Raw genomic sequence first — 144179 nt, 5'->3', positions numbered from 1 at the left:
GCAGCTGCCTTTGTGGATGAAATAAAAACACAGTAGATATGAAGGGTTTCGGGGCAAGTACCAGAAGTAAGGAAAGATTCTAGCCAGGTGGTGTCTACTTCTATAGGGAAGTATTGGGCAGTACAGTGTAAAATGTCAGGGGCCTGTAAATTGGGAAAAAACAAGGGGAAAAAGAGTGTAGGGCTTTGAGGAGAATGGTGTGTGGGGAAATATCTAAAGTCCATGCTGCAAAAGAGGGTTTGGGGTAAGGGGTAATTTGACACAACAACTTTAGGGTTGAACAAAGTATGTCCGCCAGGACGTGACTGGACTTGAAGAGGTTTTGATACTTGAAGAAGGTGAGGTTGTCCAGAAGCAGTAAGCACAGTAACAGTTTCGTTCGAAGCAGGGACCTTTGCCAGCAAGCGAGTAGATCAAGTGGCACCAGTGTCGATTAAGAAAACAGTCTCAGTGCCATCAACGAACAATGTCAGTAAAGGATCAGTCTCTGAATTATGGGTGAGCAAAGGTAGTTGAAAAGAGTGGCTGGAGGTCCCAGCGTTTTCCTATGGCCAGTATTGTTAGTCAGGGGTGTCAGAGGAAACAGATGGAATAAGGGGAGGTGGGGGCTGTTGCTGTCTGTGAGGGCACTCCCGACGAAAATGTCCAGTTTCACCACAGGCGTAGCAAGAGAAGGAATTAGCATTGGAATTAAAGGGAGAGGGAATAAAAGGATTCTTAGTGTGGTCAACAGGAGGAGCTCTAAAACCACCTCGTCCTCTTCCTCGTCCTCGTCCCCTTCCTCTAAAGCCATATCCTCGACCTTAGTCAGGAGCATTCCTGGTATAATAGTTCATCTGTGCTGCCAATAATTTGGCATGAGAGTTCGATTCGGCCTGTTCAGCATGTCGTTTGACTTCATCAAACGTGGCACTTTCCCACTCAATACAGGAAGTGCGGACCTTGTTTTGTATATCAAAGTGCAAACCGGAAACAAAAGGTGGAACTGCAGCTCGGGTGCGGTCATCAGCATTTCCCAAGCCCGAGTGATTAGCCATAAGGTCTTGAATCCTATGTGCCCATTCATCAACTGTTTCGTCTCTCTTTTGTTTTGCAGCAGAAATAAATTCGCCTTCTCCACCTATCCCCTGTCCTCGAGTTAAAGCTGGGTTCCATACCCATGGAATGTCATTGCGGACACCCCTGCTAACAGTGGCCCATGTGGTCCCAAACTTTCGACGAAGTACCTGGGTCCATTCAGCAGCATTAGGCTTATACATGCTATCTAATTGATCAAGTTGTTCAACAAATTTTAGTCCTCCTACTTCCTTTGGATCTGGAAGTGCATTCACGACATCTTTTAGTTCTTGGATGTCCCAATTCCGATGTATCATAACTGTTGTGGGATTTTGGGGTCCAGCTGGATGGGCAGGGTTATAATGGGGATTGGGAACTTCTATTAAAGGGCAAGTAAGTGAATGTGGAAGATCAGAAAAGAAAAAAGTTGGAGCTGGTTTGTGACTTCGAATGCATTTAGAGACGGGGGTTTGTGTAGTACAGGGTGAGTCATAGTGATCTGTGCCTGGGGATTCATCAGGGGAAACTTCTGCTAGTTGTAGTGCAGGGGGGGGCAATCGGAATGGGGAATAGAGGAGGGGATAATAGAGGTGTCTGAGGTCGGTTCTGAGGAGGGGAAAAAAAATAATAGGATAAAGGGGGTACTGCTTCTAAATTTCTATCGATTCGATACGGTCCACTATTATTTACATCTCCTGTCCCCTCTATTGGCCAACGCCCACCACTCTGTCTATTCCGTTTCTTACATGCCTTCTTGAAATCTAAACCTGTCTTCTTTTCTATTTCTTTTCTAGGAGACCCATTTTTACGGGGCGTCTGTTGATCCTCCGAAAATAATCCTTCCAGCACTAATGATTTTGATCCCCCTGTGCGGCGATTAACAGGCTTACTGTTATATGTTCCCATTATGTTCCCTTGCCCTCCCGGGTTCTGTATTTAATTTTCCAACTATATACTGATTCGCCTAATCCCTTGTACGTATGAATCAGCGAGGCATTAAGTGTGCCACTCACTAAACCTAAACTGTTCCCTTCTTAGTTCCAAGGGGAGACACCTAACTATCAACTGATCCAGTTCCCAGGAGAACACGGTTTTGTTGCTTATTCCGTATGTAGATTTATTTATTCCTTCCTAACAGCAATCCTGCAATCTGTGCTCTTTTCGGTTTATATTTCCATACCACCCCGTTACTCGTCCCGTTAGCCTGTCCGCTCACATCCCCGGGTTCCAGCTCAGGTGACTTCGTGTCCGATTCGGTTCAAGTCTCCATCACCTTAAGCAACCCGTTGAGATATGAGTATGACTAGACGGTCAACAGGAAACTCGCCCTCCCGTTATTTTGAAAATAAAAATGTTCGGAAATCCCCCGGTGCTTACCCCAGCCTGGAAGTGTGCAAGCTCTGTCTGGAAATCCGTTCAGTCACCGTGGATGTAGCAAAGAGGAGACCAGGGGCTCCTCACGCAAGAACTGTTTCAGGACAGGGCAGTCCTAACTTTTGCCGGAGCTGCATGCTCTGCTGCCGGATATCTCAAGTTAACGGCAGTCCGCTGTTAAGACGGATCACTGAAATGGTCTCGCCGGAGGAGTCGACCGGCCGTCTCTTGCCCCACGTCCGGGCGCCAAAACTGTGGACACTTTTTGTGACTGAAGACAGAGAAGAAAATTAAAATTAGTCAAAACCTTTTATTAATACATACCAGGCAAGGGTAAAATGTCAGAGAAACACAGTCCCAGGACACCGCGCTTCATCTGCCTCGAGCGCAGATGTCCTTGTTCTTTTATACCTTTCTAATCTCCTGATCGTTGACCATGTAAGCAAAAAATAGCATCCTGACTCATTGTACTTTTCCAGTTTTTGTAAAGTCATTACCCTAAAGGTATATTTTCTTGTCACACACATCATCAAAAGAAACTTCCAGAAAGTATACATGCTTTTTGTCACGTACGCAAAACACAAACAAGTTTCATCACTCTGTCCTATTTTCTATACACACATACATTTTGTTCAATTACATCTTTTTATGTTTTCACAAAATTCTAATCTCCCGTGAGATTCACCTGCAGGTAACATTGAGGAAGCCCTCCAAAACACTGGGGACCCAAGGACATCAGACCCTTCAGTACTGCTGATGCTCATTTTAAAGATCCAGGCTACAGGAATGAATGCGGATTGCCCCACTTTAGTCAGACAACAAAGCCTTATTTGTTTATCCCTGGCAATCCTTGATGCCAGTTAACGACTGGCCAATTTACTAAAGCCAATGTCACATTACGAAACTTCAAGTCATGGGGAATGTTGGATTTGCCAACTACAGCTGATGTTCACATCACCAGACCATATCAATTTAAACGATCACTGCTCGTGTCACATTTACAAACCGAATGCTGATCTTGCAACACAGTTGTGTTTGCCTGTTTTTCTCACAGTCAATAGCATGCTGCCTGATACAGGCTATATGAAGGTTTAAAAGGTACGGCAAATTTTTTCCATTCTGATGTAGTATGACAAATCTGAGACATAAGACAGACGTGCTTCTCATCTATTTATGAGGTACAAAACATCTGCATTCCTTATTCTTCATCTCTACTTTCTATGCATTGTATTTTCAAATGAGCATTCATTGGTTGTCGGCTCTCTTGCACACACAGCCCACCCTTGCGACTAAAGAGAAAAATCAGACCTCTTTGATCAGAGCAATTTGCAGACTTATTGAAGTGAGTTGCTGGGCATGCCACATTATGTGACCAGATTCATGAGAGTATGCAACCAACTGTCTCAGATTCTCTGATTCATGGCAACAGTGAAACCTTGTGTTGCCATGTTAGAGGTGTTGCAATTGCTGATTGACGGTTTTTATATTACTTCCTTTGTGCTAAAAGGTAAGTAGTGTTTATCCCATCACGAAACAAAAGCATACATTTTGACATGCTAAACAGTGAAATATGATTTATTACAATGATTATCTTCATACACCAGTAGTTGTAAAAAGTCAATTCATTTATCACGTTGTATAATAAAACCGTACTGTATGTAATAATTGTTCTGGACTCTGTAGTGACAGGAATCAAGTGATTTTGCTTTATATATATATTTGTTTTTTTGACATTTTGTGTTTCTGTTGATATGACACTGTGAACTGTGAGCACGCATTGACAGGTGCATATCTGGTGTGTCTAAGTGAGCCCATGATGTCATTGGTCTTTACAAGTCAGAAATGTGGAGTGTTTAACATCTGCATTTCTTTTCCTGAACAAAGAAAATGTTGCATCAGAACAAAAGGCTAATCTTCCTGAGCAGCTTTTCAGGATTCCTTTTGTGTCTTTTTTTTATGTCTTGCCTGCTTAAAACTCTGATGATTTTCATTTTCACCTTTTGGTGGGGGTCAGTTTGGTGACTTTAATCTGAACTAACCAGGCCTGTCTGACTATTCTTTTCGATTACCTCTTGAAAGCCTCTGTTGTCACATTGCAATAAATTATTCAATATTCTCTTTGTCTGCATCAGCACAACATGGACTGGCTGAAAGTCTTCAAAACTGACTTTGATTTGAATCTGCACTCTTACTCATTATTTCAAACTTTAAACAGGGCTGGAAAGGGCAAAGGGGACTTTAGCAGTCTGACTGGGTGAGGTAACACAGCAAAACCAAAGAACTAAAACGAGTCAATTCACTGGAGAACAGTGCTTGTTAAAACAAACTGGACTTGGAAGAAATCAGTTACATCTTGCTCAGATTTTAGAGTCAGATTCCTCCTGTAGCTTGCTGTGCATCTCCTTCTGAGATTTGAAAGGCAGGCCTCCAAAGAATTTAGCACTTCAGAAAGATATTTTCAATTAGAGGGGGACATCTTTTAAAGGTTTTCTCCCTCAAATGAAAGTAGAAAACTGTTACGATAAATTCCTAGGAATATCCAGTGATTTTTTGCATTCTCTAGCCATCTTTTAAGCCGAACATCTGGCGGTATTTGCCATGATAACTGAAATAGTGTTTATTGGATGGCTAAGTTTGATAGAAGTGTATGTTCTGTGCTGTTGATCCACTCCAAAATGAATAAACCAAGGTCACTACCAAAACATACACTACATTATTGAATTGGCATGGAGGCTGACATAACAATAACAGTTCAATCTTACTCAGATAAACAGGAAGAACTTTGAACTTAAGGTTAATTACTAACTTAATAAACCATATATTAACAGAGGGGTATGCACACCAGTGAATAAAGTATCAAATTAATTAAATCATCTATTAGCCCTGTATGAGTCCAGGGGTGTCCATTTATGTTACCATTTATGGAGGGAAGCTAATGCATTTTCACCTTATGTTCCCTGTTTTCTAAATTCCCAAATTCACTGCTGTCATGGCCTTTCTCACTCTTCTTTTCTATAGACTTCAGCATCTGGCAAACCTTCCTCCCCACCAGAGTGAAATGTTTGGTTTCTATCTGGTGAAGGACAGAAACTCTAATCTCCACCTTGGATTCACCTGCAGGTAACACTGACGAGACCTCCATAACAAAAGGGACCAAAGAACATCAGACCCTTCAGTACTGCTGATGTTCTTTTTTAAGATCCAGGCTATAGGAACGAATGTGGAATGCCCCACTTTAGTCAGACAACAAATCCTCATTTGTTTATCCCTGGCCATCCTTGATGCCAGTTAACGAATGGCCACTTTAGTAAAACTAATGTCACAGTACGTAAATTCCAGTCATGGGGTATGTCAGACTACAGTCAACTACAGTTGATATTTATGTCACCAGATCATATCAATTTAAGCAACTGAAAATCACTGCTTGTGCCACATTTATAGAAAGGGTGCTGATCTTCCAATACAGTTGTGCTCACCCTCTTCTCTCACAATCCATAGCATACTGCCTGACAGAGGCTGTATAAAGGTTTAAAATGTATAGCAAATTCAGCCATGATCTCAGCCCTTTTTTTCTTTATTATATTCTGATATAGTATGCCAAACATGATCAGACAGATGAGCTTCTCTTCTGTTTGTGAGGTACAAAACATCTGTGTTCCTTATTCCTCATCTCCACATTCTATGCATTGTACTTCCAGATGAGCATTCATTGATAGTCAGCTCTCTTGCACACACAGCCCACCCCTATGACTAAGGAGAAAAATAAGACCTGTTTGATCAGAGTGAGTTGCAGACTAATTGAAGTGAGTCGATGGGTATGTCACCAGATTCACAGGAGTATGCAACCATCTGCAGTTCTCTTAGATTATATTGTGACATGTGAGTCAGTGTCTTGCACCCCAAAGACGAGGCTGGGTCTCAGTACTTTAGTAAAACAAGATTTATTCAACTTGAAACAGGAACAGCAAGGTTATTTATTGTAGCGGGATCTACCACTCTCCGATACACAGATACAGCAAACAGGCAGGATCTGGGCCAGGTCAGTGGCCAAGTTATAATGTTCCCTGCATCACCCATCGGGTTACCGGCGCTTTGCATGTGGCAGCAGTCAGCTTGTAATTGCTTCTGTAGGCACAACGAATCTGCGGTTGCCTCGGCAACAGATAAGCAACCCTCAACAAACGAGGCAGTCACGCTTCTGTGTGTTGTCCCGTTGAGGAAGGTCTCAAAGAGTTCAGAAGTCTCAAAATAGAAATAAAGGCTATGACTGAAAATTGCTGGAAAAATAGTCTAATATGACATATAGCCTTAGGTGCACCTTCTCACTAATGCAAATAATGTTCTCCTCCAAATAATCAATATTGTGGCTGAAAGTCAATATATATGGCATGCTGTAATGGTCAGGCGCTATAGGTGTTGATCACCCAAATATTAAACTTGAGACGTTTCATGATCTAAGTAATTCTGATCAGGGTGTGATTGTTGGTGCCAGGTGCAGTCATTCCAGTGTCTCAGAAATAGCTTCTCTCCTGGGATTTTCACACATTTGTCTCTAGCCTTAACAGAAAATGGTGTGATCAACAAAATACATCCAATAAGTGGCAGTTCTGTGGGTAAAAACACCTAGTCAATGAGAAAAGTCATGGAAGAATGGGTAAGCTAACAGGATACCACAAATATTCAAAAAAACAGCTCTTTACAACTATGGTGAGCACATCGTTACCAAAACTGGACAATTGTGTTTATATGAAAAATGTGGCAAGGTTGGACAAACCTCAGTTTCTGCAGTGACTTCTAGATGGCTGGCTCAGAATCTGGAAAACACAGAATCAGACTACACAACAAACCATTCTATAAATATGATTTTCTCTTCAGTACAGCACACTGTTTAATGTTTAAAGGAATAGTAACTTACAGGAAGTGTTTCCTTGAACCAAACACCTACCAGTAATTGAAATGCCTCACAGGCTTTTGAATGAGTCATGTATTGCAAGTAAATTATTCATATCAGACAGCAAGAAATTTTGGCATACATACAATAAATAATATACAAACAAGGCTGTGATGACTGTTCAATTATGTTTTCATATGAAATGAATCAGAATCCTAATTTTAATAGGTTATTAAGAGGAAATCTAGGAATTTCTCAAAGTTATTACAATTTCTCTCATTTCAACAGGATGCAAGTTTGGCGTTTTTGCTTTTGCTTCCTTAAGTCACAAGCTGAGTGGAGTTCCACTTTAAATTTGAATTGGTTTTGTGGCTATGTTTGGAGTATTGTTTGGGTTTCTCTGAGAAGCATAAACACATTGAGCATACCAATGTAATAAGGACTTGGCTGAACCTTTCGGTGCCTAAAGATAGATACTACTGTCAAGAATGAAACATCTGCTGCAGGCTTTGTACATATCTTATTGGTTGTCTTCCTCACAACCATTTCTTCCTGCCTAAATTATATATATATATATATATATATATATATAGAGGCACGGAACATGGCCCATTAGGACTCAATGTCCCCCACCTCCCTCGGGACATGGTCGAAGTTCTGCCGGAGGTGGGAGTTGAAGCTACTTCTGACAGGGGGCTCTGCCAGACGTTCCCAGCAGACCCTCACAACACGTTTGGGCCTACCAGGCTGACCGGCATCCTCTCCCACCATCAGAGCCAACTCACCACCAGGTGGTGATCAGTTGACAGCTCCGCCCCTCTCTTCACCCGAGTGTCCAAGACATGTGGCCGCAAGTCCGACGACATGACCACAAAGTCGATCATCGAACTGAGGCCTAGGGCAGGGGTGGGCAGATTCAGTCCTGGAGGGCCGCAGTGGCTGCAGGTTTTTGCTCCAACCCAATTCCTTAATAAGAAGCCCTTAATGCTCAAGTAACACTTCAGCTTCACTTTAGTTGTCTCGCTCGTTAAGATTTTGAACCCTTATTTCTTATTTTAGTCTTAAACAGCTGTATTCTTGGTTTTTAATTGCTCCTAATTAGCAATACCATGCAAATGACAAAAGAGACCAGCATTTCTCCATTTAGCTTGTTTTCATTTACACCTGTGTGTATTTATCATGCATTATTTGGTTTAATTAAATACTTGGAAGGAAAGTGAAGAGAAAAAAGTGAAGCACTGAGAATTACTCATCTGTTTTAGACTTCAAATCATTTGGATGATATCCTTAGAAAGGAAAATAAATCTAGGATATGAGAATGACCTGACATGGCAGAGTTAAAGCATTAGCAAGCCATGAAATTAAATAATTGACAAGGATTGGTTTTTAATTAAGCAATTGGGTTGGAACAAAAACCTGCAACCACTGCGGCCCTCCAGGACTGAATCTGCCCACCCCTGGCCTAGGGTGTCCTGGTGCCAAGTGCACATATGAACACCCCTATGCTTGAACATGGTGTTCGTTATGGACAATCCGTGATGAGCACAGAAGTCCAATAACAAAACACCACTCGGATTCAGATCGGGGGGCCATTCCTCCCAATCACGCCCTTCCAGGTCTCACTGTCATTGCCCACGTGAGCATTGAAGTCTCCCAGCAGTACGGGGGTGTCCCCAGAAGGTGTGCCCTCTAGCACCCCCTCCAGGGACTCCAAAAAGGGTGGGTACTCCGAACTGCTGTTCGGTGCATACGCACAAACAACAGTTAGGACCCGTCCCCCCCACCCGAAGGCTGAGGGAGGCTACCCTCTTGTCCACCGGGGTAAACCCCAATGTACAGGCTCCAAGTCGGGGGGCAATAAGTATGCCCACACCCGCTCTGCGCCTCTCACCGGGGGCAACTCCAGAGTGGTAGAGAGTCCAGCCCCTCTCAAGGAGATTGGTTCCAGAGTCCAAGCTGTGCGTCGAGGTGAGCCCGACTATATCTAGCCGGAACCTCTCGACCTCGCGCACTAGCGCAGGCTCCTTCCCCTTCAGAGAGGTGACATTCCACGTTCCAAGAGCCAGCTTCTGTAGCCGAGGATCGGACCGCCAAGGTCCGTGCCTTCGGCCACTACCCAACTCACACTGCACCCGACCTCCTTGGCCCCTCCCATAGGTGGTGAGCCCATGGGAAGGGGGACCCACGTTGCCTCTTCAGGCTGTGCCTGGCTGAGCCCCATGGGTGCAAGCCCGGCCACCAGGCACTCGCCATCGAGCCCCACCTCCAGGCCTGGCTCCAGAGGGGGGCCCCGGTGACCCGCGTCCAGGCGAGGGAAAACGCTGTCCAAATTTTCATGGAGGTTTTGTTGAACCGCACTTTGTCTCATCCTTCACCTAGGACCAGTTTGCCTTGGGTAGCCCTATCAGGGGCATAAAGCCGCAAACCCCTCCACCACGATAAGGTGGCGGTTCGAGGAGGGGTATACACATCCACATATACATATATATACATATACAAATTTACATATCTACATATATATATATATACATATGTACATATATATATATATATATATATATATATATATATATATATATATATATATATATATACACATAAATATATACATATCTACATATATATACACATATATATACATATGCACACATATATATATATATATATATATATATAAATATAGACATACATATATACATACATACATACATTCACATATATATATATATACTAGCAAAATACCCGCGCTTCGCAGCGGAGAAGTAGTGTGTTAAAGAGGTTATGTAAACATATATATATACATATACATATATACATATATACACATATCTACATATACATATATATACATATATATATATATATATATATATAAACATATACACATCCACATATATATACATATATATATATATACACATATCAACATATATATACACATATATATACACACATACATAAACACACACATATACATCCATCCATCCATCAATCCTCTTCATATATACATATACACATACATACATAGTGCGTTGTAACACAGGCTGTGATTGTTACATGGGAGGGAGACGACAAATCACAGCTTCCCGCTTTCTAATCGGGCCTGTGATTGGTGCTTTGACTGATGCCTAGATCCCACAGTATGTCCCCTTAGGAGAGGCGTTAGGCAAGTGTAATTGAATAGCGGTGCTGCAAGTTTAGCTTTACACCTGTTTTTAAGGCTTATTGACTGAAAGGGGCTTTCATGAAAAAACTTAGGGCTTTGCTACAGGATTCACCCTCCACAAGTTAAGGAAGTAAAAATAAAGGTATATATTTCTGTTTTATTTAAACCTTTTAAGTTTGTATGCGGGCGGCATGGTGGCGCAGTGAAAGGTGCCAGGTAGGAGACTCGGGTTCCCTTCCCTGCGTGGAGTTTGAATGTTCTCCCCGTGTCTGTCTGGGTTTCCTCCGGGTACTCCGGTTTCCTCCCACAGTCCAAAGACATGAGGTTAGGTGCACTGGCGGTTCTAAATTGTCACTGGTGTGTGGGTGTGAGTGGGTGTGTGCGCCCTGCGGTGGGCTGGCACCTTGCCCGGGGTTTGTTTCCTGCCTTGTGCCCTGTGTTGGCAGGGATTGGCTCCTGTATTTAGGATATAGCGGGTTGGATAATGGATGGATTGACATTTGTATGCATAGCCCTATTTGCCCGTTTTCATTTTTTTTCTTTCTTCAGTAATATTTCAGCAAACCCGGAGCTTGTCAGTTCAAATCCTGGTACTGACACCACTGTGTGACCCTGAGGAAGTCACTTCACCTGCCTGTGCTGCAAAAAAAAAAAGTAATGCAACAAATTGTACCTGAGATGTTGCAAGTTGCTGGAATAAAGGCATAAGTAAAATAGATAAATATGTATTATACACATAGGAACTATACATTTATTTTCAGTTAAGTCATCTGCAGCAAACCTTTATAAATGAGGGTTTCTCCTTTTTAGATAGTGCAAACTGTTTCTTCTTCATTGAGGTTTTCTCTTGGAGAGCTTTTTTCATTTCATTGAAAATTAAAGCAGCAGCTGCCAAAATATGTAGCTTTCTTATTAATTTTTCAACATTGTGTAAAATAACTTTATAAAGTAACATAAAAGGTTTAAATACTGGTTATCCTTTTACACTAAAATATTACTAAAGAGATACAAAAAAAGTAAAATGCATATGTTCTTTTTCTTTAAGGAGATTAAATATTACTGAAGAAAGAAAAAAAAAAACTAAAACAGCCAAATGGGGCTATGCATACGAACTTAAAAGGTTTAAATAAAACAGAAATATATACTTTTATTTTTACTTCCTTAACTTGTGGAGGGTGTATCCTGTAGCAAAGCCCTAACTTTTTTCGTGAAAGCCCGTTTCAGTCAATAAGTCTTAAAAACAGGTGTAAAGATATTGACAATAAGCTACGCAAACCCACCAAGACATGGAATCGTTTAAATCAAGTATCATTACATCTTCCTTTCTTAAAGAGAAGTAAGGCAGTACTTATAAGCTTACATATATATATATATATAGACATACATACATATATATATATCTATATCTATATATATCTATATCTATATCTATATATGTATATCTATATATATCTATATCTCTATATACATCTATATATATTGTCACGCTTGGGTTACAAGATTGCACAGAAGACCAGTGGATGTTGAAGAAACTCGAATTTTTATTCAAACACTGCAAACAAACATTTATCTTTTAAAACTGTTTCAAACGTGCTCCTTGAAAGAGTTTACACCTCCGCTTGTCATTTAAAAGCAACCAAGGATTTCTTCTTCTTCGGAGGAATACGTGCCAGGAGCACCAGACGAGGAGTTTGCCTTTTTCAAAGCAGTTACTTCTGGATATCGTCTTGCATAATCAACTAACACCAGCAAATACTGGAAACCATTTTTAGTTTTCGGCAAAGGTCCGACAATATCTAAACCCACCCTCTGAAAGGGGACATCCAAAATAGGCATAGGGCAAAGGGGAGCCCTAGGAGGCTTATAAGCAGAGATGATTTGGCAGTCAGGGCATGAAGTGCAGAACCGTTCAACATCTTTTCCCATATTTAGCCAATAAAATCGTTTTGATAATCGCTCTCTTGTTTTATCAGACCCCAGGTGTCCTCCCAAGATATGGGAGTGAGCCAGTTGTAAAAGAATTTCCCTATGTGCTTCAGGTACTACTAATTGCTCAATAAAATCTTCCAATAGATGGTCCGAAATCACTCTGAAAATACAACCATCTTTCACCAGAAAGTGTGGTGTTTTTAGGCTCCCGTTATATCGGTCTTGGTAATAGGAATCACTGGCAGTGTAAGCCTGATTAAATGCATACTCCAACGAGCTATCAGCACATTGCAAGCTCACAAAATCCTGCTGCTCGCTAGAACTCGGTTTGGGTTCTGAGACATTTACAATTTGAGAGGACGTGCAAAGGTCTTGGTCTTGACAATTTGAGAAATTCTCCAGGGAGTTTTCCTCCGACTCACTAGAGAGATCTGGTTCAATATCTAAATTGGGACCTAAATTGTTCCCTACTGCCACCAGTTTCCCGTCTCCATCCCCCAGAATGGGTTTAACAGGTGATTCGATTAGTGATTGGCGTTCAGCCATCAATATAGGAAAAAGAGCATTCCTTCTGCCTATCAGCAAAGGCCAAGGGCATGAATCAGAAATAGCAGACCACACTTTAAAGTGACGACTCTTATAAGTTACAGGAAGAAATAATGTCTCATAGTTCTTAACATCTCCATGTACACAGCGTATGTTAACAGTCTCGGTATTACTATGGTAACTGTCGTCAAGACAGTCGCGTCTGACAACACAAAGGTCACTGCCTGAGTCCAAAAACGCCGTCACCTGTCAGCCCCCGAACTTTACAGTGAAAAATAAGCCATCTTTGTTTTTCGACGGATCCGGGATATTCGAGCAACAAACCTCTGCCACGCCAATTTCCATTGAACGGGCTGGAGACAGACGACAATCTCTCACTAAATGACCAGGCTGGTCACACCGGAAACATCTTCGCTCACCGGCACCGAATCGACGACGTCCATGACCACGACCTCTGTCTCCGGTAGTAGGCATCTCATTTGTGGTAGCAGCATCTGCATTTCCTGGTGGTCTCGCCGACGACATCTGAAGATCAGTTGTTGAAGGATGACGAGGTACACGATCAAGTTGACGAGGATACTCTGGGCGTTCCCTTATAGGTTTTAACACAGGATACTGAGTACCGAAGCTACCGCTTGTTTTGAAAGCGGTCTGGGAGCCTTCTAGACGTTGTGAAATAATATCTAGAGATTCAAGATTGTGACGAAGAAATTCATCTCGGATGGGTGCAGGTATTCCAAACAGCACTACGTTCATAACAACTTTTTCAACGATGCGCTCAACTTTATCTCCCTCAAACCAGCATTGCACTTTAAGAATCAAATCTTATATCTGAGCATGAACAGATTTGTCCATATCCAACCTCCAGTTGTGAAGTGCAAAACCTTTCGACAAAAACGTCGTGGCTTTCTTCAAGACAAGCTGATCTTTCAAAAAATCATAATCACCAAATTTGTCGGTAGGTATATTTCGTAATGAAAGTAGTGCATCACCAGACAAAAACTGGGTGACGATAACAGCCCAATGACATTTGTCCCATCCTAACACAGTCGCCACTTGTTCAAAAGCCAAAAGAAATAGCTCTTGGTCATCAGATGGGCCCATCTTCGACAGGACATTCTTAGCATTGTCCGGAAGTGGAGGGAGAGGAAGCACACGTCTAGTAACTTGCGCAGGTGCTGGTGCTGGTGGAGGCGGAACATACTGTTGAGGGATTGGAGAGGCTCCTTGAGGCTGAATATATTGTTGGCTGTCTCTTCGTCTGACAGATGGAGGCCGGAGACTAGACGTAGGACGTTCGGAATGCAAATCATCTTCTGAATCATATGGGATATGAACATTCTGGGCGATTTGGAAAAGGTATTCGGCTTCCGCTTGTGCTAAAGCATCCATCTGTGCAACCACTCCTGGTACCACTTGTCACGCTTGGGTTACAAGATTGCACAGAAGACCAGTGGATGTTGAAGAAACTCGAATTTTTATTCAAACACTGCAAACAAACATTTATCTTTTAAAACTGTTTCAAACGTGCTCCTTGAAAGAGTTTACACCTCCGCTTGTCATTTAAAAGCAACCAAGGATTTCTTCTTCTTCGGAGGAATACGAGAAAAGGAGCACCAGAAGTCTGAGAGAGAGAGAGAAGCAGGAAATCAATTTATAATCACAGAGAGAAGTCGGCAGAGGCTTTTTGACAAGGCGGAGTAGCGCGCGAGAGGCAGATTACGCGACAAAGCCAGCCAGAAGGAAAAGGAGAAATGTGAAGGTATTCTGTTTATGTTTCCTAGGGGTTTCCTAGGGCTTTTTCCAGGGGCGTCTGTATCTTTTTGGGGGTAGGATTAGCTTCGCAGCTCACAATATATATATCTATCTATATATATATATATATATATATCTATATCTATCTATATCTATATATATATATATATATATATATATATATATCTATGTATATATATATATATATATATATAAGTACTGCTTTTAAATTTTTATTAAGAAGAAAACCTTTTTAAATTGAGGGAAAATATACCAATAACAATTTGTTAAGGATCTGTTTTTTTGTGAAGCAGCCTTAACACAGCTTTTCCGCTGTTTTATAAACGAACGCCATATAAGGTCTTCCTTTTTCCTTGCTTCGCCAAGGAAGGAGCCTTTTTATTAAATCCAAGGGTTCTTCGCTTTTTTTTTTTTTCTTTTTTTACGATTGTTATAGTTCTGTTTGTATACCACGTTGTCAGTTCAGCACTCCGGTTGTAATATGACCAAGCCGTGCAAGCTTACTGTTAAGAATGCAACGTATAGTTGAACAGGAGAAAAGCAATCTTGCCTCAAATCAATGGCAACCTTTTGTAGGTCTATGAACTTAATTTAAACTTTAGGTTTACATGGTGCTTTCTTTCCGAAGTACTTGCACTCATGAATGTGTCTGTATGCGTCAGTCGCTCAAATACACGCGCTTCGCACCGGCGAAGTACTGCTTTTAAATTTTTATTAAGAAGAAAAGAAAACCTTTTTAAATTGAGGGAAAATATACCAATAACAATTTGTTAAGGATCTGTTTTTTTGTGAAGCTGCCTTCACTCGAGTGATCACTTCAAGCTGACTTGCTGGCTAACCATAAGCGTTACCTGGTAGGTAACCACCCATACAATCAGATTGCGAATCAGACTACGAATGCCGTGAATGTAATTACCCCGATCTACATGCTGTCAAATAAACGAACCACACGCCGTGGCGCAATTTTAGGGGCTTCACCTCTAGCGCTGACGTCCGAGGTTCGATTCCCGTAAGGGAGTGAAGTGAGCGCTTCGCACTGGCGAAGTACTGCTTTTAAATTTTTATTAAGAAGAAAAGAAAACCTTTTTAAATTGAGGGAAAATATACCAATAACAATTTGTTAAGGATCTGTTGTTTTGTGAAGCTGCCTTCACTCGAGTGATCACTTCGAGCTGACTTGCTGGCTAACCATAAGCGTTACCTGGTAGGTAACCACCCATACAATCAGATTGTGAATCAGACTACGAATGCCGTGAATGTAATTACCCCGATCTACATGCTGTCAAATAAACGAACCACATGCTGTAGTGCAATTTTAGGGGCTTCGCCTCTAGCGCTGACGTCCGAGGTTCGATTCCCATAAGGGAGTGAAGTGAGTGGGTGGTTACCTACCAGGTAACGCTTATGGTTGGCCAGCAAGTCAGCTAAAATCAGCCACGGTGCCTTCATTTGTGAGAAGCAGATCATAGAATGGTTGAAAATAGTTTACTGTCAAATAATGCAAAGAGTATGCAACACGTGTTTCCCCCTTATTCTTGGCTCATCAGGCGTACACACTCACTGCACTCGCTTACGGTAATCGAACCTCGGAAGTCAGCGCTAGAGGGGCTTTGCAGCGGTGAAGTATTGCTTTTAAATTTTAATTAAGAAGAAAAGAAAACTTTTTTAAATTAAGTCTTAAAAAGAGGTGTAAAGATATTGACAATAAGCTATGCAAACCCACCAAGACATGCAATCATTTAAATCAAGGCGTGAGTCGAAAAACACCATCCCATAATATTAGTTAACGATTAACACATTTCTATATGTATTGTAAGCATACAATACAACTGATAATATGTTGCGCTTATTTATCTGGTGTACCGACATTTTTGCGCGTTTAACGGCTGAAATCTAACGTGGTTTGTGCCCTTCATAATGAAAACAGTTTACATTTACCTTTTTAATAAAAGGCAAGCTTTTAAGCCTGAGAAATCACCCCGTAAATGCACACGTTTAATTGCACATGTGTTAATATGTATGCTTACACAGTATTAAAAGACACTCAACAATTAACGTCATTTACCTTTGTTCCCGCTTTTGACTCGTGCTGTAAATCTCTTCCTTGTTTTCAGTTCACGTGATTACGTAGGAGGCGTGATGACGCGATATGTGACTCCACCTCCTCCATTACAGTATATGGACAAAAAACAGGTTCCAGTTATGACCATTACGCGTAGAATTTCGAAATGAAACCTGCCTAACTTTTGTAAGTAAGCTGTAAGGAATGAGCCTGCCAAATTTCAGCCTTCTACCTACACGGGAAGTTGGAGAATTAGTGATGAGTGAGTGAGTGAGTGAGTGAGTGAGTGAGTGAGTGAGTCAGTCAGTCAGTCAGTGAGGGCTTTGCCTTTTATTAGTATAGATATATATATACATATCTACATAAATATATATATATACTGTATATATTTTCACGGCATTCGTAATCTGAATCACAATCTGATTGTATGGGTGGTTACCTACCAGGTAACCCTTGTGGTTGGCCAGCAAGTCAGCTAACATCCGCCATGGTGCCCTCAGTTGTGAGAAGCAGATCATAGAATGGTTGAAAATAGTTTACCGTCAAATAATGCAAAGAGTACGCGACACGTGTTTCGCCCTAATTCTGGGCTCATCAGGCGTACACACTCACTGCATATAGCCAAATTCCCGCACTTCGCAGCGGTGAAGTATTGCTTTTAAATTTTAATTAAGAAGAAAAGAAAACCTTTTTAAATTGAGGGAAAATATACCAATAACAATTTGTTAAGGATCTGTTTTTTTGTGAAGCTGCCTTTACACAGCCTGTCCGCTGTTTTATAAACGAACGCCATATAAGGCCGTCCTTTCTCCTTGCTTAGCGGTTCTGTATTGTTTTATTGTTCGTTTATTACGATTGTTATAGTTATTGTGTAGGTATTTGAGACTCACTTTTCTGTTCAGGTTCCTTTATGTAATCTGCGGATTCTCCGCTATTTTTTGTTCGTTTATTACGATTATAGTTATTTATTGATTCCCTTCTTTAGCTGACTGCCTGCTCATATAAGGCGCTCTGCTGTTTTTTTGTGAAGCAGTCTTTACACAGCTTCTCCGCTGTTTTGTAAACGAATGCAATATAAGGCCATCCTTTTTCATTGCTTTGCCAAGGAAGCAGCCTTTTTATTTAATGCACGGGTTCTCCGTTGTTTCATTGTTCGTTTATTACGATTGTTATAGTTGTCTTTGTATATCACATTGTCAGTTGAGCACTCCAGTTGGAATATGACCAAGCCGTGGAAGCTTACTGTTGAGAATGCAACGTGTAGTTGTACAGGAGAAAAATGGCAATCTTTTGTAGGTTTATGAACTTAATTTATGCCTGTATGCATCAGTCGCTTCATATTCTTTTCATACCTTATCAATTGTGTAATGTGTTTTTTGAACAGGTTTGATTCATCGAAGTGATCACTCGTGCTGTGTTCAGTCACTTCACGTGAGCCGCTCTCTTGTGTGATGTTGCGATGTCCACGGCTTTATTTAATGTTAGCTAAGACCCGGAACTTAAAAGTTTCTCACTACAGCAATTTTAACTCTGTTTCAAAGTGATCCAAAGTCTCGTTTACACCTCATGTCTTCTCATTAAACTTGTATCTCGCGAATATGGTATTGCAAACGGTAGGGGGAGCGTTTCTATAAACTTAATTTAAACTTACGGTTTACATATGCATCACTCGCTTGCTTCTTATTGTTTTGCTGCCTTCTCAATTGTGTAATGAATGTTTTCTTCAGCGCTCTTTGTGGCTGTTCCTTGTTTTCAGTTCACGTGATTACGTAGGAGACGTGATGATGCAATACGCGACTCCGCCTCCCACGGCCATTGAGCTGCACTCCATTACAGTATATGGACAAAAAAGAGGTTCCAGTTATGACCATTACGTGTACAATTTCGAAATGAAACCTGCCTAACTTTCGTAAGTAAGCTGTAAGGAATAAGCCTGCCAAATTTCAGCCTTCCACCTACACAGGAAGTTGGAGAATTAGTGATGAGTGAGTGAGTGAGTGAGTGAGTGAGTGAGTGAGTGAGTGAGTGAGTGAGTGAGTGAGTGAGTGAGTGAGTGAGTGAGTGAGTGAGTGAGTGAGTGAGTGAGTGAGTGAGTGAGTGAGTGAGTGAGTGAGTGAGTGAGGGCTTTGCCTTTTTTTAGTATAGATAGATTATAATGTTCTGCCGTAATGAGAATATCATGGGCCACCACGTGGTTTTCAAGTTATGGACACGTGTATATAGAAGCGTGTCATGAGCACGAGGCGGCTATGCAGTGTCCGCAACGGATGTGGCCATCTGCCGTGCATAAGATACCGTATTGACATTGCCAGGCGAAGGGGCCACCGATTCTTTCTCTGCCCAGAGCCACCACGAGCCTAGAGCCGCCCCTGCTAAGGCTAAACTACTGACTGGGCTGCTGAGACTGGCCACTGGGCAGAACTGACCATCACGAGTAGTAATAGCTCGCATATTTTCACGTTTTTTTGCTCTAGTTTCATGTAATGTTGTGCTAGTATTGTAACGAACAGTTAGTGCAGACTACAGCTGAAGATTTGAAGTGGACGCGAGAAGTTGGTGAGTTGTTTATTAACATATTTTTGTGATTTTGAGTTTGTAAAATTATTGTAGGTCAGGTGGCTTTTTCCATATCGGCTTATTTTACAATATAAACTTCGAAGTAAACTTAGTAAAGTAAAATTAAATTTTTGGAGGATTTGTTTTCCAACTTGAATTACTGAGCAATGAATTCAGTGAGCATTTTCGTGATTTCATTTCACACAAACAGGGCATTGCGCTGTTCTCTTACAACGTTGAGAATGCGCCTGAGAATATCCAAATGGAATTGATTGAAGTGCAGTCAGATTCTATTCTGAAGGTAAAATACAACGAAGTTGGTGTGCCAGGCTTGTATGCTTACCTGCCACCCTCGTATCTGCAGATCCATAAGTTGGCATAGAGACTACTATCAATGTTCGGAAGCACTTACCTTTGTGAGGAATTGTTTTCGTTAATGAAAGCTACCAAAACCCCACATCGCTCAAGACTTACTGTCGAGCACCTTTCATCCCTCATAAAAGTTGCAGCTGCACAAGATTTCAACCCTGATATTGACGAGCTGGTTACTAACAAGAGATGCCAAGTGTCGGGACAAAAGAAATAAATCTCACACTGTAAGGCTCCTATATAAGCAATGAATATAATATAATGAATATCTCTATATATAATCTTCATTTGGATCTTGATCTTTGTTTGTCCGCGAATGAATTAGAAGAAGAAGCACTAGATGGCAGTAGAGAGACAGCTAAAACATAGGCATTGCATTAAGAATCTCCTCCAGGCTTATACTACTGAAGACTGTAGTACTCCAGTCACACCTCAAAACACAGACATTCAAACTAAACAAATTGTTGTGCTTTAAATTAACTAATCTATACTAATAAAAGGCAAAGCCCTCACTGACTCACTGACTGACTGACTGACTGACTGACTGACTGACTGACTGACTGATTCACTCATCACTAATTCTCCAACTTCCCGTGTAGGTAGAAGGCTGAAATTTGGCAGGCTCATTCCTTACAGCTTACTTACAAAAGTTAGGCAGGTTTCATTTCGAAATTCTACGCGTAATGGTCATAACTGGAACCTGTTTTTTGTCCATATACTCTAATGGAGGAGGCGGAGTCACATATCACGTCATCACGTATTACGCCTCCTACGTGATCACGTGAAGTGAAAACAAGGAAGAGATTTACAGCACGAGTCAAACGCGGGAACGAAGGTAAATGACGTTAATTGTTGAGTGTCTTTTAATACTGTGTAAGCATACATATTAACAGATGTGCAATTAAACGTGTGCATTTACAGGGTGATTTCTCAGGCTTAAAAGCTCGCCTTTTATCAAACGCGGGAACAAAGGTAAATGACGTTGTTGAGTGTCTTTTAATACTGTGTAACCATACATATTAACACGTGCAATTAAACGTGTGCATTTACAGGGTGATTTCTCAGGCTTAAAAGCTCGCCTTTTATTAAAAAGGTAAATGCTGTTTTCATACTGAAGGGCACAAACCACGTTAGATTTCATGCTCAAGAGTAAGCTCAGCACACAGCGTGGTCATATTACAACCGGACGGGTGAACTGACAATATGGCATACAAAGAGATCCTTAAGAAATAATTATTGATTCATTTTCCCTCCGTTTAAAAAGGTTTACTTTTCTTCTTAATAAAAATTTTAAAGCGGTACTTCGCCGCTGCAAAGCGCGGGTATTTTGATATGTATCAAAATATATCGCGTCATCACGCCTCCCATGTAAGCACGTGAACTGACCTGCTGCCGTTTGCAATGCCATATTCGCGAGATACAAGTTTAGTGACAAGACACGAGGTATAAACGACAGTTTGGATCACTTTGGGACAGAGTTAAAATTGCTGTGGCCAGAAACTTTTAACTGCCGAATCTTAGCTAACATTAAATAAACCCGTGGACATCGCAACATCACACAAGACAGCGGCTCACGTGAAGTGACTGAACGCAGCAGGAGTGATCACTTCAATGAATCAAACCTATTCAAAAAACACATTTCACAATTGATAAGGTACGAAAACAATAGATAGATAGATAGATAGATAGATAGATAGATAGATAGATAGATAGATAGATAGATAGATAGATAGATAGATAGATAGATAGATAGATAGATAGATAGATAGATACTTTATTAATCCCAATGGGAAATTCACAATATGAAACCGATTGTGGATTTCCGTACAGCCACTGAAACTTTGTGATGGCACGAGACTTCAGGTGACGTGTCTGCAAAAGAACCTCATTCAGGCAACTATTTTTACTGGCGGTGGCTCGGGGGAGAGAGTTTTTATTCCTCGCATCCCCGTTATACCCTCTGATCTCCAATTTCAATTCAAACGCCTCCAATTTCCACTAAGGCTCTGCTTAGCAATGACAATTAATAAGTCTCCGTTGTTGAGTGTCTTTTAATACTGTGTAAGCATAGATATTAACACATGTGCAATTAAATGTGTGCATTTACGGGGTGATTTCTCAGGCTTAAAAGCTCGCCTTTTATTAAAAAGGTGAATGCAAACTGTTTTCATTCTGAAGGGCACAAACCACGTTAGATTTCATGCTCAAGAGTAAGCTCAGCACACATCTTGGTCATATTAGAACCGGAAGGGCGAACTGACAACATGGTATACAAAGAGATCCTTAACAAATAATTATTGATTCATTTTCCCTCAGTTTAAAAAGGTTTACTTTTCTTCTTAATAAAAATTTTAAAGCGGTACTTCGCCGCTGCCAGGCGCGGGTATTTTGATATACATCAAAATATATCGCGTCATCACGCCTCCCATGTAAGCACGTGAACTGACCCGCTGCCGTTTGCAATGCCATATTCGCGAGATACAAGTATAATGAGAAGACACGAGGTATAAACGACAGTTTGGATCACTTTGTGACAGAGTTAAAATTGCTGTAGCGAGAAACTTTTAACTGCCGGGTCTTATCTAACATTAAATAAACCCCTGGACATCGCAACATCACACAAGAGATCGGCTCACGTGAAGTCACTGAACGCAGCAGCAGTGATCACTTCCATGAATCAAACCTGTTCAAAAAACACATTACACAATTGATAAGGTACGACAACAATATGACACCGATTGTGGATTTACGTACAGCCACTGAAACTTTGTGACGGCACGAGACTTCAGGTCTCGTGTCTCCAAAAGAACCTCATTCAGGCAACTATTTTTACTGGCGGTGGCTCAGGGGAGAGAGTTTTTATTCCTCGCATCCCCGTTATACCCTCTGATCTCCCATTTCAATTCAAACACCTCCAATTTCCACTAAGGCTCTGCTTAGCAATGACAATTAATAAGTCTCAGGGACAGACCCCACAAAAGGTTGGCATTGATTTGAGGCAGGACTGCTTTTCACATGGCCAAGTGTACGTTGCATGCTCAACAGTAAGCTCAGCACACAGCTTCGTCATATTACAACCAGAGGGGACAACTGACAACGTACTATACAAATAGATCCATAACAAATAATTATTGATTCATTTTCCCTCAGTTTAAAAAGGTTTACTTTTCTTCTTAATAAAAATTTTAAAGCAGTACTTCGCCACTGTGAAGCGCGGGTATTTTGATATATATCAAGATATATCACGTCATCACGCCTCCCATGTAAGCACGTGAACTGACCCGCTGCCGTTTGCAATGCCATATTCGTGAGATACAAGTTTAATGAGAAGACACGAGGTTTAAGCGACAGTTTGGATCACTTTGTGACTGAGTTAAAATTGCTGTAGCGAGAAACTTTTAACTGCCGGGTCTTAGCTAACATTAAATAAACCCGTGGACATCGCAACATCACACAAGAGAGCGGCTCACGTGAAGTGACTGAACGCACCAGGAGTGATCACTTCCATGAATCAAACCTATTCAAAAACACATTACCTAACTGCTAACGTGCAAAAACAATATGAAACCGATTGTGGATTTGCGTACATCCACTGAAACTTTGTGACTGCACGAGACTTCTGGTCACGTGTCTGCAAAAGAACCTCATTCAGACAACTATTTTTACTGGCGGTGGCTCAGGGGAGAGAGTTTTTTATTCCTCGCATCCCCGTTATACCCTCTGATCTGCCATTTCAATTCAAACGCCTCCAATTTCCACTAAGGCTCTGCTTCGCACTGACAATTAATAAGTCTCAGGGACAGACCCTACAAAACGTTGACATTCATTTGATATATATATATATATATATATATATATATATATATATTGCAGTTGGAGATCCAAATATGCAAACCGTATCACAGACCTTCTCTTCCATGTATATATATATATATGTATATATATATATATATATATATATATATATATATATATATATATATATATATATATATATATGTCTATGTATGTATATATGTATGTCTAGATATTTGTAGATATGTATATATATATATTTGTATATATATGTAGATATGTATATATATATGTATATATATGTAGATATGTAAATATATATATATGTGTGTGTATGTATGTATATGTGTATATATATACAGTATGTATGTGTATGTATGTATATGTATATATGTATGTGTGTATATGTATGTGTATATATATATGTATATGTGTGTGTGTATATTATATATATATATATGACAACAACACTCATAACAGTGACAACACAATTACATATATATATATATATGTACATATGTATATATATATCTGTCAATGTATTTTTGTATGTATGTCTAGATATATATGTAGATATGTATATATATGTGTATATATATGTAGATGTGTATATATATATATGTAGATATGAGTATATATGTACATATGTAAATATATATGTATATATATGTGTCTGTATGTATATATGTATGTATGTGTGTATATATATATGTATGTGTGTGTATCTATCTATGTATGTGTATATGTATATATGTATATGTATCTATGTATGTGTATATGTACATATGTGTGTATGTATGTGTGTGTATATATATGTTGATATATATATATGTGGATGTGTATATGTATATATATATGTACATATGTCTATATGTAGATATGTATATATGTATATATATGTTTATGTGTGTGTGTATAGCAACACTCATAACAATGACAACACAATTACATTGACAATCATGTTACATTATTTTTAAAATGTTTCCTTTTCTTTTTCATAACCTCTTTAACACACTACTTCTCCGCTGCGAAGCGCGGGTATTTTGCTAGTCTTTATATATAATCTTCATTTGGATCTTGATCTTTGTTTGTCCGCGAATTCCATGCATGCGTAGACCACCTTCCAGTTTAGTACGTTGTTGTTACTCACGGATGTCAACAATGTGCCGGAATAACGAAAGGGGTGGTGGACAGTGTTACGCTGGTTAGCTCCTGAGGCCTGGTTAGAGAATGAGATTGCCGAAGGTAAAAGGTACGTGCCTACGTAACATATGAATGAAAGAAAGACAGTGGGTAAAATGAATGACAACGTAACAGCACGTTCCGGAAATTATTATTGTTACGTTGTAGCCGGCGAGTGCTGCACGTCTCACAGTTGTACCATGGCTTGCTCACATGTCAGTGAAGTGATCCCTATTTATGCTTTAAAGAGCCTGGATACCTATGTGTCCCCCTTTTATAACCATTGCTCTGTGTATATTGCCTTACTCTTTGGATTGCCACAAAGCAACCTGCGAGATTGGAGAAAGGTTGAGAAGAGATCGTGAGAGGAAACGACAGCGTCGTGAAAACGAGACGAACTGTGAACGGAGAGAAGCAGAAATGCTCCCACACCACCACATAATTACTATTCGGACCGTGATTCCGAGTAGGCCATTCCTATCGAATCAATGTCCAAGGGTTTTCTTTTGTAATTTTGTTTCATATTGCTGTGCGATGAAGGGCCCAGTTCACGACTGGCAGCCGCGTTTAAACAGGGAGCCCTTCACAGACAACTTTAACACGAGCAACGTAGTTGGGCGCACATGGCTAGTAATATAATAAGGACCTAGCTAAGAGGCTAAGACTCTAATTCTACACTGTTGTATGGAGACTGCATGGAAATAAATTGCTTTTCTTTAAACTTTAAACTTTAAGTGTTACATTTTCTAAAGTTTTCAGTATTGGAAAGAAAGCTACAGTAACTTTGTATAATAGTATAATAGTATTTGTTACAGTACGGCCCGCTGACGCACGTATGGCAGTCGAAGCGGCCCACCAATGGTAGTGAGTTTGACATGCCTGGCCTAGAGTGTTGACAAAATAAAAGCTGAAGTGATCCTTTTTACTCTGAATTTTAACTAATGTCAGACCTTAAAAGCAGAGCACTATCTATAATAGTTCTGGATGTGAATGCCTCATTTGGTCCATCCATTCTATAGTACAGCAAGGTCCTCAGGCATGACAGACTGTAGATAAAGCAACACATTTAGGGAGTTGAATGACCTTCGATGGCTCAGCCTGGAAATGTAAGTTTTATGTTAGCAAAGAGGGCCACTGCGTGTGAGAAATGTCAAACAGCAGTACCACCAATAACCCCAAGGTGCAACAAAAGCAAAATAAAGAAAAACTATGCCAAACATTCCTCCATGTGTGCCAGAGAGAGTGGATTTGGGATAAAACATCACCTACACAGCAAGTCAAAAAGAACCACACTAGTTAACATAATGCCACCTAATCTGTTCTGGTTGTTGGTATTACTGAAAGTAATAACCTGTGTGAAGGAGAAGTCTTTAGATGTTAAAAGTTTATTTTACTAAATTCATTGCAAAATTTAGAGTAGCATCTCGTACAGTACATACACACAAAGAGTTGTTGAGTGCAAACAATTTGTGACCAAATTAATGTTGGAGTCAAAGTCATTGTGCTAGAAACTTTGTGACAAGAACATTTTAAAGCTGGTCTAGAACAAATCATGTTTCCTAGTTAATTCTTTATATAAAAATAAAGGAAATAGAATTCACAAACTATGTGCCTTCTTCTATAGAAGATCAAGTTAAGATAATGTAAATTTAATGTTTTGTATTTCCTTTCTCTGTAAATACTTGCCTATATCCCTATATATTCCTATATGTAGTTGCATGTATATTATCCTTATATTATAAATAAATGTGGTGCTTGGGTTATTTGTTGAATGATGTCATATTGCCATGTCCGAAACCAGAAACAGAAAATGTGAAAGTTGATTCATGAGAACTTTTGCCAATTTATAAACTTCATTTACAATTTGTACAGATCTTTTCATAGTTTTGGCATCCCATCTGGAAAGTGAAGCAGATATCTCACACAGTAGAGCACTGGGTCATTCTGTGCCACAAAAACTTTAGACAAACCATTACACTGCTACCTCCAGCTGTAGCATGAAGACAAACCAGAAGGGAAAAATTAATTTGTTATTTATACAACAATTTTAATGGCAGCAGAAACTGAGATTCATCAGACCAGCCAACACTTTCCCCATCTTGTCAAGTCTCGGTAATCACATGCCCCCTGTAGCCTCATTTCCTTATTCTTATCTAACTGGAATGGAACCCAATGCGTTCTGCTGCTGCTGTGGCCAATTTGCTTGAACATCAGTCACTTTGCAAGCTGTCACTGAATATATAATGCTAGAGAAAAAAATATGCCTTTGGAGATTTATTCTTGTCTAGTCCAGGGGTAGGCAACGTCGGTCCTGGAGTGCCACAGTATGTGCAGGTTTTTGTTCCAACCCAGTTCCTTAACGAGAACTCAATTATTGCTGATGAAGCATATATTGCTTAAGTGACATTTTAATGCTTCATTTTAGTGGTCTCGCTTGTTAAGGTTCTCCAACCTTAATTGCTTATTTCAATCTTAAACTGCTGCATTCAGTGTTTTAATTGCTCCTTATTAGCAATAAGATGTAAAAGACAAAGCAGCCAGCAGTTCTCCAGCTAGCTTTTTTCCAATTACATCTGTGTGTGTTCATCATGCACGGTTTGATTTAATAAAACACTTAATAGAAAAATGTGACAGACTGAAAATGATCTGTTTTGGGCTTCAAATCATTTGGATGATATCCTTGGAAAGGAAAAAAATCTATGATATAAAAGCTTTACATTGCACAGACTAACAAGCCATAAAATTAAATAAGGTCTGAGATTGGCAATGATTGGTTTCTAATTAAGCAATTGGGTTGGAATGAAAACCTGTAGCCACTGCGGCTCACCAGGACCGACATTGCCTACCCCTGGTCTAGTCAATGTGTAGCAGGATCAATTCTTATCATACAGTATACCACAGTCAAGGGACAGGCTACAGAATGGTATTGTGGTGGGAAATCTCTTCAAGGTCTGGCTGGTCTTTGACATCAATAGCTGAAGAAAATGATGATTTCTTAGGGCAAATCATAATAGAAAATCAAAGAGTGATGATGGGAGTGCATGATAATACACACTGCAGGGATTAGCTATGGATTAGGGCAGCAATTTTCAACCATTTTCATCTCATGGCACGCAAACTAATTAGTAAAATTATACGGCACACCAAAAAAAAATTTTTTGCCAATCTGATAAAAAAAATAGGTATAATTTTGATTAATTTACAAAAAAAAACCCCTAATTACCTAGCCTTTATCCTCCAAAGTTGCTTTTTAAAAATCTTTTTGAAACTATTTATGATACTTTGTAATAAAAAATAATATTCAAAATTATTAGGTGTCTTATGAGCAGGTGGAACAGTGGTAGCACTTCTGCCTCACAGTAAAATGATCACAGGTTCAGGTCTTTCCTGTGTGCCTTGAGCAAAGCGCTATATAACTGAAGAATTATTATTATTATACAGCTGTATGTGTGTAGTGGGGGATAAATAGGGACACTAGATGTGCTCGACAATAAGACGCGTTCATTGGAATAATTACACAGCACGGTGTGCATGCAACATAAACATAATGTGTATATTATTGAAATAAATGTTCATATAAATTGATTATATAAAACAATTTTTAGTATACACATTTTTAACAAGTTGAGACATGTAAAATGGTTATAAATGCATGAAATTATACATTTATTGCTTTATATTTCACATATAGCATTAAAATGATATAACATGATATAAAATTTGTGTTATTTTTCTTTAAAGAAGTCTTTAATTACTTTGTTTTACAAAATCTTGTGGCACACCTTGCCGCAGCATACCTGTTTGGAGGGAGACAGGGGTCTGCCAAATGTATGGGTAATTATACTTGTGGAAGGCATGAGCAGCAAAACCAATTGGAAAACTGAATTTTGAGAACAGTGAACAGCTGAATATGGCTGGAATTTGAAATATTGGAGAAGAGGTAACTGTTGGACATGAACAGCAGACATCTAAGTGATTAATGTGCTCATGCACTATAGAAGATAGAAAGAACAAAATCAGATGAATACTCCTATGGCAATAGTAAACACATTTATACAAAATATTTACACTTCTACAACAACTCATTAAATACTGTAAGTTGCTTTTGTTACTGTGGAATATTAATGTTTATACAGGAAATGGTCCTTCTCCTGTGTTTAGTTTTTTATTGGACTGAGTTTGTATACTAATTGGAGCTCTGAGATTTTTGGCATGGAGTCTGTTTAGGACAGACAAATTACCCAGAATTATAAGAACAAACATGGATTGCAGTTGCTTTATTTTTACTAGGTGAGAGCCATGCATTCACCTACTGAACTTAACATTTAGCGTTTAGTCTGTAATGGAAATTTTGCAAATATTAATCAAAACAAACATCTGTGATTACTTCACACTAGGTGAGCAATGCAAAAGATAACATGCTATGGTATAACCTAATGCTTTATTGTATGATGTAATCATTATTTCAAATGTCTTTCTGTTGCAAAATCAAGCCAGGTTAATAGTTGAAAATGACACACAATAGTGAATGGAGATATTGTATTTCACATTTTAATCACCGTGAAAAGTTTAAAACTGTCATCCTTGTACAAATGCCACATTTGCTTTTCTAGCATCTGTCAAAGATAAAAGCTTTTAAAATGTAACAAAATGTTCTGAGCAACACCCAGCATACTTCCCGTTCAGGGTTGGTTTGGGTACACAATACTGAGGGAAGAGTCCTCTGATATCACAGTGGTATAAGAGAATGGACTGATGAATCCACCCTGCATATTACTTTCTAACTCCAGTATTGGGTCATCTGTTCTGATGAATGTTTACTCAATATTAAATCTGCCATTCCTGATCCAAAATAATAATGCATTTATTTCCATTGGGTGTACTCAGTGTGCAATAAATATCTGTTGATTTCATGCAATCATGCCAGTCTAGATTCTATCTTTCTCACAGCAAATAAAACAAATTTGGTTTGTATTGTGAATTACTTGCTATTTAAATGCAAACATTTTAAACATGTATAGGTTAATAAGCTGTTGTACATACATTTTATGTTGGTAGTGTACAGTACAGTAAACACATTTTTGGCTGGAAGAGTCAGTTTTGGAGGTGGAATGCCCTTAGTGAAGTTCATTAACAATAGAGGAGGTGCTGTTCTCTGGTGAGAAAAAGGTATAGGAGCAAGGAAAATGGAAGGCACGATAGAAGACTAAACCACTACACAATTTAAACAACCTGATGCAATGCAGCTGTCAATCAAATAATGTGTGACTTACAGAGAAAAGACTATTTGGAGTTGTTTTCAAAGCAAAACATCAAGAGGACTGAGCATCACTCACTTAGTCCTTCACAAAAGATTTCATGCTAAAAGAAAAGACAATAGAGTGCTCCAGCAAATTAATATATTAGAAGATTTAAAAGGTGCCTAATTCATAACATTTAATGAGAGAAATCTATTTATTATTGTTATTATTATTTTTTAACTTTGAGAAGATAAACATTTGTACTTTTTAATCAGAAGAAGAAGAGTGATAAGTAAAGCTCTCATCACCCTCTTTTGAAAAAATGTCAGACACTTACTGTGTTGCTTCAACAATAGGTAACTGGATTAATACGTAACCAACAAGGGGGGCAGCGCTCACCACTTATACTTTATGCAGGTACTTCAATTATGCTGTAGATACTACAGTATGCTGTAGATAAATCCTATTTATATGTTTCCTTTGTCACAATCAACACTTAGATACTGAGCCTGGGCAGTATATACATTATCTGCTATTTTTTATTCAGTATTCAACTGTTTTCCCACTTATTTGTTTTATTCAAAGGAAATTGCAATACAGAAGTTACAGAGAAAAGCAAATTAGTTAAAACTGATTATCTGAACTACATGTTCAGTATTCTCCAAATCAAAGTTATTGCATCACAATCGTGCTATATATTAATTTGTGATATTCCATTTTTTTTTAAATGGAGGTGATGGGTCTAGAGTCCAAATGTGAAAACTAAAACCTTAAAACTTGCCCACTTTAACATACTCCTTTCTCAAGCCAAGAGTGTTAGCAGGTATTGACCCGTATCTTGGCATAGCACAAATACTGCAAAAAAGCATATCCATGTTGTTTTAGGAAGGGAAAAAAAGGCAAAACACAAAACATTTTGTGAGATTTGGTTATTTTAAAAGGAGACTGACTGTGTGCTTCACCTCACTGCTCGTCTTCTTCCTTTGCAACCTTCCAGCCCCACAAGTGAAGTTTCACTTTTTGCTTTCTTCAAGCACTGTTTGCAATTAACATTATTGAATGTTGATGCCCAGATGTGAACTGCTGTCTCTGTTCTACTGACAATTGCACAATAATCATTAAAAAAAATGTCACACTTATGATCACTCAGCATGCACTATACAATCTGATAATTGGTTTGTAGCACTTCAGTCTGTTTCATTATGGTTTAGCAGAAAGGATGTAATGCTGTGTTGCTTGACATTGTAAATTTAGTACTGACATGCAGGTGGCCTTAACTCTTTCAAAAACCTAAGGCTGTTGCAAATAATAAAATAGGTTGTAATTATTTCAGATTTATACTGTAGTTACGTGTGCAAAAAAAAAACAATGAAACTGTTATGTGCACCCTTCACCAACAATACCTTATGAATCACTGTGACTGTCCACTTTGGCTACAATGGCCTTAACATCTTGAACCCTTTCTGTTGATGGTAATAGATCGAGAAGTGCCAGGGCAATGACGAAACTTAACAAGAACAGTAAGGTGCAAATTTGAGACAGTGCTTTTATTTTCAAAGTGGTCAAAAGTAAAACAAAATGCAGAAGTGCAGTGCAAAATCTTCATAAATAAATAAATAATCCATCCATAAAAACAGGTTAAAAGTCAATTAATATATAACAAATAAATATTTTCATAAAATGAAGTTAAAATCCCAGGCAATGGTCCATCCTTTAAAAGCAATCATGAGCCACTGTGCTTCCTTTCAAAAACTGACATCTCCAACTGCTCACCATAATTGGTCTCCTCAGCAAATCCAACAGGCGCAATTAACCTTTAAATCCTGGCTTCTGTCCCATGCTATCATCCCTTGGCATTCCAGGGGCCCCACAAGCCCTGCTCCTTTCTCTTGGCGCCATCATGCTGCATTTTGAGGGCCTACGCAGAACACTCGATCTCTCCTGCTCTTTGGTGTGCTCAACAGGATTGACCCATGTCCCTCAAGCGTTGGCCACATGCTCATCTTGGGACCACCTGCCTCCATTCCCACATCAGCACTGGCTCTCACAATCCTACCTACTCTTCCTTCCTTAATTTCATTTAAGCCTTTGTCTCTCTTACTCATTCCTTCTTCCTTTTTTTCTCTGTGTCAAACTTTATACTTCTGGTGTCTGAATTACAACCTATGGAGAGTCAATGAGGAAATTGGAACCAACTGCACCCTTACATGTAAGTACAATCAGCCCCATTGCCCCCATTATATATCCCAAGGCTGAGCCCAAACCACACCACATTTACCTAAAATTTACACAAAACCACCCAAATGCATCTTATCATACTCATTCTTTAGGCTATGTAAAATAACAGCATAAAATGTAATAGGCAAAAAAAGACGTAATTGAAGAAAAAAGTTGTTACTGTATGATTTGAGTGCATATCTGTCAATAAACCATTGTATGTAATTCAGTGTATAAGAACATAAGAAATTTGACAAACAAGAGATCATTCACTCCATCTACCTCATTTGTTTATAGTTAATATTTCCCAATATCTAATCCAGAAACTTCTTAAAGGTTGTCAAGGTTTCTGCTTCAACTTTGTTCTAGATTCACACGACTCTTTTTTATGTAAATAAGTGCTTCTTGGCTTCTCCTTAATAATGTCCCTGAGTACATAAATTATCCATAATATGTAATAATTCTGTAGGATCTACTTTATCATTGTCTTTGAGAACTTTAAATATTTGGATTAAGTCCCCATGCAGTCTCCTATGCTTGAGTCTAAACAGAGTACAACATGTCCTTATATCCTAGGATGAACCGGGTTGCTCTCCTCTGCCTATAAAAATATAATTTGATTTGAGTACATGTGGCAATTAAACAATGACATGATTTGAGTATACATGTGTTGCTGCCACTTGCAGACATTCTGAATCATGGCAGATTTGTACTCAAATCAAAGGATTTCAGGGTACACTTACTGCTCTGCTGCTATTTTAGTTACTCATCAGTGTTTTGTGTAGAGCATCATTTGTTACTAACCATGGCATATTATAACCATTGTAGAGCCAAAATTGCAGGGACAGGAAAATATGCAATCTGAAGCTATGGAAATCTAGCAAATCGGGGCTGCAACAGAGTAATCGTCAAAACTCCATTCATGGCAGCTGCTGCAAATACACAAGAAAACAGTATATCTATTACCTCAAGAAACTAGCACCAAGAATTGGTGATGAAATGTATACTTCCAGTTTACTTTTATTGTCACAAGCATACCTCAGAAACAGGGAAAGAATGTTTTCTTAAATTGAACCCTTTGCTTCTTCAAAGTAAACGTATTCAGTGAATTTTAAGACTTTTGTTTTCGCATATGATGCCTGACCCTATTCATCTCCATTTTAAAAAGCAAGAAAAAGTTAGGCATTATTTTTAATATTATAAAAAATTACTGATATTGAAACATAATTTTATGTGGCAAATTAATATATGAGGGAAGTTCCAAAAATTCTTGGAAACAGTCAATAGCATGGGAGTAAGGTGTAGTTATCAACTATGCTGCTGTGTATTTGAAAGTCTACAGTCTTGTGTTTACCCTTTACACTTGTCAAATTTGTTATGGATTGGTCTACTCCCACACCCTAAATAATAACACACACATACATATATATACGCATACATTCAGACCCTAACCACAACAGTGCCCTATGAATGACACACACACAGCTGGTTAACTTCTAGCATTTTAAACCACACAAGTGCTATAAGAATAACACAACCTGTCACTCTCTTAGCACTTCAAGAGACTTACTTATTATCAGCATGAACAACATACGATGTTTTAAATGTATCTCAGACCTAAATATTACTTTTGTTCTCCAAGAAAATATTCAAACATACAAAGGCTCAGCATCCTTGACTATAGGCCATTTATCAGCCAAGAATGCCTTACTTTATGTACTGTTCCCTACTTTTGGGTGGAGCTCTCACCCTCAGCCTTAATAAACCTCACAGCACAGAGGTAATGGCAAATTCCTGGCTGCACGAGGTGCTCAAAGAAATCTACCTTATTACTTCAATCACTCTAGACATTAAGACAAATCATGGAAAGATGAAAACAAGTTAATATTTATTAAAGAACAATAATAAGTAATAGAAAATAAGATTGATAGTAAAGTCTGGATAAATATTATTAAAAACGCTTACTGAAAGGAATCAGTGATGTCAAGCATGAATGTCCCAGCGCAGCGTTTAATTTAGCAATCGATGTTTATGAAAACCTTTCATAAGGATCGTTAACAGACAATCGGATGAAAACTGGTCAAACGTGTCTTTGTTTTCACTTCTGATATGGGTCTTCCACCATTGCTGTTTCTCTTCTGATGTTGCTTTCAGACGAGGCATATTTATTATAAAATTTCATGCCGTGGTTTCACAACACATGATTGTTGCGTGCACCTGATTGGCTGGCTGTCAATATGATGGCTGAATTTTGCTCCCCAAATAATAAAGTTTTTTGATGTTGCTTTAGGTATCGGCATGTCTTCCTTTCCCAGGCTGTAAACCAAATTGTTGTCCCAGATGTTCCATCCATACAGTAATCAATAGCCTGATGTATCGGCAAGTCTTCCTTTCCCAGGCTGTAAAACCAATTTTGCACTATGCTGTGAACAATTGTTATAAAAGTGAGCTTTTAAGGGAAAAGGATATGCCTTTTATTTTATAATGCCTATACAAGTGTTCTGCATCTGAATTCATCTTGTTGGGATTGAGCAAAATATAATAAAAAATATAGAGAATAATTTCTAGATTTTATACACCATGCAAAGTCTCAATCAGTCCACCAAGTGACATTGCATTGTTGATCGAGTGCGTATTTCTGAGAGTTATTGTATAATCGTGCACATGACTTTGGTAATTTTATTTTCTCTAAGATAAAAAAGCAACATCAGGTAGTGTTGAACTTCAAGGCAATGATTATGTTTTTCAACATTGATAAACTTGTTAATAAAGATTTTGTTCCCCTGTGCACAGACTGTTCAATATTACATTGAACTTCTGAGGCATCTGCTGAAAAGCATCAGGAAGAAATAACTTACGGAGTGGTTGTATGCACAAAACTGCACTTTGCGCCATGACAGCACACCTACACACACCCCACATTATCAGTCAAAGAGGTTTTTTTATCATAAACAATGTGTTTGTTGCTTTGCACCTCCCGTATCGACCATATCTAGCTCCATGTGACTTTTTTTTTAATCCTTATTTAAACTGAGTCTGAAGGGAAGAAGATTTGCTAACCATGGAAGAATTCCAGCAAAAAATTGCTGGAGGCTCTAGATATGGTAGCAAAAAATTAGTACAGAAAATGTTTCCAGGAATGGAAGAAGTGCTGGGTCAAGCATCTTGTCTCTCAAGGGGAGTATTTTGCTGGCGTTTTTATGGGAAATTTCTTTGGTCCCCACTTGCATACAAGATTGTGAAGAAATAAAAATGCCAAACTTATCCTTTAGGAATACATGATCATATAAGGAGTTATTGAATGGAAGCTTTTAACTCAAATGTTAATTCATGAAACATGAATATGGATTATAGCCATTATTCCACCAAAAGTAAAGCATAAAGTAATTATTTTTTAATATAAACTTTTTTCTAAACTTTTAAAACACAGGAAGAAACCATTTTTCCATTTGTTACCTGCAGTGATCAGGAGAAACCCAGCTAAAGGTGCTGACATCTTGTGCCTGTGTTGTACACTTGTTTCTGGCTTCTGTTCTGGTTGTGGTTTAGCTGCTGTCCCAACCCAGGGGATGTTACCCCATGACATAACAGGAGCCTGGTGATTTATTCTTACATGTGACACTGAAAAATCACCCCACAGCTTAAGCTTTATTCTAAGACCAATATATCTTTTAAAACCCCCATTACAGAAGTACCTACCTACCTTTTTTTCCAGGATAAAATATTGGAAAACGAAAATGGTTTCATAATTTGTACAGTAATAAGTAGTACTAGGGTGTTGTACCATGTTAGCCATTATGGATGTAATGAGAAGTCAAGCAAAATAACACCTTTTATTGGCTAACTAAGAAGATTACAATATACAAGCTTTCAAGATGTAATCTTCCCTGAAGAAGGGGCCTGAGTTACCTCGAAAGCTTGCATATTGTAATCTTCTTAGTTAGCCAATAAAAGGTGTTATGTTGCTTGACTTCTCATTACAGTAATAAGTTGATTTATGCATTTATTTCTAGTAGGTTTGCAATGTGTTTACAGGTTATTCAAACCAATCTAGATGCAGCTACAAAAATTATGACAAGAAGTATTGTGTTTGTCTTCTCAGTTTTAACCTGAAATTGCTCCGTCCTGAGTATGACGTTAATCTGCATCCAGCCTTGCAAGCAGCTCCTCCAACTTGCAGGGAAAATTCAGGGGTCGGTGGCAATATTGGCACTCCAGCCACTGTAAAAAAATCTCACACTGTACCAGTGTCATGCTGAGGTGTCACCCGTTGCATGGCTGCACTCGGATCCCAATATGGGTGGTTCGTCGTATAGTGGGTGTGGCAACGACCATAACCAGCACATGCTCCCAACCTCTCTCTCTTTCTTCTCAGTTAACAACTGTACTTTCAAGCTGTTTCCCAAAGAAAGACATTTGAGATTGTAAAAACCTTGGAATTCAAACAATGAAAAGATTCTGTCATTTATTAGATGGTACAACACAGCCTTTCACTGTAGAATGTCTGGGAGGGCACAGCTGGACTGTGGCTGTGTCTGTCTTTGTCATTTATAACTAACTGTTGGCCACCCAGAGGTTTATTTTCTCCAGGAAGGATGCTAAGTTGAGTTTTTATTTTCTGCTCCTCTTTTGTGAACTGATCATACCAAAGTTGGTTGGTTGGTTGGTTGGTTGGTTGGTTGGTTGGTTGGTTGGGTTGGAAGCATGCACTGATAGCGTATTTCCGCACTCACCACACGATGAACCACCAGGACAGGGACCCGAGTGCAGTGAAACACAAAAAAATGTAAGGAAAAGAAAATATGCTAGTAAGTGCCAGTCCACCTTGCATTTGCAGTTATATTTAATAGCAGTCAGGGAAACGATTGTATACATGAATTAGGTCATTAGATTTGTGTTCCTGTTTGAAAGGCCAGCCTATTGGCTACAACAGAACTTATACACAATAAGGTTTTTTTTTTTAAATTCAATTTAGGTTACCATAATAAAAGATCAGTACGCTTATGAGTCATGCACTAGGTACAGGGACCAATGTTTTTGTGGATGAATCACCTTCAAGGTGGCTTTATTTTTAAATCCTTCCACATTCGTAGATGCTTAGGATGTAACTGGTTGATCCGCCCATTCATTTTAGACAGGGTCATTCCAAAGGGAACAATTCCATCAGGTGGAGAAACACTACAAGTAACAGGGATAGGTGAGGAGCCTGACCAGCAATACCAGTGCAATGATAACAATGAGCACCAGCAGACCGAATACAACAGAGAATCTCCTAAAATCTGAAAAGAGAAGCTTCTATCTACTGTGAAAATATCTTTATTTACCTTCATCAAGACAAATCTGTTTGTTCGCCCTTGCAATTTGATTCTCCCCAAGTTCCTTCTTTCACTTCTAGATTTTCAACACTCCAAGCTCATTTTTACTAACCTCTTTAGTGTTTCTTTTTTTATTAAGCTCTGCACAAGGTTGTTAATGGTCTGTTTCCTGTGCTCCCTGTTCACACGCTTACTTCATGATTTTACTAATGTTCCAGCCACCCATGTGGTAAATGACAACAAAGTGATTGTGTAAGAGACAGGAAAGGCAGTGTTTGTAAAGAAACATCACATAAACTATGAATGATAGGCGGACCCCCTCTTCCTGTCTCTTTTCCAAAGGACAATTTTGTCTGAAGCCAGTGAAGAAAACTCTTCTTAAAACCACTCAGAAGAACTGATTATAGTCAGATAGAAATGCATTGTATGTGATCACTCATTTCATGTAAGTTACTAAGTGTATCAAGATGTAACCAGGGGAGGAAACTCTGATTCATTTATTGGAATAATCCCAGGAGAAGCATCATTATTTACAGTACAAAACAAAAAAAAAAATCACAGGATGAATGGATCCTTGACAACGGAATGCACGTACTATTTGTTTATTTAAGCAGATCCTTCGCCTATTAATAAAAAAGTCTAAGAGACATCTTAAAATATTTTTGTCAAGCATGTCAAGACAAGGGTTTTCTGCATCTCAGTCAGAACTGAATCACATTAGTGATTTTGAATCCACACAAGTCTGACCAAGTGATTAATATATTTAATAATTATACGTTTATTTATATTACACCTTTTTCCATATTCTAAGAATTTTGCAGATATTTAAAAGGGCACAATACAAATAGAAGCACATAAAAAGTTCCATAAATAATCTACATAGGATTAAACAAAAAGTACACAAAATGCCAGAAAGAGGAGTAAAATTTAAAGTGCTAGAAAACAATAAGCAAATAATAATTTGCAATAAAGATTACAGTTAAGAGGGCCTGGACAAAGGGAGGGAACTGATGGAAAGGGTAAGGATTAGAGTGCACGCCTTCTTGATAGGATGGCGTGTCCGGCAGAAAGTGGACCAGGTTCAATGTCAGAAGAATGCACTGTGGAAAGGTAATTCCATTTACAGCAATGCATCAGAGCCACAAGAAAAGTAAAACACCAACAGCAATAAGTAACCAATCACAAACTACAGTTTTGTGCTACGCGCTTATCGCTAATCACTCAGCCAGTAATCCACATCAGGCACAGAATTCAGCACAATGGCTCACCATTTAAGTTTAGCTTTTGGAATTATAAGCAGCCACTCATTTGAAGATCTAAGGTTACGATTTGAAGTGTAAGGTGACAGGCATTCCGAAATATAGGATGGAGCGAGATTATTTAAGGCTTTGTAAACCATAAGCAGTATTTTAAAGTCAATTCTAAATGACACAAGTAGCCAATGTAGTGACATCAAAACTGGAGTGATGTACTCGGATTTTCTTTTCCTAGTTAAGATTCTAGCAGCTACTTTCTGCGCTAGCTGTAATTGATTGATGTCTTTTTTGGGTATTCCTGAGAGGAGTGTGTTACAGTAATCTAGTGGACTAAATTCAAAAGAATGAACTAATTTTTCAGCATCTTGCAGTGTTATAAGATGTCTAATTTTTGCTATATTTCTTAAGTGAAAAAATGCTGTCCTAGTGATCTGATTAATATGTGATTTAAAATTTAGGTCAGAGTCAATAATTACCCCTAAATTTTTTACCTCTGTATCGACTTTTAAGCCTAATGGATCAAGTTTATTTCTAATATCCTCATTATATCCATTTTTGCCAATCACTAAGATTTATGTTTTCTCCTTATTTAGTTTGAGAAAATTACTACTTATCCACTCAGAAATACAACCCCAAATCAGAAAAAGTTGGGACAGTGTGGAAAATGTGAATAAAAAAATAAAGCAGTAATTTACAAATTTCCCTTAACTTTTATTTCATTGCAGACAGTATGAACACAAAATAATTCATGTTTTGTTTTGTCAACATCATTTGATTTGTAAATAAACATCCATTCTTGCCATTCAGGCTTGCAACACATTCAAAAAAAGTTGGGATGGTGGCAATTAAAGGGTAGTAATGAGGTATAATAACTAAATGATGATGTGATTTGAAACTGGTGATGTTAACAGGTGATTGCAATCATGATTCGGTACAAAAGCAGCATTGAGGAAAGGCCTACTCCTTTAGGAGCAAAGATGGGCAGAGGATCGCCAGTTTGCCACCAAGTGCGGGCAAAAATCTTTGAAATGATGAAGAAAAACGTTTCTCAAAGACAGATAGGAAGAGATTTGGGCATTTCTCCCTCTACAGTGCATAACATAGTGAAAAGAATCAGGGAGTCTGGAGAAATTACTGTGCGCAAAGGCCAAGGGCGCAAGCCTAAACTGAATGGCCGTGATCTCCGAGACCTCAGACGGCACTGCATTAAAAACCGTCATTCATCAATAAATGATATAACTGTGTGGGCTCAGGACTACTTCAGGAAGTCACTCTCAAGCACTACAGTACGTTGTTACATTAGGAAATGCCAGCTAAAACTGTACTGTGCCAAAAGGAAGCCCTACATAAATAGTGTCCAGAAGCGCCGTCGACTTCTCTGGGCTCGAAGGCATCTGGGATGGTCCATTGTGCAGTGGAAACGTGTATTGTGGTCAAACGAATCAGTTTTTCACATCTTTTTTGGAAGAAATGGACGCCGTGTGCTCCGGACCAAAGAGGAAATGGACCATCCAGACTGTTACCAGATACAAGTCCAAAAGCCAGGGTCTGTCATGGTATGGGGTTGTGTCAGTGCCTTCGGCAAAGGTAACTTGCACTTCTGCGATGGCACCATCAATGCTGAGAAGTATATCTCAGTTTTGGAGGAACAAATGCTGCCTTCAAGACGACGTCTTTTCCAGGGACGCCCATGCTTATTTCAGCAAGACAATGCTAAACCACATACTGCGCGCATAACAAAGGCATGGCTGCGTAAGAAGAGGGTGCAGATGCTTGACTGGCCTGCCTGCAGCCCTGATTTGTCTCCTATAGAGAATGTTTGGCGCATTTTGAAACGAAAAATGCGTCAACGAAGACCCCGTACTGTTGCGCACCTAAAACGTTGTTTGCAGGAAGAATGGGACAAACTAACACCTGCAACACTTAGTCACTTGATTTATTCAATGCCTAAACGTCTTTAAGGTGTTGTTAAAAGACAGGGGAACTGTACAAAGTGGTAAATGCTGTACTGTCCCAACTTTTTCTGATTTGGGGTTGTACAAGTAAGACATTGGGTCAGTGAACAAAGAGAGTCAGGGTCATCAGGCGCTATTGATAAATACAGTTGTGTGTCATCAGCATAGCTGCGGTAGCTCACGTTATACCTTGAGATAATGGATGGAGAGAAATGGAGAATGGAGAGAAGAAAAGTTTATGATATAATATAAGCCAATAGCAAGCAATACTGTACAACATCAATTAATGTAAAAAATGTTACTTGAAAAAAGAAAAAAAACTCACGTTACTCGTGTTGCATAATCTACATGTCAGTTATCCAGTCATTTGCTCTTAAGATAAAAAAAATCCTTTAACAGATGTCATCTCATTATTCCAGTTGTTATCTTCTTCAAGTGCTGTCAGAGCATGCAGAAGTTTGGAGGGAGGTGTAGGTCAGCAGTTGTGGTACTCCTACTGTGTCCAGAGTCCAGTTTTTGTGGAGTTTGTCAAATGTCATGTTTTGGTAATACATTTTAAACATTTAAAATTCAAATTTTTGGCACATTAAACAAATCAGTGTATAACTAGGAGTGTGACCTCATTTGCTAAAAGTCTAAAATTTTCTCAACTTTTTTTTTTTTGCAAAGGCCAATAAATACAGTACTTTCTCAAAGACTAATAGTTAAAACAAAAATCAAGAATGTGTAACGAAATGGAAAAACAAGAAACACAACGTAACAATAATTATAATAACTAAAAATAAACTTACAGTGCCCTTCATAAAGTTTGGGACAAAGACACATTTTCTCTTGATTTACCCCTCTGCTCCACTGTTTAAAGTTACAAATCAGACAATTCCAACATGATTAAATTGCAAATTGCAGACTTTCATCCAAGGGTATTTGCGTGCATTACAGCCACAGCATATGGAAATGACAACACTTTTTTACATCATCCCAGCATTTCAGTGCACTATAATGTTTGAGACACAGCAGTGGCAGGTCTATTAAAGCAGACGTATTTGTTGCTTATCACTTGCAAGCAATGACTGCTTGAAGTCTACGATTCCGGGACATCACCAGGGGCCTCATGTATAAATGGTGCGTATGCACAGAAATGTTGCGTAAGAACGTTTCCACGTTCAAATCGCAATGAATAAAACCTAAACTTGGCGTAAAGCCACACACATTTCCATTATACCTCATACCCTGTCGTACGCAAGTTCTCCGCTCGGTTTTGCAGACTGGCGGCACCCAGCGTCAAAGCACTGCTACTGTTCCTGTGTGGTTTATCATTCTTTTCCAGATCCATGTCCCTGATACGGCTTTATAAATACACTGAAATTAACCGCATATTGTTTATTAGGTTAATGCATCTGATTGTAATTAACCAGTAACAATATAATGGTCCACAGAATGGTCAAACTATTCTAAATACTATACAGTAATCCCTCGCTATATCGCGCTTCGCCTTTCGCGGCTTCACTCCATCGCGGATTTTATATGTAAGCATATTTAAATATATATCGCAGATTTTTCACTGCTTCGTGGGTTTCTGCGGACAATGGGTCTTTTAATTTCTGGTACATGCTTCCTCAGTTGGTTTGCCCAGTTGATTTCATACAAGGGACGCTATTGGCAGATGGCTGAGAAGCTACCCAGCTTACTTTTCTCTTTCTTTTGCGCTGACTTTCTCTGATCCTGACGTAGGGGGATTGAGCAGGGGGGCTGTTCGCACACCTAGACGATACGGACGCTTGTCTAAAAATGCCGAAAGATTATCTTCACGTTGTAATCTTTTGTGCAGCTGCTTCCTGAAATGACATGCTGCACAGAGCTTCGCATACTTAAAAGCTCGAAGGGCACGTATTGATTTTTGATTGAAAAACAAACTCTGTCTCGCTTTGTCTGCTCCTGATGGAGGGGGTGTGAGCTGCCGCCTTCAACAGCTTTGTGCCGCGGTGCTTCGCATACTTAAAAGAAAAACAGCCCTATTGATCTGTTTGCTTTTCTCTCTATCTCTGTGACAGTCACTGCTCCTGAAGCGCACTCCTTTGAAGAGGAAGATATGTTTGCATTCTTTTAATTGTGAGACGGAACTGTCATCTCTGTCTTGTCATGGAGCACAGTTTAAACTTTTGAAAAAGAGACAAATGTTTGTTTGCAGTGTTTGAATAACGTTCCTTTCTCTCTACAACCTCCTGTGTTTCTGCGCAAATCTGTGACCCAAGCATGACAATATAAAAATAACCATATAAACATATGGTTTCTACTTCGCGGATTTTCTTATTTCGCGGGTGGCTCTGGAACGCAACCCCCGCGTTGGAGGAGGGATTACTGTAACTGCTTTAATGTTGTTACTCTCACTGCACCTTCTTCTTCTTCTTTCAGATGCTCCCGTTAGGGGTTGCCACAACAGATCATCTTTTTCCATATTAGTCTCACTGCACCACTCGGAGCAGCTGATCGGAAAGAGAATTATCGGTATACTGTACAGCATCAAGCACATGTTGAATCAGCCATGCTTCCTATTTGAACTGCTTCTCACACGACAAACGCTTCAAAACCTTTCCTGTGTGGACCTCGCGGTTCAGAAAGAGTTTCATCCCAAGAGCACTAAACGCACTCAATCAGTCCATCAACTGCTCCTTGTAGAACTGTTTGGACTTACAGTATAAGTACAATCACCTCACCGCAAACTTGCACTACAGTTATAATATTGCACAACCTGAGCCACTTTATAAAGCGTGTATTTACATATGATGATGATATCATTTTTAAGATGAAATGCAGCAAAATCTGTTTATTATATTATACAGATAAAAGCACTGTATGCTTCACTGGGAGAGGCGTGATTGATAGAATAATTAAACATGTACTACAAAGATATTTCAATATTCCTTAAAAGTTCTGAAGAATCTGCGTTATAAACTTACAGATGGCTTAACGTCTATTACAGAGCTGATTGTGTGGCGATCGGTTACTTGGAGAAAGAAAAGGAAGGACAGGAATTGGAGGTTAGTACGTTTGAAAGAGACAGTACTGCAGGAGCGGCCTTAGGCATGTGCAAACTGTGCACCTGCACAGGGCCGCCAAATCCCAGGGGCCGCCACGGCAATATATATTGAATATAAAACAGAAAGAGAAAATAACGACACAGCTAAAAATGCAGCGGCAGATTTCGGCAAAAGTTAAACGCTTGTGTCATGAGCACGAGACAGCTATGCAGTGTCCGCAACGGATGTGGCCATCCACCGTGCATAAGATACCATATTGATATTGGCGGGCGAAGGGGCCACTGATTCTTTCTCTGCCCAGGGCCGCCACGAGCCTAGAGCCGCCCCTGAGTACTGCTGCAATAAATTATTTCATCGACGGTCGCGCACAATCACTGCGCCACCGTGTTCCCATGTTTAATTACTATCATCATGAAAATAACATCACGTATACATCTCAGTATTTTAGTTATTCAGAGAGCTGTAATATCACGAATGTAATGGATTCTGTGTCCTGTCGGAGGAAGAGAAAGCTGGTTTAAGAAGCACGTATTGATTCACACACATAGAGAGACCATAGAAGAACACATACAAAACAAAGCATTTAACGTGCTACTTTAATTACGATGTGATTTGAGAAACTGGTTAATTAAACGATTTTAAGATGAAGTTTATTCTGTTCTACTTTAATGACAAAATAAACTACATAATTAAAGTGGAAATTTCAAGATTGAAGTTGACATTTCGTGCTTTTTCCCCACTGTGTGCCTTTTTTTTCTCTGTGCCCTAATAAGCTTTCATATGACACTCAGATGGTGGGCAACGTCTCGCCTTTTCACGGCGACTTTGATATCTGACAAGTTCTTTTTTATTTCGGGCACTGTGCGACTTTGTGAACTTGAGCTTTCGAGTTTCTCCGACACACTATGTCAGTTGATTAGCTTCCTTTTGTTGTTTATATTACTGTTTAAATCAACAAATAGTACGTTTTTCCTTGCCTCCATTTGGTATTCGCTGAAATTCTTCCATTTTCCCTCTTGCTTTTCCCAATTGTCTTTTCACAGAACACTGAGCTTAAGGGCTATTTATATTGCTTTGCATATTCAAAGAGGCGTAATTCTGGGAGGAGTTGGGGCAAGACAGCAGGCGCGTGCATGAGCGTTACTTTTCACGCTGATCGGGATTTATGTAGCGGAAGAATGTGGAAGTTTACGTACGCACAGATTCCTGCATGTGGATTTTTCTGTGCGTAAGCACATTTCGACTTTTGTGCTTACGTTATGTTATAGTGCGAATTCTATGCACGGCATTATGCATTTTCACCCATTTTCATGGGTGCTGCCAGTCTGCAAAACTGAGCAGAGAACTTGCGTATGACAGGGTATGAGGTACCATGGAAATGTGCATGGCTTTACGCCAAGTTAAGGTTTTATACATCGCGATTTGAGCGTGGAAACGTTTGCACATAACATTTTTGTGCGTACCCACCGTTTATACATGAGGCCCCAGGTGCTGAGGGTCTCTAATGGTGATGCTCTGCCAAGCCTCTAATGCAGCCATTTTCAGTCACTACTTGTTTCTTGAGGCTTCTCCCCTTAAGTTTTCTGTTCAGCATAGGGATGGTATGCTCAGTTGGTTTTAAACCAGGTGACTGGTTTATTTCTTTATTATTTATTTATATATGCATTGTTCATATTAAAGTAGTTATAAGAAATACTAACATTTTGGATTCAGATTCTGATTAATCTATTGACTCATTTACAGTATATTGTGCTGTAGTTGAGAAATATATGGTTATATGGAATTGTATTTACAATAAGCTCCAGCAGACCCCATGACCCTGTGTTCGGATTCAGCGGGTTGAAAAATGGATGGATGGATGGATAAGCTATTACTGTATGTTTAACATTTTAAACTGTACAAAGTAATTAACTGGATTGTTTTTCTTCATATAACCCAAAGGAAAGTTTTAGGTTAATTGGAAAAATACATTGTGTGTGTAGGTGTATAATTTTGCCCAGAGATGAACTGAAATTCCATCCAGGCTTGACAGTGCTGTTGAGTCAAGCTCATGTATTCCTGAACTGGATGAAAGAGTTTGGATAAATGTGTTTGCTTGTTTCACTAATAACAAGAGTGAGGTACGGACTTTTGTTGTGCTTGTGGTCAAAATTAAATTAAGCTGCTCACTATGTGGATAGGAAGCATCTTTGTGGGTTTTCTTCCAACACCCCAAGCATGCTTGTAAGGTTAATTGGGCACACTAATTGCTCTGTATGAGTGAATATGGTATGTTTGAATGTGCTCTACAATAAACTGGCACCCAGTCCTTGGTTAACACTTGCCTTGCACCCAATGCATTTCAAATTGGATGGATGAACTAATTGTGTAACTAAATTATTTCTGACATAAATAAGCAAAAGGGATTTTACAGAGGTTGTAGGCAAAGGTGTTGGTGGGTGCCCAGAACAGTGCCTGAGTTGACTATAACATCACACAGTGTATTAAATCACCAAAGTGGTCTTCTAACAACTTAAGAGTGTGCATGCAGTCCATTTCATACCAGTGTTTCTACAGATGTGGATAAGGAGTCCGGCCAGGGCTATCTTCTGTTTGAGCTGTGATAAAACTAGTCAGGCTTGTGACTCTCTTGGTTTCTCCTGACATCCCAAACCGTGTAACCTTTACCTATGGATCATACTCTTCACACTGTACTGTTTCAGTTCATGAGAAAATAAATATTAATTTACTGTACTTTGGGATCATATTAGCTTCACTGTGTTTCAGAATGCATGTTATTTATATCAGAATTGTTGAATCACCACCAAAATAAATGATTTGTATTCCACTGAAGCTGACCTTTTCCCAACTGTAGCCAAATGTTTTTAGATTAGTGGTATTAACTGATATACTTCATAGTCTTGTTGAAAGCTTGATAAGTAGCTTTATTGAGAGATCTAAATATTTTTTACTCCAGAATCAACATCTTATCCTCAGTCTAACCCTTAACATCAAATGGCGATTGAGTGACAACTATAAGATATGACGTTTTACAAAAGTACAGCATTGCTCATAGCTGCATGAAGGACTGTTTGTTCTTTGCTTAACTGTATTTATATTACTAGGTGCACTAATGGTTACTCATCAAGTGCTGTGTAAACAAACACTTTGCTTTGCTTGAAAAGCTTAATTCCTGCTCATTGCTTTAGGCTTTCAGGTTCAGATGTGCAACATTAAGAGGGACTTTTTTACATGTTGATAGTATTGCATATTATTTAAGACAGATATGTTAACAGAAACAATGTTTATAGCTTTACTTTATAACGTAGTAACAGGATATGCAAATGATTTTAATGACTTAAGGCTTACAGTATGTGTGCAAATATTCCATATTTAATTAATCTGTGGACAACAATTTTGGATGATCCGTTGTGGCAACCCCTAATGGGAACAGCCGAAAGAAGAAAAAGAAGAAGAATTCATCTGTGTATTGTCTTATTTTCCGGTGATTGCAATGGATAACTAAAGTGTCAGCAGAGGCATTGGGGTAGAGTGGATTCCTCAAATAGATGACATAAGTATAGTCTAGTGGATAAAGAAATGGACAAAGTTTCTAGTTTAACCCTAACTCACTGTGTGGCATTCAGAAACTCACTTGGCCTGCTGGTGCTCTAATTTAAAAAAAAGAAAAAGCCTTTGATTACTTGTCATTCCTCCTGAAAGCAAACACATACACTTGAAGCTCTTTAAGAATTTTTAATACCATTGCAACCAGGAAATAAAATTGGACAAAATATTGTGAGGCAGTAAGTTGTATCATAATGTTTCCAATTTTTATTTTACAGTATAATTAAATAGCTCCCTTTAGGTAGATCAACAGTGAATGCTCTATAAATTGCGAGTCTTAAAAAGAAGCACTATGCCATATTAAGAAATAGCCAGCCATTAATAATATGAGAAATTGTTTACAATAATTATGGTTTCCTGATGGAAACACTTCACCTTCTCATCTAGAAAAAACACTTTTTTCCTCAAAGTCACTCATTTTTCTTCTATTAACAAACAGGGAATATACTCAAATAAACTTTGTCAACCTATTTTCAGTTATTTCTTACAGTAGAGTTATTTGTGGCTAGTAGAGTAGTATTCATGAAGATGGAAAGAGTCGAGGAATACCTCTAGAATACCTGATCCCTACCCATATGCACTGCCTGATATGGTTGGGCTTCCTTAACCTTAGAAAAAAAAAAACAAAACATGAAATTAGGGTTAGGCCTCAACCTAACTATAAGGGCTGTCTTGACATATATTTAGTATGTAGCCACCTTAAGGGGAAAATTGTCTTTTGGCAATCTCCCTTAATAGCTCTTTTTAGCAATAGTAGGTTGTCAGTATCAGTGGTTATTAAGCCAAGTGAGGTCTACTAGCTGTACTGTCCACAGTAACTTTCAGAGTTAAAACTCAGTCATTATCATATCTTCATATGAACTCCAGAATTTGCTTTTTTTCTGCAAGACAGGTTGCAACATAAAATGCCTTTTTTACTTTCATTAGAACAACATAAGAATGTTGACACACCAGAAGATGCCATTCGATCAGAGGTCTGCATAGTAATGATTTTCGGGTCCTGCTTCCATCTGTTCTCTACAAAGTTCCATCCTGCTCCCAATGTCATACACATTTTTCTCTGTAAAGGTACAGGATTTGGCCACTTAAAACAACAGAATCTAAAAGTGGGCTTGGAAAACAAAATACTCCAACCACTAATCACTATCATGCATCTGCCTTTACAAGCTGCTAAGTAAATGCACCACAGCGTCTGTAATAATTCATTTGAAAACTCAGTTTTAAATAGACTGTGTTAAAGACATGCACACACTATCTTTTACTTCTTTTCCTACTGTATGCTCTTTTTCAATGAAACGGTATTAATTAGAACATTAATAATAGTTTATTCATTTACTTTTCCAGAAGAAATTTTCTCAGAGATTCAACTACAATGTGACTGTCCTCTCCTGCCCACAATATTAAATTCTAATCTGTCTGCTCACAACTCTTAGATTTATTCCCATGCCACAAAACTTTGAGTCAGTTCTCATGGGAACCATGGGATTTCCACAGAAATGCAGACCTCTATATTCAGTCCATCAAGCTCACGTGTTTGACAACCAACTATTGTTTTTTACAAGAACTTAAGCTTGAAAAGAAAGCACCACACTGACACTCATGTACACATTCACACAGAGACCAACTTTAAAATGGCAAATAACTTTTCTTACACATCTTTCGATATATAGGAGAAAAATCCTCACATACAGTACATGGGGAGAATATGCAAACTCCATAATGTCCAGATGAAGAAATCAAATCCAGGATCATTGAAGAAGCAGCAGCACTACCCAATGTGCCAATGTGTCCATATGTGATGGTCCTGGTTGTCTCAAGCTGCCACATCATCCTTGAACCCAAAACATGATTGGAATGAGCCAAGAGTAGGTGAAGAGTAAGGTGCAAAAGTACTTAAGTGCAATAAAGTGTCTCTAAACAAACAAAGTGCAGTGCAATCATCTTTCCTTAAATAAAAAAATTAATAATCCCAATAAGAACTGGTGCTAAAGTGAGTGTTAAAAGTCAATAATCAACAGGTAATCCATGAGAAAACACACAGGATCTGTCTTGTCTTTTTAATGCCATAGCCTACCTTGGTGTTCTTTCTTAACCTGACTTCTCCTCTGCTCACTATATGGTTTCCTCAACCCAAGAAGATGTTCGCTGACAGGCGTAGTCAACTCTGTCCATGGCCTGCACTCCAGACACCTCATTCAGTCACCTCTGGGGTGTCCCAAGCCACACTCGTGCCCCTTGCTGTCATCCATCTCCAATTGCAGGGTCTTCATGAGCACTCCTCTGTTTCCCATCTGCCACCACTCTGCTTTAAAGTGGGAGCCCACAGAGAGCAGCAGATCACACCTCCTCCCAGTTCACTCAGCAGGAGGGACCCTGCCCCTTGAGCATTTGCCACATGGTCTTGTTTGGGCCAAACCCCACTGTCTGTCTTCATTCTACGGCACTGGCTTCACGAAGATCCTGCCTCCTTTCCTTCTCTTTCATTTCACCCTCCTGTCATTCTTTTTCTTTTCTTTTCGATCTCCCCTGCTTCCTACTCAAGCTTCTTTATACTGCTATGGATGCAGGTATATTGATTACTGACTCTGGAGTGTTAACAAGACAATTGACTGAACCGCACATGTCTGCACGTGAATGCGTGATCAGCTGATTGCCCCATCAACCTCCATGCACATCCTTATCCCTCTGATGCCCTAGCACTCCATATTTATTTATTTAAAACTGCTGATTGCCACTGACCAAAATGTGTCTTATCACACCATGCAACATCTTATATTTCTTAAGTTTCACCATTTGTCACATGAAAGTAGATGGCAAAAAGTGATCAGATTTGCATCTTGTTAAAGCCACTATGTACAAGTTGCTTTTCTGACTCTTCCCATTCTGATAAATGGTTTTGGTCCATTGGCACTTAAACCAAGGAGAATCAGGGAGAATTTCTAACCATAGATTGCAAGGTTACTGAATATCCAATTATAATAACAAATATTGGGAAACAACGAACATATATATAAACAAATACCAGCATTGTATTATTGTCAGTGATCTGAAGAGACATGTAAGTAAGAGTTTAATTGTATTATGTACACTGTGCCCTATGGAAGTATTCCAGCAAACTACACTGTTTCTGTCAATGCGCAACATACTATGTTTCAATATGGGGTCTGCCACTGTCAATTTGTAGTTGGCATGTGACTTTGCCATGTGGTCTTCTGGACATTCTGGATTCCTCTTGTGCATTGTGATAGGCAAACATTCCATTCAATTTTCAATGATAGGCTATGTGTCCCAACAAACTTCTTATAAACATAGATAGTAAGGAAAGCATCCAATGAAAAACAGATAGCGAAGAAGGACCAAGATATGCATGGCACAGAAGGAACAGGGAAACAGTCATGGAGAGGGCAATGATGTTAATTCATACCCAGGTGACATCACACATCACATCTAGGTGCAATGAAAACAACATTATGGCACCTGTGAGAAACAGCAATCATGAAATGTCATCATCATGATAAAATATTTCAACAATTGTAAAATGAAAATTTCTCAAACTTGAAATGACAAAAATGTACAGTCCCAGATGTTCAAAAACTCAGTTTCAGGACAGCCATTAACTAATGAGATTGACCAAAGAGTTGGTTCTGCAGTTTTCTAGATGTACACGGTGGTAAAGCAAGGCAGTGATGCAGACCTAAGACATATTTTATCCAGGTATTCCCCAGGAGAAGTTTGAAAAAGGTTCAAGAATAGAGAAGACTTGTCTTTTCAGATTGTTGTCACCGTTACTTTTACCAGGGAAAGCAGATAGAAAGTGAAGTGATAAAACATTTAGAAAATGGATGGATACATATTAATGTCTTTTTTGTATATATATGTGCTGTCGCATCTTTGTTATTATGTTGATTTTTAATCAGCTCATTCATTCTGAGAAGAGCACTATGCTGATATTGAAAATACATGGGTGAGCAAAAGTAGGTTTACTGTTGTGAGTACAAGTAACAGAGTTTATTCTTGTATTATTTGTTTGTTATTGTATTATTTACAATAATTGAGTTAATAATGCTGTAATTAGTATTGAGTTAATAAAGCTGTTGTAATAATCATAATCTGTATGTCTTTTTCTATACAAAAAAATTGCAAACCTGCCCATGCATATTATTTGGCACTTTGATTTCATATAATATCTACTGTAAAATATTACTGTGTTGCTTGCTTTCTAGAATAGGTATAGTGCTTCATCTGTTCAGATACTATACTCCTTGATGAGAAGTCTCCTTTAAACCCTAAAGGGTGCCTTAATAACAAATACATTGAACTATTGCTAGGTGGATTTAACTTTGAGGCTGCTCATAATTTCCATTTGTCTTTTAAACTGATTAGTCCAAAAAGTTTAAAGTAGCAGAAGTAGTGTGAACTCATTAGACCCCCCAGGTCTGGCAGAGCTGGTTTTCCTGACTCAGGATGAATTGCGCAAGCTGCATTTATAAAGCTCGTAGGAACAGCTGAGCAAGATCATTTGTCAGTATATCAGTCTGCTCGATTGCCAAGCAGGACACTAATTGGAGCAGGCAGCTGGATAGCTTTTGAAGAAAGAAGCCATGATCTGGACCATCACATTCATATTATCAGCACTGCTGGCTGTCTTTGTATTCTTCACTGGCACCACACGGTAAATGCCATTTTTTTATTAATGATTTACAGCAATCTTTACATAAACATAAAGTCGGAATTTCCTGTTAGGTTTGGTGACACATTTTTTTGTACTTTTTACTTCTTACTGTATTTTTCATAAAGTAGAGGCAGTCTCCACAATATAATTCTTTTAATACATCCATATAAAAATTCACTTTGATATTTTTTAACTGTTGTTACTGTGTGGTACAAAAAAAATGTTTTTGTTGTTTTATTGCACTTCCCTAATGAATTTTTACAATTTCTTTTAGTGAGCTATACAGTAATGAGAACAGTATTTTGCAGATAGCAGATTACGATTTTAAAAGTGATCCTATTGCTGTTTATGTGTTTACTCTTATTCAAAGCCTGTATTTATACAACTTCAGAAATGGAATTTAAATGAAAATGAGTTGAGGTTGAGAAATGAACTGGTATTTCTATTAATGTCATGTCCTCTCCTAAACAAAACAAACCACAATGCCAGCATTGAGTACTGTGGAGAATAGCCTGGCAGTATCAGGTGCCACTGCCATTGTTGTAAGTAAAGAGGTGAAACAGAATGCTACTGAAAGTAGTAATAATCATAATAATGCTTTCTGTGTTGATAGTCATATTAGAACATTAGAAAAATTTAGATGAGAGCAGGCAATTCAGCCTAATAAACCTGAGTAATCATATCCACTTTATTCTCCCAAAATAAAATCCAGTTGAGTTTTGAAGGTTGCTAAAGTCCTACTGTCTACCACACTTATTCCATGTGTCTATGGGTTTCTGTATGGAAAAAAAAAACTTACAAATGTTTTTGCCAAATTTAACCCTAACAAGTTTCTAACCGTGTCCCCTTGTTCTTGATGAACTCGATTTAAAGTAACAGTGTACTAAACTACTGCATCCACTGTTCTTAATTATGTACTCAATTATGTCGCCTCTTAATCTCCTTTTGCTTAAAAATTAAAATTTAACATATCTTAATCAACACAAAGATACTTAAGTTTCATTCATTTTGCACATGATGAAAAACAGTGGTTCTTTTTATTTCAACCGTTGTAAGTTCATGAATATTCCATATTCATCAGAATGATGTAGAATGTTTACAAGATCAGATACATTTAAATCATAAGTCAGTGTAAACCAATTTGTATTTTTTATTATAATACCCATTTATGAAATTGAGCACAGAAGCATTACAAAAGATTAAATTTTGTTTTATTGATTATTCAGTTTATCCACCCATACATCCTTGAATGCACTTAATTCAATTCAGCAATAATGGTTACTCCTTACCATCAAGGCAGCATCAGGTGCAAAGCAGGAATTAACTCGACACAACGCCAGTCTTTTTCATTTCATTTTACATCACTTTATTTTTCTATAGCATACTTGATGTTGACATACTCAGATATATACAGTTCTGCATATAATATTGTAAAAATAAATTATAACATTCAGTAATGTACAACACACTATGAATGGCAAATCAAGCCTCAAAATTCTGCCTTTGAATGCAGGCCTATCTGCATGTTCTTCTCTTACTAAAATTAATTTTCTACTTGACATGCACAGTGGGTTTATAAGAAACAGAAAATCAGTACAGTTTTAGCAATGATGGCAAGTGTAAAAAAGTTGCCTTGCAACGATGTTGCCATGGTAGGTTATGCTTATGTGCGACAATGTAATGGATCAAGCTGTTTCCGAAAATTAATACATAGAGAAAGTAAATATCTTATTTGTACTTCACAAAGCATTGCAGTATAAAGCACTTTCAAAAGCTATGACATAAATTAATAAAAATTAAAGATAATTGGCAGGAAAATAAACATAGAAAAGGATATCCAGAAGAAGACTGACATAAAAAAATGAAAAATGTCACAGAAAAGCAAGTACTTTCAGAAAAGACACACAAAAAAATCCATTACAGTGTATGTGAGGATTTCTTGCAGATTTATAACATGCCATAATGTGTCCAAAAGGTGTATTGTTTTTTTAGTATTTCTTATTGGATCAGTAAGTTTAAACAAGAAGTGGGTGCAGGAGCATTTTTAAGATAAGAGTGCTGAAAACGATGTCCCTATCACATGTACATCATGTTTTTTATTATGTTATTTTTTTATGAAGTATAGTCCCGAAATGTGTATGGCAATGAAGTGTGAAACTAGATTTCTAATTGAGAAGCATTGGATCTTATGGACATTAATGTAAACCACAATGCATGTATATTGTGTGGGTCTTCAAGAGCTCGCAAAAAGTGACTGCCTATACCATCCAAAATGATGAAAAACCCATGTATACTGTATATTAGAGGTACATCCTTTCTAAAAAGGATTTTCAAGTAGGATCCATCTATCTTTTCATTTACTGATCTCCCTTATTTTACTCCTGAAGACTGTTAGCTTTGCTCTTTTAAAACTTTGATTTAATTGTATCTACTAAAAGTGGTTTTGGAGAATTGGGTTCACATTCCAACCCTTAAACCCTGCTTGGAGTTTAAACATAGCATCTCCATGATTATGTGGGTTTTGTTATTGTACTTTGCTTTCCTCTGATATCATAAATATAAGAAAGTTTGGCTGATAACATTACATTATTACTACTAAAGGTGTGTGAATATGTTCAGGAGCCCATTGTATAATTAGCTGGTGCCTCAAAAGTGGCTGATTAATGATGTTCCACATGTTGATTAGAGCATTGCAACACAGGTTTAGGGTCAGAGTGAGATAACAGTAGAGAACAGAGAGTGTGTTGGTGCGACAGTGGTGTTGACAAGTCACCCACGGTCACAAACAGGAAACAGATCTGAACAGAATATCCCATGGGGAGAAGCAGATTTTCTTTAAGGTTTATCAATTTGTTTGTTACTTTTATGCTGTCCTTTTATGTGTCCCTCTCTTGTGTGCTTTATTTAATGGCATACCATTCTCTCACCTACTCAGTCCAATTCAGCATCACAAGAGGCAAAGTCTCTGCCAGAAGGTTTAATCTCAAGGCAAGAACCACTAACGGGTGGGGTACATTAGAACATTAGAACAATCAAGAGAAGAACAGGCCATTCATCCCAACAAAGATCACCAGTCCCATCCAATTAATTCTTCTAAAATAACATTAAATCGACTTTAGAAAGTCCCTAAAATCTTACTGTCTACCGTGCTACTTGGTAGCTAATTCCAAGTGTCTGTGGTTCTCTGTGTAAAGAAAACCTTCCTAATGTTTGTGCGAAATGTACCCTTAACAAGTTTCCAACTGTGTCCCCTTGTTCTAAATGAACCTATTTTAAATAACAGTCTTGATCCACTGGACTAATTTCCTTCAAATTTTAAACACTTTAATCATGTCACCTATTGATCTTCTTTTGCTTAAGCTGAAAAGGCTCAGCTCTTTCAGTCTTTCTTTATAATTCATCCTCTGTAGCCCTGTAATAAGCTTAGTTGCTTGTTCAGGGGCAACTGGGTGACAGACAACTCGGCGGAAAGACAACTGGGCGAGAGACAACTCAGCGAAAAGTCAACTCAGTGACAGACAACTCGGCCAAAAACAACTCGGCGAAAAGTCAACTTGGCGAAAAGTCAACTCAGTGACAGACAAGTCGGCGAAAAGACAACTCGGCGACAGACAACTCGGCGAAAGACAATATGTTGAAAAGACAACTTGGCAACATCCTTTACCAGTTATGTAATAGTTAGGTTCAAAGAGATCTTTTAATGATATTTAAATGACAATGTAGGGCACCGGAAAATCCACAGAATCACCTGCTTTATGAGAGTCCCAATACGTTAAGAGTAAAAATATTCCTTAAGCCGTACTCGCAGGTCACCTTTTGTATTCTAAATAACATTATCATACGATTACAATAAATAAAATTTATATAAAGGATTAGCAATTTTGGTTGCAGAAGATAATGTAAGATAGAGTTTGTTCCGATTACATCTTGCCTGAAGAAGGGGCCTGAGTTGCCTCGAAAGCTTGCATATTGTAATCTTTCTAGTTAGCCAATAAAAGGTGTCATTTTGCTTGGCTTTTCTCTACTTCCATCTGCAGAATAAAGTTTGTTCATCAATTATATAAATTTATTTTCAACATTTTAAATCACGTTATCATTTAAATATAATTAAAAATTCTCTTTGAACTTATTACCTAACTTGTAAAGGATGTCGCCGAGTAATATTTTGCCAAGTTGTTTCTTCGCCGAATTGTCTTTTGCCGAGTTGTCTTTTCGCTGAGTTGACTGTCACCCAGTTTCCACCAAACCTTAGCTGTTCTTCTCTGGAACTTTTCTAATGCTGCTACATCCTTTTTCTAGCCTAGAGACCAAAACTGCACACAATACTCCAGGTGACGTCTAATCACTGCGTTATAAGGTCTGAGCATAACCTCCTTGGACGTGTACTCTACACATCAGGGCGCTATATACACTCTCTGGAAGTTGATAGCATAAAGTCCACTACAACTCCTGAATCCTTCTCATAAGGTGTACTTTCCATATTCAGACCTCCCATTGTGTATTCAAACCTAATATTTTTACTTCCTACTTGCAATTCTTTACATTTGCTGACAATAAACTTCATCTGCCACAAATGTGGTCAAGACTGCATGTTGTACAAGTCCTTCTGTAATGATATAACGGATTCCAGATTATCTGTCAATCCACCTATCTTGGTATCATCTGCAGACTTAAGCAGTTTGGTACTTATATTCCTATTAAAAAGCAGCCCTTGCACTGACCCCTGTGGAACACCACTCTTAATATCGGCCAATTCTGAAGAGGTTCCTTGCACCATCAACCACTGCTTCCTGTGTCTAAGCCAGCTTTGCACCCATTTACAAACAACACCCTGAACTCCCACTTTTTTAGTTTGATGCCAACCCCTCAAGTCCAGATAAATAATATCATAAGCTCCATATTAATGTACAAACCTACACAGAGTCAATTTGGACTCAGCAATTCATGTAACACACACACATATAACTTTAGGCATGTGAGAGGAAAAGACATGCAGACAAAGGGAAAGTTTGCAATCTCCACATAGACAACAATTATGCACACATTTCAAATCTGGAATACTAAATCTGTGTGGCTGCTGTGTCAAACATGGCATCACTACACCACCCAAAAATAAATTATAATTCCAAAATTCAGTTAACTGAGGACTTGAGTCATAACTGAAATTTGCCAGTTTGTAAAGTAACTACAGAATTACTTACCATGTGGGTGGGTAAAGCTATTATTAGGCATCACACCTAATGAAAGGGCTATAAAACAACATTACTTGCCAGCACTAGTCAGAGTAAGCATCCCATTACAAGTAGACCATAAAGAGAATAAAAGTAGGACTACAAAAACAGAAATGAATTCCTCAACAAACAACATTTTTATGAATAGTCTATTGTAAGTGTGACAGTGATTTGCAAGAGCTTTAAGTTTCCTAGCAAAAGTTTTAAAAGTCTTACATTGGCGCAGACGCATGAAATTAGGTTGAAATGTAATATGAACTGTGCCTGAGGCTTTGAAGCTTGTTATACATGCTGGAGAATGACATGGCTCACGTTGCAATTAAAACCTGTCCAACGGCTTGGCAGGACAATCCCTTCTTTGGAATTATTTCTTTTTTTATTTTGAACTTTGCTTAAGCATTTAGTCTATGCTGTGTGTGCTTAAAAGAATCACTTATTACATGTTTTATAATTATCTACAGTTTCTTAAATAGTAAAGTATACTTTCATTCATGGTGCTCATGGGTAGATAGATCCATGTGATTGTTCCTCACTATCTTGGTGATAAACAGATATTACAGTCTTGAAATGCACTCATGTTTTAATGAGTCAGTGCTGCTGAAAGTAACGTTGTGGCATTATTTTACAGATATACATTTTAGCAGCATTTACATTAATTATCTTTAACATGTGCACACACATCTTCAGAATAAATGGAAGACAGACTACTGATTTTTGGTGTTACAAACTACACAAACTTATCAGAGAGACAATTAAGTAAAAAGTGAAAAGAGTAATTCAAAACAAAAATCACCATTGAAAAACATTCATAGAGGTTGATTCAGTGCTTTCTGGACTCGGTAAACCATGTATGAAAACAAATGGCTGCTGTATAGAGGTATGTATTGACTACAACAGTGGTTCCCAAACTCGATCCTGGGGACTCACTGTGGCTGCAGGTTTTTATTCCAACCAAATTCAGTTTTTCATTGGACTCTTAGGCTAATTAAGTGAGTCATTAGTTCCTAATTTCTGTGTTTTGGAGTCAATGTAGAAATTACAGTTTGGAAAATTTTTTTTAAAATGTAATAAGCAGTTATATGGGGAATATATAGGTTTTTTCTAAGTCATTAACAGTATTTTCAACCTAATTTTCATTCTGCTTTTCCAAGTGTTCTGGTTATTTAATTGATTATTTTCTAATTAGTGAGTCTAACATTGAAGTCATTGCTGCTTTCATCATCCCGGATGTCTGTGTGCTGGTTGTTAACTGACACTATTAGGGTTAAATGAAGAGGGTAAACAACACATGAAAAGGGGAACATTATAGGAAAACAACAAAAGAGAGTTACACATTTATTATTTAGAAAAAAATAGAAATTTTTCTAAATGTCTTTTAAATGTAAAAACCATACTGGTGTGTTTTTATGAATGCAGAATAAGAGAAGAGTAAAAAAGACCAGATAATTAAATGAGATCAGTAGTTATCGATTATTATCATCCATCCATCCATCCATTTTCCAACCCGCTGAATCCAAACACAGGGTCACGGGGGTCTGCTGGAGCCAATCCCAGCCAACACAGGGCACAAGGCAGGAACCAATCCCGAGCAGGGTGCCAACCCACCGCAGATTATTATCATTGATTGTGAATCTAGTTGGAACAAAAACCTGCAGCCACAGTGGGTCCCCAGGATCAAGTTTGGGAATCACTGGACTACAACATTTAGCATCAGCAAAATTTAAGAAAAAGTTTAAAAATTATACTTGCAATAATAATAATAATGCATTTTATTTATATTGCACCTTTGCTGTGCTCAAGGCGCTTCACAGTCACAGAAAGAACACCAGGGTAATGTAATATTGGATACAAATATGTTCTACATAGAATGCTAGAACAAATAAATAAAAAGCAATAAATGTAATAAAGAGAAAAAAATAACACCAGAGTAAAAAACCAAATTCAATAATAAAAGAAAGCCTGAACAAATAACAGAATTTGAGATATAGTACGCATACAAATTTTCTGGAGCATCTGCACAGAGAGGTAAACTGAAAGGAGGGCCAGAATATTAGGTGAAGTTACAAGCCACCCTGGACAGATGAATTGTGTCAGATAATCTAATTAATTTCGGGAGGTCATTCAAAAGTCTGGGCACTATACAGCTGAAGTGAAAGCCCTGCCAACCATAGAGTGCAGGTTAGTGTGGGGCCCAGCAAGATTGCCAGAAGCAGAGGACCATAGTGGGCAAACAGGAGCATAGTGACGGAGAAGGTCACTGATGTAGTCCGGTGATGACAGTGTGCAGTCCCTGGCATTATGATAAACACAAATTATACACTGTAGAAAATATTAATAACAGTAAAAATAAAGAAATAAACCCGATGTCTTAATTGAAAAGTCTTCATGAATCCACTGGTGGGATAGTAACCACAGATGTAGCAGAATCCTAATGTTTTCTCATAATCACAAACAGCTCTGATGCTTGATCCATTATTTGCTTTTTCTAAGGAGACCAAATTAACATTGTTTCAAACATATATATTTTTTTAACAAATCATCTACAACATAAAATACAAATGATTGCCCCTCACTATATTGTTTTAAACCACTACTGAATAGTTTTGAAAAATATTTACAAAATTACTCATTAGAAAATTCAGGTGCTGGATATAGAAAGGCTATGCTGAACGCTTTGAATATTGAGAAAGCGCTATATAAATGCAAAGAATTATTATTATATTATTAGGCACTCCCCAATATTAATATTTATTTATATATCGTAGTGCATTCCCATACAGAAAGTGTCAAAGAAATATAACAAAGTATACAAGAAGTATAAAAAAATATTTAATACAAAACATAAAGTAAAAATAAATAAATACATACTGTACATACACAGTGCCATTTCTGTATTAAAGGACAGTGGGGCACAGCCCAAACAGATGATGTACAATGTAAGTAATAACCTTCCCTCTGTAAATTACCTTCTTATTAAAATGTTTAAGAACCCTTAACTTTGTCTTCATAAGAATTTTTAGTGCAATTTTGTATGATATGCTCAACATAATTATTAATCTAGAAAAATGGTGCTTTTTGTAACATGTGAAATTACCTTTGTGCCAGGTGCTGGAATTCTGGGACTGGACAAATTGGCCCTGCAGTGTTCTCTTTACCCTTAAAGGTGTGTGTGTGTGTGTGTGTGCATGTGCGTGTGCATGTGTGTGTGTGTGCGTGTATGTGTGTGTGTATACATAACCTGAACTTCTAAGTTTTAATTTCCCAGTATTAAAATAAAGAACATCTGTATTTTTTTACTTGCATGTCTTCACTTACAGTTCAAACTTTTCTAAGTTAAGGCTATGCAGGACAAATGAGCAAAGATATAGGAAAAATTCAGAACCATTTCCTCCTCTTAAGGTAAACATGGTAAAAACAAAAAAAGCTATTAATATAGCTAGCAGCATGATGCACATATTTCAAAGAAGTGCATGAAGTGCAAAGAAGAGGCATGTATGTAGAACATCATTTCTTCAGCTGTTTATGGTACTCCATTTCACTTGTGTGGTCTGCATGTTCATTTCTTGTTATTCTGGCTTGTCCCTTTTCACATTAAATCTGCTCAATTCTAAAGTTCATGTGGTGCCATTTCAATTTAGGCTGTTTATAGACAAGATGTTTATCTAAGCAGAAGGTGATTGCAAGGCTCTCATTTTATTTAACGTTGAAATGTATATTGCTGCATGCCTTTATGTATTTTGCAAGTCATTAACAGAAGAGGGGCAGACGTTATTAGTTAGGTAAGTTCATGTAAAAGTTAGAAAAAAAAAATCTGAATATCTATATAATGAAAGTCGATTTCTGTTCGTCTGGAAGTTACACTTGCTTGGGTGTGTTCAGTGTTAACATCTGCGATATGGAATCTTTTGAAATATACAGTATAGTGTAATGCATGGAATAACAAAATGCATTGCACTTTTTGGTTTATCCTATACGTTGCTTTGGAATATATCCGTGAGATTCAAATTTCTGTATATGGTTTCTTGAAATTTATTTAATTGCGCTCTGTACACTTGGCAATAGACTTAAGCTTGAATGTCCCCACATTTTCAATGTGATTACAGTACAGGGTGAGCCAAAGTGAAGTACCACATTTCTCTGGGTTGTGGTGGAGGTCCTTTGATAGGCAATCCCTTAGTTTTCAGTCGGCAACATGCTTTGGTCTGTTGCGCACCGTGCTTTCGCTGTCCAAGCGTTCTTCAAAAACAAAGAAACCATCATCCCTATGCAACACGCCTTCCAAACGCACTTCAGCATTCCTCCTAATGGTGATGTCCCAAATCAGAAAACAATTCTGCAGTGGGTGGCTAAATTTAGACAGACATGTACAACATAGAACAGAAAATCTCCAGGCTATCCTTGGACTGTATGAACGCCTGAAAACCTTCAATCTGTAAGGGCAATACATTTTTCAGTCTCCTAGATGTTCAGTGCGCAAACCTGCTTATGCCTTAGGCATTTCCAACACGTCTTTGAGGAAGTTGTTGTACGAGGACCTTCATTTTCATCCATACAAAATGATGGTAGTGCAGGAACTCACCGAGACTGGGAGAGCCGTAGAGAATTGTGCACAAACATTCTGTAAACCGTTCATGGAGATGCCATCGTCATGTGCAGCGACGAGACACATTTCCATTTGAATGGTTGCATAAATAGGCAAAACTTTTGCTATTGGGCTGAAACTAACCCTCGTGAACTTCATTAGAGACCCCTGCACAGTGAGCGTGTTACAGTTTGGTGCACCGTTACAGAATTTGGCATTGTAGACCCTTACTTTTTTGATGAGGGGGGGAGCAACGGTCACCATCACTTCAGAACGTTACATTGAAATGCTAGAGACCTTTTTGCATCTGCAACTGGATGAAATGGATGTGGTGGATGCCTGGTTTCAACAGGATGGAGCAATAGCCCATACAGGCAAGGTTTGCGGGAGATGTTTCTGGGGAAGCTGATCTCCCTGCACAGTGTTTTTGGGTGGCCTTTACATTTGGCTGATCTTCCTCCGTGAGATTTCTTCTTGTGGGGCTATCTGAAGACGTAGGTATACACACACCAACCTCAAAACCTTGATGCCCTTAAGGATGCTATTCGTCACAAAATTACAGCCATTCCCCTTGAAATGACCGAACGAGTCATACAAGAGTTCAGAAATCATCTTGAAGAGTGTATCGCTAATGATGGCCACCACCTTGAAGACATCATCTTTAAAACAAAGTGAAAAAAAATCTATTTTGTATACCATTTCTTGGGTCATAATGAAATTTATTTTATCTTGTAGTGTTTTTGTAGAATAAATGTTTGAAATGTGGTACTTCTTTTTGGCTCTCCCATTATATGATTCGAGTTTCCCAACATATATTCAAGATGCTATATCACTGAAATGTATTTTTCAAATTTTAAACTGCTTTAAAGACAAATATATTAATAAAAATGAATGAATTGTTATTCAACTAAAAATATGAAATATTTATGCTTTTACATTTCTTTGCCTAAATGTGATCACTGAATTAATGAATCATTCATCCATAAGTATGTGCATTTTGCAATAATGAACTCACTCATTTAGCTTATTAAAAATCAGGTGCTCTGGTTTCTTCCCACAGTCCAAAGACATGTAGGTTATGTGAATTGGCAATATTAAATTGGCAATTGTATGTGTGTGTCTGTGTCTTCAACCTGTAATGAACTGGCACCCTGTTCAGGGATTGATCCTGCCTTATGCCCAGTGTGCTGGCATAGACTCCATCTTCCTCACGACCCTGCTCAGGATACAACAGGTTTAGAAAATAGACAGACAGAAGTTAAAAATGAGAAGATCAGGACTAGAAGCACAAACTGTTTAGTGATGAACTTAGGATGGGGAGACTGGTACCCCCAACTCATAAACAGAAGCTCCTTAGCTTAAAGTTTGCCAAAGAAAAGCTATTTTTCAAACAAAAGACACACTGGTAACTTAATAAAAGCATACATTCTAATCAATGTTTTTGTGTGGTTAGAATTTAGCTGCTTTGACTACTGGTTTGGAAATTTTTGAACTTTAAAACTTCAGAGCTGAAGGATTGCATTGCAAACACAAAAGTATTTTTCAAAGTCCTGAATGCACATGTCAGAATAAAGTGGCATGCAAAGTTACTGTGAATAGTTAAGCGAGCAAAAGATGAAAATGATCATTAAAAACAGAAAGTTAAAGAAGACACATTTCTTTAATATTTTAAAGAGATTACATTTTATTTCTGTAATTCACAGGTACAAAAACCACAAAAATTAAAAGGGGGCATGAAGCAAACATTTGAGCACCCAACATGGTCAGTACTTAGTAAGATCCCCTTTGGCAAGTATCACACCTTCTAAACACTCTTTGTAACCAGCTACGAGTCTTTCACTGATTTGTCCTTGCAAAAGGATTCTAATTCTGCAAGATTCTTGGGCCATCTTGCATGCAGTGCCCTTTTGAGATCTTTCCACAGACTTTCAATAATGTTGTAGAGGGGCTACATAGTTAGTGTTGTCAAATGTTAGTACGGAGTGCGTCATTTCCATTGTCCCGTTTGCTGTCTGTGTGTATCAGTAAATACCGTCCCCGTAAAGGGGGACGGATGATGGAAGAAGACCACAGCCTCAAACCTGGAAAACACCTGTTCACTATTAATCAATTACAGCCGTCACAGGACTATTTAAGTAATCAGAGAGGAAGGAGAGGAGAGAAGGAGACTTCATTTTCACGACCATGAGCCATCAGTACCTGCTTTATTCCATATCGCACATTTTCATCCAGTTTGTTTTTCAATCCGCCGGACTTACTTCAATACCCTCATCAAGAGAGACCCCGGGGTCAGACTTCATCATCCACCACGCGCCGAGGATTCACGGTGAGGCTGCTCCATTTTGTTCCGGGAAACTCAAACGACTCATTTATTGCTACTTCAGTCAACCGTTTTCAGGACAGTTTTTATAACCGGACTCAAGTTCACAATCATTCCGTATATCATCATTTTTTGTTATTCGTGTTGTGTGTTATGTTACAAGGGCAAGGGAGGGTTTTGTTGTATTTATATATGGTGGTGTCTCGTTGTTGATGTGGTGGAGGGATATTTATATTTATATATGTTTATCTTTCTATTTTTGCATTTGTCTTGTTTAATACATTAATCAGTATAATTTTACATTCCTGCTTTTGTGTGTTTATATTTACACCGTCGATTGTGGGGGAAAAGTGTAATTTGTTAGAGGTATGGCTTGATAGTTAGATTCAAATTTAGTAAATTATCCAGGCCACGGGTCTTGGAGGTGTAGCTGCCGGCTGGGTAAGGGGTTGGCCGTTACAATGTTTAGGTTACGGGACTGTGAGGGCCATGGCAAAACCATCAGCTTGTGCCTCTTGAGTTATTCCATTGTAGATTTTGAGGTGTGTGTTGGATCATTATCTTGTTGTAGGATCCGTCCGTTTAACTTTTTTTTAATTTTTTATTTTTACAGATGGTGTCATGTTTAGATGTTTGCCACTAGATGCAATACAAGCCCAAAGCATGATTAATCCACCGCTGTGCTTAATAGCATGGTGTTCTTTTCCTGGAATCCTGCCCCCTTTTTTTTCTCAAACATAACTTTGCACATTGTAGCCAGCAAGTTATATTTTGACCTCATCAGTCCACAGTTTCCAAAATGCATCAGGTTCGTTTAGATGTTCAGTTGAAATCTTCAGGCACAAAATATTGTGGCTTGGAACTAGGAAAGGGTTTCTCTTGCCAACTGTCATGAAGGTCATATTTGTTCAGGTGTCGCTGCACAGTAGTACAGTGCCCCACCAACCAAGAGCCTGCTAAATTTTTCTGAAGATCTTTTGCAGTCAAACTGGGGTTTTTATTTGCCTTTCTAGCAATCCAAAGAGCAGTTCTTTGAGGAAGTTTTCTTGGTCTTTTAGACCTTAACTTGACCTCCACTGATCCAGTTAACTGCCATTTCTTAATAGCATTACGAACTGAGGAAACGGCCACCTGAAAACACTTTGCTATCTTCTTGTAGCCTTCTCCTGTCTTGTGAGCATCAACTGTTTTATTTTTCAGAGTGCTAGGCAGCTGCTTAGAGGAGCCCATGGCTGCTGAGTGTTGGGACAAAGTGTGAGGAGTTGGGGAATTTATAGATCTTTGCAATTTGCATCACGTGGGGTTTCCTAACAATGACTGTGAACAAGCCATAGCTTTAACGAGCTAATTAAGATCGCAGACCACCTTGGGAAAAGTTATGAGACCTCAAATATCTCTGTGTGCCCAAATGTTTGCATGGTGCTCATTTCCCTTTTTCATTGTACAATTTATACAAAGCAAAAACACACTAATCTTGCAAAAATACAGAAAAGAAATGTCATCTTTAACTTTATGCCTTTTGGTGATCAGATACTTTATTAATCCCAAGGGGAAATTGACATTCTCCAGCAGCAGCATACTGATACAAAAAACAATATTAAATTTGTATAATGTTAATGTTTACCCCCCCCGGGTGGAATTGAAGAGTCGCATAGTTTGGGGGAGGAACGATCTTCTCAGTCTGTCAGTGGAGCAAGACATTGACAGCAGTCTGTCGCTGAAGCTGCTCTTCTGTCTGGAGATGACACTGTTTAATGGATGTAGTGGATTCTCCATAATTGATAGCAGCCTGCTTAGCACCCGTTGCTCTGCCACAGATGTCAAACTGTCCAGCTCCATGCCAACAATAGAGCCTGCCTTCCTCACCAGTTTGTCCAGGCATGAGGCGTCTTTCTTCTTAATGCTGTCTCCCCAGCACACCACCGCGTAGAAGAGGGCGCTCGCCACAACCGTCTGATAGAACATCTGCAGCATCTTATTGCAGATGTTGAAGGATGCCAGCCTTCTAAGGAAGTAAAATTAGTTCATCTTCTGCTCACTTAACTATTCACAGTAAAAGACATTTTAAGGAACGGTGCCCAAACTTTTGCATGCTGTCGTATGTAAACATCTGAGGTGTTATATTTGCTATTATTGTTATCAGCTTGAACTTTAGGATCTCCAAGCAGAACAGCTGGAATTCACCTAAAACTCAAATGGCTCTTAAAATTTGCCAGTGAAATTTAGTGAATTAGTACTTGAGTTACACCATCCAAAAATGTATAGTACACTATGCTCAGAACATATTCTACCTATATGAAAATGTTTTACCATATAAACCTCAAGTTCATTTTTTTCATGTAAAGAATACTTTCCACGGTGTATGAAAAAACAAAAAAGACTGTAGAGGTGCAAATAAATACACCATTACTTTATATCAGTTAAGAGGTTAATTAGAGTCAGGTACTGCTAATCACATGAACCTTCAAATGAGTAACAGAGGATCAGGAAAAGCTACCACCTCTGTATAAGAAATTGGGACTCCTTGTTAGAATTTTGTTTATATCAAGTAAATGATTTTTCATTATTCTGTTGTAGAAAAAGAAGCTGCAATAGTTGACAAAAGCAAAACATATGACATAATTTACTTAGACTTTCAAAAGGCCTTTGATACAATCCTACACTGAAGATAAGTTCTAAAACTAGAAACTGTACACAATCTCAGGTAACCTATAAAACTAGTTCTCAAATTGGTTAACCATCAGGAGACAGAGTTCAGATATGAAGAGATCGCTCCATGTGAAATGAGGTCTTCAGTGGGGTCCCATAAATGTCTGTACTTGAACTGTTACTTTTTCTGATTTTATATTAATAATTATAATAATGCAATTTACATACAATACTAAAAATGGAGCAATGGGAGACACTGAAGAGGCAGCAAAAATAATTCAGAAAGACTTGAATGAGCGTCAGAACTGGGCAAAAACTTGCAGTTTATTGTAGATGTAGAAAAAGCAAAAGGAACATCAAGTATACATAGAAAATGAGAGACACTGCCCTGTAGGAAGTAACCTTTGAAAAGGATTTAGATGTTTATGTTGACACAACATTTTCATTATCTAAGCAAAGTGCAGAAGTGATTAAAAAAAGGCAAATAAAATGTTAGGTTAAATTGTTAAAACTGTTCAATATAAATCAACTGAAACCATTCAGTCCATCTACAGTGATCCACATGGGAAACGATTCTTTATAAAAATTATCAAATCACAAATTTATGAGAATTTGCAAAACCCATTTAACAAAAAAATGACAGTTATTCTTTGTCCCCAGTGGGATAACAGAATTCTGGAAAATTGGTAAATATGTAGCATCTTTCCCTTACAATTTCTGTTCGTGTAATTTTATCTTTAGCTCATTTTGTAATAATATTTAATGATTTGGGCCCAGTAGTACTAATGAAACTGATATTGTGTGGGATACAATAAGCAATTCCATATCAGAAGACCTCATATATAATAACGTACCACATCAGAAAATGTGGCTGGAGCAATAGCATGAACTTTACATCTAAGTAGATCTTTAAAAGTCAAAAACCAATAAAAATAAAGAAAATGAGACAAAAGAAATAAAAAAAGAGAAAAACGAATGAGGCAGTAATGTACTTCCACAGAGTTTATTACTGGTAAAGACCCTGTCTGCTGAATGTTGAACATATTTTGAACATGCAGGATGAGATAAAACCCTATAAGAGTGCTTAAGCTGCTGAGTCAGTGAGCAATCATCTCAGTTGAGACACAGTCCTGGACTGAAAGAAATCACATCTAGTAATATTCTTGAGGCACATTTAAAATGAAATGATAGGTTTGAGCTTTAGCTGACATTCAGATTCATCATTTCAGATGACTGACAGATATTTCAAGAGTTGATAGCTGTGAGATTTGAGAATTGTTTAAATACCTATAAACAGAACTCATTCTATTTGAGTTTCACATTGTTGTCGGCTCAGTTAAGCCTTAATACGGGTGAAATAATCAACTAGCAAAATTAGTACAAAATCACAAGTAGGCTCATTGTGTGGGGATAGATGTTAATATCACAATCATAGAAATGGAGTATAAAGCTGTTTAAAGATCATAGGGATTAAGGTAAATGATAAATAAAAAGGGACCAGGCACTAAACTGTGTGGAACATCTAAATGCAAAGAATTATTATTATTAAAGCAACAAATATATACAGTATGAATGTTTCTGTTTGCTAAATGACACATGTTGCTGGGTGCTACACAGACAATGTTGATACTATGTCAGAGGTACATCATTAAGACTGAAATATTATTCAGGAAAATAAATGAAACCAAATCGGTACACTGTAATAAAAGTAGGTGAAAGGTCAAGCAGTGTAGTAACTGAACAATAATTATTATAAGCAGCTGCAAGGCTATGTTTAGTCTGTTATGCATAGTTTTAAAACCAGAAAGGCATGACAGATTAATTGTCAGGTAACTGTGCACTGCAGCACTTTATTTAGAAAAGAAAGAATGGTGATAGGACTATTAATAAAATAATCCAGGGCAAGACTTTTATTTAATTGCTGTAACAACAGTTATTTTACTGACTGCATGATGATGTCCATTATGGAATAACACAAGACCAGTGCCACACCTAGCCAAACTGGGACCTTAAGCAGAATAAACAAAACCCATACCCCCAACACCCCCATAGTTCCTGAGATTTATATGGCAGTAATAAAAAATCCTTAACCATATGTCAACTGGGCACTGTAAATATCAGATAATATCTGCTACACACTCGATATTAAAAGTGTTACACATAATGCTTCTGTTATTCCAGTAAATCAGCAGCTTTAGCATAGTGGCAACTGAGGCAGCGTTAGCCAGCTTACTGGAAGTTAGGCCACTTTAGTTTTTTACAGTAGAACACACCTGCAAATGCAGCATGAACTGCTTTTTCGTGTATTTGCCTTTTTTATCTTTTCTGTGCTCCTCACTGGTGTTAACTTGAAGCCAACTCTCGGCTAGTTAATGGAAAATTATCACTATAGGTAATGGTCAACAACATGAATTTGATGATTCAAGAAACACCAATAGCCCCAATGGAGTCAAGCTGAGAAGGATGACGCTTTGCATTATATGTCAGTGATATTACTTGATAGGCACAGTTACAGTATTTTTAAGATTAGGGTCATGTGAGGAGTTATCTGATACCAACCAAGTGAGAAAAACGATCAATTGCCAGTCCAGTGAGTCGTGGGGGTCTGTGAACCCCCAAGGGGCCCCGTGTGCAGTACACGATCTGCATATAGGAAGGGGCAAGCTCTGCACAAGTCTATAACAGCAAGCAAAAAACTCCTAAAAACTATATTTTTGAAGCTGTTTATCTTGCTCATGGAAACACTACATACATTAGCATAAACACAGGCAATGGTGCAATACAAAGTACAAACATATCTTGCATTGCATTTTTAAAACTAGTCGGCAGTGAGGAGCAGAACAGCAAAGATTGTTTCTCATACAGTTTTATGCAATTTTCCCCTAAAATTAATTTTGACATGATTTCCCAATTGTAAAGCATGAAACTTGCTAAAATTATTTAAGTTTTGTGGGGTTGAAAGTAAGGACTATTGGTCTCTAAGGGTTATTGTGCAAATAAAAATGGACTTTCCTGTTTACCTTTGTGGCCAAACTTCAACGCCTCTTCTTTCCATGCAGCTCACTGTTCTTTTATTTGCCTCATGCAAATTTGTGCCATCAATTCTGCCTCGCACCACTCATTTGTAGCTGTCGTGATCACGGCACAATTCACAACGTTGGAGAGATGGCAATTTACTTATTTTTTCGTTCGGGACCTCTGAAATGCACCCATCCTTGGCCCGACCCACACACAGTCATTCACTGAGAAATTCTTAAACAGTGGATTAAATCAATAAGAATGAAATATATTAAATAAAATAGAAATAAAAATAACAAACCGCTAACCCTCCCTACCCCTACAGCAATAACAAACAATAACACCTAACAATAAACACTAACGACAGAGTCCTTAACACGATCCAAATGCAGTGGCAACAGATGATGTGGAATGAAAGAGAAAATGACAATCCAGGGAACAACTTGCTGTACGTAATGTATAAACTGTTCTACCGGTATTCCTGATAAGGTGTGGGATAATGAGATTTGGGAGCGCTCCCTTTGACGAAGTATAATGACCTATCCGACACACTACTCCCATGACAGGCAGGCACAAGACATTCCATACATCCATACAGAGGGAGGGTGGCTGTTGGACAGCATTTGGGCCAGTAAAAGAGACTGAAAATTGCTGTTGACTGACATTATAATTTGCAGTTCTAGTGATGATGAATCATATACGTGTGATGGTTTTGCATAAAAAGCAAATTCTCCCACTGCTTCTGAATGTGAGTGATTTAAAGCTGCTATTCACTGATCTCTTGGGCAAAAGGCAGGGATATCAGAAACAGATGATCACTTACAGAATTCCAATCCTTTCATATGTGATGGCAGTTAGATGTAATTGTGACAGAGCTTAATAGATGAGTCCATAAACCTGTAAAGCATTGCACACTGAAATAAAATTCTAGTCTGATGTTTAAATGTACTGATCAACAAAGCCTTAACTAAAACAAATTATGGGCCATCCTAGATGTACATTGTGAGTAAAAAATGTTTCAGCTTACTTGTCAGGTGTTTGCATTTTTTTGACAACTTACCTGTTACTTCACAGAGCAGTGGGGATTACTTTTTGAGAATTACAGTCCTCTACATTTCACATATCTGAGTAGTGAGAAGTCAAGCAAAATGACACCCTTTATTGGCTAACTAAAAAGATGACAATATGCAAGCTTTCCAGGCAACTCAGGCCTGAAGAAGGAACCTGAGTTGCCTCGAAAGCTTACATATTGTCATCTTTTTAGTTAGCCAATAAAAGGTGTCATTTTGCTTGACTTTTCACTACATTCATAATGACTAACATGGTACAACATCCTAGTACTACAGACATATCTGAGTGGTATGTTGTTATTGACAAACCACCTACTGGACATAAGAATATAACAAATTTGATATACGTGAGGAGACCATTCAGTCCATCAAGCCTGTTTGTTTTGCTAATAGCTAAGTTGTCCCGATTCCTCATCCAGATACTTCTTAGATGCTGTCAATGTTTCTGCTTCAGCTACAAGGCTCAGCAGTTTTGTTCCAGATGACCTCGTACAATCACTCAGTTGGCCCTGTCTGTGTATGCTGAACAAATGTTCAAGTTTATTAGGAGTGACCAAAGTGGGAAAACTAGTGAAAATAAAAACCTGCAAATGTTTTATTTTTTATATAATATTAATCCATTTTTATTTTTGTTTTCATATTTTTTCTTATATTACAGCTAAAAATATATGATATTGAGAATATAACTAAATGTCAGAATAGTGTTATTAAATAATTTCCCTACCTCTCTCCTTCTCTGGCTGTTTCTCTTTCAAAATAAATGATTGATGCATCGGACTCTGTTTGTTTTGCATACCTGACATGGTGTGCTGTGCTCTGATCAAGTACATTTTTAAGTTTTGCCATAGCATACTTTGTTTCTCTATACAGTATCAATTGCTCAGAGTCTCCGATGCTGTTTTAGTGGTTTTTGCTGCTGTCTCTACACCTCTTTCATACCCTCACTCTCCTTGATCTTCCTGTATTGTGCCCATTCAAATTCAGAAGATACTTAAGCTTTGACATTACATACTAGTTTTTCCATGGTTCCATCAAATATTAGAAAAAACAAATATTATTAATACTTTGCATGCACTTTGCACATTAGTTTGGTCTGTTGGATTAGACAGCGGCATCTGTATTTTTACATCCATTGTTTATGCATTTATTGTGGCACAGCTGTATTCTTTTGGGGGGATTAACCTTGCCTAAGGCTTCACATGGGCTTTGACTGACACTGGTAAGACCATGTATAGAGATTTTTAGGGTCATTATTATAAACTACAGTGAGATTACCTTCTGGCCCCATGATTAGTAAGCGTGGCTGCGATTCAAATTTGATATATTTGTGTACTGATGTCTATCCTGAATTGCCAAAATTAATACAAATGAATTAATTGGGTTAATGCAACCAAATAAACAAGAATGACTACCAACTACATGCTTACTTCAAATTATCTAGAGAGCAGGATGTCTGTGTATTGGTCAGCTCATGATGGCAAGTACCTATAGATGCTAAGAAGCACCTATTAAATTAAATGTATTATTATAATGATGATGGCATATGTTTTTCATAAATATTGCATTATTTTATCTGTGAAAATAAACACCAGTGCAAATGTACTGTTCAAGGCATGGATTTTATTTTTGAATTTGCAGGGGGCAACCTAACACCAGGGTCCTCATATATAAACAGTGCATATGCACAAAAATGTTGCATGCACCCATTTCCACGCTCACATCGCTATGTATAAAAACTAAACTTGGCAAAAAGCCACACACATTCTCACGCCAGCTCAAACCACTGCGTACGCAAGTTTTCGGCTGGGTTTTGCAAACTGGCGGCCCCCAGTGTCAAAGCAATGCTACTGTTTCTGTGTGGTATCCCTTTATTTTTAAGATTCACTTTATCAAATACACTAAAATTAACCGCATATCGTTTTTTAGTTGACAGCATTTGATTTTAATCAACCTGTAACCATATAATGGTGCACGGAATGGCCAAACTATTCCAAATACCATAACCACTTTAGCATTGCTACTGTCAGTACACCACTGAGTATTTTAACCCACTGTATCTGAGTGTGGAATCACAGCTATACAGCAGCTGATCGGAAACCTCTATGGCAGATTGCATCAAGAGCAAGGAGAATTATTGGGATACAGCTTCTAGCACACTCTGCCTCAGCCATGGGCACAGTCTATTTGAACTTTTCCCATTCGGCAAACACTTCAGAGCCATTCCTGTATGGACCTCGCAGTTCAGAAACAGTTTTACCCCAAGAACTCTAAACGCACTCAATCAGTCCATCAAGTGCTCCCAGTAGAACTGTTTGTACTTATAAGTACAATTACCTCACTGTAAATTTGCATTACAATTGTAATACTGCACAACCTGAGCCACTTATGCTTTCATATTGTATATTTTTCATAGTTTTTATCCTATTTTTATTATTGTTATTTCACCATTTTATAGGAAAATACATTTATGTAGGATTTGCATATTGAATCTCATTGTACCATACAAAAACAATAAAGGAATTCAATTCAATAAAAGAGAGCATGTATTTACAGATGATGACGACTGACTTCTAAGTTGATTTAGATTTCCAGATGCTACCTTCTTGGAGCTCTTGATATCATTTTTCAGATGAAATGCAGTAAAGTATACATATTACATTAAACAGAAACATTTTTAATGTCATTTAAATAATGTATACCATTAATAATTAAATGTGTGGACACAGTAGACAGCGGTAGCGCTGAACTGGTGCCCTGTTCAAGGATTGTTCCTGCCTCTCGCTGTATGCTTGCTGGGACTGTCGCAACCCTGGATGGATAGATGGATGGAATATGTACTATGAAGATATTTCAATGTTCCTTAAAAGTTTTGAAGAATCGGCATTATAAGTTTAAAGATGGCTTTGACATTTATTAAAGAGCCAATTGTGTGGTGATTGGTTGTTTGGAGAAAGAAAAGGAAGGACAGGTATTGGGGGTTAGTACACCTGAAAGAGACAGTACTGCAGCAATAAATTATTTTATCGAGTGTCGTGCATGGCACAACAAGCATCTTGTGGGAGGCAGGAACAATCTCTGGAAGGTGTGCCAGCTCAATGCTACCATTGCACCACTGTGTTTCAGTGTTTTATACATGATGATCATGAAAATATCAAGCATATATCTTAGTATTTGAATTGTTCAGAGAGCTGTAATATCATGAACATGATGTATTCTGTGTCCTGTCAGCGTAAGAGATAGCCCATTTAAGAACCACGTAGCAATTCACACACAGAGTACCTGCAAGAACACATAGAATATGAAGCATTTAACATGCTACTTTAGTTACCACGGGATTTGAGAAACTAGTAAATTAAATTAAACGATTTTAAGATGAAGTTTATGACGTTCTACTTTAATAACACAGATTTATGCATCTGGATTTTTTTGTGTGTACACACATTTCTGTTTTTGTCTATATGCCATGTTTTAGTGTGAATTCTACGCACAGCATTATGCATGAGGCCCCAGGTCACAAGAGACCAGCAATGAGTAAAAGTCACAAACATATTGCAACAAATTAAATTCATTAATTAACTATTTCAGAAGATCAGAATAATCCCAAATGGAGATGTGTTCTGGGAAGTACATTATTGGGAATGAGAGTTCAAAATAAAAACTTCAGACAAAATCTGTCAAATTGATGCATAGCATACTAACGTCATAGAAGGCATAAAAGACAAATTCTGTGCTGAAACTATTCATTAATGGAGAATTTGTTTGCCCTAATTGCAGACGGAAAAATGAGCCTCCCTTGGACAAAGGTTATATACCTTGGCTGGGACATGCCATACATTTGGGAAAAGATGCAGCTAAATTTCTGGCTCAAATGAAGAAGAAACATGGTGACATTTTTACAGTAAGAAACTCAGAATTTTATTTTTATTAAGTCTGCTTATATTTCCCTGTTTTACCTTTCTTTCAATATAGCTATTTTCAACAGGATTAGTTTGCTATGTGTACTCACACTTAATAAATACCAAACATTTCTTGCTAATATTTTGCCTTAAGTTATTTTAATTTGTGGCTACTAGGGGGTGCTTCAGCTCCCCAAACACCTGACACAAAGGTTCAGACATAAGTCTCAAACAGACAAAGACTTTTATTGTGGGAAGCTCTTCCTTGTAAAGCAGTTCCCACTCTACTACCATAAGTACAAGACACTAGCAGCATCTAGCAATTCTTTTGGTTTTCTCTCTTTCTCTGCCTCATCTGCTTCTCCCAGCGAGCTTCGTCCTCCTTCTCCTGATTTAAGCTCCCAGGGCAGTGGCAGGCAGCTCCTTTTATATGAAACTTGGGAGTACTTCAGGTGTCCCACAGGTTTGGCCAGGGAGCACTTCTGAGTGATATGGGAGCCCAACAAAGTAGGGCTACCCAGTACCCGCAGCATGCCCTGGCGGCACCCACGGAACCCAACAGTGCTGTGCCAGAGAACTCCGACTCCCAAGGTGCCTTGTGGGAATCCTGGGTGCTGCTGCAACCCAGGGAGGCTGCCATCTAGTCATCAGGGAGAGATAATGCCCTACGCTGATTGCTGTCTCCCCCTGTCTCTCCACATCGAGGGTATCTCGGCTGGGTAAGACTCCCGACTGTCCTTCTCAGCTTTCATTTTTATAATAAAACTTCATTTTCTGAAATTATTATGCTTAAAGCTGCTTACATAAATACTAATGGAAAAATACCCATTTTTATTGCAGTAATCAAGAGAAATTAACACTTAAAGATTAAATACTCTGCAGTGTTTTTTAAAAATGATTTTACTTAGCACATTGAAAAGTTCCTTATAAAACAGATAAAGAAAAGATAAATTCAGAGCAAAAAAAAAAAACAGGTACAAGCAGAGAAAGAGAAAAAGGTATCTCAATCTGTTTCTGTATGTCACAGGCTGAACATTTCAGCAAATAATATGTGCTTCCTTTGTCCATGTGATTTTACTAAGAATGAGAGCATTTCTTTGGATGCCTTAAACAGATTAGTCAGTATATCAATACAGCAGTAGAAGACAAGTGAAAATGTGGCCTGGAACCTTTTTGATGTCTTACAATGCATACTTGAAAGATAAACTTAAAGATCAAATATTCCTCACTCTATCTATCTAGAGAACAAAGAAAGAAAAGAGAAATAGGAGGTAATTTGTCAGAAATACTGAAAGCTCCAAAAATCCACCAAAGGTTTGCATATTCATTTAATTGAGAACAGCACTAATAAATGTCTTTCATATTCTAGAAGCACTGAACTCTTACTCAAAAACTTCTTTTGCGTTTTTCTCCTTTATAAGTGAACTAGGACAGCACTTTCCCATTTTGCTCAAGTAGGTGCATTAGAAATGTATTGTATGTAATCTTTATAGACTCTACTCTAAACAGAGTTTTGAAGGGGTTAGAGATTTAAAGATGTCCGTTTTTGTGTTGTTAAAGGTGCATGTTGCAGGACGCAATGTCACCGTGCTGCTGGATCCACATTCCTACGATGCAGTTGTTATGGAGTCCTCCTCAAAGCTTGATTTCAACAAATATGCTCATCTGCTTATGAAAAGGATATTTGACCTTCAACTACCAGACCACGATTCAGTGGAGGAAAAGGCTACCATGAAAATGTAAGTGTGAGCAATTCTCTTCAACTGTGTGTTTTATATGCTGAATTCTATTGCTGAATTCATGAACTTAAACAAGTTGTTAGAGTAAAAGAAACACATAATAGTAGCACTATGAATTGCAAAGTATGCTCTTGTCAAATGAAAAAATGCTGATTTAACTTTCAATTAAAAACAACATTTCATTAAAAACCTTCCTCAAAACTGTAAATGTAATTGTGGGAACATTTTAAATTTGTCAGTTTACAAAAACATTCAAAGTGTAAATGAAAATAGTAGAATTAAATTTTAAAACTTTAGCTAGACCCGATTTAAACCAAATGGAAATATGAAGAAAAAACTGTGATCACTGTCAGTCCCTATGTCTGTTATAAAAAGAATAAAGGACGTACAATCCATTTTGATCAAAACATTTGTTGAGTTAACAGAAGAAGCCAATGAAAATTAAAGTAAAATCCCATCACCTAGGTGGAAGAGCTCCCCATAGCATGTTACAGTCTCTTAAGGAATAATCAGCCCTGTCATATGTCATAAGCAAAGGAAATATTGTTCCTCCAGAAGGGTTTTCATTTTCTTGCAATATAAACTCAGAATTAAAATGGGTTTATATAAGTTTTCTGTTGTGTATCATAAATGGATCTATTTCAGATTTTAATGAAAATTCTATAGCTTAAAATTTATGCTTTAAGCAAGAACAACTAAAATATCATGATTTATAAGGATTTTTAAGTTTTATTCTTCTTCTTCATGTTGTTCCTCTTCATCCTTCCCCACTTCTGTGCCTAAACAACCTTTATAGTACAGTTGGATTCTGCACCTCCTCCCCAGTCAGGCCCTTTTCCTTTAAATTTTCTTTTACTGTATCAATCCACCTCCACTTCAGAGTCCCTACTTTTCTCCTCCCTTTACTTTCATTTCCATCACTCTTTTGCCCATATATTCAGTGTAAGTCCTCATCACATGTCTATACCACTTTCTTAGATATCTCTCCTACTTTTGTTGTACTCTGATTGTCTTATTTATTATTGTGTCCTTTTTTTGTAACTCCACACATGCATCTCAACATTCTCACTTGTGCCACCTCTGACTTTCTCTGATGCACCCCATTTACTGACTATGTCTCAGCTCCAAGTATCATTTCTAGTCTTACCAATGTCTTAAAAATCCTTTCTTTTAACCTTCACTGTAATTCTTTGATCATACTATATTCCTGATAGCTGCTTCTTCCACACTGCATTCTGTGAGTTAACTCTACATCCAATTCTGCATCTTAGGCTACCACTGATCCTAGATATTTAAATGTGTTTTTTTAAGTATTCACTACTTTTGCAAGGTGACTACATTTTATTATTACATAGTAATATTTTCCCATCAGCAATGGTAGAAGGAGTAGGAAGTCATCTTCAAACAGAACTTCTTCCCATCACTGTGGCAGATTGAGTGGCTTGAGGATTGAACTCCTCCATTGTGAAAAGGGAAACAAGTGACTGCCAACATCAGTCCTGAGAATCCGTGATGAACAACACTACAATGATGTAAAATTTCACTGATTTAACAAAAATTTCAAATTTCGGTGTCTTACACAGTATATTGACAATTCTCTGCGTGAAGAAATCTTTTAAGACATGTTGTGCTATTTTTATGATTACGCAGTTTTTAACTACAGTATGCCTTCAGGCCAAAGTTCTCAATGAACACCATGCATTAACTAACACGTGTTTATCCTTGTAGAGCACCCTGACATGGCTTTACTAATTAAATGTGCTTTCCCAGCAGCACTAGGCTCATTAATATTTTTGTTGTCAATTTTTAAATAAACTTCTCACCACTTTTGTCAGGAAATGTTTAAAATATTGAATGCTTGAGAGTAATAAGGTGGAAAACTAAACAAATGAAACCTAATAAACAGCAAATATTTGCTAAACTTAAAATAAATTCAGCCTAAAAGTAAACATATTCATTTCTCCATCCAGGTATTTACAGGCTGAACATTTGGAGTTGCTAAATATAAGGATGCAGTCTAATCTTTGCTCTCATCTGCTTTCTGTTTTGAATGGGCATAATCATATGTGGAAAGAAGACGGACTTCTTCATTTCTGTTACAGCACAATGTTTTGGTAAGAAAATATTCCTAACACTATATATACGGGTAAAATTCCGTTAGAACGAATATCTTTACAAAAAAGTATTTTTATGGTCCCGACAGTTTCCCCCTATGACGTGAGTCTATAGAAATCTCATTATTATGAAGTACATTCAGCAGATAGCAGATACTTTCATTACAACGAAGTGACCTTGAAATGCTTGAATCATCCACAGAGCAGTTAGTTCTGTGGTTGCAGCTCAGTTGTGCACAACGATCCCCAAACAGAAACATTGTAATTTTTTTCTTTCTTCGGACTTTTCCTCGTGCTGTTTTTTTTTTTTTTTGCTGTCTTTGTTTTCGGTGGTTTTCAGTGATACCTTTTGCTTATTGCTCGTCAACATTTGAAAAACATCCATTGGAATTTAACTCATTGTCATCCTCTTATGGAAACGGCAGACACGAAAAAACAAAAACTTCGTAATTTTTTTCAGCTCTCGATTGCGGCAAAAAAAAAAAAAAGACATTGCCAGTGAATTCGGAATTTCGCCATTGCCACTGTTAACCTTTTTTGAAAGACCGAGCAAAAAAAGAAGAAAAATCTTGGGTTGCAAATGTATGCAAACTGCTGCGTTTGAAGATGCCGAAAAAGCAGTTTTTATGTGATTCAGTGATGCTCGTACAAGAAACATTCCTATTAAGGCGGCACTCATTCAAGAAAATGTGAGGTTTGTAAACTCTCTTGGGACCTCCTCCAACTGGACAAAACACCGAAGAGTGTCCTGAACTGCGATCACCGCCACTATGGAAGACTACTTACTGTATCTGTTGCCGGGGCAACAGCAGGCTCACAACGCCGGGGCGGCTCTTCACCAAAGCAAACAGAAAAGATCTCGATGGGTGATGCAGGGAACAGTATTTATTTGGCCACTAACCTGGCCATGACCCTGCCTGAGTGCTGTGTCTGAGTATAAGAGAGTGGCAGATCACACTACAATAAATAACTGTGCTGTTCCTGTTTCAAGCTGAATAAAGCTGGTTTTGCTAAAGTACTGAGACTAAGCCTCGTGTTTTAGGGTGCAAGACAGGGACTTATAGCACACCCACAATCTTTTAGGATTTGCTTCTGTGGCGCCTCACTGCAGCGTTGTGAGACTGTGGTTGCCCTGCCCCGGCAACGGGCAAACAATCTTCCACAGATGCGGCAATATCACTTCGGGAAGAAGAAGTAAAGGATGATTCGGCTTCTGATTGATAACTGTGTTGCCCACAACAGGCTTCCGCATTTAGATAATGTTCGAGTTGAATTCCTCCCACCCAGTTGCACAGCAGTGCTTCAGCCAATGGGTTCGGGCATCATTCGAAACCCTAAAAGTGTATTATTGCAAGGAAATGCTGAGAAAAATTCTCGTCATCATAACTTCTAGACAGGAGAAGATTAAAATTAAAGCGAAAGAAGCTATTGAAATGATTGCAAACGCCTGGACAGAAGTTAAAGAAAGCACTATAGCAACAAATACAGAATCTCATTTCAATGAAATTTTCATTACAACAAAATATTGTTTAGGTCTCTGGCAGTTCATTGTAACGGAATTTTACCTGTGTGTATATGTATATATATATATATATATATATATATATATATATATATATAATACTTTTTATATATTTTATATAATACCTATAAATTTGTCACATATATTATATACTGTACATGAGTGATCAAAAGGAGTAATCAGACAGTTTTTAGCTTGATTTATAAAGGAAAAAAACAAACACCAAACAAGTTTCAAGATACTTCCTGTGATTACTTATACAGTAGTTGCAAATTTCACACTTTTTCTATGAAACTTTTGTCTTGCTCGTGCAGCCACTCTTACTGTATGTTCTGATTTAACATTTTCATCACTGGCATAGGATGCCATACAGTAGGTCTTCAGACTGGTCATATGGGGCCAGGTCTGCAGAATAGGGTGGGTGTGACATCTCTTTGAAACCACATTTCATAGGGCAGCCATTGCAATTTATGCAGTGTCAGCGGGACCATTATCCTGAAGCAAAAAGGGATGGTTGTCAGCTTTCCTCAAGTTGTCCCTGCTCATGAATCTCTTCTGTGGCATGTACCTTAGCACTGCTCTCCAGTTACAAATCAGAGGCCTTCTGGTTTCCAAAAAAATGTATAATCTTAAGGAAGCCATAAAGGAGAACTCCTCCAGCACTGTGTATGGAAAAGCTTTTAAACTTCTGTAGCATTCTTCTGTGTTTGAGACATCAGGATGGCTTTCTACTGGCTCCATGCTATCTGTAAGAATTAAAAAAACAAATATACCAGTAGGAAGATAAGTGATAATAAATAATAAAATACAGGAGGATTTCAAAAGGCACAACAAAGGAGTACCAAACTCAAGCAGACAGACCACACAAATTTATAGACTCACCACACTAATTAATACACTCATTACATTCTGTGATGGAACTAAAGTATTAATGGCCAAATAATTTCAAGTAAGAGGTGGGATAAACCGCAGATTGCATAAAAGTACTTTAGTCATGCTGTAGGAAAAAGGTATGACTGAGGCTGCAGAAAAGGACAAGGAAATGTATTTATGTTCTTCCTAAGGCATATTCTCCTCAAATGTCTCTCTTTCACTTCTGAGAACAGAGTAAGTGAAAGAAGGCAGGTGAGACAAGAAAATCAATCTGAGTATAAAGTCATGAAATCTCTGGGTTCAGAATCATTAATTACTTATGCAGGATTTACTCCTTATGCACTAAGGGGTTCTTGGCATATAGAAAGTATGCCAAGACAATAAATAGCTATTACTCTACTTATCTAAAAAAAGAATTGCAAATGGCTGAAGAGTAGTGATACAACGCTTTTTCTTCTAAAAAAAAATCGTATTTATATCATTAAAAACCTTTGTTTACATCAATATCAACTAAAAAAAATGCAAAATAATTTGGTGTTTTCGGGATTTCTCTCAAAAAATGGATTTTAAAATACATAACCAAGACATTTTTATAATGCACAACTCAGGAATAAATTTTCTTTTGTGCCCAATTTGTCAGTTATTGTACCAAGTTTAGATGGCATATACCATAACACTGCAAAGCTATACTGTTTGGCACAAGGTGTACTCCTGTTTGAAACATGGTGTCCCTTTTTGGAAGCATTTAGTCTCTTGCACCTAAACAATCTCTCAAAGCAAGTATTGCAGCAGCAGTTATATATTTTTTCCATTTTTCAGAAAAAAATATTTATACACACACAAACACGCACACACTCCATATAAGTCTTAAGCAAGTGTGATTATATACACATAATTATATACAGAGCTGGAGGAGGCAGAGTTAAAGATGCTAAGATTTTCATTGGGTGTGACAAGGATGGACAGGATTAGAAATTAGTACATTAGAGGGTCAGCTCAAGTTGGACGATTTGGAGACAAAGTCAGAGAGGCGAGATTGCGTTGGTTTGGACATGTGCAGAGGAGAGATGCTGGGTATATTGGGAAAAGGATGTTAAAGATTGAGCTGCCAGGCAAGAGGAAAAGAGGAAGGCCTAAGCGAAGGTTTATGGTTGTGGTGAGAGAGGACATGCAGGTGATGGGTGTAACAGAATAAGATCCAGAGGACAGAAAAATATGGAAGAAGATGATCCGCTGTGGCAACCCCTAACGGGAGCAGCTGAAAGACCAAGAAAAAGATACATATAATTACATTCTCACCCAAACCTTTACTTTTGAAATTATATTTCATGTTAGTTCTTAAAACAATTTTTGTTTACCACTGAACACAGTCAGTCAGTCATTGTCCAACCAATCTAACACAGGGTCACGGGGTTCTGCTGGAGCAAATCCCAGCCAACACAGGGCACAAGGTAGGAACAAATCCCAGGCAGGGCACCAGCCCACTGCAGTCACTGAACACAGTGAAACCTTATGTTTTGTACACTAGATTGGGGTTTTTGTGCGGCAATCCACACATTCTATCCTTCCATAAGTTGCAGTTCTTTCTGTCTTGTATCTCGTGTGTGAAATAAACTAAGGACATACATACATTTTCATACCATCTTCTTACAGTGCAGGCATGTGGGGATGGGAACAATGCCTTACATGGCAGTCCTGAGCTCTAAGCTAGTCATACAGACACATACAATACACCTAAACCAGTGTTTCTCAGCTACTTTTGATTTGCAGATTGTAGTCGCTGGGTCACGAGCACATGAGACTTGTTAATGGTATAATTTGCCTCACCCCTGCCACTGCCACCATCACTGAAAGGATCAACAGAGATGTGCAAGATTTTTTTATCCCATTTCTAATAGTACTCACAGAAAACACAGCCGGTACTCTTAGTTGAAACTGAAAGAGCACTACTCAGTAAACTAACATAAGGAGAATATGCAGAAGACAGTATCCAGGTATGGTAATTGAACCCTTGACACTTGAACTGTAAAACTGCATGCCACAATGTTTTAAAGTTATACTATAAGTAACAAGGGGGCTCTGCCCCCTGCTCGCTTTGCTCACCTACCCCCAGCGTTTTGAACCCGTGCCCGATGGGCAGCCACGTGTGAGGATGACGCACGTTTAATACGGAGCGTTCGCCCGTGTCACCCTGGGGCCCCCCACTATTAATACGGAGCTCTGTCCGTACTATTATGTGGTGCATTGTGGACTACTGCGGACCCCGTAGTGTTTCCCGTTTTCAGTTTGTATCTCGGTCAGTCGCGCTTTTGTTTTTGAAGCTTTTGAATTCCGGTCTTCATTATCTGTAACCTGCTGTCCATGTGTTTGGCCCCCTCGTTTAACCTGTTTATGACGTTTTACTTTGCTTTCTACTCTGTCTTTCATTTCTGATCTCACTTTATTCTGCTTTTGTTTCAATGACATCTGGTCCGTGGTGAATATATTTTCCCTTTTTCGAGTAATAATTTTCATTTGTTTGCGATACTGTGATGTTTATCTTACTGTTAATAATGCATCACTGTAATGTGATTCACCTATGCTGTATAGTTTGGACATGTGAGGATGATGTATGTTTAAAACGGAGCGTTCGCCCGTGTCACTCTGGGTCTCCCCACTGTTACTATGAAGCTCTTTCCGAACTATTATGCGGTGCATTGTGGAGCACTGCGGACTCTGTAGTGTTTCCCGTTTCACTTCGTATGTCGTTTAGTCGAGCTCTTTCTTTTTGGAGCAGTGCCTGTCTGGTCTGCAGCATTTCAGACGCACGTTGTAGGCGCCTGCGTTCATTAATTCTATCCAGTCAGGCGCGTGTTTGTATCTCGGTCACTCGAGCTGTGTCGGGGTCCGCCTCCGCTGTGTGGTGTGGACGTTTAACTGTCGCTGTTTCTGCCTTTATATTCTGTATCTCGGTGTTCATGTGTTTCGTGCCTAGGTTTTTTTTGAAGCTGTTGCATTCCAGTTTTCATCATCTGTAACCCGCTCTCCATGTGTTCGTCCCCGTTCTTTAAAAAGTTTTGCTTTGTTTCCTACTCTGTGTTTTATTTCTGACCTCGCTTTATCCTGCTTGCGGCATGTCGGACGGTTCGTAGTCTTTCTCGTTTTACTCTGGGGAGGGGGGCTTTGTTCTGTAACCTGCTCTCCATGTGTTTGTCCTTGTTCTTTAACTTCTTTATGACGTTTTACTTTGTCTCTTACTCTGACGGTTCGTAGTCTCTCCCGTTTTGCTCTGGTGCGGGGGGGGTGGGGGGGTGGGGTGGCTTGGTGTGGCGCCAGCGCACGTGCGTGGTCTCTCCCGTTTCACTCTGGGGGGTTTTTGTGTGACACTTGCACACTATGTCTTTTACGTCCACGGGCAGGTCCCTGCGTCCATATCCGGTTTACCATTCTCGTTTAGTAATATGGATACTTACAAATCAAGAGTAACATCAAATCCTTTATTAAATGTGTCATTCTCAACAGAGTCAACATTGTGATCAGAATCTGACTTGGTAATGCTGTAAAGATGAGCTCAGAATCTCAGAAGCCATTTATTCCATGTCTTTTATGCGCAGATGCGACATGTAATGTGAATGGCCAATCATAGACATCAACAGATTGGGCTGAAATCCGACTATCCAATGGCAATGAGCCTTTCCTGTATGTGGCTTGAAGTAGGCTAATCTTTGCTAAAAGCAGATTCACTCAGTTGTGACATGCTGCTCACCTTGGAGTATACCTGTGCAAATCATATATTTAAATAATAAAAGAGAGCAGACAACATGGAAAATTCTGATTTATTTGAAAGTAGAAACCCTTGGGTATGTAAAAATACCATTACTGCTTTTGATTGACTTGTTTTACTGCAACAAACATATACAGCTTTGAAATATTGCCATGTCCCGCCGGTGGGAACTCATGCATAAAAGTGTCTACACAGTAAGAATTTGCACAGAAACAAAGAGAATTTCATAAGTAGGCAGAAGAAAAATAATTTTATTCAGAGCTGTTTTGGTATCATCAGAGAATCAAAAATAATGATAGGCTTTTTATTTACAAGAAGCTTGAGCTAAAGATGGCAGAAGTGAAATATTTTACAAAGTGTATTTTTCTGGTCTAGGAATAGAAGCACAGGAAATAGCTGAAAATTAAAAATTACTGTAGAAACTGAAGACTCCTGGGGAATCTACTTTTCCCTGTGGATGAGTAAAAGAAGGAAAGGAAATAAATGAAAACTCTGATTAGAAATAAATGATTCAGTGTCACACCACAGCAGCACAAACCAAGACTAAAAGGTGTCACTGGGTCATCTGTGTTTCAGTAGTGACAGCAAGACAAATGAAGGAACACCATTTGGTGTTAGAATTTATAATGGGCCCTGACACTAAACTAAATAACAGAGAAGGTAAACTACAGCACTGCACTTTAATAAAGACACAACACATTCACAAGTAATTTGTCAAACTTGCCAAGACGTAAGGAGTCCCCAGCTCATTATATTCAGCTTCACTGTACATCTTTTAGTGATGCTATTCAAGATTGTTATGAATTTTCTGAGATTTTACATTATGGAGTATGGAGGCTGCATTAAAGACAACAGACAGAATAAGGTAATTTTGAAATTGAGATGAGCTAATTACCCAATTAGTAAATACCAATTTAGATGTAACTTTAAATTATGTATAGTTTTTTTTTTTTTTTTGTGTAGGCTGCTGTAACACTGTAGTTTTCCCTTAGGATAAATCCATCTAATTTTAACCAGAGAAATGCCAGTTTTCAAAAGCAGTCAATGACTTTTCAGAATTAAGGAAATCTAAGCAGTTTGCCTTTCATTATAGTGATTGTTTTGTGTCTCCTGCACTTCTTCCCTTACCCTCTGACTCTTGTTTGTGTACAATATACTTTGTTTTTACAATTCCTTGTGGATTCATCTTTGATTTGCTCCAAAATAGATTTCGTAGCCTCTGTAGCGTTAGACCCGAGCATAATTTGGGCTGTGAACACCGTGCTAAAAGTGTTAGTCCCTAGTGTCACTCGGACAACTGTACAGATGAGTCTTGCATTAGCATTAGAAGCGAGAATCACTCGGGCTGTAAAAGTGCTGTCATTGCTGCCATTCTTTGAAGAAATTTACATCTGAGTGTAGGTTTTCACTAATTATGAAATATTTGCACTTTACCAATAATGAAGACTTTGAGAATACCCATTCAGCACCCAAACTAAAGAAACTTTGGGTTATATAATAGGCCATTGTAGCAAAATTTTGGAGCGTTTACTTTCCGGATTGTGATGTCAACATCAATGAAAGTCTGTTGGCTTATAAAGGCAGACTGTCATGGATACAGTGCATCGCGTCAAAAAGAACAAGATTTGGCATAAAGTTTTACAAGCTTTGTGAATCTAAAACCGATACAATTGGAATCCTGTACACAGGAAAAGGGACAATGTTTGATCTGAAATACAATCGGAACGGTGTTGCTGCGTCATCGGTGCGGACTTTGATAGGTGTTCTGCTGGATCAAGGTTACTGTGTAACTATGGACAAGTTTTATACTTCACCAGAGCTGTCTGACATCTTCCTGCAAAGAAAGACTGATACATATGGACCTTTGCTTTTTAACCGTCGTGGCATGCCTGAAGACTTTGGCAGAGCTAAATTACAGCGAGGTGAGCTAGTAGCTTTTCAAAAGGGTAAAGTGATTGCGCTGAAATTGAAGGACTAGAAAGATGTTTGTCTTCTTAGTACTGTACATAATGCAGCCACAGTAACTGTACAGGCAAAAGGCAACTAGCAGGTTATATGAAGCCTTATGCTGTGATCGACTACAATAGCACAATAGGCGGCATAGATCATGCGGATCAAGAATTGTCTTTCGGTCCCTTTATGCAGAGGCAACAAAAGAAATACTTCAAAAAAGATTTTTCGTCATCTGGTGGAACAAGTGCATTTGGTATGCATTCATCTTATACAAACAGAAAGCTGGCGAAACTGTATCTCATTAAAACTTTATATGCCAGCTTGTAGAGCAAATCATTGCCTCACATCCACTGTCCACACTACCGCTAAAGAGATGCAGTCAACCCAGCACATTGTGGATCAATGCAGAGCATCTTATTAGTAGACATTTTATTGATTTTATACCTCAGACAGAAAAAATGCAGAATCCAACTTGCACCTGTGCAGTGTGCTGTTCAAAAACTGATAAATCTGGAAAGCAAATCTGAAAAGAAACACACTAATATTGTCCCGACTATGACGTTGGAGTGTGTCTTTCACCGTGCTTTAAGATTTACCACACAAAGGACTCATTTTGAGATTATATACTGTTTTCGCATCATTAGTAGTGTTACCATTACTGTTATTGTTATTTTTATTATTGTTCATTTCATATTATTATTTTTATTTATCATTACTATTATTATTTGAATCAGTATTATACTTTTGAGATTTACTAAAAATGTTATTTGTCATGCCAAAACATAATGCAATGCTTTTTACATGTTACAGGAGGTTAATATATTCAATTTACATGAAAGAAAACATAATTTAGCTAGGGAATGATTAATACATAAGACCTCTGGTACTGTTATCTCAAGTAGAATGAAACTTGTGATGAAGGTGCTGTGCACATTGACCAGGGTGTTACCATGCAGAGATTGTGAGACATTGTTTATAATATCCAAAAGCTTGGCCAACATTTTTCTCTCTGCTACTTCCTCCAGCGAGTCCAGGTTAGTTCACAAAAGCATATTCACCTTTCCTGGTTATCTTATTAAGTGTATTGGTATCTCCTCTCCTCAGGCTGCCCAATGCTCTACTGTGTAAAATAGCACACCTGCAACAGTAAGTTGACAAGAGGTATGTAGAAAAATCCCATATGACAGGAATTAAGCATGAATGAACTGTCCTTTTTTTTTTTTTTTTTTTTTTTTTTTTTAGCTAAAATCAGATTTTGTTACTGATGTACCAGAATCACCTCAATTTCTACTCCCTGAATAAAAACCAGAATCAGAGAAACCTTGCTCTTCAACGACTACTGTATCTGCTTAGCTTTGCTCACAGTGAACTGTAGATTTTTGGCTTAGAGGTGCAGTTTCAGTTCTACCACCGGGCCTTTGTATCATTCCTCCTTTACCTGTCCACTACTTGTACACCCCATGATTGCAGACTGATATAACTTTGTCATGTGGCAAGTCTCACAACTGTTCTGAAGTCATATGTACAGTATTAGAGGAACAGAGAGGTAGTGTGAAAATCCCTCTTGGGGATCCCAGTGTTGCTGAGCACTCATTTTGTCTAATAGTTTTGTAGGCTCACAAACTAAGAGGTATTGGTTGAGCAGTCAGTAATCCAAAACAATAAAGGGGGTTCTTTAACCTTAGCTTATCCCGAAGGAATAAGAACTATATAATGTTAAAGGCACTGAAAATATGATGCCTAAATAGCTGCCTGCAATATCTAGATGAGAATATTCCCCTTTGAAGTAGATGAATCATGATGCTATTTAAATCATTTCCTGAAAAGCAAACCACCAGGGGATCCAGTACTGTTTGAAATGGGAAATGAGTACTGTACAATCCTTTCCAGGATTTTCAAGATGGTAAATGGTAAGGGCATTGGTCTATATTATTCAATTTGCTGATCTAGCATTTCTTTGTCACTAAAACTTCACAAAATATTTTCAACAGTAATGGGACCCTTTAGAAGTTGAAACTAAAACTGAATATGTACTGAAGAACTCTATACAGTTATTTAGCACCCTCAGGACTGACTCCATCATAATTGGTAGATTAAAGGCTCAGGTATACAGAGAAACCACAAACTTCTAGAGGGAGTATTGGCTTGGTGATTCTGAAACTACATTAGAGCCAACCCTGACTGCATCAGTAATTCTGAGGCTTGATTGAACGTAACACCACAGAGTGAATTCAAAGGTATTTTCACCTGTTCAGCTACTGAAAAGAAGGGAGACTCAAGTCATAAGAAAGATAATTTTGAAGTAAGAAAGGAGTAGTTTGGTGTACTTTTAAAGTGAGCTTTTGGGTATGCCACCCAGTTAACAATGCAGGATTTCAATGTCCACTTAGATAGGTCTAAAGAGGCTGCGGTGTCCTGTTTATATTTATATGTATTGGTAGGTTGTGTTCTCCTTGTGATTATTATGTTTAATTAAAAAACAACTTACTTATGGCTTCTGAGTGTGTTGGGTTGCCACACAGACTCCTTCCCACAAAACACAAGTCCTAAAATGGTGTTTCCTCTTTTAGTTAAAGTCTTACTTGTTGTCTTTTAATTAAACCCATATCTCCAAATTTTGTGATTCTTTAGTACCCTTGATGAGCTTATGGTGAATTCAGAACTAACAATCATTTGTAGGTTTAGATTGATAGATAGAGTACAAACAAGAGTTAGATAAAGAAGAGCACTTCTAACTTAAAGATAAAAGAGCAGTCATATTGAGGCTTTATTAGAGCGTATTACTGTAGGTATCAAGGAGACCCAGTAGCATTTCTTCTACTGCTTAATTTATTGGCTAAGAGTAGGGCAGTCTTTCAAAGAGAAAGAATGTGCAGCATTGTTCATAATAGTAGCAGAATACAGAATGTAGACAAAACTGGTGCTATCTCCAGTGAGTTAAGTGTGCTCCCCTTAACCAATAACCGAGCCTTTCCTTTTAATTAGCTTGGTAACTCAGTGGTCCTATCTTGAAGTACTGTTATTACCCCAGCACCATAGTGCAGAAAATTGCACTGGCCTTCACAGAGTTTCAAAACACGTACAGCATGTCACTATACACATTAAAGGAATTCAGTCTCATAAGAAAAAAAGAGTCTACTCTCAGTTTGTTATATAATTCCTACTAGAATTTACTAGACAAGTCCAGACTGTAAATGCTATGGATTCCCAAGTACTTGCAGCATTGCACCATTCTTCACAGACTCTTTGGTATGGTGAAATTCAATAAAAGCTTCCTAGTTTTTGCTGATGTTAAGTTCTAGACCAGGGGTCCCCAACTCCGGTTCTGGAGGGCACCACTGGTTGCTGGTTTTCATTCTAACCCTTTTCTTAATTAGTGCCCTGTTTTTGCTGCTAATTAACTCCTTTTCCATTCATTTTAATTGACTTGTTTTTTAAGGTTTGTTTCCCTGAATTTCTTCATCGTTCCTCTGAATTGCTTCATTTCTTTCCTTAAATGGCACCCACACATAAATGAAATGTGAAGTGAGTGAGCCAACAGAAGACCAACTAAGTCAAGGCCTCAAACTCCAACCAATTTCACCCCAACCAATTGCTTAATTAAGTGCCGAGTCCTGTTGCTAATTAAACCCATTTTTTAATTCCATGGTCTGTTGCTGCTATCATTGTGCAATAGCAGACATTTCCGAAATTGTTGATTTTCTCTTTTCTAAGAGCACTAGTAAAATGTTTTGTGGACCTGAGAAGATCAGGTGGCGCAGTGGTAGTGCTGCTGCTTTGCAGTAAGGAGACTGTGGAAGATTGTGGGTCCGGTTCCTCCCTGTGTGGATAGTGCTTTGAGTACTGAGAAAAGCGCTATATAAATGTAATGAATTATTTATTATTATCAGCATTCCTGAGACCTTCACCTTTCTTTATTTTCAGATATTGTATGATGGACGCAGTTTGCTGGACTTGTTTTGGCTCATTTTGTATCTCATGATTGTTTGGCAGTTTATTAAGGAAAAAGAAACAATTAAGGGGTTTGTGTCTTCAAGAGCAAGTCAAATAAAATTAATTCAAAAGAGGTTCATTAGCAGCAAAGACATGGCACTAATTAAGAAAAGGGTTAGAATGAAAACCTGCAGTCAGTGGAGCCCTTCATGACCGGAGTTGGGGACCCCTGTTCTAGACAATTCACTTTACACCAAGAAACAAAGTTCTCCAGCTGATTTCTATAATCTGTCTCAACCCCTCACCCCCTTCTAACATGTTTAAATACACACCATTAATGTGGAATCCTCAAAAAATATCTAAGTGACATGAGGACTAACAAAGTATATCAAAATCTGATGTTATACTGTATATACAGTCTGAAATGTACAGAATAAACATCTTTATAGCATTTTATAATATAATCTTTTGTTGTTAATGACTTACATTTATCTGTCAGATAAGGATTTTAAGCTGCCAGAAGAAGTAAAAAAAAAAAAAAGTGATGCTAAGAGTGCTGCTGGATTATTCACAAGTATGAGTGAGCAAGGAACTTCCGTTACACCTATGTGTTTTTCTGTTCAAGTGCTCCCACATCATGGTTATGCTCCTGTACCCATTCATTTTTACAGATCTTGTTAAGACACAGATTTCTCACCAGATGTAAAGCTGAAATGATGCCACACTTCGAGTTCTCTGTTAATCAATAAAAAAAAGTTTCAACCGATAAAAAAAAATTTTTTGGTAATAATTTTATTACCGATTATTATTAACTTTGATTATTTGTTGCTAATGCCCAGTTGCTTAATCTGAATGTTTTACCTTAAATCCTTGTAGTACTAGGGTGTTGTACCGTGTTAGCCATTATGAATGTAGTGAGAAGTCAAGCAAAATGACACCTTTTGTTGGCTAACTAAAAATATTACAATATGCAAGCTTTCGAGGAAGCTTAGGCCTCTTCTTCAGGCAAGATGTATCTTTTTAGTTAGCCAATAAAAGGTGTCATTTTGCTTGACTTCTCACTTAGAGTCCTCGAAAAATATAGGCAAATTCTTTTAAAAAATGAAGCATATCTAAGGTTATACTGAATACATTGAAGCAGTGAAAGGCTTGAACTATATAGGTCAAAAGGTGCAATTATATAAATTATATAAATATATTCGACTGCAATGTCCTAACATTAGTCAGACCCTAGACAACCATAATATAGTTTTTCAGTTGTACAAATTAATACACTACACATGGTACAACATATCTGGTGCAGTTGATTCTCACTTTTTGTACAGCATTAATTTAGTAAATAAAGATTGGAGACACTAATAAAAAAATACAATTTAAAAATCATTTTCCAAAAAATAATGGGATATCTACAGTATGAGGGTGCTGGTACATGCAATACAGGGCCCCCAAATAATGCCCTGGATATTTCTTGCATGATAGTATTAGAGAGATGGTTGCATACAACGAGCAGTATAACCAACCATTGCATTCTCATGCTCAATTTCCTCATCCATGACTTAATTAAGCCTTTGTTAGTTCTGCATTAACCAACAACTTAGTGTAAGGGCAACTCTGAAGGAACAACTTTATTATACACACCATATAGTAAGGATTTCGAAAAAAACATTCTTATCTAAATATTTTCTTAAGTTATTTTATGGTTTTGTTCATATGATAAGCCATGCTTGATTTCTCCATTTTAACAGATAACATAATTTCTGAATTTCCTTGCATCAGAATGATATCTCCTACAGAATCTATTCAGTTTTAAGCATTATTTCTTTTGCTGTCTGCCCACAGTTGTGGCTATCTAACACTCTTTGGGAATGAAGCCTATCCTGAGACGTCCTCCTTTGCCAGTCAGAGTGCTGATGTGTATAAAGAGTTCAGGAAGTTTGATGAGCTGCTGATGAAAATAGTTCGCGCCAGCCTGACGTTTGGTATGTTGCTCTCTTACTGACAAAGGCAGTTCTAAAACTGCCTTTCTTTCACTGCACAATAATGAATGTATATTTTAAAAGGAATCTTTCATTCAACATAATTTTCATTGAGGTGTTCTTGAAATATCTCTAGAAAATCCATTATTTGTTTTATTTTAAACCTTAAATTATGTTATTAATGATGGATATTATTACCTGTTTTGTTTTTTAACAATTAATTCTGTGGCACTGTGGAAAAGCTGTATATGATACCAGAAAGAATACAATGTAGATGTATTATTTGACCAAGCAGCCTTCTGAGAACTGCAAAGAATAAGCAGAGCAAGTTGTGCAGCTGCACTGCCCTTCTTAATAGACTGATGAAGAAATGATTGTATTGATATCAGGATCTGGGTAACAGAAGGCTTTGTACTATGACCTCATAAGTTTGAAAACTTAAACCAAGCTAATAATTGTTGGTGGCCTTGCAGTAGAGAAAATGGGTTGAAGAAGGAAAGAAAAGGCTTAGAGTAGTTTTCAGACTTAACAGTAAGTTTATCTTTGAGTTTTTGTAAAGGATAAGTTTGTTACTTTTCAAGCCAAAGTAATTTCTTTGCAATCATGGTATATATTAAATTGCATCATTACATTTCTTTCTAAAGTGAAGCATTTTTAATCAATTAAAAAAAAAAAAACAAAACTAGTTTGTTTTTGCTTTTTAAAATGAATGTATGGTGTTTCAATCTGTTTCATTGTGGCTTGGCTCTATCGGATAATCTGCCCTTTTAATTTTTGATAATTTGCACATCCATAGGACACACCACAGAAAGTGTGTAAGGCCAAGTGTTGATTGGAATTGTATCCTTGGTACTAATGTGCAGGTGGTCTTGAACTAAGCTTGTTAGTAAACAAAGCAAGGTTTTGCACACTAATAATTTCAGTTCATATTTATTGTTATGTGTACAAATGACAATGAAACTCTTATGTGCACCCTTCATCAACACACACCAAGCTGCCACTCAGATAGCATCTTGCTCCGCATGTTATGTTAAACAACAGAGAAAGTAACACACGAAAAGTAGGTGCCATTTGGAAAACAAATGTATATTATTTAAGTGCATATCTGTAAACAAACCAATATGTCTGTATGTGATTTTGTATCTGTGCCAGCGCTGACTATAAAAAAAAAGATTTCATTTGAGTACAGATAGCAAAAGAAAATAACATGACTTCAGCATGCATGTGCCTCTGGTACTCATTCTGAGTCATGGCACATGTGTGCTGAAGTCAGATAATTTCATTGGATATTAATAATAATAATAATACATTTTATTTATTTGTTGGTGCCTTTCTAAACATTTAAGGACCAACCGAACAATAGATAAAACAGAATTATAAACAAACCTAACAATACAGAAATTAATATCAGACTGAGCAATTGTAATCAAAGAGAAAAAATCAGTGTCTTAAACAAATTAGTTTTAATTTTAGATTTGAAAATTGAAAATGATTCAATATTTCTAAGTTCAGATGGTAGTGAGTTCCAGAACTGGAGAGCAGTGCAACTGAATGCTCTGCTCCCCATAGTGGTAATACGGACGAAGGGGACAGTCAAGTGGGAATGGAGGAAGAGGATCTAAGGGTACGGAGGGAATGGCAACATGGAGGAGGTCAGACAGATATGGAGGGGCAAGGTTGTGATGGCCTTAAAAGTTAACAGAAGAATTTTGAATTGAATGCGGAACTTAAATGGAAGCCAGTGAAGCTGCTGCAAAACGGGAGTGATATGGTGAATAGAGAGGACTCTAGTAATGATGCGGGCAGCTGAATTCTGGACCAGTTGAAGCTTATAAAGAGATTTGCGAGAAAGACCAAAGAAAAGGGAATTGCAAAAATCCAGACAAGAAGTGACGAGACTATGAACAAGGATAGCAGTGGTGTGGGGAGTGAGGGAGGGGTGAATACGATTAATGTCATGCAAGTGGAAATATGCAGACCGGGAGATGTTATTGATGTGGGACTGAACGGATAAAGTACTGTCAAGGATGACACCCAGACTCTTAACCTATGGGGAAGGGGAGACAGAGGAATTATCAATAACAAATGAAAAATTTTCAGTTTTGGATAATGTTGATTTTGTACCAATGAGGAGAACCTCAGTTTTGTCACTATTTAATTTAAGAAAATTTGAAGAAAGCCAGGATTTGATTTCTGCTATGCAATCAATAAGTGAGGAGGGTGGAACAGTAGCAGTCGGTTTGCTAGTGAGATAGAGCTGGGTGTCATCAGCATAACAGTGGAAGCTAATGTTTACGAAAGATATTACCAAGGGGATGGAGGTAAATAATGAAAAGAAGGGGCCCCAGGACAGAGCCCTGGGGCACACCTGAAGTAACAGTGGTAGGTTGGGAAGTGAAAGTTTTAAGCTGAACAAACTGAGTGCGGCCTGAGAGGTAGGATGTACACCAATCTGATTGGCATTACCCACACTCCACTAAAGATAATCTATTGAGAAGAGTTGTGTGACAAATAGTGTCAAAGGCTGCACTCAGATCAAGGAGGATGAGAATAGTAATTAAACCAGAATCAGCTGCCATAAGGAGGTCATTAGTAATTTTTATAAGTGCCGTTTCTGTACTGTAGAGGGGACAAAAACCAGACTGGAACTGTTCATACAGATTATTTTGAAATAAATGAGAATGAAGTTGAATAGCCACTATTTTTTCAAGAATTTTGGAAATGAAGGGTAGATTAGAAATAGGACGAAAATTACTGAAATTAGTCAGATCGGCAACAGCTTTTTTCAGTATTTTGGGTTATTGCAACAGTTTTAAAAGATGAAGGAACAGTACAAGTAATGAGAAAAGAGTGGATTATAGCGGAAATAAGAGGGACCAGAGAGGGGAGGCAGGCTTCTCTGCCACTGTATCTGCTCAGTTTTGTGTACAGCATTATCTGCTACACACCATGGCAGAATGTAACCTTTAAAGAACAGAACTGCAGAAATAAAAACAGGAAAATATACAATGCAATACAATACAATTTATTTTTGTATAGGCCAAAATCACACAAGAAGTGCCGCATTGGGCTTTAACAGGCATTTCCTCTTGACCATCCCCCCCCAGCCTTGACTCTCTAAGACAAAACTCACACAAAATTCCTTGTAGGGAAAAAAAATGGAAAAAACCTTGGGAAAGGCATGCAGTGGGTGTCAATTAAAGGGGGTAAATACAATACAATACAATACACAGAACAGAACACAATTAATCCTCAATTTAATATAATAGTGCAATAGAAATATTACAAGTACAGAACAGATTTCAACAATAGATGATATCACACAATACGATTTGGATTTGTTTAGAGTCTTGGAGACTTCCTTCATCAAGCTGCCACCCCCTATTGGCCATTCCACAGCTGAGTCAGTGCTGGGCTAGCCAATCCGATGAAACAACCCTTTTATCTGACGATTCCTGTGATCCTCCATCAGAGATGACTTTTCCTTACACAGGCAAAACAGCTTTGTTGGTGGGCAGTGGCACCAAGTGCCACATTTGAGTACTGAGAAGAGAAATAGAATAGGTGAGGGTTAGTAACAAATTATAACTATCATGTTACTTATGTTTTAGTGCTAATGACTAACAACAGAGATGCAGTCTGTACAGTTAATCAGCAGCTCTAGTCAGGATATGCTAAACTGAAGTAGTGAGTCTTCAGCCGGGATTTAAAAGCTGAGATCGAAGGGGCATCTCTTATAGTAGCAGGCAGACCATTCCACAGTTTAGGGGCCCTGTAACTAAAAGCTCGACCTCCCACTGTTATTTTAATAATCTTTGGAATCATAAGCAGACTGGCATCTTGAGATCTTAGTTTACATTCTGATTTGATATTCATGATAAGTTTCAGACCAAGTAGGCCGGACCTAGGCCATATATGTTAAAAGGAGGATTTTGTAATCTGCCTAAGCTTAACAGGGAGCCAGTGTAAATAGGCAGCCTGATATTACAGGAATATGGCAAATTGAGGGGTGCATCTGCGGAAAATGTCAAAACTCCACCAAAAATGTCCACTGTAAGCAGACCAACAAACAGGAACTGTATCTTTAACTGAAGAAAATAGCATCAGGAATCTATGATAAAAGTGTATTGCATTCAGTTTACATTTGTTATCACATTCATTCCTAAGAAACATGGCATGTTTTCTTATTTCAAAACCTTTGTTTCTTCAAAGTGGACATATTAAGTACATTTTAAGGCATTTATTTTTAGGTTTGGACCCCAGCTCTTTTTCCTCTAACAAAAGAACAGGCTAAAATGTATAAAAAATTATATGTAGTAAATTAACATATACTATGATTTTTGAAGTTATAACAGGAGTCTGGTCACACTTACAGGTAGTCTAACCTAGACACCGTTAAAATATCCGACTATGCCACCCAGTTTTACTAAGGGACTGGAAACTCTTGAAATTTACCGATAATAGAGCACAGGTTTCTGAAGTGCAGGATACAACCTTTAGTGGCGCAGAGTCCAGTTTTTGTACTGTGTTACCCCAACAATTAATTGTCCAACCGTCCACGGATGCACTCTGTTCAACGGACACTCGTTTCCCAACAAAAGTTTTGTCAAATGGTTGAATCTCTGTCAGCGTCTCTTCATTGTTCTTTTTTCCCCACTCTGGGCTCCTTGCATTGCTGTGACCTAGGCATGCCTCGCTTCATGTTGTTTGTATACCTTAAAGCAGTTAAAACTTCAAGCAGTGATTCTTGAGCAAGAACAGCAAATACCTATATTCTGTAGCAGCCATCACAATAATCAGTAACAGGATTACCCAGGAAATTGGCCATTTAACTTCTCACCCAATGGGTGCCTATTGCCTCTTCATCTACTGTCTTTTAAATGTAATATTTGCATGTTCCTTTGCCTAAGAGAGAAATTAAACCACCCAGTGTACAAAAAAATGTCCCCTTCTGACAAAGTAATAACTTCATCTTGAAAAATACCAAACCTGTCTTTTAAAGGGTGCTCCCTTCCATGTTATTCCTACCAATAACATTCAGATTTTTTAGGAAATTAATAGCATATACCCTTTATGAGTTAGAAAAGCAAAATAGTGTGCCTAAAGTAAATAAATGTAAATGGTTCTAAACTAATCAGTCTAAAAAATACTGTAATACTTATGCTATGCAATGCCAAGACAGGTGGACTCACTCTTTAGAGGTAAACATGCCCAGGCAACTTTTTAAGTGTTCCTTTTCCATTTTAGCTAAAAGGAAAACAGTATGTGGTAGAGTTTGTTTGGCTTAAGTTTTGAAAGCTGTCTTTATTGCATACTTTCATAACACCTTTATGATTGGCACATCTGCTTTCAGAAAGGGAGAGTGCTTACTTTCTAATTTTGTGCAATTCTGTAACATGAAAAAGAGAAAGTGTGTACTGAGGCAGAAAACATGGATGTTTTCATGTTACAAAAGGTTTTCATTGGGGTAATTAATACATTTAGCTGATTCTGATTCTCGTTTTTGGCTTCTAGGAAGTCATTCTCAAAGACACAAAGCAAATGTAAAACTGATTTATTAAATGCCAACATACTGTATTTTCATTCAAATTGTCCCATGTCAATGGTTAAACAAGGCCATCCATGTTTCTCATGTACCAGGCCAACATGAGCAGTTTCTTTATGTCACTAATGTAGGGCACCATGTGGTACAAAACTAGCTTGGAGTATGTCGTCACTGAAAATAGCGACACCGGTGGAGATTAAGCCCTGTTGTGCATTCGTTTAAACTATTTTGGATTTTGTAATGCAGGAAAATATTCATATCATTTCTAATAGTTTTTTTTTCAGAAATGCTAGGCTGACTGACTTAATTTTAAAGTATATCTCTTTTTAAGGCTCTACATCCTAATAAGAACACTTACCCATAGTATTGAATGTGTTGTATGTGAGAAATATACAGGAAAACATCATTTCAATAGTTTCTTCCCAAAAATATTGTGAATATTTTACACAAAGATCCAAATTAGAGATGATCACTTAGACTACCAAGCAAATTGGAAGGCACACTTTTTTGTCCTCTCATGTAACACAGTTGTGTTAGACGTTGTAATACAACAAGTTGAGACATTAAGATGTGGTTTGTGACTACACATCATACACCAAATTAACGTTAAAGAAATAATGCAGACAGTTGTTAGAGCAGAGCTGTTTCATGTCAAACCTGTCATTTGTACCCGTTTGTCTGGCATACAGAATTTGATTCAAATTATTGCTTAATGTATTCTATTAAGTATACTTCCAAGCACATTATAAAATAATTACAACTGTAGTATAAAAAAGTGGAACTTGAGCACAAAACAATGTGATTTTTTTACAAGTCTTCTTCATAGTCCATTTAAAATAGTACATTAATGTTTTTGTGGGCAAAAAGGAGAACTGATTACATTTTCATGTGTGGGGAATCTGGTTCTGTGTATCCTCAATGTTGCAATAAATTCACTTTTTCTGATAACCACACTGGTGATAAGTTGAAAGTATTAGACATATATAAATGAAAGACCTGTGTGTGTATGGAGCAGTCCGCTGTGCTTGCGCTCAACCACAGCTACTAGATGGTGTCTGCATGCACTTTAAAATTTTTTCAGTACTTGCATGCGTCTCACTTCTCACTATGAAAAACGTATATGCAGAAAACAGCACTGCACATTAAGGACATTGTGCCAATGATATAGATGAAGAGACACAACATCAAAATGAAGCAACCACCACAGTTCAACAACAACGTGCAAGTAAAACACCTTAGCAATGGAGGGCAAGGCCCTCCAAGTTAACAAATATAGTAAAACTGCTAGGGAGTCTTCGGGTTGTCTTTTGTCCTGAAGACCACACACAGCTAATTTCACATAAGAGTACTGCACATATAAGTGAAGTATTGCACATTCTGAGAACCAAAATGAGTTATTCACATGAGAAGCAACAGACAAATTATTGCACATCTAAGTAGCTGAAAAATGTTCTTGGAGATCCATTAAGGAAAGAGGAAACCGCTTATTGTGTAGATGAGTGAGCGGAAGAGGAGTTATAAAGTCTGATGGCCTTTGTTGGAAGGATTTTCTGTGATGTTCAGTGTAGCACTTTATGCTAGTCAGTCTACTGCTAAAAACACTCCTCTGTCCAACCACAACACCATGAAGTGGATGATTAGCATTTTCAATAACAGACTGACGTCTAGACAACATTCTCTGATCTGCCACAGTTACCAAGCTATCCAGTTTTTCTTCTACCAGTGAACCAGCCTTCTGAATCAGTTTAAGCTTCTTAATGTTTGCTGCCGTCATGCTGTCCCCCCGCAGCACACCACACCGAAAAATAAAAAATACTGGAAACCACACACTCCTACAACATCAGCAGCATAGTGTTGCAGACTGCAAAAATCCCAGTCTACAAAGGAAATACAGCCTACTTTGACTCTTCTTATATACTGTATGGCCAGTGAGTTCTTAGACCAGTCTAACTTATTATCCATATGCACCCCCAGATACCTGTAGTCCTGAACAATCTCCACATCTATGCCTCTAATAGACAGGGGAGCAACTGGGGATTGTCATCTTTTCAGATCCACCACCAGCTCCTTAGTTTTGCTGATGTTGGCCTGCAGCTGATTCAGCTCACACCAGTCAACAAAACTGTCCACTACCCTCCTACAGTATATTCTATCTCAACCCAAAACCTATGTCCAATGATTGTTGGGATAGGCACCAGCTGCCCCACAACCCTACCCTGGGTGTAAGTTAAAAAATTGATGGAATTTCCCATATAGCAGTTTAGGGTGATTATACATATTAACAATTCTAATTTATATAAAAGACAAAATACATTCTTTTTTATACGGTGTGCTTCCCATTTACAAGCACAATGTACACATTCACAGATGCAGAGAGACGACATGCAGGAGAGAAATTCAAAAAGTGTCCGCCAAGCATCTGCTGGCTGCAGAGCACTGCTAGTGCAATTGTCCTGCATTACTATTAAGAAAAAGACAGGCAAGGAGGGCTGTGACTTGGATCAGTGCATATTTGTGGTTTTAGGTTCATTTCCCATGGCCTAAAGAGTGGAGAATTTTATTTTACCTGCCTCAGTGTTAAATATATACCTATTTTGAGTAAAACAATAAAAAAATATTTGAACTGCTGACACTGCAATGACTTCCTATCTCTCACATCTCATCACAGTAGCTTGTAGTATTCCAGATTGATCATGTTTTTTGTTGTACAAATTTTCAATAATTTTCATTTCTGTCTTTATTATTAGAAAAGTGACAGGGAGGATGACATATGTATGCCATGTAGGGCTAGAGACAAACTGGTTGTGGAAAAATTTCTTGTGAAAAGGTAGTTTTCTTATAAGACTGGAACTGTTTATGCACAAATCTGTCCTAAATATTTACATTTCAAAAGTATTTTCCATCATGTTACCACAGTTAAACCTGGTCCCAGGTAGTTTTAAAATACTCTCCTTTGATAGAACCTAGACTCTGTATGTAAGTTATGAAATTAAAAATGGGCATGAAATGGTCCATACAGCACTTCCATGTAAGTTACACTTTAATGATATAATAAGAAATCAATTAGGGGAAGGTTTTACAATGCAATACAACAAGTTGTACTGTATAGCTATATGGAATCAAGTACATTAACTTACATAATATTATTATGTACACAAATAAATGTAGAGTAATTTGATTAAAGTTTATTAATCCCATTGGGGAAATTCAGATAAATACAGCAGCAGAAACATAAAAAAACAAGGACACAGACTCACAGGCAGATAATACAGCCAGCCAATCAATCAATTGATAAGGTAATAAATAAATAAAAATAAGCTTAACTAGTACATCAGGAGGAAGCATTCACTTGGCATCAAATTTTACCATCATCCTCTTTTCCACAACATCTTCGAGTTGTGTCCAGGGTTCGCCCTGTGATGGAGCAGACTTTAACTTAAATGAACAACTTAAATTCATTTGAAACTAAAGGTGTTTATTCAAATGAAGTAAACAAGCTTCATAGATAGACAGGTTGGTCCAGGGGTGGCTTAGTGCCTATGTGTGTGTTCTCTTCATCATCAAGGTATGCTCTTTTAAGCCAAAAAAGCTGTCAGCTATCTTCACTTATAAATTTCTTTGAGCGTGTGCCTCTGTGTGCATGCAGATGAATAATTAAATAAATTCTGCCTCTCAAAAACTGCCTGTGCAAAATCAACAGACCTAGTCCCATAACTAAACAGAGCAGACTGCACAAATCCCAGTTAAGTTAAACACTTTCTACATCAGTTATCATTGGTTTTATGTCAAAATGTTTTTGAAGGATACTGGAACAAGTACTGGACCAAAAAAATGCCTTGAACCAGTAACACAGCAAACATGATGCACCTTCTTTGAAAAAGATAGATCAGTTTTTTTGGAAGTTATCGGTCTAGGCGTTCAGGGAATATATCTCAGAAACTGCTTGTTCTAAAATCCTATTTTTGGTAGGAAGTAGTCATACAAGTTCTCTATGCTAAGCAAAAAAATGCATAGTTTTCAAAATTAAATTGTAATTTTAAGATGGAAAAAGCATTTTTGATTTCACACAGAATGACCCACAGAAACCCTGCTAAAATTAAATTTTCTCAGTTTTGAACATTGTAGAATAAGAATTTGAACTTAACTAAATAACAAATCTTTTACATCATTGCCAAAAATCAGTGCAAGTTAGTTATTTTCATTATATAGCTGCATAATAGCTTCATAGCAATATTAGCTACATACTAAGACTAATGATATTGTTGCTGCCAAATATGTGCCAATATTTAGTGATAAACTATTATTTCTGTGAATTAATTTTTTCAGGTAAAACAATAAATCATTTAGTCATTTCTTAATATTAATTTCCTACTTTACTTTGACATTGCAGTACCATTCAAAAACAGCTTTGTAATGATTATAGTTATTGATCCAAAAGTGAGGTTGGAGCTCATATGTATACACCATACATCAAACTTCCACAATTAAATGAATGGCACAATATTTGAAATGTAAATTTCCTCTATCTACATGACATTTGCCTTCTGTATATCTGTATATCTAGCACTATAAATTTTAAGAACACAAACATTTCAGACCATTGCAAAATTATTCAACCGAAGCTGGTTTGATTTTTGATATGATGGATTTGTGGTATTTGTAAATGATAATGTCTTCCTATAATGAGATACATTTATAAAAGAAATATATTTATTATAAAAAATAAATTTAAATAATAATGAAATGCGGTTTATTTAGCTGAAAACCAAATTCTAATGAGCAGGGGCAGAGCCAGGAATTAATTTCAGTACATCAATCATTTATTCTATATTTCCAATGATCAGTCGGTTTAAACAATCATAAAATATACTTTGTGGGATTCAAACCTGCCATCTATCTCCTGGATATGACTTTGCTAAAGAGTAATATAGGCGTTGTTTATTTGGGCAACACAGCAGTGCACCCCTTGGAACTGCTGCCTCATTTTTCCACTGTTTGAATTCTATGGAGTTTACATGTTTTCCCCATGTCTGGCTTGGGTGTCTCTGAGTAGTTAGGTTTTCTTCCCACATCCACTAAGATGTGCATGTTGGATTAACTGACAATTCCATATTTGCCTTGTGTTGCCTTTTGTGTGTAAGCATGCCACATTATGAGTGGGTGCAGTGCCCAGGATTGAATCCTGCATTGACATAAGAACTGACTCCCCCAAACAACAGGTTAGAAAATGGATGGATAGATTTGTGTTTGTTGTTATTTCAGTAGTACTAGGGTGTTGTACCGTGTTAGCCATTATGAATGTAGAGAAAAGCCAAGCAAAATGACACCTTTTATTGGCTAACTAAAAAGATTACAATATGCAAGCTTTCGAGGCAACTCAGGCCCCTTCTTCAGGCAAGACTTGTTATTTCAGTGTATCTCTCCCAGTTTAATCCTTAGTGCAAAGTTAATCATTTTCTAATTGAAACAAGAGTGGAAGGTTTGAAAGCAAATTGTAAATCAGTTTAAAGCATATGTTAAATGTTGTTTTTTTTTTTAGTTTTCGTCTTCAGGGTTTAATAATGACTCTTCTTCTGTAGGTGAAAAGAAAGAAGTCAGAGGTATAAAAGAAAGGCTGTGTGATCTGTTGTCCTCTTCAAGACTTGGTGCTAAATTGAATCAAAGTTCATGGCTGAAGAATTACAGACTTCACCTAGTGAAGCAGGGAGTGAATGAAGAAATGTTAAGACGAGCCATGATTCTGCAACTCTGGGCCACTCAGGTACATGTTGTTTCTTTTGAGGTACAGCTCACAAGAAAATCTTACAGTAATTACAGTAAAATATGAAAGACTCTGATACTCTGTTATCATTCAATGGTGTCACCGGGTCAGAAAATGCTAGACAAAATGCAAATCACAACGAGTATAAAATATTGAAAGAGAAGATATCAAATCAAAACTACATTGACCAGGAATAACTGATGTGCATGTAGGATTTCTTCAGTGTGTAACATGGTTACATTTTTAACATTAACCTTGACTAAGATTTGTAATTTTTTCCAGGCCCAAAATTTCATGAACGGGGGTGATAATCTAAAGGTTTCTCTGACCTGTTAAGCAGGGTTAGGGATGCGAATGACAGGACAACAGGTTGGGTCTAAACCATGTATCCTAACCTGAACAAGTTCAATCACTAGATTTTGTGCCTGAAGCCTGAAACTGTGGAGTGAAACTTTTGGGTGTCAAAGGCCTGAGATCTCTCACTGTTTTGCCTAGGAAAACAGAGATAGAGAACCTCTCAAGGCATCTTTCTCACCTTCAGTGGTCAATTAGATGTCCCTGGTTTATCTGTCGTCCCTCTGTCCTGGGTAGAATATTGTCTAGTTTCTCCAAGGTCTCACTTCTTTAGATAATTTAAAGCCTTACTGTGTTCTGTTCTTGTCCAATAATATTTTTTAAAAGCTTAGCAACTCCAGACAATATTGGACAATTCATGACAGCATGCAAAACAGGAAACATCAAATAGATTTGACCTGAAGCTAAATTCTCACAGACACATTAAGTCACATCAAACTTGTCATATTTATATCTATGCAAGCATATGTTGCAATGAATTCTTTCTAATGTTGTGATTGAGCAAGTTCAGTCATTTAAATTTATATTTATATAAATATTTTATATTTAACTTTTACTAATAAGGCAGGAAGCAACATACTGAACTGCTGTCAAAATTGGTTAGCTAGCAAAAGAAGTCTATTAAAATGTCCTAAGAGGAAAAGAGATACTGAGAATTGTCATTTCAATAATAAATTAACCAAAAAGTATGACTTTATAATTCCAACTCAAGTTCACTTACTCTGCAAGAACAAGCAACAAGTGCTTCACTCCTGTCTTCATGGATACTGACTATGCACAATAAATCCTTGAAGGTTGTGAAGGTATGAAAAGGAAATATCACAGGCATTTTATCAGAGCTTGCTAGTTTTTGATGTACAGAACTATTGAATCTGTGAAAAGTTACCTCTGTCAGCTGCAGCCCCTGCTTGTCACATTCATGTCTCAGCAGAGAAAATCCATAATCAGGTGATAGATGGTGTCAGTCAGGCTAATCATATTAGAGATTAGATTGAAGATATTTATTGTCACCTACACTGTGAAAGCATAGTGTAATTTTTGTGCCACAGTTGTGGTGATGGTAATGCATAAATATAAACAGTAAATAAATAAGAGTAACAGAAGATAAATTTAAAAATGAAGTAAATAAAAGTAAATAATCTTAAAAAATAATAATGTTTAGTACAATTCTGCATAAATCAGCATTTGGGTACAGTACAAAGGTAGGAACAGGTTACTGTGAGTTCAGTGACCTTCTAGCCTGGGGGAAGAAGCCCCCCCATGAAGTGGTTGGTGTGAATGGTGAGGCTCCAGTAACTCTTTCCAATTAGGCAGAAGGGATGAGCTGGGTGGCTGTGAACAGAGATGATGGATTCAGCTCTCTGGTTGTGTACTTGGTATGAAACTGTGAAAGTTCAGCCCCAATGATTTTAGAAGATGTCCAGACAATCCTTAGGAGGAGTTTGTGATTCTGAGAAGTCAGGTTACCAAACCACACCCTCCTTCATCCGGTCAAGATACTTTAAGTAGTACAGTGGTAGAAATTCCCAAGCCATTGATGAATCACCAGATTACACAGACATAGTGCAACTGTGAATTTACGTCAGCAATTTTAATGGAGCAGAACAAACAACAGACACTTACTGGTTAGGTTTCAGTGTGTCTGAACATCTGCCCTTTTTGGCTTATGTACCACTGTTAAGCCATTTGTACCCTTTGCTTTTGAAAGGCTCCAAGATATAGCCAGTGACTTTTTCATTGTAGCCTTAAATGTAGAGTGCATTATTTTATTTTAACTATTCTCCCCCATGACTTACATGCCTTGTAAACATGAATGTAGCACTACCTCCTTTCACTCTATGTGCCTGATTAGGAAGATGCCTGGTGTTTATAGAATCTGCATAATTTTAATGTAACACAAAAATATGTTGAAGGATGACTTGAGTACCAGCACTGTTACAATAATGGTAAAATTTATAAGTAATTATTATTAGTTGAGCGTTTGTGCCTTATGATAGACTGACACTCCATGTAGGCTTGGTTACTCCCTTACATCATTTGTACTTTTGCTTCCTACAGCTATGCAGTTTGCTTATGTGAGTTCAGGAAATGGACTTAATGCAATTTATAAAAACCAATATTGATACAAATAATGAAGTGCAATTAAAAATGTAGTTTTCGGTAACAGAGCAGCTACTTAAGTGCTAAAGATAGACTCTCCCTCATGTGCACCAAGAGCAATTACATTGCACATGTTTGACATTTGTCAAATTTTCTAAAACCAGTTATGCCCAAGACAATACATCCATCCATCCATTTTCCAACCCGCTGAATCCGAATACAGGCTCACAGGGGTCTGCTGGAGCCAATTCCATCCAACACAGGGCACAAAGCAGGAACCAATCCCGGGCAGGGTGCCAACCCACCGCAGGACACACACAAACACACCCACACACCAAGCCCAATTTAGAATCGCCAATCCATCTAACCTGCATGTCTTTGGACTGTGGGAGGAAACCGGAGCGCCCAGAGGAAACCCACGCAGACACGGGGAGAACATGCAGACTCCATGCAGGGAGGACACGGGAAGTGAACCTGGGTCTCCTAACTGCGAGGCAGCAGCACTACCACTGCACCACCGTGCCGCCCCAAGACAATACAATACAACTTATTTTGTAGAGCACTTTTCAGAGTGCAGACACAGAGTGCTATGAACACATTGTCTGGTAAAATGCATGTATAGATTATACTAAGTACCAAATACAAAATTAGTACATATAAATGTACAAGTTTGTTAAAGCTCACAGAGAGCAAATTAGAAACTAATATGGTCTGTCTGTTTAACTAATGGAAACTAAAAGTATCTGCCCATTAATTCATTGTTGAACTTTAGCCAGTTGACAACAGAGGAGATGAGAATTATAAAGAGAAACTCAAAAACAAAGACACAGACACAGTCCTGGAGAACTTGGCCAACTAGCCACCTATCCCTGCCTGGGAACTAACATAGTAGAGCATGTGCTGACCTGTCCAATCTTGGGAGAGATTTTTTTCTGTCCAATGACTCCAGTCCTTTTTTATCTGAGATGAGTTTTCCATTGGCAGGAGAGCAGCTTGGCAGTACAGCAGTGGCACCAAGTGCCAAATCTAGATACTTAGGAAAGAAACAGAATAAAGGATTAGTAACAATTTATAAATACTTATTTCTGTACAAATGAGTAACAAATAGAGATGCAGAATACACAGATAATCAGCAGCTCTAGTCAGGGTATACTGGACTAAAGTAGTGAATCTTCAGACTGGATTTAAAGGCTGAGACTGAAACGGCATCCCTTTAGTTTAGCAGACAGATCATTCCACAGTAACTAAAAGCTTGACCTCCCACTCTTACTTTTTAAAGAAATTAGGATAGGCCAGCATCTTAAGATTATAATGTGAGCTCCGGTTTGTAAGTAATAATAAGTTCAGATATGTAAGCAGGGCATTGGCCATTTAAGGCTCATGCATTAAAAGGAGGATTTTGAAGTCAACTCTGTGTTTAACTGGGAGTCAGTGCAAGGACTTCAGAACTGGAGTTATATGTTTTTACTTTCTGGTTTGTGTAATAATTCTAAGGGCTCATTTATACTTCACGCTCAGAACGCGTACGCGCCCGCATCATGACTGCCACGTGTTTCCAGCGTTCATTTGATGCGTCCTCTGAGCAGGTCCTCAGAAATTAATGCGACAAATGCGCGAGTTGCAGTACCAGCAAAAAGTCGGGGGGCACAGTGTGCTAAATGTTGGAATATGACGTCAGAGTCTCTGGTTACTATCTACATGTGACAGAAAGCCGCTTTGCAGATCCTACAAGATCAGTGTGCGCGCTTCGATGTTTGATGAATGGTTTGAAGTGGTGAAGCAAAATGCCGATATACAGATGCATTCGTTGTGCTTTATATCAAGAGTCGCATATTCCCGATCATAACGACACGATACATCTTAAAAGTCTCACATACCGTCTTCTGTGCCATCTTTTTTTCTAGGGCTTCCTCCGGTACTGACAGCAGTGGCAAACAGCAATAGATTGCCACACTGAGCACATTAAATGTATGATATTCCAACTCTCTGCACATTTAGAATCCTCAGATTTATACTTGATATCACTTTCATGATGAAATGCATTGAAGTATGTATGTTACATTTTACAGATAAATCAGTAATTTCATTTAAATAATGAATATTGTTAATTACATGCAAGGGGGTGACATGGTGGCGGAGCGTTAGTGCTGCTGTCTTGCAGGGAGTCACATCGCTGATATTCCCTGCCTGGAGTTTACATGTTTTCCTGCTGGGTTTCCACAGTGTGCTCCAGTTTCCCTTCAAAATATATGTAGATTCGGTTACGCTAAAATGACGGCAGCGTGTATGTGTGTGCTTGTATTCATCTTGCGATGAGCTGATGCCTCATCCAAGGATTGTTTCAGCCTCATGCCCAATGCTAGCAGAAATGGAGAAATCCCTGGACTGATGGATTTAATCATTAAACATCCTTTTCAGAGATATTACGGTAAGATGTCATTGGAATTTAATGGGTGTTCCAGGCAATTCACAACACAGCGAAGCCAAACCTGTTCTCCCTGTGATAATATCTCACACTGCCACCTGGTGGATTCCTCCAGATTTACGTAAAGTACGCACACAAGTATAAACAGTAGATAGATAGATAGATAGATAGATACAACGTTTGCGTAGCAGGAGCGTCCGCTGCAGCATGCATCGCATGAAGTATAAATCCGGCCTTACTCTGTCTTAATTTTCCAACAGTTATAAGCTTGTTTTTTATCTTAAAATAGTGTTGCAATATGTATTTCAAATGACATGCTGGTGTCAAAGACAATACCTAAATTACTCAATAAAACTAATGGTGATTCCAACTGAGTTAAAAAAAAAAAAAAAAATTACAGAATGTTGTAGTGGTCAGCGTTATCCCCCCAACCCTAAAATAAAAGCATTGCTGTTTCTTCTGTATTTAGAGATAAATAGTTCTCATCCATCCACTCTTTTATTTCACCAACATAACTAATTAAGGACAGCATCACAGAAATGTCATTTGGCCTGAAAAAAAGGTATATTGGGGTGTCATCTGCATATGAGTAAAATTAATGTTATGTTTTCTAATAATATTCCCCAATGGAAACATGTAAAGTAAAAACAGTAAAGGCCTAAGTACTGAGCTCTGTGGGACACCATATCTCACTTCTGGATATAATGATGAAGTACTACAAGCACATGTCTGGACATACTGAAATCAATTTGATAATTAAGAACTAAACCAGGCAAGAACAATGCCTGAAAGCCCAAAGTAAGTTTTCAGTTTATGGAATAGACCCCTGTGACCCTGTGGTTAGGATATAGCGGGTTGGAGAATGGATGAATGGATGGAATGAAATACAATGGTTAATAGTAACAAACTGTATGCTTAAATCTAACAACACAATTAATGTGGAATTACCTTCATCAGATGTTATTAAAATGTGCTGTCTACGTTCTATGACCATAAGGCAGACTGGAATTCCTCAAATAAATTTTGATGTGTAGAGAAAAGCCAAGCAAAATGACACCTTTTATTGGCTAACTAAAAAGATTACAATATGCAAGCTTTCGAGGCAACTCAGGCCCCTTCTTCAGGCAAGATGTGTAAGGTAAAATTGAATCACAGTGGCAACTACTTTTATAAAAATTTAAGACAAAGGGAAAATTTGAAGTGCGTTATTAAGCGTATGTGGGACTTTCTCTGGCAAGTGAAAGAAAAGATTCACACACTTGTGCAAGTTATGAATTCAAGATCTGCAAATTTTTAAGTTCCCGTTTGTATGTATTCATTAGGAAGTATAGAACTGTAATATTTCATAGGTCTGTGGTGGGCTGGCGCCCTGCCCAGGGATTTGTTCCTGCCTTGCGCCCTGTGTTGGCTGGGACAGGCTCCAGCAGACCCCTGTGACCCTTTGTTAGGATATAGTGGGTTGGATAATAAATAGATGGGCGGATATTTCATAGGTGGTCAAAAGTAATTGAAAGATTTACAATTTCATATCAGGTTGTGAATTTATTATCAACAACAACATTTATTTGTACAAATTTTCAAACGAAGGCTTCAGCTCAAAATGTTTTACAAGATGACAAAGAAAAAAATAAGAAAAAATCAAAATAAATAAAAAATTAAAACATTACATACCAAAACAAATATTAGATAAGAATAAATTAGTACATATTTATATAACATGAATAAGCAAGTAACAGAACAGAGTTCTTAAAAAAATATAAGTCTCTAAAACAGTGGTCTCCAACTTCAGTCCTGGAGGGCCGCAGTGGCTTCAGGTTTTCATTCTAACCCTTTTCTTAATTAGTGACCTGTTTCTGTTGCTAATTAACTCCTTTTCCTTTCATTTTAATTGGCTTGCTTTATTAAGATTTGTTTCACTGAGTTACTCTTAATTGCTTCATTTCTTTCCTTAAATGGCACCCAAATGAAATGTGAAGTGAGTGAGCCACCATAAGACCAACTAAGACAGGGTCTCAACCTCCAACCAATTCATGCCAACCAGTTGCTTAATTAGGCTCTGATTTTTGTTGTTAATTAAACCCGTTCTTTAATTACATGGCGTGTTGCTGCGTTCATTGTGCAATAGCATACATTTCAAAAATTGTTGATTTTCTGTTTTCTAACAGCAGTGTTAAAATGTTTTGGGGACCTGAGCAGATCAACATTCCTGAGACCTTCATCTTTATTTTCAGATATTGTGTGATCGACACAGTTTGCTGGTCATGTTTTGAATCATTTTGTATCTTATTGTTTGGCTGCTAATTAAGGAAAAAGAAACAATTAAGGGGCTCTGAGTCTTCAAGAGCAAGTCAATTAAAATGAATTCAAAAGAAGAGTTGGGGACCCTGCTCTAAAGATAAGACTGGTGTTTTTTTTTCAGATAGCTGAAGAGGGCAGAAACAATAAAATAAAAAAAAACTCTAGATAAGCTGGAGAAAAAACAAAATCTGCAGGGGATCTAAGGCCAAAAGAACTGCCCAACCTCCAGTGGGCATGGTACGGTGCATGAATGTGTTACAATAAAAGTACTACTCGGGTCAAGGAAGATGAAGTCATAGCACCACCCCAGAAAACCGGAAAAAAACATACAAAAAATGTTGATTAGTCTAATAAACAGCAAACAATTACATTTAATGAAACAAACCACTCTCCTTCTCCCCTCAGTATGAAGGACTGCTAGTTGCAAGAAATTTAAGTGATGAAGAGAAAGCCACATAAAAAGTGTGTTTTGAACAGTGTGTAGAAATAGCAAATGGCCTCACCAGGCTGTTTATGCTTTACCCTCAGAATACTGAGCAAGTGTTAGAGGACCAATTCAAAATGTAGGGAGACCAGTATTTCGTTAGATTTAAAATCAGACCTAAAGGACACAGGCAGCAATGCAATGATGCTAAGACTGTCGAGATAAGCTCAGATTTTCTCTTTTTAGTTAAAATTCTTCCTTCTGCATTTTCACAAGCAATCGGGCAAAGTCTTTACTCCCTTTAATTGAATTGAAATAATATGTAATTTCTGGTCATACTGTATTTATTCCACTATAACACCTTACATCCATATAGTTTCATAGGAATGCATAGAAGTTAAATGTTTGATAGCATTTGAAAAGTGATTAAAAGATTCACACATTAAAAGCATAATGTGAAATCAAATGAGAACAGAATTATGTGTCTATTCTGGACAATTTCATTCAAATCCATGGTTTTTATACGGTAGTTGGGAAGTAATGAATAGTTTTCCTAGGTTTGACAAGTAAAAAAGTGAAATGAAGGATTCAAAAATTAAATAAGGATTGTGATAGTGACAGTTCACCCCTATTTACTGTTTCAAAAGGAATTCTGAAGTTTATTCATACTCTACACATTTTCTTCATTTCATATCCTCAGCCTCTTTTGTGTGCTCTCTACAATTGACAATAATGAGTCAATAAGCATATGACCTTACTGCATCTATCTGTATGGCCCACTTTAATTTTAGGATTAGAGGATTTTTTTATTTTGATGCCAGCATTTTGAGATGAGAGCCTGTAGCAGCAGAATGCAGAAATTGTTGTAATACTGTGTGGCAGACGGCTGGGGGTCCTGCCCAGCCTGGACGCCTGGAGGGAACGGGAGAGGAGCAATACCTTCCCTGGGCCACAAGAGAGCAGCCCCTCTGGTCTGCGTGGGGACCACGGGAGCAGAGCTTGGAAGTTCAGCCATGTTGGGGCCCGTGGTCACCGCCGGGGGGCACCCGGACAATTATGGAGCCCTGGAAGGCAGCACTTCCAACACACTAGGAAGTGCTGCCAGAAGAAGTTTCCAGGTACGCCCAGAGTGTTATCGGGTACAAGAGCAGCACTTCCACCACACCAGGAAGTGCTGCTGGAAGAAGATCGGGAAGCACCTGGAGCACATCCGGGTGACGTATCAAAGAGGCCGTCTCACTCCACTCAGGAGGCGAGAGTCAAGTGGAAGTGGACAGAGCTTGCAAGAGAGGAGTGGAGGCGGCAGACAGAGAAAGAAGTCTAAAGGAATGTTTTGGTGGTGATTAGTGCACTATGATTGTGTTGTGCAGAAGAGTAGAGGAATAAACGAGTGTGTTTTGGGATATTCTGTGTCTGCCTGTTTGTGTCCGGGTCCGAATATTTCCACAACTGCTTCTTAAAGCTGACTGTTACCATGGACATTTTCTGTAGAATTTTGTTAAAAATGATTATAAAAACTGGTGGGTCTCTTGCACCACTGGAGATGCGTGCCTATTATGTGCCATGTACTGATTTCTTCCAATTTCAATGTAGGGTAACACTGGTCCTGCAGCATTTTGGTTAATGGTGATGTTACTGAAACATCCTGATGCCTTGACAGCACTCAAGGATGAATTGAAGACATTTGTGAAGCCTACGAATGACAGACAAGATCCAAATGCATTTTTGCAATCTGTTTCTGAAGTAATCCAGGGTTGCACCCCCATTTTGGGTAAGACTGATATGTTAACTTTCTATTTTTCAAAATCTCACTTAAACTGATTCCATCTTCTGTAATCAAGGATTAACATGTTTTACATTTTTGGTTGAATATCATGCATTTTTGTTTGGCAAATGAGTCATACACAGCACCCTTCTTTCCCAAAATATGATATTTGCTCTTTTGAAAAGACAGTCTTACAATATAGTGGCTACAAATGTATGAATAAATACTTAAGATTACATCCTGTAATTTATTTTTATGCAGTGTTTGATCCTCAGCTACAGTTTTATCTTCATTTGCTTCAAACTGGCAATTCCCCTGCTATAGATTCTGGAAGGCCTGCTCACTATATTAGGCATTAGGGTCCCAGCTGCCCCAGGTGGGATAATCTTTCTGCCATCTGCCTATGAGGTCTTTCCATCAGTCCCCATAGAATTTTACTATTTATTGAAGAGTAAGGCACCCTTAGCATTTGTTGGGCCACTTGCAAAAAGTATCATATGGTGTTCTAAGCAGTGCATCTCCACGTTCCCCTCTTTTGTTATGGTACTGCTGGAGTATTTCATTCTAGTACATTTACTGCATCTGAAGATCATACTGCCTTTGGTATCTAATATCTGACCCTTTTGGAATGTAGATGTTCTCTTCAAATGCCAGAATAACATTAGCCTCTCATTCTTTTTTTTTTAATCTATAGTCGTTTCACCATTCTTTTCCCCAGAAACAGCTGGTTAGCTGGGGAACGTTATAATATATAGTATATAAGGTACAGAATATTAAATGGTGTGGCGACGTCTGCTATTTTCCTTCACCTTGACTAATGTCTGGTACTGAACACCTAGTAAAAACAGACTTGCATATTTGAACACATGGGAGGAGAGGCTTACAGAAAATACAACAAAATCAGAAAGAAAGCGGAATCTTGTTGTCTTTCTGTGACACCCTCAGCAAACTATTTTTGCCTATCTTGAAAAGTTCATGTCCTACATTCTGGGTATCGTTAACAGCACTTTACTTCAGCAGAATGATCTACCAGCAAAGAATCAAAAGTAAATAATATTTTATTTTAAATACCAGAGTCAAGTACCAAGATATTAAGCAAAATCTTACCAGCGACATCAAGATAAAACTAGAACATTCAGAGATTTTTTTTTTTTATTCTTTATTTCGCCTTATACAATTTCTTGTATTAGGAATTTGTTAGTTTTCGCATACCCCTTGGGGTCAGAGCACAGGGTCAGGCATTGTACAGCGCCCCTGGAGCAATTGAAGGTTAAGGGCTTTGCTCAAGGTCCCAGCAGAGTAGGATCTCTTTTGGCAGTTATGGGGATTCGAACCGGCAACCTTCGGGAGACCAGAGCAGATCCTTAGCCTCAGAGCCACCACTCCACCCCAATCAAATATAAAAATAAAACCGGAATATCTTAGAATCACTATTCTTAGAAAAAACAAACAAGCAAGCAAACAAAAAGAAGCCTTAAATGGTTTTCTATCAAAAAAAGAAAAGATTATGTTTTTTCCTTTCTTGAGGTATTATCAATTCCTCCAGCATTCACAAAGAGATACACGTTTTCAAAATTAATAAAACAAAGTTTCATAACCTTGATTGGACGGCTAATTAGTTTTACTCAAAAATTCTACCCGTGATGTCTACACTGTGGGACATATAGACTTGTACTCTCTGACATGGCAATATGTAAAGATACTCCCTGGCATGACATGGAATTAACAGGCAATCAGGAGAAAGGGAGAAACCAAAAAACAAATACAAATTTATGAGAAAAACTGCTAAATCAGCACAAAAATATGCTCATCTGTGCTAACACTTCTCATCTCCTGTCTCTCTGTCTGATATACAGAACCATTGCATCTTTTATACTTACATGTAAGCCTTCATGCTATTTCTACAAAACCCTGGCCTGAAGTGACTTTTAACTTCCTGTCCTAAAGTCACTTCTTGGGTTACTATTGTCCTTCTTGGATTACAAGAACACTACATTGGATTGCCTTCTAGCAGCACCTTTTGTCCCTGCACTTTTAAACACCATATAGCATTAAAGAAGACCAGGGCTCAAGGTGCACCTACCGTCCTCCTATTCAGTGATCTGGTGACTAGGCAACCTGCTCCCAAGCTAGGGATACCACTTAACAGCTACCCTTGGCATGTCTCTTCTCTAATGGCAGGGATTATTGCCCACCAAGCTCTCCAGTTTTTGTACCCTGAATGAGGTGCTCCATTACTGTCAGTGCAGGGCTCTCACTCATCATCAGGGCTTCTGTGAAGCAGCACTTAGTCACCTTGGTGACTTTCTTTTTGCTCCAACATTCATTCACCCTAACATCATAGGGTTTGAAAATGCACACATTCAGAGTTCTCAACACTTCTCAAACATAGCTATTCCACACCAGCTCTCTCTGCGTATAAATACTCAGATTTAGTCAAGTGTATAAAAATGATTCAACTCATTTGCGTCATAGAGTATTTGCATATCATACTTCATATACAACACTACAACTCCCTTCCCAGCCTCTGCCATAATGGTAACTCAAACTTATTGGAGTTTGTGTAGTTTTGCCAAGAATACATACAGTATGTTGTCCTGCGGTGGGTTGGCACCCTGCCTGGGATTGGTTCCTGCCTTGTGCCCTGTGTTGGCTGGGATTGGCTCCAGCAGACCCCCGTGACCCTGTGTTCGGATTCAGCGGGTTGGAAAATGGATGGACATACAGTATGTAAATTTGCAATTAGGCAAGATTTTCAGGAAAGGAATTCATTTCCAAGGATAAACTGTTGCAAAATAAAAAGAAAATCTTCTTCTTTTGGTAGTTCCCGTTAGGGGTTGCCACAGCAGATCATCTTCTTCCATATCTTTCTGTCCTCTTCATCTTGCTCTATTACACACACCACTTGTATGTCTTCCCTCACCACATCCATAAACCTTCAATTAGGCCTTCCTCTTTTCCTCTTCTCTGGCAGCTCTATCCTTAGCATCCTTTTCCCAATATACCCAGCAACTCTCTACTGCACATGTCCAAACCAACACAATCTCGCCTCTCTGACTTTGTCTCCAAACCATCCAACCTGAGATGACCCTCTAATATACTAATTTCTAATCCTGTCCATCCTCGTCACACCCAATGCAAATCTTAGCATCTTTAACTCTGCCACCACCAGCTCTCTCTTCTGTGTATATTCTGTAGATTCTGTACATCTCCAACCCATATAATATACCTGGTCTTACCACCATCCTGTACACCTTCCCTTTCACTCTTGCTGTGAAAAATCACTCCTGACACTCTTCTCCACTCACTCCACCCCAATTGCACTCTCTTATTCACCTCTCTTACACACTCCCCATTACTCTGTACTGTTGATCCCAGGTATTTAAACTCATTCACCTTTGCCAACTCTACTCTCTGTATCTTCACCACTCCTGTGACCTCCCTCTCATTAACGCATATGTATTCTATCTTGTTCCTACTGACCTTCAATCCTCTCCTCTCTAGAGCATATCTCCACTTCTCCAGGGTCTCCTCAACCTGCTCCCTACTCTCGCTACAGATCACAATGTAGCAAACATCATAGTCCACGGAGACTCCTGTCTAATCTCGTCTGTCAACCTGTCCATCATCTTTGCAAATAAGAAAGGGCTCATTGACGATCCCTGGTGTAATCCCACCTCCACCCTGAATGCATCCGTCACTCCTACAGCAGACCTCACCACTGTCACACTTCCCTTGTACATATCCTGTACAACTCTTACATACTTCTCAGCCACTCCCGACTTCCTCATATAATACCAGAACTCCTCTCAAGGCATATGCTTCCTCCAGGTTCACAAAGACATAATTCATCTCCTTCTGGCCTTCTCTATACTTCTCCATAAACACTCTGCAGCGCAAAAATCGTATCTGTGGTGCTCTTTCCTGGCATGAAACCATACTGCTGCTCACTAATCATCACCTCACTTCTTAACCTAGCTTCCATTACTCTTTCCCATAGCATCATACTGTGGCTCATCAATTTTATCTCCCTGTAGTTACCACAGCTCTGCACATCCTCCTTATTCTTAAAAATCAGTACTGGTACAGTTTTTCTCCATTCCTCAGGCATCCTCTCACTTTCCAAGATTCCATTAAACAATCTGGTTAAAAACTCCACTGCCATCTCTCCTATACACCTCCATGCTTCCACAGGTATGTAATCTGGACCAACGGCCTTTCCATTCTTCATCCTCTTCATAGCTGTCCTTACATCCTCCTTGATAATCATTTGCACTTCCTAATTCACTATCTCCACATCATCCAACCTTCTCTGTCTCTCTCATTGTCTTCATTCATCAGAGTTTCAAAGTACTCTTATCATCTGCTCAACACACTACTCGATTGTCAGTACGTTTCCATCTTTATCCTTTATCACCCTAACCTGCTGCACATTTTTCCCAGCTCGGTCCCTCTGTCTAGCCAATGGTACAGATCCTTTTCTCCGTCCTTAGTGTCCAATCTCTCATACAGCTCATCATACGCCTTTTCTTTAGCCTTCGCCACCTCTCTCTTCACCTTACGCCTTATCTCCTTGCACTCTTGTCTACTTTCTGCATTTCTCTGATTATCCCACTTCTTTTTCGCCAACCTCTTCCTCTGTATACTCTCCTGTACTTCCACATTCCACCACCAGGTTTTATTTTTCCTCCTTCCTCTGTCCAGATGCACCCTTCTTATTGTCGGCCTTACTACTTCTGCTGTAGCTGCCCAGCTGTCTGGTAACTCTTCGGTGCCACTCAGTTCCTGTGTTACCTCCTCCCTAAGCTCAACCTTGCTGTCTTCCTTATTCAATTTCCACCATTTGATCCTTGGCTCTGAAATTAAAATTTACAGATTTTAAAAAGAAATTCTGTATGCCTTAATAAGTATAGACTTTTTCTTTTAGTGTCCATTTCAAACTGTGATTATATATTGTAAGTGAATCAACCATGCTTTTAAGTCTTTAAAGACTTGTAAGACCTTGTTACAAATAAGAAAAAAGTTGATGCAGTTTTGGGGATGGAGTTGATGGTTCCACAATTTTTAGAATGGGAAAAGTCTGGTGAACCTAAGCAAACAGACTGAACAGCCCTGCCCTGGGTGGTTTACAGTGCACTGCAGCACTAGCATCCATATTGGCAATGTTATCACTTGATGGTGTGATGCTTTGATTTAATTACTGAGACTCCTGGTACATCATCTAATTTGACAGACAGATAATTCCTATTTATGGTCCTGTAGGTGAAGGCTATTCCACCTAATTGTTTTATTTTTCATGAGAATTATATAAATGCCTGTAACGTGTGAGAATGATTATACTTGAAACTGCAATGACACAGCATGGTTAGCTTTGTGAGAAGCTGCTTCTCTCAAGTGCATTTGCCTTATTTCCAGTATAAAATAATATTGGATCATTGTTAACAATGCTAGTAAAAGTTGCTTGTTTTTCTGACCCAAACAAAACCCAGAATGAAAAATTTTAAAAAACATTCAATTTTTTAAAATTGCACTAGAAGTCCAAAGTACTATTTTTTAAGATTACTTTTGAGAGGAAAAATGACAAGAACCTTGGAAACTGATTTATAATTCTTAAGAATATTAGAATTGAAAGCTGATTAATTAATTTCTGATGACAACCACTTGAAGGAATTAAGATTCCTTGTAAAGATGTATAAATTGTACAAACAAAAAATAATAGTTTGGTGATCTTGGAATTGGAATAAATCTAAGACATATATATTTTTTATTTCGGGATCCATAATAAATTTTTATGTTTCTAACATGATGTTAGCAAGGAGAGCTACAGTATGTTCAACAAAAACCGAATCTCAAGACTACCTTTGCTGTTTAGTTGTTGCATCTACTTTTCTCAGTTAAACCCTGACAGCGCTGGTTTCATATTGTCTTGATTTAAAAAAAGGAGGATTGTTTCCTAAATTTTGAAGTACTGTAGTTGTCAAAATAGCCTGCATGTGCAATAAATCTTGCTTGTGTTTTCAGACAGCACCTTGAATGAGACTCTCCGTATGACAGCAGCTCCCTTCATAACCAGGGAAATTCTTCAGAATATGACACTGACTATGGCTGATGGTCAGCAGTACAACTTGAAGAAGGGAGAACGAATATGTCTCTTTCCCTATCTAAGTCCACAAATGGATCCTGAGGTCCACTATGAACCTGAGGTAAATGTACCTACATTGATGGAGGTTGCAAAGGGAACTAAACTTGACACAATACTTAGATATTCATTTGCATTATTCCTAAATTGAATTTGTGTATAAATTCATTGGCTCACCAACGTCATATGTGTCACATGCCATCATTTCCACATCAAGTGCTTCCTAAGTACAAAATAAATCAATTAACATTATAGAGGCCAAGCTGTTGTGGGATACAGCCCGGACACAGACAGGTAGACATCATTTAAATCACCAGACACGTTTATTTACAACTACTATTTACAATAAAGTGTAACACGCACACCCCAGTGCCTCAGCATCAAACTCCCTTAGTCCAGGCCTCTCTCTCAAATGCCTCTTCTCCTGACCACCTCCACTCCTCTACTCCAGGCTTCGTCCTCTTCCACCCGACTCCAGCTGCCGAATGGAGGGAGGCGGCCCCTTTTATGTTCACCCGGATGTGCTCCAGGTGCCTCCCGATGAACTTCCGCCAGCACTTCCTGGTGTGGCGGAAGTACCGGCTGTGTACCCGGAAGCACTTTGGGTGTCCTTGGTCTTCGTCCCCCCAGCACTTTCGGGTGTGGCGGAAGTGCTGAGGGCCAGGGCTCTTCAGGCATCTGGGCGCACCCTGGCGGTGACCCCTATAGGGTTGAGCTTGCATGCTCTGTTCCCACGGTCCCCATATCATCCAGGGCGGTTGCCCTCTCGTGGTCCGGAGGAGGCGTAGTCCCTCTTCTGGCTCTTTCGGGCGTCTCGGCTAAGTACCGCCCCCCACCGCTTGCCACACTGTGCTATCTGTCTTATGGTCCTCTCCTACAGTAGAATGGTTTACTTCTGTCACCGATGGGGGTGACAGTCTTAACCATGTCAAGAATATTTGGAGAACCCATTGTTAGTAGTTAAAACCACTTTTTCAATCCTAAAATGATATAATTGAATATATGATGTTGTTATTGGAAGTTTTGGCCTCTTGCTTTGTGTTTGATGCCACATTGCACTGAATGCTGCCTAGACAAGGTCTAACTATTTGGTCAGGTATTCTAACTACAAGCTACAGTGAACTGATGAAGATTTAAGTAATGTTGTCATTCAGAGCTGTGTAAAAATACTTATTGAAAATAAATCTACCTCAATATTTCTTTAATGAGGCTGAATGAAAAAGTCTGTAGTTTCTATGGTAATCAATTACCAGTATTACACCAATGCTACTGTAAGATTGTCCTTCAAAATAAAATAGTGCTCAGCATAAATTAGACATCTACTATAAATATGAGGTACAAACAGGAATTCAACCTTATGCATATGAGAGCCAGTCCCTTCAGCCAGCATCTGTTAGAGCAATAAAGTCAGTAAATACCCAATGCTGTATTGGCAAGAAACGGTGTTTTCCTTCCTTCAGTATGGAGTAATGGACAATTTTGGTGTTCTCCTTTTGGCTGCTTCAAAGGGTGCTTCTAAATGTCAGTATACAGTATATTCCACTTAATGCATAACAGACAGCTAGCTTTGCCCTTTCTTACTGTAATTTTTGATTATATTTTGACAATTTATTACAGTTTGCAGTTTCAGATCTAGAAGGAACAGAAATATTTTTGAGTACATGTCAAGGCTGATCTCCATAACATGTATTTGCCATCAATACAAGAAATAAAAGAATGTGACTTGCAGATGAGTTCTGCCATTCTACTTCTATTGTCCTTTCCTTTATGTAATACTCAAGGTTCTAAATTATCCTTTCTGAAGTCAGTCATTTCAATAATTTTTTATGCTGAATATTTCCTTTTATAATTAACCCACTATTAAATTCAAGGTATATTATTAACTCTCCAGAAGATGTATACCAGAGATATGCATTAATGATCTAATAATTTACCTATACAAAATATATTGCTACTTAAAGCTCACCCTTGCACACTAAACTAGAATATTCACATAATAAGCCACTATATTTTGCTTAACCACTGTGGCACCAATAGATTGTAGTTGCCAGGCAGTTGTACTTTTAGAGTTTCCAGAGCTCATAGACAATAAAGTAGCAACAACAAAAAAAAAACTTATCTCTGCTTGAAGGAAAGCTGACAACCCATTTATTAACTCTCACAAAACATTGGACAACAATACCTTGGCATCACTCCCTTAACCACTCACAGGACACAAGTTCTCACTTAAACCCCAGGTCTGTCTCCCCCACTTAACCAGTCATTATTACAGCAGGGTTCACTCTATTGTTTCATTAACTGGGCTCATAAGAATACAATATACTGTATATATAATATAATATAATGTAATAAAATATATATATATATATATATATATATATTATATATATATATATATATATATATATATATATATATATATATATATATATATATATATATATATATATATATATATATATATATCCATCCATCCATCCATCCATCCATGAAAATATTAAAGTGCCGAAACTTTTCGAAGTCAAACAATTTGTCACATATACAGCAGAAATAACCAGCTGTTATTCACTTACTAAATGCTCTATTTTATTAAATTTTTGAGTCAAATTATTAAATGTAACAGATAAGAACTGAAATCTGCATGTCTTTGGACTGTGGGAGGAAACCGGAGCTCCCGGAGGAAACCCACGCAGACATGGGGAGAACATGCAAACTCCACGCAGGGAGGACCCGGGAAGCGAACCCAGGTCCCCAGATCTCCCAACTGCGAGGCAGCAGCGCTACCCACTGCGCCACCGTGCCGCCCATTATATATATATATATATATATATAAAATCTTGTGGTCTCAAGACTTGTGCCCCAAGAACCTTGTTTACACAAGATTAAAAAGACACTGCTTTTTGGATTTCAGGATACCATATAAACACTTCATCATGCTTCTTTAAATTTGAAAGTGAATTCTAGAAAACAGAGACTTCTTTAGGTTCTGTTTTCAAATACGACCATAGGGAAAGTGCAGACTAAGTTACCTTGTCTCAGCAGTGAGCAGGAAGCATGGGAATGACCTACCAAATGAGCAGCAGAAGGTGCACTATTGCACTTTTATTTTTGAATGATTTACAGCATTCTATTCGCAGCATATGAGCAAGGCCGAACTATAACTAAGTTGACCACTCACGTGATTGGACTCTTTTAGAATTTGCAGTAGTTTGGACTATGGAAGAAGGACTTGCCGGAAAATGTAATTAAGAAAAAAGTATAGTATTTGACTGATAAATGTAGTGAGGTATAATAGTAGCCCTAAATGAATTACTCCAGTGCAGTACACGACCCTGAGCTGTATTGTCGCGTGGTGGGGGCAGCAAAATTGCTGTACCAGCGCATGCTTCCCTAACCTGACCTGCAGTACAAATAGAAACTTAAGTAAAGTAGCTGCATGTGCTTCATTATTTTACATCTCTGGTGCTAAGAAAATTTACAATCCAAAAACTCAGGCTGAATGTTTTACTACAATAAAGTAAAAGTAAATTCAAATGCCATCTCCGGCTCACATAAGCAAGTGGCTCCACTCTGTGGCATTTCTGGTAATATTTTAAAACCACACACATTTTATTAATATTTAGTAAATACATTTTTTTTTATCTGTACAGTACATTCATTCTTTTTCTGAATTTACAAACTGCAATCTCAATTCAGGGTCATAGCTCAATCCAATTCAGTTTATTCTTATTTAGCACAGACTTTTAAGATAGCTGGTCTTTACACAATTGAATGATAACAGGCTGAATAAAAAAATCAGAACCTTATTATCTGTTTCTTTGTCACAGAAATTCAAGTATAATCGATTTTTAAACCAAGACGGCTCCCCTAAAACAGATTTCTTTAAAGGGGATAAAAAGCTTAAGTACTCCAGCATGCCATGGGGAGCAGGGAGAAACATCTGTGTGGGACGACAATTTGCAATCAACAGCATTAAACAGTAAGTGTCCTGAAGTATGTGGAATTTCTGCTTTTTGAATTTTTTGCTTTTGTATCATGCTGGGACGTTTCTAGACTTCTGGGTTGTCTATTTTGGGAGAGGAATTCTCTTCACCTGTCCCCTGTTTGTGGCATTGCTTTGAGACCCAAAGTGTTCTCTTGGTTTTCTTATGCAAAGAAACTGCCATATTATCATGTAACAAAGTGACTATAACTTCAGAAATTTGAGTGACGTTTGTCTTATTTTTTTCCCATGTTCTTGTGGCATTTCTCCTGATACTACTGTACTTTCACACTCCAAAGATAAATGTAACATAAACCCTTGTGTCTGGATTGGTTGGTATGGATGTTCATGGGCACATGCATGAGTTTGATCTGCCTTGATCGAGATATTGCCTTCGTAGACCTTGGTGTAACCTAAAGTAGACTCAGAAAATACAATCCATCAACTAAGCAATGCCTTTTGCTATAGTTTTGTATTTTTTAAGATAGTGTGAATATTCTAACCAGTGCTACATTTTATAAAGTTTCCTTCAGGCTTCAAGGTATAAGTGAGAATCTCTAATTAGATTTTCGGGCATTATTGCATAAAACATTTTATGACTCATTACTTACTACCTTAATTCTTTAAATATTTTAATTTCTTTATATTATCTTTGAAGATCAATACAATTACAGGCATAACATCAAGTTTTATTCTTGATACAAAAGTAACTGTAACATAACACAACATTTTCAGAACTGTTTAATCCAATTCAGGATCACAACGGTCAGAGCCTACCCTTGGCACAAAGCAGGAAATGGCCCTTATCAGGGTGTCAGTCCATCTCAGGGCTTTGACACTCAAGCACCACATCCACACTTACGTTCTCAGGACCAATTTAGAATTACCAATTACCGTAACATGCATGGCTTTGAGGATATGGGGGAAGAACCAGAATGCTCAGAGGAAAGCCCCACAAACTCAAGAAAAGTGTGTAAACTCAACACATGAAACAACCGAGTATGCGATTTAAAGCCAGAATACTGGATTTTCCTATTCATCACAGAGAAACATGGAAATTCACCATAGAGATCACAATTTGATCATATACGTAATTTGTACAAAACTGCTAAATCGATACAAATAAATGGATAATTTGATCAATTTACACTGAAGATACAAGTGACGTTCAAAAAGTTTCCACACTTTTTAAAAATTGCATTTATTAAGATTTTCAAAAACAAATTACATCACTTTTCTACATAGTCACCTTCCTTTGTGATGCAATTTTCCCAGCATTGTAGCAACCTTTTAATGCCCAATTGCTACTCCTCCCACCTTTATCAATGAAAATATTAAAGTGCCGAAACTTTTCAAAGTCAAACAATTTGTCACATATACAGCAGAAATAACCAGCTGTTATTCACTTACTAAATGCTCTATTTTATTAAATTTTTGAGTCAAATTATTAAATGTAACAGATAAGAACTGAAAACTGATAAATTGCTGGGCTGAACTTGTTCAGTTAACATAAGCAAAATTACATATTTTACTTCCCTTTAAAGGTGTCTTAGGTTGTGATAAATTATCTTATATAATTACCTATATTATCTTATTATCTCTATAGAACAAGGTCTGTGAAGAATAGAGTGAAATGTCATAAAGTACAAAACATATTTACATGCTTTAAAACAGTGCTGCTTGAATGCAGTGAGGCATGCATAAGAGCGTGCTGTAAATCTGGCATTCACAAACGCATATATATAATGTCATTACATCTCTATATAAAACATCACAACAGCAGCAAAAGAAGATAATTGTAACAAACAATAAAGTGGCTGTATGAACTCAGAAAGAAAGAAAGAAATGCTAAAAGGAAAAAGAATAACAGAACCAAATTGAAAAAATCTAGAAGCTACTGATATATTCTTGAAAATTTCTTAATTATGGTTAAGAAAAAAGTAATAACATCCCACTCAAAGCAAATTGTGCAATACTAGTGCTGACATTTTTAGTACTGAATTCCAAAAGCATAACGCAGACGTTTCTTCAGAAAACCATTCACGTTTGTTTTATGGCTTGTTTATAAAACCAATCAATTCTGATGTACCATCTACTTTTAATCTGTAAACATCTGAACAATCAGACTCAGAATATCTATACATTGAAGCATGCAGATCACATTATATCAGCTCAAAATGTTTCATCTTCTTATGAATATTGTTTAGATTTTTATAAAAGAAAAATGGATTTTTAGGGCCAGTTCTATATCGTATTGTTTTGCCTGTTTCAGCCCCCCACACACACAGACACACAAATCCCAAGACATTTTAAATATACATATCTTTGGGATATGGAAAAGAGTCTGGGGTACCAGGAGAAATCTGTGAACTTTATGCATCCACAAACCGCAACCAATATTGTGTTCAAACCCATAGTGTGAAATAAAGAGAACAGGAGACTCAAAAAGGTTTGGGGATGGCCACCAAATATACTGAAAAAGCAGCAAAAAACATGTTGTTACAAGTGAAGTTCAAAACAAAACTGAATACAGATAGAGAATTTTATAATGGTCGGACACAGGCAGGGGATGGAACAGGGTGACTGGAAGAGGAAGTGATGTCTTCAGTAAGTGGGTTCTGAGGAGGAAGATCTCATTGGGGATGGAATGAAGTGATGTCATCAGAGGGAGGGTTGGTGGTGACGTCACTGTTTGGCTGGTTCTTCTGCTGGTCTGCAGGTGGACAAAAGGAGTAAGAATCTGATGAGAGCACCAACCCAAGGTCTGGCTGAGAAATAACATCATTTGAGCCCATCATCCTTCTCTCAAGCGCATGTGTGTGACGTGCTACCACTGTGCTAATGTGCCACTCAAAAATTAATGTTAATATGCCAACATTTTAAGACAACTGTAGTCCATTTTCTATTTTTTCCTTCTACAGGTTTATCTTTATCATGCTTATGGCCTTCGATGTGGAGTTGTGTGATTCCGAAGCTTCTCTTCCAGAGGTAGATGTGAGCCGATATGGATTTGGAATGTTACAGCCCAAAAAGGACATAAAAATTCGCTACAGGCTAAAGATCAGAAATTTTACCTGAAGACCAACACTTTGTGTTACTAATTACAATGTAATTGCATATTTGCTAGGTCAGACGTACACTTTCCTGGTGTTGATGTGTTGGTGCATGCCCTATCAAGGACTTGTCTGATCTATTTATTTTTTGTTGAGCTCAGAACCATACAACTCTGAGTTGTAATGAATGAGTTTAACAATGCTTGAACAAATGCTCTGTTTTATATTATAATACAGGCTTCTCCCAAGTTACAAATGAGTTCTGTTCCTGCCAACATTCATAAAATAAGAGGACTTTACAGTGAAAATGTGCATGTAAGAAATTATCGACACAAATGCACAATACTTTAATTATTTGACAGAAAAATGTTTAGGTTCATGTTGCTTAATTAGAAGCCAATCCTTATGGATAACAAAACTTCTAATTGAATTTATAGTTGTTTAGTATTTTCATTCTGCCACATAAAGTCATTCTAGTATTATATATTTTTCCTAAATGCTATGCACAGGTTAGTAATTCTTAGTCCAGATATTTTATTGAAAACAGATATTTCATGATGTAACAGTTGTAAATAGGACCAAGTTAGAAGATGAGCTGCTGTTTTTTATTTCTTTTGCATGTCATTGTTAATCGGAAACTGGTTCAGAAAACAAGAAGCAATTTAAACACAGTGAATGGAGCTGTTTAAGAATAAAAACAGCAATTAAGGTTTTGGAAACCTAAAAAACAAGTCAAGCCAATGTAGCAAACAAATGCTGGTTGAGGAGTAACTGCTTCAGCAGCAATATTGGCTTCTAATCATGAAACAATTGGGTTGGAACAAACACCTGCAGCTAGTGCGGCCCTCCAGGACTAAACTTGAGAATTAGGTACTATATCAGAGAACCACTTCCGATTCTTCTACTTTTCTAAAGTGTATAAATTCCAATTTTAAAAAGAGGAATTTAGTTGTTAAAAAGTGATGTAAACAAGTGAAGATGAGAATAAGACATTGGTAAAATAATTCAGTTAATGTCTGTCTTAAGTAATTTACTTTGATGTACTGAACTGCAGTATTCTAAACTCTCTCCAGCCTGCTGTGTCTGCACAACCATACTTTTCATAATTTTACAGCTGCTTTATTCTGTTATTTTGAAGACAAAATTAAAAATTTACTCTGAACTATCTTTACAATATCTACAAACTCTTGATCTTCAAATGTTGTCTTCTGTATAGACAAAAAATATTTTTTCAATGCTCTCCTGATAAAATCAGCTTTCCATTTATTCAAAATTATAATTTTTTGTAATGCAAGTACTAAGCAGGGCTGGGATGCCCGTCCAACCCATGTGGCATTTACACATATTCTAACAAGACCTGTTATAGGAAGAACCAAGTACAAATTAGTGTTTATTGTTTGTCCACTTTGTAGTTCAGTTAATCTTTTGTGTCATTTACAGTATTTATAATAAATGCACCATTTTTTTGTATAAGTTTGACTTTCTTGGTGTTTATTTTTAGTTGAAGAGTGGATCAACAGCACCTTCTTATCCTTCACAACACTGTGAAATGAAAAGTAATATAAGGTGATTTGCTTTATTGATTTATCAGCTACATTATTCATTGATCCATCTTGTATCAAGTGGTGAAACAAAATAGGAATCCATACATTCACTGTGATTTGCGCTTAATACTATTTATGCTTTTTTTATATATATTTAAACATTTTAAAAAGTTCAAAAATCATTGAACTCAAAGTTAGACAGCATGTGAAACGAGGCATTGCTTAAAATACAAGTACTGTGTGAAGTGAAAAGTCAAGCAAAATGACACCTTTTATTGGCTAACTAAAAAGATTACAATATGCAAGCTTTTGAGGCAACTCAAACCCCTTCTTCAGGCAAGATGTAATACAGAGACTGGAGTTCCCTGTGTTTATATACAAACTAGGACAAGTAACAACATTGGTAAGTCTTTAAGTGAGAAATCTTAAATGTAAAAAAATAATAGATTCCTTCAGGCTATGGTTCATTTAACAAGAGAGAACAACAATGTATGGTCAAGATCTTTGGATAAGATAACTGTACAACAAAGTCTTTAGAAGTTTCAAATGAGTTTTTCAAAACAATGTGGATCTGTAGACAGGTTATCTGTGTCAGTCTGAGAGATGCAAACAATCCTCATACCTGACCATAAAACTCTTGTCTCTATGCACACCATGTTGCAATGTGTTAAATTTTAGCATGAGTTTAACTTCCCATTCTTTTCTCTCTTGCTGTGTTTTGATGTTGCCCATAAGCACTGTGACTTTAAAGTCTCTCTCAGTGTCCATGGCTGTTGGAAGTGGGCTGCTACAGGAACATCTGTGTTGCCACATTTAATGTGGAACCTGTGTAAATTCATTCTCTGGTGGAGTGTTTGTCCAGTTTCTCCCACATAGAGTGCAGTGTCAGAACATTTCATGCAGAGAATTAGGTAGACCACATTAGATGATCTGTAGGAAAATGATCCCTTTATGTGATGTTCAAGTCGGCAGTGTGGTATAACTATACGGTCTGTATCATAAATGTGGGCACATGTTTTGCATCTTTTCTGTAGGCATGGAGATGTGCCATTTTCTGTTGGTTCACTTAGGGAGCTTCGGACAATTAGTTGCTGAAGGTTTGGTGGTTGTCTGTATGTCAGGAGGGGAGGTTCAGGAAATACATTTTTCAGTGTTTGGTCATTGTTTAGTATTGGCTGAAGTTTTTATAATTTTTTGAAGTGCTTCAAGATGTGGGTTGTAGGTGACAACAAGGGGGATGCGGTTCTTGTTGTCTTTGTTTTTATATTCCAGAAGGTTGTCTCTGGGTATGGCAGTAGCTCTTCTTATTTGAGTGTCTGTTGTTTTGGGGGTGTAACCTTGTTTGATGAAATCTTGTCTGATCTCCTGCAGTTGTTTATCCCGTTCTGTCAGGTCTGAGCAAATAAGATTGTATTGTATTGCCTGGCTGAAAATAATGGAGGCCCTTATATTATTGGGGTGGAAGCTATCACTTCTTAGGTAGGTCTGTCTGTCTGTTGGTTTGTGAAAAACAGAAGTTACAAGGGTGTTGTCTTTCAGTTGAACGGTGGTGTCAAGAAAGCTGACTTCTGTTTTTGAGTCATTCAGCTTCAGCTTTATGTTGGGGTGAAAAGAATTATATTCAGTATGAAAATGGAGGAGGTCCTTCTCACTGGCAGTCCAGATTATGAAGATGTCATCTATGTAATGGAGATACAACATTGGTTTTACGATGCACATTGACATGAAATCTTCCTCCAATTTTGCCATAAATGTTTTCATAGAGAGGTGCAAACCGACAGCCCAATGCAATCCCCATTTTTTGCAAGTAAAAATCTTGTCCAAAAGAGAATAAATTATGTGTCAGAGTGAATTTTATCATTTCTATTACTGATGTTGTGGGTAAATCATGTTGTCTGAGGTACATTTCACATGCCAATATGCCATCATCATGGGGGATGTTTGTGTAAAGTGCCTCAACATCCATTGTAGCCAGTAAGATTCCCTCAGGTAAGGGGCCTAAAGCAGACAGTTTTTTTAAGAAGTCAGTGGTGTCCTTTAAAACTGAACATTATGGTATTTAGGCTGCATTTACCATACAACCAACAAATTATCACTTGGATTGTAAAATTCATCTGTTGAATATGAAAATACACAGCCAAAGTAGCTTTCTACCTTTTCAAATAAAATATATTAATTTCTCTCTGGTGACTGACATAGTATATCAAATCCAAATCCAAAAACATTACAAATGGACAACTATAAATAACATTCACTCATCCTGAATATTAAGGTGTCTGGCACCACCTGCTGACGAGTTCATGTGTATGGAAAAACAAATTCATATTTAGAGACTGCATTTTAGAATGTGTTTCAGATACCCTAAAATGCAGTTCAGCTTTTCAGATATCTGAAGCTCATTTAATATATAGTATATAGAAATAGGGCCCATTTTATGAAAAACATCTATAGTGCCATTTGAGATATCTGAAACACATTCTAAGATGTCTAAATGGATTTCTTAAAATAGCATCCCCTGCATTTCAAAATATATAAAATGTATTTTGAGATATTGTAAAATGACAGAAAACATAGGAAATTTTACAGGAAGTTATTTTAATATATTAAAGTACATTTTATATACAGAATACACAATGTTATTTCAAGATATCCCAAAATGTATTTAATATATCTTAAAAACGAATTAAAATTTTTTCAATATGTTCTTAAAATAGCCACAATGTCGCTAAAAATGTCTTTAAGAAATATCTTAAAATAGATTTATATACAGATATCTTTATTTCACTTAAAATTATCAAAATATGTCTCAAAGCATCTTAAGTGATTCTAATTGTTAAATCTAAATGGTTAGTTGACTTGCCGTACAGATGTTGGTAAAAATGAGTTAAAAGAATTGTGATTGGACAGGATAGCAGGGACGGATCTTAAACTTAACGTGACTGGCTTTGGAGGCCAATGGCAAACCCCTTATGCCACTGCAACAAACATTACGTGACTGATGTTTTTGAAAATGGTATTTTGTTATCTCTTTCAAGATGCAGCAGGGATAAGTAATTAACTTCCATGCAATGTTTTCCATACAAATAAGTTAGGTTTTTACATGTCAACCTACTGAGTTGGCAAAATAAATAAAAACAAGCTTTGTAGTGCAATTAAATAACATTGGATTGTTACACATCTGTGCAATTGTACAGACTTACAATATTTTCATTGTACCACTCAATGGCCATCCCCTTTGGAAAATTAAATTCATTTTACTTTTTATCATGCAACTCTCAGATCATGATATTGACTGATGGACATTCACAACAGCAATTGGAATCAATACAACTGAATTTGCTTTCACTCTTTTTTTTACTTCAAATTTCAAAAGATGTACTAATGATTGTGTTGGTGGTGCTTCCTGGTATATAAGCCATCTTCTGAAATTTAACCACTCTACCAGTTCCATTTCATCTCTTACAATTACAGTCTATATATCTACCAATACTTCATCTTCTCTCAACAAATTACCTGTTTTACCCCTGGAGTTCGATCTATCTATCTATCTATCTATCTATCTATCTATCTATCTATCTATCTATCTATCTATCTATCTATCTATCTATCTATCTATCTATCTATCTATCTGTCTATCAACTTTTCAGGTAGTAAAGCCTCTATTTATTACAAGCCTAAAAATCTCTTTCACCTTTGCTGCAAAGAAATCTCTTTCACCTTTGCGGCAAAGAAATTGCCTTCAAAGAAGAACACCGGTAATGAAACCCACATCCCATTTGATTTTAAATACTACATAGATAAAGAGAGCGCATGAGCGAGGAAGAAATTGGGCTTTTTACAGAAGTTATTTAAATAAATAAATAAAAATAGGTAGTTGGATAAATAAATAAACACACACACCAGAATATCTTTAAAGCAAGAAAATTAAAAAGAACGAAATGTTCTGATTTGACTGCCACAATAGCAGTGAGGCATTATGCAGACATATTTCTGTTGGTATAAGGGACCCCCAGTACCATTTCTTGACACACTTCTGCTGAATAATTCATTGTTTGAAAGAACTCAATGTTAGTGTGTCAGAGAGAGGATGTGCAGCATTGTTCATAATGGCACTCAGTTTTATTTTAATACTCTCACTCGCTACTACCTTCATGGGGTCCAGAGGGAATCCAAAGTGTGTCCTATAACAGAGCTTGCCCTTTAAATTAGCTTGTTGATTTGGTGGGCCTCTCTTGAAGTGGTAACCAGCCCAGCACACCACAGTGCAGAAAATTACACTGGCCATCACAGAATTATAGAAGATGTAAAGGATGCCACTTCTCACATTAAAGAAATTCAGTGTGCTAAGAAAAAGGAGCCTGCAGTACCCTTTCTTATATACCGTAGTTCCTCTGTGTTCTGAGACCAGTCATACCTGTCATTAATGTGGACCCCCAAGTACTTGTATGAATGGACCACTTCTACATTTAATCCTTGAGTAGTAACCAGACACAGAGGCTCTTTGGTGTGATGAAAGTCAATGACAAGTTCCTTGGTTATGCTGATGTTAACTTGCAGACAATTCTCTTTGCACCAAGAAACAAACTCCTATACTCTATCTCATTCCCTTTATTAAAACACCCCATAAGTGCAGAATCCTCTGTTATATTGGTAGTCTGAGGTGAACAGGGTGAAGAGAAATGGAGACAGGACTGTTCCTTGTGCTGCTCCAGTGTCGCTCACATCCATATCAGAAACACAGTCCTTGAGTCTCACTATTCAATCTGTTTCAATTTATATTTTATATATATATATGTTCAACTAGAAAATGGATGACTATTAATCCTTGACTAGGAGACAAGAAAGTAAACAAAGAATCTTTATAAATAAAAAAAATATTGAGAAATTCTCTAAATAAAAGAAAGCTCAAAGGGCAAAAAGGGAGTTGACTATAAAAGGGCAATTGATGAGGAAAATAATTAGTAAAAAAACAGTCTTGTGTCATCATTATAAATGAAATACAAAGACATCTTTTATTTACACCAACTGGGGGAGGTTCACCATGTGAGCAGAAAGGCTTTCCATAGTAAATTTTGATTAGTCTTAAGAGAACAATTCCTGGCATTGTTGTGGAAAAAAAACTTCTTCAGGGAAAAAAAACACACAGAGATTCGAGATGGGCAGTCAGAATATGTTTTATTACACAGCATATGAAATCAGAGCAAAGCACATATAACTTGTCTCAGTTCATGAAATGCGCCCAGTGGGTTGGGCATGCCTCGCTTTTAATTTGGCTCTAATCACAAAACATCTTCGCTTTGTACATTTTTCTCGTCATCCACTTTACATGTTATCTTCATAATAATGACCGTGTGCTGTACCTTTTTTCATAACAATTACCTCGTCTTGTATACTTATTCCCCTAATAATCATGAATCTTTTCATAACAATCATTAGGACCTGAAGGTCATACTTGCTGCCTGGCCCAGAGATGACCAACATCTAATCATCTTTTACATTCCTCACATTCCTAATCTTGAGCTAGTAACAATTGGTGGCCTTTTAATTAATCAGTCCTCATCATTAAGTTGGAACCAGAATGAGCCACATATGAGAAACTGAACTACTCAATTAATAATTGCTTGTTGCACCAGCATCCTGTTAAGCTAAAGTCATAGGCAGCTGTCCTGGTAAAGGCAGCACGCAGCTTCACTAATATCGGCTAAGTTGCTAGAACTCTAAGCAGACAAGTGGCCTTCAGCAGACAAGCCCTTAATAATTAACTCCTAAATTCTTATATTGCTCAAAGCCAGCTGACATAATACATTTTTCTTTAACTTTATTAATTAAGATATTCATAAGCCTCACTATATAAATTTAAATGCAAATTAAAAATGTTTATATATTTAAAATGTTTATGCACTAGCATGCAAGCTTGCCTAGCTTTCTTTAAGATTAAGGGCCTTGAAGACTTATGGAAAGTTGTTCAGTCTTTTGTCAGTCAGAAGGCCCAACAGACAAAAGTCCAAAACAAAAGATTGCTCATCAGTGCCCTCAAAAAACACAGCATCCTTGGTTCATAGTAAAAAAGCCAAGTGCGAAACAAGTAGGCAGCATTACAAACAAAAGCAGCAGCCTGTAAAATAATAGTGCCTGTCTAAGCCACTTAAAAAAGATGTCAAGCATCTGCTTTTAATAGTTAAATATTTCAATCCCACCAATGAACACACCGATAAAAGGCACATTCTAGCAATACCCCTCTGCCATTAAATAACTTTCAAAGGTCCCAAAATAGTTAATCTTTAAATGTTTTGTCTAAACATTTGGTTTACAGAATAAGACTTCTTAAATGTAAACTGTTATCACAGAACAAAGCACAAAGTTAAATATATGATCTCATTTCCTAATATAAAGTGTGCCGATGCAAATTAAATCATGATATCCTAGGATAATAGACAGGCAGTTTCAGGCATCTTTATTTCTTTTCCCTTACAGCAATCCAGGTACATACCTGTATATAGACCCGATATACAATCTCTACAGTGTAATTAAAAAGCAGATCAAGAAGGTCAAAAATTCAGTAATTAAATAACTAGAAATAAGCAACACACGAGAACTCACCAACACTAAGCGCATACAATGTACTGCATTTACCTGCCTGTCTTAACGGGCCTTTATAGAACTGGGGGGCAGTCCCAAGACTGGAATGGACAGAGAGCCCTACCTCTTGGGGAACCACACACAAAATACAAGAAACTTGGTTCGACCAAATTCTCACACACAAAAACTAAAAAATAAAAAAAAGATTCGTAATTAAACTGCCTGAACAAAAGAATGCCCTCATTTGAATTTAAATAAGCAAATACCTTAAACCGTTATTATAGTGATTGATTAATACGTTTCAGATAACAATAATTCTTTAATTTTAACTAATGACCAGTGTAGCTTCTCATTTCTTAAACAATCAAGTCTGAAAACATTTCTCATGGTCACAGAAAAGATATTATTGTGTTTAAGAAGGGACAAATTATTAACCTGCTTCAAGAACTTTAAGAACTGTCCAGCATATAATTAAAATCTGAAAGCATTGTGCTGAACCATTACCTTTACGAAAGTGATGTGGTAAGAAAATCTTCAATGATCATGACAAGAGAGCACTAAAATGCTTGGCAAGGTCAAATTGTAGAACTTATGGCTATGTTTAAAAGAAAAAGAAATTGCAAAGAAACTTGCAGAATTGGGCCTAAAGAGCTGTGTGGCCACAAATAAACTACTTGTTAGTTAGGTTAATTGGAAAAACGACTTCAATTTGCTAGGGAGCAGGAAGATTGTAGTGTATAGCAATGGAAAAAGGTTGTGTGGTCTGTTTGATGGATCCAGATTTAGCCTATTCCAGAGTGATGGGTGAATCAGGGTAAGAAGGGCAGTGCACAAAGCGGTGGACCTGTCCTACATAGTGCCCGCTGTACAAGCCCCTAGAAACAGTGTTATGATCTGGGCTTGCTTTAAGTGGTCTGGTCTAAGCACAGCAATGTTAGGCAGCAATAAGAATGTCAGCTGAATATCTAAATCTATTGAATGATAAGGTTGTCAAATCAATAGATTTTTTTTCTTCTCTGAGGACACAGGAATATTCCAGGACAACAATGGCAAGCTTCATTGGCCTCAAATTGTTTCTGAGATAATGATGAATCATTTTTCACTAATGAATTGGCCATCACAGAGTTCTGACCTTAACCCCATTGAATGTCTTTGGGATGCAGTAGAGAAGAATATACAGAGTGGTTCGATTCTGTCATCATCAGTAAAAGATCTTGGCAAAAAATTAACGTAAATCTGAATTAAACTAAATGTTGAGATGTTGTTACAAGCTTGTCAACCTAATGCTATAATGAATGCATACCATAATCAAAGATAAAGAGGGTCCAACGCAACTTTTTTCTTTTTTTAATTTGGCCAGGCAGTGTATAGGAATACAAATACATAACTATATTTACATAAATGATAACAATTAAAGATTTTAAAATAAACCAAAAAGACTTAAAAAATACATTTTAACATAAGCTGGGGAATGGCAGCTAAAACAAAACATTAAATATTTTCTTTTGTTTCTTGATTTTCTATTTTTTCTTCATGTTCAGTCCAAGCAAAAATGGCCTCCTAATTATCCAGGAGAGAGGCCTCTACCTGAGCCACTCTTTAGAGGTTTTGCAAGACTCAGGTTAACCATCAAAGAGCTAGGGCAATGGTAATGTTACCTTTTGATTCTTTGTTGGTGAATGGATAACCCTAACATTCATTAAAAGCTCAGACTGATTGAAAAGCGGAGTGCTGGCTCTAAGGCTAAGGGTCTGCATTGCAATCCGGAAGGCTGCTGATTTGAATTCCTGTTACTGCCAAAGGGGATCAAACTCTATTGAGCCCTTCAGCAAGGCCCTTAACCTTCAATGGCTGACCCTGAGCTCTGACCCCAAGGGGTATGCAAAAACGAACAAATTCCTAATACAAGAAACTGTATGAGGTGAAATACAAGAAAAAAAATGTATTCAAATTAATATACTGAATCATGACAGTTCTTTTTTATTACTAAAACTAACATCTTTATTGATATTGTTTTCATAATGGTATTTACAATTTTGAGTTTTTAGTTTTTTTTATATTCCATTAAGGCTTTTGCTGTTTATGTTTACGTATAAGTGAAAAAACCCAGGCCGGATATATTTAGTGGCTGGGGCTGAAGATGCAGAGGAAGAGGAATAAACATTAAGCTGCATAGAAAATGAAAGGATTTTGGTGTTCAGAATTTCAATATTTCTGGTCTTTTAGTTAAAATAATTCAGAATTTGATAATGTCTCAGATAACATTCTTGAAATGAATAAAACATTTTCCATTTTAACATTCAGTAACACTCTGGTAACGTAGATGTAACCTTTAAGTAATGTAGCAATAACATTAAATTGTTTGCTGGGTAACCAATGGAGTATTATGTTTATACTCTTTGTTGTTAGCTTCCATTTTGTCACTTCTCTAAAGTTTGAAGCTAGGTTGGTATTTTATGGCCTTATATTGCTTGGACTGTTTGTGCCTTCTGTGTTCGGATTCAGCGGGTTGGAAAATGGATGGATGGATGGATGTTTGTGTCTTTGTTTTGTTGCATTGCTTGGTGCTTTTTCTCATTACAGTATTTTAGAATCTTTGTGTTTTGTATTGCTGGGCCTTTTTCTCCCATATAGTTTTTTTGTATTATGGTCTTTGTAAAGATTAATACATTTATTAATTGAAATGTGTAATTTGTTAATTAACCAGTTCAACTTTTTTCTAGGCTTTTTGGGGACTAACCATCTTCCTTTCAGCTCTTTAGCTGGAATCATACATTTTTTCATCTATGCCTTTGAATTGTGTATATTTCATTCTTTGTAGGCTTGTGATTTTTATTGCTTCTGCTGACATATCTTTAATTTTGTTGCCTTTTCAGTTTTTCAGCATTGTGGAGCTAGTTTACATGCTAATGCTTATTTAGGTGCTAGTTAGTGCAGATACCCATCTTAATTAAACACTTCTCATCAGCATCTTTGTACTTTGTTTTCTATTGTCCATTTACTTAAGATTGTTCCTTATTTACACTGCTAAAATATCATATTTTTGTTTTTTATTCTTAGAATACAAGAGATATGTGGTTTGCAAACCAAGAGTATTTTTTCAATCCCAGCTGTGCAGGCAGACTTTATTAACTTTTATGTTAATTTTTAAGCATTCTTAGTCATGAGTGGATGCCAACTAGGTATTTAATTCTTCACCTGGATGCTTGGAGCAGTCTCTGCATCTTTCGTCCTTGAAAAAAACTGAATCAGGTTTGTGACTCTCCATTTTTATACCTCATGCTGGGGATGGGGCTAGCTGAAGTAATACCTTCATTTGTCCTGCGGCAACTGAAAATGTTCTCCTTAACTTCTGTTTTATCTTCAAAGATTGGTTCTTCTAAAGTTCCATTTTTCTGGTCTTCCATTTGCGGTATTCCTGGGGTCTCATACTTCTGGTTGCTCCTGCAAAGAAAGTAAAACAGGTGCTAAGGCTCCCAGAGTTCACAATCTCCATTTCAATAGTTTTTGTTTTGCTTTCAAAATGTTCAACAAAAAGGAGCATAGATATATTTATGAAGCTGAAATTTTCTGTTTATTGAACATTTATATGTAAAGTAAATTCCTCATATAGCAAAGCAACATATTTAACTTTGGCTACTTTATAGGCTTATGGGGTCATTATTGCCACATGCACACAATTGTTATGTTTCAAGTTTTATTGCCTAGCACTTTTATTTTCCTTCTTATTGTTGTGTCTGTTGATTTTGAATATTCTTTTTCATGTGTCTTTCTTTGTTGTTATTTAATTTGTGTTAATACGGTTATGTTTATTTAAGATTTATGTATTGTATATTAATTAGGTTTTCCTATATTACTTCTGTTATGTGTATGAAAGCCCACGAGGTGAAGCTACAATGATATCACTACTGTGGGACCACCCTCAGCCTTTATACTGAGATTGTCAAGATGGCTGTCATTGTCAGTGATTGAGTACAGCTATTATGAATATTTTTTGTTTATTCTGGATATTTGGACTTTTGTTTCTGTTTGGGATTTTATTATTTTGATAACAGACTGGCATTGGCTATTTTGTCTATATGTTCTGTTTTTATTTTGTTTCTAGCTGTCCCCTGCAGCTCCGCCCATGTAGTAGTGAAACAGAACAAACTTTAAAAATCAATTAAAAAATTTTTAAAAAATGTAATTTATATTGAGAAGAATTTATATTGATAAGTTTCATATCCGAGGGCCTCTTCATATACAATGTTTTTGATTTTGATATCAGAGGCAAGGACATATAGGTACCTTGGTGAACTAACCCGGGAGAAAGTGACATTAGGCTGACTATGCAAGAAGCATGGTGAGCTATGATCAACCCCTGCCAACTTGAGTGTCTGTCCCTGGGCCTTGTTAATTTACATTGCAAAGCAAAGCTTCACCAGGAACTGTAATCTCTTGAATTTAAAGGGAATGTCCATTGTGATTAGAAGAATGCAAGTGAACAGCAGTAGATTGGAAGAGACATAGATGACCAGAGCAAGCACCTTCCACAGCTCGGAAGCAAGAGCTGTTTCGACAGTTATACTCAACATCTCTCACTGTCAAAATCAAAAGTAGTGTTCATCCATGCCAATATATAGAAAAGGGAGATTGGTAATATAATCTCAAGTCACAAAACTGAAAAAAGTCAATCCGGCAATGGATTCACTGAACTCACTTCATACAATTTGGAGCTTTGAAGTTCGTTTTCAAGGCAGGAACCAAACCTGTATGGGACACCAATCAATTGCAGAACACATTCACCTACACACACAAATGGGGCCACTTTATACTGATGATTTAATGGAATAATCTTTGACAGAAAATCAGAGGAACGCAGAGAAAATCTAAATATATATTGTAACATGAGGAGAATGTGTAAACTCTACTCAGAGAATGGTGGGAACTGGGTATAAATGCTTGATTTTGGAGCTTTGTGAACAGTAATGTGCTCAGACATTTTGGTGGGTGGCAGCTCAAGAGAATATGTGGCACTTTATAGGACAGGATCTGTTACATTTTATTCCTGGACACAAATTACTGCACACTTTTTTAAAATTTCCCTGCTTGTACTTTACATTATTTAGAGACTTGGCAAAAAACCATGTCCATTATTGCTGATTACATCAGGTTATCAGAAAAGAAACATCAAGGAAGAAGCCTTGTGAAGAACAGTTGCACTCTGGGGATAGGGTCGCTCCTGAACATTTAGGGAGCCTAAGTGGCCGATTGCTCTGAAATATCCCACAGACGCCAAAGGACAGCGGTGGGAGAAGGGAGCAGGGCTTATGAGGTTCTCATGGTTGCTGATGGATAGTAATGGGAAAACAAGCCAGTGATGGATAACAATGCTTGCCAGAGGGTGTCTCCTGCAACTGAGCAGACCTTATGGTTGAACAGTAGGGATATGGAAATGGAAGGATGCACTGGGGCTTGGGTTTTTGGAGAGAATTGATTCTGCCTCTGTTTTAACCCTAAATTTTTTGGGAATATTTATTTAATGTAATGCTAAACTCCACAGAGACACCGTTTTTATCATGGATTAGGTATTTATTAATTTATCAAGGACTTTAATAGGCTTAATTTATTTCTTGGACATTGTGCTGATGAATAAAATGCACTGAGCACTTTTTGCACCACTTTGTTTGCTTGTTATGCACTAGTCTACCTTGATGCATGACTACCGATAGCTGGGTTCAAGAAGAGGAAATAACACATGCAGACAACCCAGACATTAGTAATAGTGTCAGCAGTGGGATGGGCTAGTGACAGTGAGGAATTAAGAAAGAAGAGAAAACAATAAGGGGATTTGGTACATGTTTAAAATAGTGGGGGAATTTTTAGTATTGTTTCATGCTCAGATATTTGAGTGCCACACCATAAACTTTGGCCACCAGTTGCACAGGGAGGTCTGACTGTACATTCTCAAGCAATTGGCCGCTTGTGGGGGAAAGTGTGTGATGTAGCACATTAAGGGTCTGTGGAGGTGCGAATTTTACTTATACATACTGTGTGGCTTGGCACTGGCATCACAGAAACTATAAAATAACATATAGCCTATCAATTTCTATTCATGTCATATTGAGATTTTAAGGTCTCCAAAGGACAACGAAGTACAAATGTTGTTCATTGTTTCTCCAGTTATGTAATTTAAGAATTTAGTGAATCTAAAATGTAGTGTGAAATTTACCCTTAACCGGCTTTCTAGGGGCCCCTAATTTAAAAGTAACAATCGTCATATGTCTCAATAACTAACTTCATATTTTTAAGCATTTCTGTTGTGCAATGTCTCAATCTCCACACAATCTTTACTCATAGCTTATCCCATATAGCCCTGGAATCAGCCAATTAACTCTACTTTGTATTGTTATATTTTTTAGGCAATATGGAGACCTAAACAGCACACATTAATCCAGAGGTGGCCTCACAAGTGCCTCATATAGCTTAAGCAAAGCCTCTGTTCACTTGCTCTTGACACGGTGGGCTAAGTAACCTAACACCCAACATCCTATTAGCTTTAATTACTTCTGAACCCTGTCTGGTTCTCTATAGCAGCAGTAATACATTCACAAAGTCTCTCATAAGTTTTAATTATTTTTTATCACCCTCACATTGTTTAATTACTGTTTATCTCCTTTAAATATTTAAAATATATATAGAATTATTTTTCATTAAACTTCATATGCTGAATTTCATGCCCAAATATGAATTCCCTACTATAGTCCAACCCAGTTCATTTATTGTCAACAGCAAATATAATAAACTTGTTATTATATTTGTATCAACATGAATAATATTGTAAGCACAACCATGATGAAATGCTATTGTTTCTGCTTCACATAATTATAGAATTATCAATTTCATAAGGTGGCCTGAGAGTATGGTGTTTAGTGCTGCTACCTCATGGAGAAAGAGTGCCTGCCTGGATATTGTCTGTGTGGAGTTTACCTGTGTCTTTATGGGGCTTCCTCTATCTACACTCATATCCCTCCCATATCGCCAAAGATTTGCAGGTGAGGCTAATTTTAAGTGGCCCCATTATAAGTGCATGCATAAGTGGGTCCTGTAATGAACTGGGATCCTGTATATAAGAATATGTAAAATTTAACAAACAAGAAGAGAGGCTCATCATCCATCAGGCTCATTTGCTTAGTTAATTGCTAAACTGCCCCAATATCTAATCCAGATACTTCTTAAAAGTTTCCAAGGTTTCTGCTTCAAATACATGTTTCAATAGTTTGGTCCATATTTGCACAAATCTTTCCATAAAGAAATGCTTTCTGGCCTCAGCATCAAATGCACTTACCCTTAATTTCTACTGGTTTCCTTAAGTATGCAGTTAACCATTAAACCCAAAGAATTCTGCTAGATCTACTTTGTCAATACCTTTAATGATTCTGAAGACCTGGATTAAGTCCCCTCTGCTCGAAACTAAATAGATGTAATTCTCTCCTTCTTTCAGAATACGACATGTCCTTAAATCCCCAGATGTACCTGGTTGCTCTCCTCTGCGCAGCTTCAAACACTGCCGTGTCTTTATTGTAGTGAGGTGATCACAATGTACACAATACTCCTGATGTGGTCTCTCTAGTACATAGTCTAAGAATAACATCCCAAAATTTATATTCAACAGTTTTTACAATATAACATGTGTAAACTCACACATGCTGTAAAAAGTCCGGAGTCCCAGAAACTATTGAAATCATCAGAAAAAAAACTGAAATGTAGAGATGTCAGGTAATTGAAAAGAACTACTCTGGGCATCTCTCTCCTAGGAGGATTCGTTTTGCCGACGTGTTTGCATCGCTTGTGCATTAGCTGCAGAAGGAAGAGTAAAAGGGATGTTTTGCTGATGTAAGCAGCTAAGCAACTTTGGCTTTCTTCTGAGGTTTCATTTTGCTGATGTGCTGGCCTCGCTTGTGTTATTAGCTGATAAGCCGAGATTTCTGTTTCCTCGGAGGTGGAGCCCTTACCCCAACTCCACCTTTCACTTCTGAGCTAGACAGACACACACTTCCACGTGTAGATGTTTATATATAAGATGTTTTATTTGGTCTTTTAATTGCTTTTGCACATTGCTTAGATTATGAAAACAATGTGTCAACATTAACCCCCAAATCCTTTCCAGTGGTTGCTTCCTATAGGACAGTGCCTCCCATCTTGTATTTATAATTAAGGATCCTGTTGACAATGTGTAGCAAGTTTTCTGCATTAAGCTGCATTTTCTAGTTCTGAAGCTTCTCCAGGGGCCTCATGCATAATGCCGTGCATAGAATTCGCACTATGACATGACGTAAGCACAAAAGCGGAAATGTGCTTACGCACAAAAAAATCCACATGCATAAATCTGTGCGAACGTCAACTTCCACGTTCTTCCGCTCCATAAATCCCGGTCAGCGTGAAAAGTAAAAGGCACGTGCATGCGCCTTCTTTGAATATGCAAATCAATATAAATAGCCCTTAAGCTCAGCCTTCTGTGAAAAGGCAATGGCAAAAGCAAAAGGGAAAATAAAAAAATTTCAGCGAATACCAAGTGGAGGCAAAGAAAAACATACTATTTGTTGGTTAAAACAGTGGTATAAACAACAAAAGGAAGTTTATCGAGTGACATAGTGTGTCGGAGAAACTCGAAAGCTCACATTCACAAAGTCACACAGTGCCCGAAATAAAAAAGAAGCTGTCACATATCAAAGTTGCCGTGAATAGGCGAGTCGTAGCCCACCGTCTGAGTGTCATATGAAAGCTTATTAGGGTACAGAGAAAAAAAAAAATAGGCACACAGTCAGGAAAAAGCATGAAATGTCAACTTTAATCTCTAAATTTCCACTTTAATCACATAGTTTATTTTGTCATTAAAGCAGAACATCATAAATTTCATCTTAAAATCGTTTAATTTACTAGTTTTTCAATCCCATTGTAACTAAAGTAGCACGTTAAATGCTTTGTTTTGTATTTGATCTTCTATGTGCTCTATGTGTGTGAATCACTACGTGCTTTCTCTTCCTCCGACAGGACAGAGAATCCATTACATTCATGATATTACAGCTCTCTGAATAATTAAAATACTGAGATGTATACGTGATATCATTTTCATGATGATAGGAGTTAAAGCATGTTATTAAACATGGGAACACGGTGGCACAGTGATTGCTCAAGTCTCACGCAAGATGCTTGCTGCGTCATGCGCGACCTTCGATGAAATACTTTATCGTAGCAGTACTGTCTCTTTCAAACGTACTAACCCCCAATTCCTGTCCTTACTTTTCTTTCTCCAAATACCCAGTCGCCACACAATCAGCTCTGTAATAGATGTTAAGCCATCTGTAAGCTTAGAACAATCGATTCTTCAAAACTTTTAAGGAACATCAAAATATCTTCATAGTATGTGTTTAATTATTCTATCCATCTATCCTTCCAGTGTCGCGTCAGCCCAGCAAGAATACAGCGCGAGGCAGGAACAATCCGTGAACGGAGCACCAGCGGCTCGCTAGCACTGCGGCACCATATAGTTAAAGTTAAAGTTTTATCTGTATGATATGATAAACATAT

The 144179-nt window shown here is 37.8% G+C and overlaps 1 protein-coding gene across 1 annotated transcript; it reads left to right on the top strand.

Annotated features, from left to right (window-relative positions):
* The first annotated feature begins 51853 nt into the window (after positions 1–51853).
* On the top strand, positions 51854–127959 carry ptgis (prostaglandin I2 (prostacyclin) synthase). The gene is made up of 10 exons (XM_028811736.2): positions 51854–52001; positions 74646–74769; positions 76328–76506; positions 78477–78620; positions 92504–92643; positions 103765–103946; positions 113141–113318; positions 119334–119515; positions 123279–123430; positions 126355–127959. The coding sequence occupies exons 1-10, from the start codon at positions 51931–51933 to the stop codon at positions 126509–126511; spliced, it is 1509 nt and encodes a 502-aa protein (XP_028667569.2). The 5' UTR covers positions 51854–51930; the 3' UTR covers positions 126512–127959.
* Positions 127960–144179: the final 16220 nt, after the last annotated feature.

This window comes from Erpetoichthys calabaricus, chromosome 10 (genome assembly GCF_900747795.2).
Source record: "Erpetoichthys calabaricus chromosome 10, fErpCal1.3, whole genome shotgun sequence".
Classification (NCBI taxonomy): domain Eukaryota; kingdom Metazoa; phylum Chordata; class Cladistia; order Polypteriformes; family Polypteridae; genus Erpetoichthys; species Erpetoichthys calabaricus.
Note: the sequence above shows the minus strand (reverse complement) of the source record. Positions and strands in the feature narration are given on the sequence as shown.

What these genes read in the sequence shown, in the direction of transcription:
- ptgis (XM_028811736.2), top strand. Translation starts at nt 51,931, where the DNA reads ATGATCTGGACCATCACATTCATATTATCAGCACTGCTGGCTGTCTTT. An exon ending in GAAAAGGCTACCATGAAAAT is followed by an intron (nt 76,507 to 78,476) that starts GTAAGTGTGAGC and finishes TTCTCCATCCAG; the next exon opens with GTATTTACAGGCTGAACATT. An exon ending in TGCAACTCTGGGCCACTCAG is followed by an intron (nt 103,947 to 113,140) that starts GTACATGTTGTT and finishes ATTTCAATGTAG; the next exon opens with GGTAACACTGGTCCTGCAGC.